Source organism: Pyxicephalus adspersus, chromosome 2 (genome assembly GCF_032062135.1).
Source record: "Pyxicephalus adspersus chromosome 2, UCB_Pads_2.0, whole genome shotgun sequence".
Lineage (NCBI taxonomy): Eukaryota > Metazoa > Chordata > Amphibia > Anura > Pyxicephalidae > Pyxicephalus > Pyxicephalus adspersus.
Window position 1 is genome coordinate 12,916,397 of NC_092859.1, and position 144,179 is coordinate 13,060,575.

A 144,179-nucleotide genomic window follows, 5' to 3' on the forward strand; every position below is an offset into this window, starting at 1 on the left:
ATGGTTGGCTTTAGATACACTGAAAGACTATGGTGTACATTTATTGCTACAGAATGTAGAAATCCAAGGCTTGTGGAGATCTGCTTTAAGGGATTAATTAGTATAATTTAATTGAGACAGTAATTATCTCTCAAGAGCCAAGGGCTTATTCCACAGAGACTTTCTGTTTATAAAAAAAGAATTGCAAACTTCTTATATTAAAGTCAGTTTTTTTTCATAGCATCCACAGAGAGGCAATGAATATATTAAGATGACTGTAAAGAGGTTGATGTTGTCCAGAGCAACAAATCAAGTATTTTATTTATTGTTTTCATAACATCCCGCAGAATTCATGGAACCATTTTCATAGCTTTAACACAATAATTTATAATTTAAAATCTTGTATTGATGATGGGATAGTTGGACAGATGTGTAAAGTCTTCTCCAGCACATCCAAAAGATTCTCAATGGGGTTAGACTGTGTGGCGTCCAATTTATGTGTGAAAATGATGTTTTATGCTTCATGAACCACTCTTTCATGATTTGAGACTGATGAATCCTGGCATTATCATCTTGTAATATGCTTGTGCCATCAGAGAAGAAAAAAATCCATTTAAAGAAAAACCCGGTCTATCAGTATATTTAGGTAGTCAGATGACCTCATTTTTTTAGCCACATACCAATGGTGAACCTCGACCTGGCGTCTGAAGCAATCTAAGTTTGTAACCCTATTATTATTGTTATTAATAAACAGGATTTATATAGCGCCAACATATTAAGCAGCGCTGTACATTAAATAGGGGTTGCAAATGACAAACAAATACAGACAGTGACACTGGAGAAGAGGACCTTGCCCCAAAGAGCTTACAATCTAGTAAAACTACCCACCTACGTAGGCTTAAGGACTTTTTTTCTTGGCCAGATAAAATAATACAAAGTGTTTCACAAAACTACAATAAATGTGATACAGTTAGGCTCTGCCTCTACTGTTCACTCAAATATACTAACTGTCCATAGGTCAACAGCCTGTAGGACCAATTTGTCAATCCAGCATGTAGCAGAATATTTCTAGACTGTAAGAATGAACTCAAGAAGCAAACATATGAAGAACTCACAAACAGCTTCATTTGGACATAACCTGGACGTGCTGGACATCAGGATTTTCTGGGATTTCCTACGGGACAGTTAATGTATGCACACTATGTACACAGCAACCTGGTGGTCACCAATCCAAAGACTTGCACTGTAGCATCACATGAAAATATGTTTTTGAATGAAAACTGATACTGCTACAACAACGCCTTCAATTTCCTCTTGACTAGTATTGAAAAACAAATCTAATTGCAGGCAATGATTAACACAGATGCCCCATATCACTGAAGGCTTTGGTACAACTTCCTCCAGGAAATTCTTGTATGCAGTCTGTGTGGGTTTCCTTTTTGAGTGTCTGCCAGTCTCTTTTTTTTATTTAAAAATCTTTCCAACATTTCATTAATAATACCTTTCAATTAACTTGTCACAGATTCACCTAAAATGATAACTGTACTTAGGTACAATTATGCTTAAAATGACCCCCCACTTCCTACCAAGGTCTTAAAGTGGAAGTAAACCCAAAACAATAAAATCACACTCCAACCCTCCAGACCAGGCTATCCATTGGGAAGTTTCTTCCATCGGCTCCCGCGTTGTCCCTGTATCTGACTTTGGCATGGTGCATGCTCAAAAGGAGCAGCCAAGATCCACCTGGGATGTGTGACGAAGTTATTCTGGAAGGCTCTGTGCTTCCATTCATTCTTGATCGCTTAGGCGATGTTCTGCACCCTTTTTTTAAAAAAAAAAAAACAAAAACAAAATACTTGAAATAAAATGGTTGTCCACCCTTTAATGTAAACTAAAAATTCTGAGTTTAGGTACGCTTTAAATACCATTTGTTTCCATGAACAGTCCTCGTGACCCAATGATAAGCCACCCCTCTTTTAAAATAAAGGAAGTTTTTACCTTGCAAAAAACTCAAGGACTGAACGCGTGGTGTTTGGTTCCCTCAAAAGGTGGATGTTTCAGGATCAGGGACAGGTAAGTAAAAAACTTTGGGGATGGAGAGTTTAAAAAAATGGAGTTATCTTTTTAAGGCAGAAAAACCAAAGTTTGGAAAGGGTTTTTACTGCTGGGTTTTTTCACCATCGAAAACTTTATGTACATCCTTACCCACCTTCAGTTCAAGACCATACTCAACCTAAATTAGCCCTGGAGTGCATTTCGGCACTCGAGCATCTGTGGATGAAATCCTAGACTGTTTGCTCCTGGGACTTACTGAACTCAAGTGTGTTATGGAGATGTTCTCTGATTTATAATTTGTAATATACCATTTAACCTAACTTTGGCAAAAAAATATGTTCACATTTATAAGCAAAACACATCAAAGCAGTAAGGTAAACCATTTTCCAGAATATACAATCCAATTGTTTGCTTTTTTTATTTTTAACTAGCGCTTAAACAAAACAGAGAGCTGAAATATAATTGGTTGTTAAGAACAACACTGCCATCCCCTGCTACCGTAATCAGCCCCTGGGTTATTTACTTTGGCTGGTAGCCCAGACAGATGCTTCCCTCGTGGGCAGGCCATGGTGTCCTTTATCTTGGCGTCCTGCCTAGACAATTGACCTCGGGCAAGGCAGTGTGTGTATTACGGGAGGAAAACAGATCACACTAGTCAAGAAAATGAGGACAGCAAAGTGGTCCTTAAGTATGCATTTATCTTGGCACCCCAGAAAACACAAAGACATAAGTACATCACATGTAATTCTACATTTCATTGTGATACAGTATATAACAAAGTTTAACAGTTACGAACTTGGCCAATGAAAAATTCAGTGAATTTTAAACAATCTAACGGAACGTAGATAAGGATGTCCTCTGTCTTGATAGTTTTATGCCAGCCCTTAATTAAATAAACAAATATAAGGGAACTCATACATGATGAGTATAAACAGGTAAGGCTTTTGCACAATTGTTTTTTTAGAGTAGATTAACAGAGATCACACATAGTTTCCACATAGGGACATATATATTCACGTATTTGTTTTAGTCCAACAATAAACACTCCTAGGATAAAGAAGAGAGGTCCAGTTATATAGTTTCAATTCTGACGCGTTTCACCAGTAGGCTTTTGCAGGGGACATAGAGACCTAATTCAAAGTAGATGAAAAGGAAAGTACATATCATAGATATGGTATAGGCAAAATGTTAAGGACTCTCCTATGTAGATGTATGTTTTAAGCTCTGTGTAATCCATTAAGATATGTTGGTTTCAAGAAACAATAAATATGTCCAAAAAATGTGTATATATATATATATATATATATATATATATATATATATATACCCTGTTTCCCCGATGATAAGACACTGTCTTATTTTTTTTTGAAGGCCAAAATATGCTCTAGGGCCCCACCGCACCACGCGATTCTGGTAAGTAATCGGTGGGTGGCTTATTTGCGGGGGGGGGCTTATTTTTCATTTTTACCTAAAAAGGGGGGGCTGTCTTATTTGATGGCCCTGCCTTATCATCGGGGAAACACGGTATATATATATATATATTTATATATATATTTATTTATAGATGCAACAAGAGAGGGCAAGGGATAAGTCCGTAAAATCTCAATATTCACAGACTTATCCCTTGCTCTCGCTTGTTTTTTCACCTCTATTACCTATGTCCACTATCTATATCTGGAACTTTCTATAACCTTCTGACAAATATAAATTTTATTTAATATTTTAAAACCAACATACCTTATGGACTCCAAAGAGTTTAAAACCTAGCTCAAGTCCTTAATACAAGCAAGTCCTGAACATTTTACCTACACCATACCGATGTGTTTGTTACCTTTACCTTTGTATCTACTTTTAATGAAATCTCTGTTTCCCCTGAGAATGCCTACTGGCGGAAAGCATCAGAGTTGAAACTATCTGCATATATCATATCTCTTCTTTATCTAGGCAATCCTCTCTTATATGGTTGTCTTTGGGTAAGGTATTCACATTGCAAAATTTGCTCTTTATTCCTGTTCTGAAGAAAAAAAATAAAGATTTTGGGTTGCCCTTACATTCATATAAAAGTCAGTAGTACAGAGTTAATTTTCCCTGGTGGAAACAGCTAAAAAAAACTGAGGCTCTAACCTCTTGCCCTGAAGAAACCTACTGGTGAAACGCATCAGTTTGAAACTATATACATGAACCTCTCTTCTTTATCTTAGGAGTGCTTATTGTTGGACTAAAACATATAAGTAATATACTTGTACCCTAGGTGGGACCTTAGTTGATCCCTGATAATCTTCTCTAATTAAACCTTTGTAACTTTTTATTTTTGTAACATTGTCTAAAAGCTTCTTTTATACTTATCTTCTATATCTTCTGTTTATACTTATCTTGTTTTAGTCCAACAGCATAAACACTCCTTAGACAAAGAAGAGCAGAGAGGTTTATGTATAGAGTTCCAATCCTGACGTGTTTCACCAGTAAGCTTCTTCAGGGTGAGGGGTAAGAATCTCAGGTTCTCAACAACCTAACAGCCTCTTTTGTATTCTGTATTCTAGCAACACTCATTGTAGATAAGTGGACAATCAGGTCCAGGAGATTTTGCCTATAGAGCCCTGGCGGTGCTCTGATTTATTTCTAAGTTGGCGAGGCTGTTTAATATTCTGCAAGCAAGTTGATAGCTTTTTCATTAGGGCATATGAAGAATAGGTCCACATGCACAGTACCAAGTGGCCAAGCCAGTTCTGAAGAAAGCAGATCCAAAAAGACTGTTATTGGCAGATAAAATAACTTATCCAGCCCAGAACAAGGTACATATAAATATAAAATCGTCCAATAAATCCCAATTAAACCCTTGAGTTTTATCACTCTACTGCAGTTTTACAGCATTTACAGTCATACATCTTCTAAACTTTTACTCTTTTTCAACTATGTGCTGCAGAAAGAACTAAAATACTCTGTGCTGCCAGGACGTAGGAGACTCAGACCTAGGATCTATTACACAAAGCAACAATGTTCAGCACAGTGGATTTATTACACTATATGCAGCCTGACTGCATTACATTCATAAATCACAAGGGTTCTGGTAGAGTGTGAGCGTGTAGCCATGAAAAAAGTGAGCCTGTGTGCTATTAAAAACTTTCAAAAGTAAAAGTGCTGCAAAAAAAGACAACACTAGCCTATTGTTATTTGTTATAAACCTTAAATGCCTCTTCAGCACTTCCTTCTGAACTAGCTTCACTTTGTTTTTAGGGCTAAGCCATCCCCAGACAATGACAGTGGTCTTACTGGCTCCAATAGCATTGAAATATAGGCACAAGGAAAGCTTACATAATTATTACTTACGTATGAACATTTAAATTGAGTTCAGGTTTGCCCATCATTATTCTTCATTAATTTATTATTTTTATTATTATTATTATTTATATTATTCTTCATTATTCTTCCTAAACTTCATGACTCACATAGGGCTTTATATATATTGGTGTAAAACTGACAATATGGTTTTGGATAGATGTGGTGGACAGGGTCAACAAGGGAACCCTATGCAGAAATGATTCCCCCTTTTGTCCCCATTTTTTCTTTTTTCCCCAAAATTAAGCTTTATTGGAATAACAAATAACAGTGTACAGTATGTTACATTTGCAAGAAATACGTACATATTGTCAGATACAATTACAATGGATAAACATCCATGTCTGTTCATATTTTAAATACATATTCAAGTCGCAACAAAGTTTAATCATGTAAATAACAAAATAAACATGTAAGAAGACAGCAAGAACAGCCACCTTATAAAGGGTAAACAACAATAAAGAAGTAAATTGGTTAAGATGTTGTAAAAAGTAGCTTTTCAGTTTGCCCTTGTGGCTTTAAGATAGAGAAAGACAGAAAGAAGAAAGACAGAAAAAAAGGAGGGGATATTGTGCAGAATAAAATATTTGTATCTTTCAGAAGGACGGACTCTCTATGAAGTATCGTTGTACACATTTCTATATTCTTGGGAGTCATGAAAGTTCCACCATAAAGCCCAAGTGGTGTAAAATTTTGTTATTGCATCCCGGGATGCATGAATCATTTCCTCCATTTCTGAAATACCATCAATTTGAGCAAACTATTCACGTAAGGTTGGCCTAGACATTAATTTCCATAATCAACAATTTCGAGGCATTCAAAGCATGGAATAGAATTGTTTTTTTAATATTGTTGTGGTGTTGTGAGTGTGGTGTAGCACAATTGGTGTTGTAATATCATGTTCCCCTGTAATTTTCGGTAACAAATTGATAACTTCATCCCAAAAAGGTCGAAAATTTGGGCAGCTCCACCACATGTGTAAAAAAGAGCTTTCAGCAGATTTACATCTCCAGAATTATGAGGGTGTATTTTATGTATGTCTATATGTACTCTGTACCATCTTGGGAATAATTTGAAGTTATTTTCTTGTATGTTCACATTCTGTGAACCTTTGCTCATATTTATGTTGATATTTTCTCATTCTTCATCTGAAAATTCCATCCCTAGATCTAACTCCCACTGCAATTGAAAACGGTCCGCCGGGTGTCTGGGGGAACTGAAAGTAGATTGTTTATCAGTGATATTGTCTGCCTTATTGGACCAGTGGATTGGCACAGATTTTTTAACGTAGTTGTTTGTCTGGAGCATAATCTATTCTTGTCTAAAGGAAATGTCTTAATTGGAGATAGGACCACCCCGGTATTAATTTGCCTTCATTCTCGGCTTGCAGTGCTTGTTTGTCTTTGAACCTGCCCCCGACAAAAAATGGCTTGGCAGTAGTTTTTGATGCTCTCGCCATGATTTAGGATACTCATTGGAGAGGCCTGGTGGGAATGCAGGGTTAGACCATATTGGAGTGAGAGGACTTGGGGAGGATGATATAATAAATCTACGAGTCATCAGCATAAACACCCTTATCCAAGCTCCAATAAAAGGATAGGGCAGGAGCTCTGGGTCTAAATTCTTTCTCTCAATCCATGGGATAGAGTTTAGTGGTTACGTGGAGGTTATCTGTTCTAAATTTACTCAGTCCCTAGATTGGGAGTTTGCACACCAGTCAACAATTTCGGCAAGGTGACAAGCCCAGTAATATTTCCTGATATCTGGTAAGCCTATACCTCTCCTGTTCTTTGGTGTTGCAAGGAGGCGAAATGCTATCCTAGGTGGTTTCTGTTCCCAGAGGAAAGTTCTAAAACATGAAAATATAGACTTGAAAAAGGAGTCTGGCAGAAAGATCAGGATTGTTAGCGGCAGATACAGAATTCTCGGTAGGACGTTCATTTTCAAAATTGCCGCAACTTCAAACAAGGAAAAGGCTGATCAGTTTTTCAGATCTTTTGACAATTTAGAAAGGAGTGGTACAAAATTTAAATTGTACAATTTTGAAACTTATGAGGCCAGTTGTTTGCCTAGATAAATAAAAGATTTTTTTTTGCCACATGAATGGGAACTTTGCTTGACATTCTCTCACTTCTTGTGAAGACAGCAAAATATTAAGAGTGGAGGATTTCGAGTAATTGATTTTAAAATAGGAGATGTATTGGAATGATTGTAGTGTATTAAGTATTAGTGCAGGAATGGAGGACATAGGATGAGTAAGTGTAAGAAGAATATCATCTGCGAATGCACTTTTTATATGCAGTTTATATCCTTTGTTACCTATGCACAAGCCTGAGATCTCATTCTCTCTAATTTGATTCAAAAGTGGTTCCAACGCTAAAACAAAAATCAAGGGCGACAGTGGGCAACCCTGCCTGGTGCTGTTATCATTTTTCATAGTAACCATTTTTTCAGCAATGAAGGCCATCGAGAGCATTCAGAATTCATTGCAGATGCATTTGATCTGCTTTATCTTTATTCACATGAACTTTTATGGGCAGAGAAGCAGTTCTGAAATGAACAAAGGATCGACCTGCTGACAATGGCCTTTAGGAATAACGAATAGAATTAAAATAAATTATCCATCTTGGAGTTGTCACCTAATATGTCATACTGTGTTAGCTCCCCATTGCACTATAACAGTGCCCTATATTGTATCATGCCATTAAAGCATGTACATAGTCATGGGAACATATCACATTGCACTAGAAAATTACAGCAACCAGTAGTGGCACAAATTATATCATACCATGACAGCACATAGAACAAAGCATAAACATATCAGTCTGCAAAAGCACATTATACCACCCAGCAAAGGGATATACTGCTGCAAAAGCAATATATATGAACTAGGGGCATCCAATTAGATAACACTTTGCAGAAAATATGACAGAGCATCTCATTCTCAGCTTTCTCAGAGCGGTCTTATAATTAGCCAGCATCAGTTCTACTCATGTTCCACTCATGTCCTGATTTACAATCAACACTATCTCTTCATGTTTAGACTCTACAAACAGCATATGTACAGCCATCTTATCATATGCCACTACCAGCCCCATAAAGAGCCCCTTATATTGGCAATTAGTATAGAGCCCCATTAAATTGGGGTTTACAGTAAGAACAGCCCTCTTACACTGATGTTTGGAGGTACAAAATGTACCCCTCATAATGGTGTTTAGTGGGAGAAGAGCCCCTTACTTTGGTATTTATAAGGAGAAAAATGCCCTTACATTAGTGTTTAATGGGAGAAGAGTCCCCTTTTATTGGTGCTTTTATTGAGAATTGGTGAATATAGGGAGAAGAGCCACCCCCCATATTTGTGTTAGGTGGGAGAAGAACCGCCAAACATTGGTGTTTAGTATGAATAGAGCCTTGTTAAATTGTGGTTTTGAGTAAGAAGTACTATTTAGAGGTAGAAGAGCCCCCCTTACAGTGATGTTTAGTGGAAGAAGAGTTCTCCCATGTTAGTATTTAGTGGGAGAAGAGCCCTTCTCCTTGTGTACTTTGGTATTTAATGGCCGAACAGTCCCCTTCCATTGGCACTTATAGGGAGAAGACCCCCCCTTTCATTGGTGAATATATGTTAAGAACCACCTTCGATTGGTATCTATATTGGGAAGAACACACTTACATTGGTGTTTAGTGGGTGAAGAGCTGTTCTCCTTCCTTATACTGGTAGTTAGTAGGAGAAGAGCCCCCTTACCTTGATGTCTAAAAGGAGAAAAGTTCCCTTTCATTGGTATCTAGTGGTGGAAGAGTCCCCTTCAACTGGTGCTTTTAGGAGGGAAGACCCCCCTTACATTGGTGTCTATAGGGAGAAGAGCCCAACTACATTGGTGTTTGGTGGGAAGAGATTCTCCTTACGCTGGTGTACATGGGGAGAAGAGTCCCACTACATTGGTATCTAGTGGTGCAAGAGTCCTCTTCAAATGGTGCTTATAGGGGGAAGACTCCCCTTACATTGGTGTCTATAGGGAGAAGAGCCCAACTACATTGGTGTTTGGTGGGACAAGAGTCCCCTTACATTGGCATTTAGTGGTAGAAGAGTCCCCTTCCATTGGCTTTTTTAGCACCCCCTTACATTGATGAATATCAAGACAATGGCTACCCCCCATATTGGTGTTTAATGGGAAAAGAGCCTGCCCACCTACTGGACAACTTTTTGTAAATTTTTTTAGAACTGTATATTAAAAACCTTTTGGAGGATGGTCATCTTATTACCTACACCTGTTGTAGGTGTCAGTGAAGGCTGGCTCCTGGCTGCCGTCCATTTGTCTCTCCTGTTATCTCTTATCAAACACCAGAGAGGAAATCAATATTAACTGCAACTGCCAGCAAGATAATAAATACAGGACCATGGAGAGGAGCCAAGTGAGTTTCCATGGTAATGCCGAGTTTAACATCCCAGAGAGACCCAGTCTGCATTGTGATTCTGCTTTTACTGGCAGCCTCGGTGACACAGGAAGCTTGGAAAAGACTTACTAAGCTATGCACTACTTGGAGCCTAATAATTCAAAAAGCGGCGACGCCAGGGTCAGCTGTGACCATCACAACTCATTATGAATTTATCCCAACAATGTCTGCGGATGATATAATGTGTGAAGGAACAGAACAGACATTTTTTTTCTTGCAGTGTTGCTTTAATTGCCTTTGGTTTAAAAAAGTAAGTTAGTTTAGCACACCTGCTTGTTAGACGTTTGAGCCTGGAGCTATAATCTATTATGTACGTGGAGAATTAAGGTAATTTATGTACCATAAGTGTTTGGAGTACTTTAATTAGGAATTAAAGAGAACAGTAAAATACCTTAAATAACTCTTACATCTATTTTAAAGCTTGAGGAGCTTGCCAGAAATTAATTTATTCACAGTAAAAGTTCTGATGGTGAAGAGATTTCTCACTCACAGTTTGGGTGTTTTCTTCTTCCATGAGTGGTGCTCTTACCTTTGAGTGATTTTGTGGCCTGGCTACGGATATTCAAATATTTACATATTTATAGCAAAGTGAGCTTTTAAAGAAGTCTCTTTATTTGCCAGGCTCACCTGCTCCCCCCTCCCGGATCACATGTACTGTGTTTGCGTTAGAGATAGGAAAGGCTTAAAAGCTGCTGGGAAGGGGGAGCGGAATAGCTGAGATGGACTTGGACAACTTCAGTGCTTTAGCTGTGAAATTTGAGGATGATTTGCTTCACAGTTCCTGCAACTACAGGAGTCCACTAAAATATTGTCCTCCCTCCTCCAAAAAGATGCCATTCTTTTTCTTGAAAAATTATCCTTCTCTCCTCTAAAGAGTTGATCTTTTTCGTCGAATACACTGTCCTTTATCCAGTCAGTTGTCTCTTTCATTTTATACATTGTCCTATATCCAATCAGTTGTCGTCTTTCATTTTATACACTGTCCTATATCCAATCAGTTCTCCTCTTTCATTTTATACACTGTCCTATATCCAATCAGTTTTCCTCTTTCATTTTATACACTGTCCTATATCCAATCAGTTTTCCTCTTTCATTTAATACACTGTCCTATATCCAATCAGTTGTCCTTTTTCATTTAATACACTGTCCTAAATCCAATCAGTTGTCTTTGGTTCTTCTGTTCCTGATTTTGTCCTTTTTTCCCCAGTGAGTTCCCCATTGGTATTTAACTCTGAACTATGCCGGTTCCATACGTTGGGAGCTCAAGCAGCCAAAGCTCAAGGAAGCTCAATCACTGGAGATACCCAAGGGTTCAACAGAACATTTTTTTCTCTGTTTCATATTATGGTCCTCTCTCTTTGAGTTCAAATTCATAAAAACAAGACAGTGGACCATGCATGCATGATTCAGCTATAGAATGTTGGTTCTCAAAACATAGGAAACATTTGTGTCCACCTACGACAATCATCGATGCCTTTAGGATTAGTGCTTAAAGTTTAGTAAAAGGAATTTTCAATTAATTTGCATTGCCTGCATCCCACTAGGAAATTACCATTTACTTATTGCCCTAAAGGCTCCACAGGAAATGAAAAGCAATGTATCCAAAAATTAATGAGCAAAATTTACAACCCCAAAAAGAGGTGCCCTATTCAAAAATTGTTTCTTACCTACAGCTCTAATAACAACTCAAAGGGCTCTATTTATAAAACAGGGAATTGGCCATTCCCTCAAATATTTCCTGGTGGAAATCTTCCAGCTCCATGTGTTTCAATGGCAGTAATTGATTCCCACCAGGAAATGTGTGAGGGGATGTCAGATTGTGTCAAATGTTGGGTATGCTCTAACTTTTAATGGTCACCAGATGGTAACTTTCTCTGTGGGGACACAGACAGCATAGCAATTTGATGGAGGATTTAACCCTTCATCCAAAACAAAAAAAAAACTCCCATTACATTGCACTTTAATTGACCTGATTTGTCTACATTTGGAATTCAGGTTAAATCTACCTTGGCTAATTGATTCATGCAATCTTGGTCAAAGGATGTCAGGGAGAGCATTTAAACATCATTTCCCAATCTGAATTTAAAAGGCTGAGTTGGGCAAGTGCCCAGGCAAATGTTCCTTTCTGTCTGCAAGCACCTTCACTCATCATCATGGGTTATTTGTTGGCCAAGGTGGCAGGGATTCCTCTGTATTCTAATCAGATAATGTTCCAACTTTTTTATGATTTGTTGACAACAGTTAAACTTGTGAACATATTACTCCATTTGTGGTTTTGTTAAGCACGCGTGTCTACATTTAAATGGCCAATTCAGATAAAATATTATTTATATAGCTGCTAGAGAGTTCTAAATCCCAGAAATTGCAATGCTGAGATTTCTTCTCTTGGGTTTTGAAGTCCATAATAAAGTCTATATTCCTACTGTCACGATAAGCTTCAGCTTTTCTACTCTTATATGTGCTTTTATTAAAAAACAGAAAGCTGTTTTCAAGGAGTACTAACATTTAGGGTGGGAAAGGCTAGGACCAAGAACTTTAATCAAGAAACCCTGTTACTACAAACACAGCATAACATACCTTGAATGAAATATGAATTATGAATCCACTGGATATGTCTAATCAAGCGCTGTGCTCAGCAAATCTCAAATAGTAGTATATTTAATCACCAGTAGGCCCTGGCGAAAGATCAGGAACAGCATGAAAATATTGTCATGTTGCTGTGATAATGTCATCTTTTCTGTTGAGCTAAACATTTGGACATGCTAATTTCATTCTTTAGAGCAGTGTTTCTCAATTTTTTTAACATTAGAAACCCCTTGAAATAATTGTCAAGTCTTCAGGGAACCCTTCTATAATTACTTTATCCACAATTCACAGTACAGTAGTGTGCTGGTCAGTACGAAGAATGTCTCTTACATTGCTGGCCATTGGGAAGGCTGCCACCCTAATGATAGCTAAAAAGATCAATAGAATCTGTTAAACTGACCTTAGAGGAACAAACTGCTCCTTGCTCAAGAAACCCCTAGCAACATTTTAGACATTTTAGAGTCTAAAATGTTGCTGGGCACAGTTTTGCCCTTGGTCAAGTTCTCTAGACAGTGGTCAGATGCCTCCCTTTAAATGATCAAATATATTATCAATATTATCAAAAATAATCGATTCATTTTTTACTTTGCTTTTCTCCTAACCTACTGCTTTGATAAGCGAGAAAAGTTTAGGAAACCCCTAGCAATCACAAGAGGAACCCAAGGGCGCTGTTTGAGAATGACTTCCCTATATAGTGACATGCATTGTCTGTGATTTGAATGCTCTACTATGCAGCAAACAGACCTTGGAAATGAGGAAAGGTATTGGATAGACAACCACGGATGGCACTGTATAGAACTCATAAAAACAGAAGATGAAGTCTCTCCAAAGTACAGGATTCTTGCTTTATTGTGAAGGCACTTTTCAAAAAACCCTTGAAAAGCCAATCTTTTGGGGCTTCACAGGGTGCTCAAGGCTACATAGTATCTTAAACCGTACCTAAACTCAGAAATTTTACTTTACATAAAAGGGTAGACAACCCCGAAGAAAAAGGTGTAGCACTGCCCCCTAATTCTCAATCTCCTAGGCAATCTAGAATGAATGGAGCGCAAAGCCTCCTGGGATACCTACGTCATGCATCCCGGGAGGCTCTTGGGTGCTCCTTTTGTGCATGCCTGGACATCTCAGTCATGGGCAGAAGGAGCCTTTTGGTGAAAAGAGAAACATTTGCGGATCAGCATGTTTTTTTTCCAACCTACATCACCTGATCTCACGCCTGGGTCGCGTGACGTAGGAAGAAGAACTAGGAAGAAGAGGCAAAGATGGCGCTGCCCAGCACGCTGGCTTGGAGAAGGATACCGGGACGACGTGGGACCCAATGGAAGACACCTCTGAACCAGTTGACTGCGCTGTGGGATTTAAGGTGTTTTGTTTTTTTTTTGTTTTAGGCCCTTATTAGTGGAGTGTTGAAAAATTTCTCCTCACCTACTGCTTTGACAACAGAGCTCAAGGAAACCACAAGAAACCCCTAGCAACCACTGGAGGAATGGCTGTCCTATATAGTGGCATGTCAACAATGTGTTCAGGCAGACTTGTATAATTGCCAAACAGTCCACCAACATTGGCTCCGCTTGCAAAAGACCCACAACTTTGAATGCTAAGAGAAGCCACTGCTTCAAGGAAAGCTTATAAAAAACCCCTAACAATCACAGGATGTTCCCTATGTTTTCATGGAACATGTTAAGAATGTATTTAAATTGACTTGTATAATTGCCAAATATCCACCAACATTGGCTCTGCTTGCAAAAGACATGCAACTGTGACTGCTAGGAAAAGCCAAACAGGCCTTTTGATAATTCTTCCATTGTTTATGCCTGATAATACATTCTCTATAACACCCTCAGAATTAGCAGTGCAGTATGTGCAGTATGAGGTTATGGCCCCTATTAAAATTGGTATTTTTTTTAATAATGCCGAATACACAGAGAAAGCTCAAGAAACCGCTAGCAATCACTGGAGAAACCATAAGGTTCCATGGAACCCCTTTTTAAGAATAACTGCCCCATATGATGAAATGTCAAGAATTTGTTTAGGTAGACTTATAATTGCCAAAAAAAATCACCAAAATTGGCTCTGCTTGCAAAAGACTGTGACTGCTAAGAGAAGCCATTTCTCTGATAACAGAGGCAAAGAAAAGCTTATCGAACACTTAACAATCATCAGAACCCTCTGTTTTTTTTAGAACCTTGTTTGGAAATGGCTGCCCCATATTGTGGCATGCCAAAATTGTATTCAAGCAGACTTGTATAATTGCTGAAAGGTCCACCAACATGCAAAAGACCTGCAACCGTGAACGCTAAGAGAAGCCAAACAGGCCTTTGGATAATTCTTCTCTTGTTTATGCCTGATAATACATGTTTGGTTCTCTATAACACCCTCAGAATTGGCAGTGCAGTATGTGTGCTTTGGCCTCTATTAAAATTGGTATTTGTTTAATACCGCAGAATACACAGAAGGGGCTTTATCAGTGTGTCAAGCATCTGTGCTGTATTTGCTTAAACATGTTATCTAAGATTAACGGAAAACAATGTTTGGAGAAACAGCTTTGTACAGACACATTGTAGATTTCTCTATCATACATTTATTTTACCATCTCGTATGGCTAGAAGAGATTACTGGGAAACACAATTTCTTTTACTGACGCAAAAAAAGCCTCAAAAGGAACCTTTTAACCTGATCTATACATTGCATTGCTCGTCAAAGAGATTGACCTATTAAATTTGACATGGTCTCTGGTAGCTTCAGCCGACCCCTTTGCCAATGTCATTTCTCTTTAGTGCACTTTTCAGCCTGGCTGACCCCTTTTAGGAGGAGTTCAAATGTTATACAACTTGTTGACTGCACGGATCAGCACACCTAAACGCTGGTGAGAAGCCAGCTAATGTCTCCTAACATGATTTTCCATTCTCCCTATATTTAATTTAGAAAAGTAGCAGGGCAGGCCTCCCGCGCACCAGCAGGCCTCTATCGCCATGGCAACCCCCCTCCAGCATAAGTGTCCCTGCTACGCACTCAGTCACTCTAACGAGGTGACATCGTTAGGAGGAAGAAAAAAAAAAAGAGAGGGATTTAAACCTATTACACAATGTGGGAGGGAGTTAAACAGAAGCCAATTTGCTAATGAGCTGCTAATTTTTCCCTTTCGTTTGCTTTAGGGAGGCCTACTTGTTTGGCAGTTTTGTTTTTAGCTTCGTAAGGCCTCGAGGAAAGTACTTTTTCATTCTTGTTGTGAAATTATTAGTTCAAAGCGCTAACTCCTGTTGAGTCTATACAAGTGGGCAATTGTGTAAAGAAGGCTGCAAGCTTAATTGGCCCATGTGTGGGGGCCCAACGCAGCGTTCGGATGGGGGATGGACTGACAAAAACAACGGATCGCAATTAGAAGAGATGAAAAAGCGATTGGCTCAAAGAGGAAGTAGACGGGAGTAATATGGCTGACCTAAAGTTTTTTGGTAGATTTAATGGGACAGGAGGAACAATGGATTCTGGGTAAGTGACAACTATCCCTGATGGCTGGGCAGCCAAAAGTCATATGTTCTTCTTCTTTATCAAAGTTTTCTTCCTGGTATTTTTGTGCTCAATTAAACCAACATTTAAAGTATGATGAAGGATTTATCTTGAAATGCATTTGTTGAAGCATTGTTGATTTTTGAGTTGAATGCATTGTTTCTTATTGTTTTTCTATATAGCTTGTAGATATCTATAAAATGGAAGCAGCTATTTTTGCCTTTTTTATATGCAGCCCCAGCTACTGATTTTGCCTTTGGTATGTTATCTTATTGTATGTCTAACAGCCAAGGCCAGTCTAATTGAAAAAAGTAGGCTCTGTGATATCATGGTACACCTTTCATGTTCTTGTAAACCGTTGACCATATGATGTTTTTTGGGGTATTTAAAGGAAGTCAGAAACACATTAAAAATTTTTACCCCCTGCAAAGATGCCCAATTGGAGAGTTTCCCCCCATCTACTGCACTGATAACAGAGTTCAAAGAAAGCTCAAGAAACCTCTAGTAATCACTGGAGGAACAATAGGGTTCAATGGAACCCTGTTAGAGAATGTCTGCTCTATATGGTGACATGCCAAGGATGTGTTAGGGTGGACTTGTATAATTGCCGAAAGGTCCATCAACATTGGTTCTGCTGCAAAAAAACTAAACTGTGCATGCTAAGAGATGCCACTGCTCTGATAACAGAGTTCATGGAAATATTATGGGACCCTTAACACTCACTGAAAGAACACTAGGTTCCACAGAACCCTTTTGGAGAATGGCTTCCCTATATGGTGGCATGTCAAGAATATGTTTAAGCAGATTTGCTAAAATAAATCCCCAAATTTCCACCAACTTTGGCTCTGATTGCAAAAAACCTGCAACTGTGATATCATGGTACACCCTTGATGCACTTGACCATTGGCCGTTGACCATATGATGTTTTTTTGCTTTTAGGTAGTTGAAGTTGGTCAGGAATGTTTTTGATCCATAGCAATGCTAATACAGTGATTTTTTAGTGTTAGCACATGAACTATTGATTCATGTAAAGTATGAATGATAGATCCAGTTTAAGGGTTAAGCTGTACTTGGAGAAATATGGGATGTGTCCTTGGACCTCCTTGGGGCAATGCTAGATTCCTGGCAGTCTCTTGCCACTTTCACTTTGGGCTCGGTTTATAAAACATTCCCTCATGGGAATCTTCCATATCCATGTGTTTTAGTGGCAGTAATTGATTCTCAATGTTTGAGGGAATGTTAAATTCCCTGTTTTATAAATCGAGCCCTTTGAGTCTCTTACGTGAAACTTTAGAGTAAAGTCGACCAATGGTCTACGTCCTTGGTCCAGATGTTTGTTTCTTTTGGATTGGCCTAGCAGTTGCATATCTATCATGAATCCCATGGAGGGATCAGAAGTAACAGCTTACTTAATCTTATCGGTATAGGTTTCCTATAATTACCGCATTAACCAGAGATAATGCTTGAGTAAACCCATCAAATGTATAGCTTATGAAAACCACATAGGAGTATAAACTGACTTATGATTCATAGTATCATTCATAGCACTTGTGTAAAGCTGATACAAAATACATTTTTTAGTATTATTTCTCTTTATTTATAAAGCAACAAGCAATTTTATTCCTGAAATAAATATAAATGGAATATTGTAATGTTGCAAACCATAAAACAGAAGTTGGCAAGATCCTGCAAGACCTTTCAATCTACTGGAAATAACCTAAGAAACATGTGCCTCTTTTATACTAGTGACCTGTAAAGTTTTAAATAAAAATATAATACTTGTATTTTTATTTTACATAATCCTGTTACCCTGATGGGTTCTGTTAGAGGCAAGGTAGTAGATGACATATAGTGGTAAATTGGGAAGTAATGGCAGAAGAGAGACGGGTGTTTTAGAATGATTTATGTTTGTATCATAGAAGGGTCATATATAATATGTACTATAAATGTAGAAAATCTAGGGCTTCCAATATTTAGCCAGCAGTCATTACAACAGATAAAATTGGCATAGGCACAGGGCAATTTGTACTTTTTGAGGGCATTTGGGAAGAATCAGCCATCTGACTCTACCATCAAGGATCATTCTACATGTACTATATTTGTCCATAGAATGTCCTTATCCTTCAATATTTACCAAGCTCTGACAAAGGGGAACATTTTAACCCTTAAAATGTGTGGAATTTAACTGAATTAAATTTTAATTTAAACTACAATTTAATGTTGCCAGATCTTTTGTTCTTGCAAATGAGCCGATTCTTGACACATGCAGATTGACAAATGTTTGATCTGCTTTAAACTTTTACTTGGAATATTCACCTGCAACCTCATTCCTCACCTGTACCTTCCAATAATACAAACTGACGACTTATGCTTGAATATCCTATCATAAACCAAACACAGTTCCAAAAAGTACTCATCAATGCATGTATATTAAGAAAATTGGGGAAAATTTAGATATGAATACTTTCTTCTTTTTTCTTTAGCATTTTTTAGTGTGATTTTTTTAGTTGTCTTATATGAAGTGTGAATATATATATATTTTTTTAAATGGGTCACCTCCTAGGACCTGTATGTGTAATAAGGAATATTTTGCATATACAATGGCACAGGTTGCAAAGGCTTGTTTTAGATGTTTGCATGCTATATTTAGTTTTTTTATACATTTTCGTGTAACTTTTGCCTTTATGATAAAAAAAATTAGTAATATACCAGTTAAATTGCACTACAGCTATGTCACTTATTCTTCATTGAAGGCTCAGTCATACTGGATAAAGTCTTATGCACTTAGCTATACTATCAATCAAAGGCAAAATACATGGACAAAAGAATTCGTATTACTTTTAGTAGGAACAATTGGATGATCTGCAGCAGGTTGGAAAAAAAGTTTTATGCTCTACTTTTTGTGTGTAATACCTTTTGATTATGACACAAAGCAGTGTAGTTGGACCCCAAAAAGTAAAGCTGAGGGTTTAAGTGCTTGCTCTAGACAACAAGGTAATATTTGCCCTCAGTTGGGTTATAAATCCTGGATGTATTCATTTTCCAGATCATTGTGTAGACACAACTGAACTAATATATAGAAAGTGTGCTAATAAAAAAATATTTGTTGTCCATAATAAACATTAAGCTTAAAATCATCACTTGCGCAATTGCGAGTTCAAAATAGAGCAAGGGTATTTATTCTCTCTGTAACCAACAAAATATTTCCTTCTTTGTATGTTTATATATTATTTGCCCCTGAGGTTTTCCAGTGGTCATTTAGCTTATCTGCAACTTTGCATTTTCGGTCTTTGCAATGTGTTAGACTTAAGCTGTGTACACACTTGCAAAAGTTATCGTTGGAAATGAACGACTAACAACCGATCGTCTGATAATCGTTAACAAAAAAGTGCACAACGACTGACAAATGACATCAACGCTGATTGAGTGACGATCATTCACTATCTATTGTGTGTACTGTCGTTCACTGATCGTGGATGTTTCTGCAGTATACTTTCTCCTTTACATGTCACTTCCTGCATCGTTCAAACGATCGTATCTAGCCTGTGTACATTATTGGTGGAATATATTTGAACGATCGTATCGTTACAGCATGTACAGAATTGTGCACAATACGATTGTTCAAAATAAGCATGCATAATCGTTAGTGGTTCATATTCTAATGATAATTATTGCAAGTGTGTACCTACCTTTAGTTCCCTGACAATGCCAGATCTGTGAAAATAGGTGAAGTTGAAAATTTTAACGTCATTGCAAAATGCTTTTGAGTCAATTAGTAGCTAAATTCAGTTATACCAATTGTCCCAGACCACGCTGACCTCACCCATCTTTAATGCAGAATTACAGTCTAGAATAAATGATATTGGTGTGGCAAATCTATTGGAGTGAAGGGTACATTTTGAATTTATTTGAGCTTTAAAGTGTATGTATGTTTAAATTTAGAGAAAGGGTTAAAACAGCTGTCAATATATTTTTTAGTATACTACTAAGGATATTTACCTTCAATTCCTATCTGAAAGACACAACAGGTAATTAGGTGAAAGCTCTTAAATGAAGGGTAATTTCCCTCTTTTGTACGTGAATGTGCTTTAATCAGGTTTGCTCTTTACCTGCTGTTCTAAAGACAACTTCAAAACTTTGTATTATCTCTCATTTCTTTCTCTTTCCTGAGTTGATGGTCACCAAATAAACTATATTGGGGTGAACATGGTGAGTCCAATATTTCGCCACAACTTATATGAGATAAACTTTAAGTGGTTTATAGAAGATGAGTAGTCTGTAAGTAATTGATAGGGATGGTTTACATGGCTTTTAGAACTTTTTTTTCTAAGCTGCACAGCATAGCAAAAATAAAAAGCCAATTTTGATTAAATGTAATCATATTATAGCATTAATTTTGCCAAAATTGCTTCTCCTATTCCTTTTTACCCTCTACTCCAACTCCATCCAACTCCGCCACCTCTATCTATTGTCTATGACACTTGATGGATCTCAAATTTCCATCATTTTTGTTTTGTAACTCCATAAGACTTTCATTTTCCTGTCAAACTTTAGAAAGATATATTTGGTTTTCCTTTCCTTCAGTAGCTCTCTGATATATACATCCACCCCCCTCCTTCTTTACGTGGCCCTTCATCTCCCCCAGCGCATAAATCTTCCTCACTCTTCTCTCGTCTCAGCTGATAAAACCGTGTTTTCATTTTACTGTCAAGCATGAAATCGTAGCCTAACCTGGTGGAAAGAACAGATTGTAGAATTAATTTTCAGATGGGGATTTTCATAGGCGCTCTGTTCCCTGTCAGGCCTGCACTCCAGCACACTCTATCCTTCCTTCCGTTAATTAACCAAAATCTCCGGCAATAGGCACCTTCCAGCTGGAGGTAATTGTGGTGCAGGCACTCGTGCGTGTAATGACCTCCTGCTGTTTCCAAGAGTGAAATATTTCAAGTGGAACTAAAACCCCCAAAAAATGGCAAATGCTCATTTTCAAAAGTCAATGGCAGGGGCCAGATTCATTTCCTTGGCTTCGGCCATGGTGACCTGTGGTGCGTGTTACATATAAAAAGGAAATTCGAGGATAATGGAGCTTTCTTTTCATTTTCCTATTGCATTACCAGGGCTGATAAATTAGAAAAGTACATGTGCTATCTATCTTATTCAGTAAATTCATTTTGCATGCAGACTTTCAATGTACACCAGACAAATCCTAACAGCTGGTAGCTGAGCTCAAAATGGGTTTTAGTGTCACTTGCTCTTGTAGCCATTGGCAGTACAACCTTGAACGAGGTATGTAACAGCGGGCACATAGCTAAATACATTGTTGAAATACAAATATCTTGTACTGTATTAGCTTTTACAGAATTTGTAATTCTGTACAGACTGTCCTGAGATTTACATACATTTCCCTGTGTAGCCAGACAAATGATAAAGCCAGGGTGAGGCCATTGATTGGGGGCAATCACCCTGTCTATTTGTGTTGGTGGCTTTTGTCTCTCGGACTGAAAATGATAGAAATTATAATTCCTTCCACAGTTCTTGTCCCACTTACCTCTCTGACCTGATAGAAAAATACAATCCTAGCCGCGCTCTTCTCTCCTCCAATGACCTACTACTGACTTCCTCACTGATAACCTCATCACATGGACAGTTCCAAGACTTTTCTATAGCTCCCCGACTCTATGCAATGGTCTTCCTGAACCTTATTCGGCTTCTTCCTACTTTCTGCTCATTTAAAAAAGCACTTAAAACCCTTCTTATCAAACTCGCCTTTTTGTCTTCTTAAAACCCACACTACTCATTCACCAATACATATCCCTACCCTATTGTGTGATACTTCCCCCACCTCCTGTAAGCTTTTCTGGGCAGGGTCCTCTCCTGCTGTGTCTCTTTCTGTCATTTCGCAACTCCTAAGAAATGTACAGTTCTGCGTTATATGTTGGTGCTATATAAATACTACTACTACTACTACTACTAATAATAATAATAATAATAATATTAGAAAATCCATTTTTTTTGCTGTGGAGTTGCCATTGGGTTGTCATTGGAACAGAAATACAAAGAAACACTCATCAACAATACTCTATTATTGGACAAACTTCTTTATTTTGAAGTTACTTCTTACTTTCTGTTGTGTCTGCAGTAGAAGAAGTAAAGGAAGATCCCCAGCATGCAGATGTTGAGAAAAAAAACCTAGTTAAGGTCTTTTACCTTCCTTACTTTTTTTTCCTTTTTTGTTTTGGTTCATTATTTAAGCATTGTATATCAGCGTACAGGCTTCTCATTGGTTATTCAGCATATCAACTCTCGCCCAAGGGCAGGTAACTGACCCATGATGTAGTAATAAAACATTCAAGTATTATCACAGCTTCAAAGCTTTATTCCGTGGTGTTTATGTTAACACATTCAGATTTGCAGTGAAGTGGAGCCCAGTCGTTCTGCCAAACATCATACATTTATTAAAACATCATAAAACCAATGTTATACTTCTGGACAAAGTGCACACAAAAGTCTCATCAGGAACTTTGCAATGTTCTACGCAGGCTGGACTTAAAAGAATATCGTGTTTATGAACCAGAGTGAAAGAAACCCTGGTATTTTAGAGTATGGGGAGACATGTGACTCTCTCCCGGCCTCCAAAATGCAATGATCAAGGCATGATTGGCCAGTCACCAAGCCCAAGAATAGTTATGCGAGAAAGGGATTCTTACCCCTGTGTCAGCTTTGACTTAACGTTGAGTTGAGTCAGCTTATGCGGAGAATTTGTGGATGGTAAGTTCCTTACGAGTTCAGTATTTGCCCCGGAATTTTTTTCTTAAGGTGAGTGGGAAGAATCTGTAGATGGGTGGTGTCCCCTGTATTGTGACCCAACTTTTCAGTAACCTCCCAAAAACAGTTGGTAGTTACTGAACAGTTCCAGGTGGTGCGCCCTGCTAAAAGGGGAGAACACTGAAGATCCTTACCCTCCCTGCTTCTTTATTGGGCAAAATGCTAAATCTGCATATATACCAAAATTCCAAACTCTGAAAAATTAGCAAGAGTAAAACTAAAATAAAATAAAACAAAAAAGGAAAATTGAAATACCCTTTACGCCCTGGATGCGGACACACTTCCCTAGGTGAAGATAACCTTAATCAGCCTTTTCACAGGTTGAAGATTCCAAATCCCATAAGAACGCACTCCTGCTCACTGTATTTGGGAGGGAAGGCAAAAGAAATAACAAGTGGGCCTTGTATTTTTCACATTTTCCACTTAAGGGCCAAATCTCACGGGTGCTTGTATGAACAGTTACATTTTGTGTCCCAGGTGGTTCCGGCAGAGGTACTTAGTAAATCATTTAACTTCAGGCACATTACTAGCTGACTGTTTCAGCTATGAAATTAATTTGATTACTATAATGTAAGGTATTGGATTCAGTGTTAAATTGGTTGGACACATAACAATCTCAATATCCAGTGTCAACTATATAGTTTGTGGTTATATCCAATCAGGTAAAAATTTGTACTGCAAAGGTAAAAAATTGTGTAAAGTTATTTAAACCCCAAATATGGTATAGATTGTACACTTAATACCCTTACATGTGCATTTGTCTTCCTTTTTAAAGTTCTTCCCCCACAATTTGGTGATTTTGCTGGAATATTTATTTTTAAAAACCCCTTTTCTTCCTTGGTATGCCACTGCATAGGGCTAACAAAATGTTTCAATGTAATTGGTCAATGATTCTTAGAACCTTATCCTCATTTTATCAGTTAATTGGATCTTATGGGAGCTTTATACACATTCAGCTTATACTTCTCCAAGTCAGATCTTGAAAATCCATATCTAAAGCCAAAGTATTTTTATCCCTCGCCTGTCTGGAATGCTATGGGGAACATTCGTTCTGTGCACCATTCTCCATTCTTCATTGTATCTCACCTATATGTGACCCTCTTGCGTTGAACAAAGACATCACATTTGTTTAAAAATTGGATGTAAATTATGTAACTAGATGATATTTAGATTTCACTGTGTGCAATAAACATTTTCACTCAATTTTCATCCTTTTTCCTAACTTCAGTGTTGCTGATCTTTATCACTCATTGCACATAATTGCTCAGCACAGGCTTAGTAATGGAGGCAATGGTGGACCATTTCTGTTGAGCATGTGTTGGCTTCACTAGGGAAACCTCGCAATCACTGGGGAAATCTACTGAAACTATTACAGTTTGTGCAATGTATTAGGATTCTTTACTAGCATTTATGTTTACATGGAGTGTATGGCCCCTAACATGCATACATGGGAAAGACAAAGTAATACATGGGTTCAATCACTACTGCCTGATGTAGTCCCTGCTCCATTCCATTGGTGGTTTTTATATATGATCAATACATGGCTCCTAAAAAGTATTAATGTCGCTTCAGCACTCTCTCATTACAAGTCATCTACTGTATGGAGCCAGATGGTACTAACAAATCCAGCTGACCCTCAATGTGGAGCAGTGTATGCAACAGAGAACATCTTCATTGCTTTAGGTGCACTTGGTTTGTGGATGCCTGTAGAGGACTCATTAGAAATAAATGGGTATATTAAATCAACTCGTGTTGATGTGTCAAATAATGCATGCATAGAGCCTAGTAATATCTTTGTAGTGTGCTAATGCATGCATTCCACGTGTTCGAATGGGCTTTCTAGTGCAGCATGCTTAATTTTTGGCAACACAGTGCATCAGTGTGAAGAAATGCATTACTGTAACACAACTGTGTAAATCAGATATTTTAAATGTATTGAGATAATATTTAGTTGTACTGTAAATATCCGGGACAGTACTTGCACCACTAGCTTATAAGTGAATATTTCCATATTGGAATTATTGGAAATTATTTAAAGGATCAGCCAATACATAGGTGATCTTCTGGTTGCAGTACTTGGTGAGCCTAATCAGCTTCTGGTTCCATATAAAAAAAAACTTGTACACTCCAACAATAAGACCTTGCTTCCAAATTCTTGCTTACCTGGAAGTGTCAATGTTTCTGCCCACCTAGGCATGTTCTGACACTTGTAGTTGCTCTCACCATAATAAAAATGATTAATGCAACAGGAAGGGTAAAAACCACTCATAATGGCCACAGTGGGTATATAAAACTGTTAGGTGGACTGGCCATCCAACATCCACATCAGAAATGTAAAATATTGGTTTTGAGTGTGCTGACCCTTTAAATGCTTGTAGTCCTGGTCATTGAAAACAAGCTCTCAATGGAGCCAGAAGCTTCAGAAGGAATTAGATCAGCAAGTATGCAAATATGAATGAAGTAATATTGACATGCCTGGGCTGACTAAATGCTTATGTTTTCCTCTTTGCTGTGCAACAGATACTACAACAGATGGTATCTAAACAGACTAAAAAATATGGCAGTGTGTTCCAAGCTGGGGAAGCAGTGGAATGGTTAATACCAAGTATTGTGTGTGCAGCTGTGTGAAATGATCTGAGAAGGCTGCCTATGTAGAGAGGTTCAGTGTTCCTGAGATAAAGGCTGGTACTCCAGAGAAGTGGTGACACCACCATGCCGCAGCAGCAGCTGCTCTGTTATGTAATTGATACCGGTGCTGGCTGATTCCTGCTGTGACCAGCAGCCAAGAGCCATGTGTTCTACTGTTGTAAGGTCACATGTGAAAGCAGAAGAATCCTGGTTCATGGCATGGGCCTCCTAGGACACGTTGGCTTGCACAAGGGATACCCTGTGAAGACACGTGGCCCAAGGTATCTGCAGGAAGACATGCTATGTCTCAATTAGTGGCTTGGAGATGGATGTTAAAAGCTAAATGGCTGCTATAAAGATTAAAGCAAAATGAAATTAATTCCTTAAGAAGGGTTAAAACCAACAAACAAACAAATAAAGCAGCTGTGGCTGCTTGGCACTGTCCTCTGCAATAACTCCTTTCTGCCAATAGACATCATTAGTCCTTTTAGTTACATGAAGCCCAGGCCTTGGAGGCGTCACAATGGCACTCACAGTGTAATGATGCAGAGAGTGGTGCTGACGTCACGTTGTCAGCGCTGCTATTTGCATCAGTGAGATTCACCCACTGCTGAAGATGCAAAAAATGAAAAGGACCTGGAATTATACTGCCAGGAGCGGCCAAGGAAATAGCACTTTAGGGCTGAACCAAAGCTATTTTCACAATTCTGTTATAGGCTTATTGATGAGCCAACCTAATGTGTAATTCAGTAACAATTTGGACGAACCATTCTAAACCAGGATTATGTAGAATACTAGGGATCCACAGTTCTTGTTCACTTACCTTTCTGACCTGGTAAAAAAATACTCCCCCAGCTGCTCTCTCCGCTCCTCCAATGACCTACTAATGTCTTCCTCACTCATAACCTCATCACATGCATGGCTCCAAGATTTTTCTTGAGCTCCCCCAACTCTCTGGAATGGTCTTCCTCGTCCTATTCGGCTTGGTCCTACTTTCTGATCATTTAAAAGAGCACTCAAAACCCATTTTTTCAAACTTGCCTATTCTTCTGTCTTATGAAACCATCACTACTTCCCACCACTACATATCTCCCATCCTATTGTATGTTACTTCCTCCACCTCCTATTGTTTGATTGTAAGCTCTTCTGGGCAGGGTCCTCTCTTCCTGTGTCACTGTCTGTATCTGTCTGTGATTTGCAACCCCTTATTAGAATATTAGAATACTACGGTTCTCTGGGGGTTTCTTAGGATGCCGGTGATTGACCTTCCTCTTCTGGTGTCTGCATAGTTCTTAAGCCAACACCACCAGGCAGAGCTAACAGCACCAAATATTTCAGCTGTCCTTAAGGGTAGCATTCAGATTGTTAGGCAAACATTCCTTTAAATGACCACAAATATAAGGGCCAAAATGGATTTAGCAGGGATTTCCTAGGACCAGGACATATTTTAAAAGGTTCATTTTAGGTCAAAGAGGTTGAAAAAGACTGATTTTGACTTTATTGTCAATATTACTGAAGTAGAAACCTCCCTGATTGGATTCTGTTTTCATCCAGTCAGCTCATGATTGCTGGATCAGCCTGTTGCATTGCACCTGGGTCTCATGGAGGATTTCTGTTTATCTGTGCAGCCACTTTAGGGTTTCTCAGAACTGTGTCCCAAACCTTTGGATGTTCATTTGTTCAGATGTTTTCCACAATTCCCCCTGCTACTTACTAGGGAGAAGTGCTGTGGTGGACATGTCTGGAGTAATGTCCAGAAAAGCAATTTCAGGAAAGCTGAACCTGCTCAGGGCACCTAAGAGTTTCCTAGGCAAAGATCTCTCAGAGTATCCCAGGCTCCAGTACCTGTAGTTTGTGTTCCAGTTCTGACTCCAGTTTATGACCTTTGCCTGTGTCTCAATGATCTTTGTTCCACTAATTGAAGGCCACAACTTGGGAGTCATCTGCAGAAAAGCCAATCATTTTTTGTGGTGTGCTCTGGGTGGTCTTTTGGACTCTACACCTTGTCCTTACATTTACCTGATGGCAAAGAGTGTCCACTCTCTCAAAAAAAGGGTGAGGGCGGAGAGAAACTATAAGGTTTTATAATCATGTTGTGAAATTCACTATGGTAATTATATTATGTATCAGATTTTTGTATGATTACAAAGACCCCCTCAGGGTGAAATTAAGTAAAAAGAAGAAAAGTCCTCTTAATAGAATAGCTCCTTTACACACTTTTCCAGGATCCAGAGTCTCCTATCTCCTCTCCATTCCATCGCACACTCAATCAGACATTTCTGCATTCAACAGTTTCCGGAATGTCAAATAGTTGTGCTTCCACCTTCACTCCTGTGATATTGCCATGTTTAGATGTGCCAAAATGAACCTACCACCATCTGGCTGGTTGGTTTAGTACCATGGATTTTTAGCTCGACATGCAAAATGAAATGACACATGGGGCAAACTTTATCTCTATACGTACCAAAAGAAAGGCCTCTTTAACCTTCTAAAGGACATAGTTACATTTCTTTTCTGATTTTAATGGAACATGCTTTTATAAATAATGGTACTTATGACATAAGGAGTTTTCCAAAACCACATATTTATTTACAGAAACATTTGTACTTAACTTGGATGCTAAAGCCTAAAAACACAAAAGGCCTGATTTGTTTGAACCCTCTTAGACTAGAGAAGATGGACTATCATGGGAGAACCTGGGTAAATCAATAAATCTGAAATGGATCTGGTCCAGAATTGAAACATATGCAAACTAATTGCAAATCATTTTGAGGAAATCCATTCCAGGTTTGCTGTAAATAACCCAGGTTCTGCCATAAGAATCTATCTTCTCCAGTCTTGGAGAGCTTTTAAAAATCAGAGCCAGTATATTAGGCATGCAACAGAAAACAAGCCAATGAAACAAATATCACAAAACTGTGCCCACTGCAAAAGTACTAATTGGTAAATTGTTTAAACAGGCAACCATAATTCACAATTAACAAAACATAAAAAAAAAATTAAAAATACTAAATGAGAATAATAATATCAAATGATGCAAAGATATCTGTTAATGCTTAAATCACTCACAAAATATTTATTTTCCAGTGCAATGTTTGAAGAAAATGTGTGCATTTGTTTCCAAGCAAATGATCTTCCACAGTCCAATAAATTAAAAATAACGTGTCCTTTTATTTCCAAACAAGTGATTTCCATATTTCACTACTCCCACGTATTCTTTACAATTGCAGTCGCACAGAGATATCAGACCCCTTATTATAGAAAGCACTAGAGAGCACTCCACTTACATATATACTTCTGTCTGCTCCAATTTGTACCACTTTTGTTATGGAGTAAGTTAATGTAAAGTAAAGAAGGAGTATTATTTATCTCATTTTGTGTTTTTTTATTTTTAATTTTTATTTTATTTTTTTATATCTTGTGGATGATAGTTGATGGCTGTTTGTTTGAATAATTTAGTAGATTAGTCAATTTTTCCAGTTTTTTGCTGGGCATGGTTTTGTGATATTTGGTAATATAATAGAAAAGTTGTTGACCGGAGAAACAGAGGAAGGGGGGTGTTTTTGGTTTATAAGGGCGTGTAGTTATTTGTGGAAGAAAAAAACATGCTATAGGCATGAAAAAAACATTGTATATTAAAAGAACATTCTATAGGCAATGAAGGAAATATGCTATAGGCATATCTCTTTGGTGCCGAATTCTGCTATAGGCAAGGAAACAAAAAATACTATAATCAGTAAAAAAAAACATGCCGTAGGCAAAAACAAAAAACAGCTATAGGCAAAAAAGAAACATGCTGTAAGCATGAAAAATAAGTTATAGACAAGAAAAAAGGAAGATGAAGAAAAAAACTTTTATTATACTTTTGATTTGTGAGGCTCGATGTATCACCAATTTTCAAAATTTTTAAATTATGTTTTGTCTTTTTTAGGGTCCTGGTAGAATTTTATGTGAACGAAAACTCCTTCAAAGAAAGGCTGAAACTATTTTTTATAAAAAATCAGAGATCGAGTAAGTATTTATTCCAGACTATTAAAGCGTGTAGAAATAAATAAAGAATTCACAGGCTAAGCAGTCCAGTATACAGCTGTTCACCATGGAAAATAAAACTATAGTCAGACTGTAGTCATTCATTTTAGAAATATTGTTTTCCTGTCTTTTGGGATTGGTCCATCCCTGTACAACACAATATCAGGTTATAGATGTGGCCTGGAGGAAGTTACAAGTCATAATGTAGTTTTGGCTGGCAAAACATAAACCAGAAAAAAACAAGTGCTTACAAGAGGTAGAATTTGTAGAAGTGTTCTTTATATGCTTGAAAGGGATTTTTATTTAACAACTGGTAACTGATTATTCCAGGGAAGTACATTAGGGTGGCATAATTTTGGGGAAGCTATGTAACTTGTCATCTGTGCCTCCAACCAAGGGGCAACATAGAGGAGGCTCTATGTGACATAACATGGGTTCTTCACACCTCAGGATGGCACAGACTGGAGAAACTATGTGTGGTTCCCTGCAACCACAGGGTTATAAAGATATAGGGATGATACGAGACATGGAGTGGGTTTTACCCACCACTGGCTGGAGAGCTATGTGACATTGAGCCTGATTTAATAAGGCTCTCCAAGACTGGATAATGTAGACTATTACGGATGAACCAGGATGAACCAGGATGATCCAGCAAACCTGGGAAAGATATGGTCCAGGAATGAAAATATTTGCCAATAAATAGCCAATAAATATTCATGTTAAGAAATCCATTTCAGGTTGGCTGGATCACCCAAGTTCACTCATGAAAGTCTATTTTACCAGTCTTGGAGAGCTTTCATAACTCTGGCCCATTAGGTCTTCCCATCCCACCCAATGGAGATACAGACAGAAGAAACAATGTGATATGAAAGTCTGTCCACACTACCACAGGGTGACACAGACAGAAGGACACAGACAGAACTTTGTAACATGGAGTGGGTCCTTCAAACCACAGGGTTTTATAGACATAGGAAAGTCATGGGTCTTAAGATTGGTTTCACCCACCATAGGGTAGATAGGCTGAGCTGTGTGACATTGAGTTTGTTTTTCCCCGAGTTTTAAACAGAAAGCTAATGACCATTTTTAAATATTATTTTCCAGGTTTAAGGGTCCGACTGTTTAATTTTTCATTGAAGCTGTTGAGTTGCCTTCTGTACATCATACGAGTGTTACTAGATGATCCAAGAGATGGCAAAGGCAATTGGTACGTATTTTCAACACACTCCCCTATCACCTTTGTAAACCAACTGGTATTTGACCTGGTACCTGACAGTCCAGCAGCAACAGCACTGGGTGGCAATGTATTAAATAGGAAAGGCATTGTTAGAGAGGTGCCCACCCTACATGCCTATACATTAGGCTTTGGTAAAGAATGGGCTTTCATCTACACAGCAGGCAGCCATTTTAAACAGCTTCATAGATGCATGACGAGTCTAAAAGAAGATCTGTGAGAGCCCTGTGCACAAAGAGAGAAAAGTTCTTGTTGCTCATTACAACCAGATTCTCGCTTTCATTGTCCCATGTACAATGTATGACAGGGATAATCTTATTATTTGGCTTATGATGCAGGACCAATTTATCCGTCAAATTTCAATAGTGCAGTTTTGCTCTGTTTCAGTCTAGGCAACCAATGAATAAACTATATTTCTATGAATACATTTAAAGAAAACTGTATGCTTTTTGCACTTTTATTCTTCTGCAATGTCTATAAGCATATACTTTCTAATTTGTGAAGCGATTAGCAAACTTGCCTGTTTTGAGTATAGTGCAAAATATGCTTACTTTTTGTCCTAGCTGAGTTTTGTAAATCTTAGATGCAAGGGGAATGGTTACGGTTCATTAGATGCCATTCAACGGGCTGTAATTACCATAATGACACTGGTGGACCTCAGCCTGGGTGGCAGCATTAGAGGGGGGCAATGCCAAACCTCATTAAATTGTGACAATATTTTCTCCTAAAAGGAGTCAGAAGGCTCTTTACTGTTCAGGAAATCTAAACCCGTCTCTCCTTTGTACTCTGTAAGGTTGAACAGAAGCTCTTCATATAAAACAGTTAACTAGTAAAGGTATGGTGCCACATTCAATATCATCAGAAATATAAAACGTATCAATAAAAGTTGTTATGGACGTTTCAGGCACCTTTTATCAATAGGCTTTCACAAAAATATTCATAAAAATCATAATTTATTTGAATGTTACAAAACAATACAACAATGTATCAACATTATTGGAAATACATAATGCACAGTGTGGTCTCATTTATCTCTCAAGGCATTTGCAAGATGTGCTTCTTCAGAAAAGAAAAATGATGATACTAGTATGTTCTTCTTTATTATTATTAATATTATTATACAGTATTTATATAGCGCCATCATGTTACGCAGCGCTGTACAGAGTCCATAGTTACATCACTAACTGTCCCTCAAAGGAGCTCACAATCTAATGTCCCTACTATAGTCATATGTCATTAATGTAGTCTAGGTCAATTTAGGGGGAAGCCAATGAACCTAACTGCATGTTTTTGGGATGTGGGAGGAAACCGGAGTACCCGGAGGAAACCCACGCAGACACGGGGAGAACCTGCAAACTCCATGCAGATAGTGTCCTGGCTGGGATTTGAACCTAGGACCTAGTCCTGCAAAGGCCAGACTGCTAACCCCTGAGCCACCGTGGTGCAAGATTATTATTCTTCCTAATAATAATCTTGCAAAATGCATTGAGATAAGTGAGATTCCAATGAGTGTTATGTATGTCACATATTGTCTATACATGTATTGCTTTTTAACATTCAAATAATTTATGGTTTGATGATTATATTTGTGAACCCCTGTTGATAAAAGGCGTCCTAAAAGTCTGTAATAATGTTTATTTATACGTTTTGTATTTCTGCAATAGTTGTCATCATTTAAGGAAGTTCTGTATCCAAATACAGATCTTGTCAATAATGGCTCAGCCTTTTCAATCATTGGGTGTTCCCATCAGGATAATATTATTTCAGTATTGGTGGTGTCATTACTGCTAATGTGTTTTAGATGGCTTGTCTAGTTTTCTGTTAAGTGAACAGCCCACAAATTGCTTAGAATGATGAAGATAAGATCTATTATAAACCAAAAAATGGATGAAAAGACATTAATGTGGCCACGTAAGTGCTACTTTGCAGAGATAATCCAAAATAGAACAAATTACAGTATATTTAGCCTTTACTTATTTCCTATGTACAAATCTCTGAAGAGTTACTAACATTGTAATGGGTACATACAAAGTATTCCTCTCCTGGTAGCCCCTACCAAGAACCAACATGGCTGACTGGGTCCTCCTGATTACTTATGTGGCAGTGGCCAACTAGCTTGTTTTCTGGTTGTGAATAGTTGGGATGCTAAAGGTTGGTAGCTTACCTATAGTAAATGCCCAAAACAAATAATCCCTTTGCCAGTTAAAGTGAACCTGTCATGGGAGAAACAAGGTAGATCCAGTTTTAAAAATATTAGTTGCCTGGCTTTGTCTAGCTTTGAAGCTTCCGAGATCAAACCTGGAACAAGTAAGAATCATTATTCCTAATCTCTAGAGTTGTTCCAGGACTTTGGCTAAGACATTACTAGAGTCAAGGCATGACTTCCACTCAACTAGGATAGCCACAGGGAGAGGTCAGCAACTGAAGCCTCCATATTTTGCTTATGATAGTTTTCCTCTATAGGTTTTGTTGCTATGGGTGAGTTGTTTCTTCTTCTTTTTACTCATTTCTGACTACATTTGTTCATTTTTATGCCCTGACCCTACACCTTTTTTAATTTCCTCTTCTCCATCTCTTTTTCTGGTTCTCATCTTTTAGCTTTTGCCTTGACTTGTTACTTGGCTATCCATTTGATTGAGGCTCTTGAGGTGCTGGCACTTAGAAAAGGCTACATGAGTAATGATTACTGTAGAGAGCCAATTATTTATGATTATAGTTTGACCCATATTATAATTAAACTTGTAATCAAGGATGCATCTCCAGCCACACACTCCATTGTAGTATTTATACATCTCATGCAAATCTAGCCTTATAATTGCACTCCATGTATCAATTGTTCACTTGAAGTTCCTCCATTACAAGGTGCATCATTTCTAGATGTTGATCAATCTTTGTTTTTATTTACAGCTGGGAATGTCCAAAACAGAACTATTCTTCACAGCACAAATTTGACTGGTAAGAACCACAATACCCATAGTACAACTGGAAAAGATCTCACCGGTTCCCAATCTATGACATGTTTATAGCCACTTGGCGTTTTTCTGGAAACATCACAGACTAGCCCTATAATATATAGGAATAGTTGTATGGATTTTAGAAGATGACTGGGTACTTACTCGATTACATATAATGTATTATATTAAAGGCTTCAATTTGCAGGTTGATCTGCCTCTAGCACTTCTCACCTGGCATTTCCAAACCCATGATGTAGGCAATTTCTAAATTACTCTGACTCCAACAGAAGTGATGCAATTCACCACTGACATTCCCCAGGGTTGCTCCATTTTTCCCAGCATGTTCATTCCATGTTAAAACAAGCTGGACAACAGAGAGGCTGGAAGGTGATATTTGTTTAGCCTCCTTAGGATCCCAACTCCAATCTTCTAGGTTCAGTAGCAGAGCAGAGGGCATTGGCAAATAAATACTTCTTTAAAATACATTTAGCTTTCTTTTGAAATAATTTCAGACACATTTAAGGCCATTCACAAATGCTTCTAATCTGCACTCGTCCTTCTTTTGACCTCAGTTACGTTTTTGTCCGACCTGCAGTTGAACCCTGTCCAAGCTTCTCCAATGCTGTTGTCTTCTAAAGAGAGGAAAGCAGTTCTGACATAAATAAAAGCTCACATACATAAATAAAAGCTCACATACGTAGGCACATTTAGTGCTGTGTTGAAAGAATGAGGATGAATAATTAGCCCAGTTCAGCCTAACCATGATGCTACTTGTCCTTCCAATATCAAGCATGCTAATGATTTCAGGTGCATAACTTGAGAAATGGTCACCTATCATCCGGCAATGGTTGGGGTATTTTTATATGTTGAGATGCAGATTCATATGTTGATATATGTTGCAAATTATAATTGTTCCACAGACCACTGGGTTGAAACAGTACATTAGGCTTCTCTACTAGAATTAACCAAGACAACACAACACAAATTTTCTATGTCCCTAATTTTAAGGGTTACCTAATGTAATTGCCACCTCCAATGAAAACACATATTATTCAATCAACACCAAGAAACCAATGGCTATGTCATCAAAAGGGATGCAGCCCAAGGTGAGGAGTTGTGTGGCTTATCAAAGTATCACCAATTTACCTTCCAAAACTTTCTATATATACAGCACTATGGTTTCGGTCATTTTCAATGATATTCATCAAAGTCCCAACACGCTTTACAGAAATATGCTTCTTCTGGTGGACAATCAAAGATAGGGAACACCCTATTGCCAACTAAACAGAAGGAATTATCAGTACCCATGGTATTATGATATATTCACAGAAAATTTATAACACTGTACCAGAACAATATTTACCCAAATGCTCTTGTTAGTGTGTCAGAAAAACTGAGCCAATAAGAACTATTCCCCGTGAAGGAGTGGATTAATTCTGTGAAATGCGCTGGGACTAGAAAATTACAGAAACCATAATGCTGTATATATTTTAATGTGTATTCTATACAAAGTTTTAAAGATCTAATTAATAATAGGGATTTGGATGTTTAAAATTGGTGTTACTCTGATAAGCCACACAACTCCTTACCTCGGGCTACATCCCTTTTGGTGACATAGCCATTGGCTCTTTGGTCATTCTTGAATAATCTCTACAGGATTTATCCAGCCTTGAGTTAGTTTTGCCTGAATTGTCATTCTAGAGAAGATATAAAACATGGTTCTTAGTTCATTTTATGGTTCCTCTACCTTGTCTTATGATCTATCAGCAATATAAAGGGTGAGTACATAGTATCCCTGTGCTGTTCTCCTTGTGTATTGGTGTGTGGGTCAAGGGGTTGAGCTCATTACTTGGAATTACAGAAGCATTACAGTGATAACTCCGAAGGTTTAGCAGGAACACTTCATTGTATGAGCAAGTTTTTAAACTTTTGTTTTGTAAAAAAGATCTTTCCATTTCAATCTGCATCTGCAGCACTGCAACATGAGAGCCTGGAGGCATTCTGTACACCGTTTGTATACAAAAACCCTCAAAAAATGTAATTTTCTTCTGGTGTAATTGGCTCACGGATTTCTTCAGAAGTCTACACTACGATACTAGTTAATTTTTAGGCATCCCCTTCAAATTAAATTTCACATTTGGTGAGATACTTCCCAAGGGTTAACTACTTCTAAAGGGGTGCAGAGATTGCAGCTTCCTTTATCAGAACACTAAAAGGTGTGCTATGTGGTATACTGTAATAAACCAGATTCTGGTATTCAGAAATGAGTTTTCACAGTGGAATAGCTAGTAAAAAAGGTAGGAATCGTCAACAACATTTTTTTAAAATCCTTGCATTGTAGAAAGATTACCTTGAAAAGATTGTTGTTTTCTCAAAAAGTGAATGTTATTAAATCGTTACTCCACACACATAACAATATTTTTTTTATAGGACCTCCATCATTTGGGTGAATAGACCTGTTCCTTTGTGGGCACTCCAGGTAAGCATAGTTGACATCTGTACTAGGCGGTATTTACAGATTCACATGATCTGTAAGTCAGTAACCTGAGCTTGACCGGCAGTTAGAGCTGCATTGTCCTCTCCCAGCTTGAGTGCTGCTGTGCAAAGGGGCCTGATATCAAGGGAAATGTATGTACCAATGCTACCTTTAGCTATATTTTAAATGTAATTATTTCAAAAGTCATACACAGCTTCTTTAAGGTACAACTAAACTAATTTTAACAAAAAGTCACCAGGAGGTAGAGATTTTGGTGCAGGAAACATTTAATGTCTTTGTCACTGAAATAACCTTCTTGGAGGCTTTTTGGTGGCTTTTTGTTATCTTTTTATACAGCATGTTGTGGGTTCCATACAGTGTATAGCCCGGCATGTTAGGCATGCTGTTGATAGAGATAGATACTAGGCACAATGTAACTTCTGTGCACATGTGCTGAAATTTTATTATCAGTTGCCACTTACCGAAGGTTTGTCAGTGTAAATATGGTGCTCATTGGGCACATGAGCCCGAACTCATCATTGCTTCACACAGAAGATGTTAGGTGTGTGCCATAATCTGCAAGTATGTTGTGTATGCTATGCAGAGTATGGAAAAATTTGCCTCTACAAATGTATCTCTGTTTTAAAGGGTTTTCTATGTTCTCCTGGAATTCCAACACTTTGTTGAATACAAGTTGTGTTACTATAGATTGCCATCACTGGACACTCTTTTCTTAGTGAAACTTCATCCCATGTTCCCTTTCCTCCTAGGTGCTTGTTGCATTAATCAGCTTTTTGGAAACCATGCTGCTGACTTATCTGGGATACAAGGTGAGTCTCTTTTGTTCTGATTCCAAATGCCGATCTTTGACCAATTAACATGACTTAAAGTTTTCATTGCAATTTTTGCAAATTATTTTTATGGTAGAAACAGAGAGACTACAATTACTAAGTTTAAAGTTTAGGTTTAAAGCTCTAGCACTAACTTAGGGCTATTTTAGACTTGTGGTTGACCACAGTGATCTACTATAGGCTCAACTGCACTCCCAACCATTTCAATTCAACTGAATAGGAGCAGTTGGGAACCATTTTGTGCATACATTTGCACACAGCTGTAGTTGCGGTGGAATATACCGCAGTTCCTGAAAGTGACAAGTTGTTTCTGGCTGTGCAGTTTATTTCCCTGATCTGGAGGAAGAGCCACCCCTTAATGGATTCACCCGCAAGGCAAAGCAGTTGTCAAATGCTGTGTTTGACACTGAAGTAATACAGAATTATTAAATACGGGAGGTTTGAATTAGCTGACTGTGTGTTTTTTATTACTGCAAGTCAGAAAGGGGCCTTACTCACCAACCCCTTACATAAAGCTTTAGAAGACCAGACCACTTTTATGGGTATCAGAGGCAAATAGGCCCTTCAGGGCCAGATGGAATTTCTGGAATAATCAGTGGAACAGAAGGTGGAACATGTAATTAACTGTGCAGTAAAGAATACTGCTCCTCTCCTACCAATGGTCTGAATGGTACGGATTACAAATGACAAGATCAGCCATTGGAATTGAGATGTGTCTCAGCTTCTTCAATGTTTTCTCTTTTAGTCTGTCTAGAGCATTCATTTTTTTTCCTTTGCATTTCCATTTTTTTATCACAACACCAGAGGTTAAATTTGTAATTGCAGCTTCTGAACTACTTTTGAGTCACTGTCAGGAATAAACATGCTATGAATAGGTGTAAAAAAATGTCAAAACTGTTTATACCTATATTTGTTCTGGGTCACCAATTATGGCAGCATTAAATGTGACAGCCAGAAAACTACAGTTTTCAAAAGGAGATTTCAGCAATTGCAGTCTTCAAGAGTCCCTTTAGGATAAATATAACACCTTCAGCCAAGCACAGTTTTGGTTTAGTAGGGGAAATAAAGAAGTGAAAGATACTTTCTGCGCCTTATCACAGGGTGGCCTAAGGTTTCCTCCACTAACCCCAGGTTGGTGAGGACTGTTAAGGTCAGTGTCTGTCGAAGAAGGGGCCATAAAGTAACCTGCAGCCTGTGTAAAGGAGTAGAAAGGGGATATGAAAAGCAAGTAGATAAAGCATGGACATTTGAATTTACATCCCAACCCTTTAAAATTTCCCATTCAAATACAAAAAAGGGGAGGTGCACGTTATCATCTTCACTTGAGGTGCTTAGGGACCTTATCCTGGCACAAAATCCTGGTCCAAAGCACAGCTTTCTATAGAAGCCCATAGTTCCAAATTTTACCCTTAGGGTGTGGAGCAGTAGGTTTAGACCCAATCCTATGGTGTCCTACACTCCGCCATATGTATTTCTGAGTTGTTTGGGTACTCCAGATCATATCTACTTTGGCTGGAAGGTGGCTGTATCACCATGTTTAGGATATTTGATTGGGTTCTATGGTATTACTGTAGTTAGGGCTCGCCTTGGATTTCTAGACTAATGTTTCACTTGTAAATGGTAATATTTATGGGAAATTGATTTCGGCAGTGATTAACAGGTAATTTTTTCTTATGCCATTTCCCACTTGATTGTTAAAATCTAGTCTGTTATATTTAACTCCCAGTCTGGGGAAAATAAATAACACTGGCAGGTTCTTTAGTCAAAATGACTAAATCGATTTCGGCTTTAATGTTCTAGCCATTTGTATGTCACTTGATGGGCACAACACGATAACTGGCTTGAACATGAAACACTGTGGTTGTTTTTAATGGCTGCATTGCTTTGCATAAACAACACATTCCTCATTGTCCCATAAATAAGGTGAACAACTGGAGCCCACCAAGACTTCTAAAGTCTATCCTTAAAGCAGACACACTTCTCGAACGAACATGATATAATGTTGTGACAAATAACTAACAACCTGAGCTGCATACTTGTTATAGATCAATGATTCAGATGGTAGTAAAGGCAGAGGAACTGAATTTTCTTTTTGTCACTGCAAAATTCCTTCAATTCACAGATGTTCGTTGGTCTCATTTATGTATAATGATACGATGCCAGTATTATAGAAGACTAGATAACTGCAAGCTGCTCAGACCCTTAAGCAGCACAGCAACCCCTAAACTATAACATTTCCACAACCATGCTTCACAGTTGGTATGAGGCTCTTCTCCTTAAATTCTGTCCTTAGTTTGGTCCCAAAATGTCCACATTCCTGTCTACAAAACATTGTTCGAGAAAACCTGGTCTTTTATGTGTTTTTCAATGCAAAGTCTTTTCCCTAACACCTCTCACAAAGAATAAATTAAAGCTTAGTCTACACGGACGTTTTCCTCAGCGTTTAAAAGGCTTTAAAAGCTCATGTTTGAGAATACCATACATTCCAATGGGCTAATCTACACCAGGGCGTTTCCTTGAGGCACATTTTTAAAGCTCCTTGCAACGTTTTAAAAATTAAAATGCGGGGTTAAAGCAGGAAAACGCGGGTGAATGTGTCAATTGATTTCAATGCGTTTTCCCTGTGTTTATAAGTGCTTGAAACTTAAACGTGGTAAAATCATAGGAAAACATGGCATAGTCGTTTTCCAGTGATTTAAAGGCAAGCTTTAAAACGCCAGTAAAAGTGGATATAAATGCTGTGGGAACGTTTACATGCGTTTTTAAAACCGTCCATGTAGACCCAGCCTATAGCAGTCTTTTTTTTAGATGTAGATGCATGTTGATCCCCAGTAGTTACCTGCAATTCAATTTAGGGTTCTCATAGCTCCTTTTAGCTCTTTGGCTGAATTTACAAGGCCAGCCAGTCCTTGACAAATTAGAAGTTCTCACTTTTACACCACTTATCTTCCTTGCAGTGGAATGACTGATTTCAAAAAGTTGGCGATCATTTTAAATTTCTTGCCAGATTTTTACACATCAATACCCTTTGTCCCAATGGCCCTAGAGCATGGGTCCCCAACCACTAGTGGGGCGTGGTTGTCTGACAGGTGGACCGCGAGAGCACGGAGACCAGCAGTGGTCCACAGGCTCTGGCCGGGGTCAGGAGAAGGATCCTGCTGAGGGGTGCACCAGCCATAGCCACAGACCATGTATCTCGTATCGATTGCAGGCTCAGGGCATTGGGTGGGTTTTGGCATTATGACGACATGCAGGGGGAAGTTTCTTCCCCTATGAGTGACACAGGACTCTGGACCGTGCATGCGCTGTCTGAAGTCCATAGATTTAAGTGGTCCGTGACCAGCAAAAGGTTAGGAACCACTGCCCTAGAGATTTCTTTTGATCATGTCATGATGAAACAACACAGGTCAATACCAAAGAGAACTCTAGAGAACTGAAGTTTAAGCAAGACTTGTACACTTCCAGAGGTGGTTCTATTTATTGGCACTTAACCTAAAACACCCTATTTTTATTTCATGGGTTTAATATTGTGGTAACTGCATTTTGGTTCACTTAGATTTTAAAGATAAAAATCAATTTTTTGGATTATTTGTTCAAGTTTGGGTGGCCTAATGGCTAGCAGTCATTAAATCACAAGGGTTTGAATCTCGGCCAGTAGATTATATGCATGATGTTTGTGAAGGTTAATAATATTATTAAACAGGATTTATATAGTGCCAACACATAACGCAGCGCTGTACATTAAATAGGGGTTGCAAATGACAGACTAATACAGTGATACAGGAGGAGAGGACCCTGCCCCGAAGAGCTTACAATCTAGTAGGTTTCCTCCTATATTTCAAAAACATACCAATGGGTTTATTGACATTTCCAAAATTGGCCTTAGACTGTACAAGGGACAGAAAAGGGAGATCTCTAGGGCAGTGGTCCCCAACCTTTTACTGGTCACGGACCACTTAAATCTATGGACTTCAGACAGCGCATGCACGGTCCAGAGTCCTATGTCACTCATAGGGGAAGAAACTTCCACCTGCATGTCGTCATAATGCCAAAACCCGCCCAATGCCATTCTTTTATTCAATAATAAAATTAGGTTGTGAGCTCTGTTAAGGGACAGTTAGTGACATGACTATGGACAGCGCTGCATAATATGTTGGTGCTAAATAACCCTTATTTGTAGACATTGTTAAAAAAAAGATGTTATGGTTACCTGATAAAAAAACCAAACATTTCTACAGAGCATTTATAAATGTTAGTTATACATACCTTTTCCAAATTTCTTCTCTTCCATCACATAGTATGTGTGGCTCACAAAGAGCCTTTTTCTAATACTAATATGTAATATGTGCAGCCATCAAATGAATAGCAATAGTATAGATTACTCACTGATTGAAGCCATTAAAACGCTTTCATAATTGTAATACATGGTTGTGTATTTGTTTTCAACATGTTGCTCACATTCCTCAAAGCACATTCTTTATTTTGTTTTTTCCTTTGTATTTTAGGGGAACATTTGGGAGCAGATCTTGAGATTCCCTTTTATTTTGGAAATGTTCAACACATTGCCATTCTTTGTGACTGTAAGTACGACCCCACTCCCCCAGCTCTTCTGTCTTTGGTTCATTGCCCTTAATTCCTAATTCTTCTCATTCTGATCTATTCTGTTCCAATACTGAACTACTGGACCGATATAGCTGCTGACCACTCATAGCAGACACTCAGCGACTTTGTCCTATTAATCTGCAGTCAGGATCTGTATGCACCTTGCCTGGAAACCTTTCATGCACAACAGGAGGCCTATCTCAAGGAGTGTGGGTGCAGGAGCGTAGAAACGCTTATTATTTTTAGAGCTTTTAATCCTCAGTACAATTCCTGGAGTGGCACGGGGGTCATATGCAGCAGGCAGGTTACATAACAATCCTCCATAGCTGCATTTATAAATTATTATGGGCAGCGTGGGTCTTTATAAATAGATTGTTGGTAATTTATTTGCATTCTTTTCCTTCTCTCAAATCTCATTCAAATTCTACTTTTATTCAATAATAAAAAAAAAAATAATACAATCCCCAGCTCACAGTGCAAGAAAAATATAGCACATTTCATTGCAGTCTCTTGCTTCTGTTCTGTAAAAAATGCAACTTAGAATGGAGTTGATATATATTATATTTTATTTATGTAAAGTGCTGTGTACAGGGCCATTTTACTGCCAATAGCAAGATCAGAATTTAAGTGCAAATTCTTTCTGTTTATGAATTGGAAAAGTCACACAAATATTACTACTTAGCATTACGCCAATCTTAAAGTGGAACTGAACCCATCTACATTCCAGGGCGATGCTGTATTCCTTCCCTTCAATATCTGGCCATCTTGATTGGCTGTGCCAGAATGATGTGACTCCTACGTGGACATGAGGGAATGTATTCATCCTTGGCACACACAAATTTTGCACTTTAAACTTTGTATCACGGTGACATTAGAATGAACGAGAGCTGTTCAGTTCCATAAACTGGGGAGGGGGAAGGATCAGCGTGAGGCACCCCGCTGCTTCCTCTCCAGTAGGAAATTACAGCAGTCATCTCTGGTTGGCCATTTAGTGATCCGCCATGACAAATTGCTAAATGACATCAGGAAGCCACACACTAGATTTTCACAATCATAATTATTTGACTTGGGTGACGATTACCTTGCATGTGCACATAGCACAAGTACACACAAGTAGAGCTCTGACAACAGATCATCGCTTCTTTATTCTATAGTGATCAGTTCTTTTACCACTTACAATATTTACTCAAAATTGGAGATCTGCAAATTATTTAATTTGAATGGAATTAGCAAATTGCCAGCAAGGTTTGCAAGAAATGTATCAATAGTGGCTTTTAGTAGGGGCCACTGATCTCCATTTTGTCCAAAGGTATTCACCACTGGTCAAAGTGGTGAATGCTATAAACAGAAACCTTCACAGCTCTGAAGTGGTACAGTGATTGGGGTATCTGTCATAGTAGTAAATGCTACCCAGTGATAATGCTAATTGACAATTTTAAATATGGCACTCACCATACAGTGACAATCTGCTAAAAGTGGTGATTGTGCTGGAAAGTGGTGAATTGTAGAAAAAATATCTTTCTTATGGCGATCACCCGCCATTAAAAATGACCCTCCTACTGTGCTGGTTCAGCTAAAAATTTGTCTCTGGATATTGTTTAAAAATGTTTTTTTCCTTTTTAGCCCCAGGGTTTTACATCATGAAGCTTTTATAACCTGACATATGTGGTCAGCCAAGATCCATGATCATTATTCTGGTGGCCTTTGATAAGGCCAAAAAAAACAAAAAAAATGCTGCTCTTTATCTATGGAGGCAACAATTTTTGTCACCATCAAACTTGTGTCCTTTTCTTCATCTTCATTACTTGGAGGAGAAGAGGTAAAGGGGTTGGTAGTTTCCAAACTCTGCAACCTCACCCTCCTTGACAACTCACCATTTCCCCTCTCTGATCATAACCTTATCACTTTCAACCTATCAAACCCTTGCCCTCGCTTGCCACATCACCTTTGACTCGGCCCTCTCATTTACCCCCCATATTCAGAACATTTCCAGGTCCTGTCACTTTCACCTACGCAACATCTCCAAAATTCGCCCCTACCTGTCCCCTGAGACCACCAAACTCCTTGTACATGCTCCTATCATATCTCGTCTGGACTACTGTAACATCCTTCTCGCTGGTATTCCACTAACCCGACTCTCTCCTCTACAATCTATCATGAATGCTGCTGCCAGACTCATCCATCCTTCCCTCCGCTCCTCTTCCGCTGCATCTCTTTGTAGTTCTCTCCATTGGCTTCCATTTCACCTTAGAAACAAATTTAAGCTCCTGTGCTTTGCCTTCAAATCCCTACACAGTTATTGTCCCACTTACATTTCTGACTTGGTAAAAAAATACTCTCCCTGCCGCTCTCTCCGCTCCTCCAATGACCTACTAATGACTTCCTCACTCATAACCTCATCACACGCACGGATACAAGACTTCTCTAGAGCTGCCCTGACTCTCTGGAATGGTCTTCCTCGTCCTATTCGGCTTGCTCCTTCTTTCTGCTCATTTAAAAGAGCGCTCAAAACCCATTTTTTCAAACTTGCCTACCCGTCTTCTTCTGTTTTTTGAAACCAACACTACTTCCCACCATTACTTCCCACCACTACATATCTCCCATCCTATTGTGTGTGAAATTCCCCCACCTACTAGATTGTAAGCTCTTCGGGGCAGGGTCCTCTCCTCCTATATCACTCTCTGTATTAGTCTGTCATTTGCAATCCCTATTTAATGTACAGTGCTGCGTAATATGTTGGCGCTATATAAATCCTGTTTAATAATAATAATAATAATAATAATAATAATAGTTCACAGAAGAAAACATCATAGTTTATCCAACTGATTGGAGGAGACAAGGACACTTTATTTCTGGTATAGAAATATATCTGGAACAGGTATTTCCTGTACTGAAAATGTTCTTAGCTTAAAAAATGGAAGTATAGGCATGAATCTATCCTTTGACTAAATTCATCTCCCATTGTTGTGCATCTTTACCCTGGACACATTGTACTTCTTCATTATTCCATTTTACGCTGTTCTTCAGATCTTGGCTTCGCCTCTCCCATTTTCTGCTTGATTTTAAGTAGTACCTGTCGGATAATAATGTTTCTCCCACATTCTTGCTGCCCACGTTGGGTGCCAGGAATGCTGGAAGATCGGGCACAGCTGCCACTCACTTCCTACGAGCATCACTTTTCGGTCAGCTTGATGCCTACATGACCTTGCCCCTCTTGGAGTGCTGCTTGGCGGCTCCCTTTCTCCTCTTCACTAATCACTCCATCCTCCGGCTACTGAGTAATAAAAGCAGAGCTGTTATTAAGGCTTAGAGGAGAGATTGGAAACACGATGCTGGCTTATTAGAAGCTGGCCCATTCTGCTAAAATTACTATTGCACAGAAAAGTCGGTCCCTTGTCAGTCATCTTCTGCCTTTTAGGCTCTAATTCTAATCAGCAGTAATATTGTGTGACTTCGTGTGACCAAAGCAAAAGGCTGTGTAGGTGGTTGTATCTGTATGTGGGAGGAAGAATTCCTTATCTGCTTCAGGGACTTCAGCCAAATTGAATAAAAGCTTCCATTTAATTAAAGGATTCACTAAAAAACATGGGAAAATAGAGCAGATGTTAAGATCACTAAAAATACAGGAAGGTATTTAAATACAGTTATTATAAGAGTCCAAATCTTCTTTTTATTATCTGCTCGTGATCACTCTGTACAGCAGACTGTAGCTGTAGCTGATCCTTGGGATAGATCCTACCCTAACCCCCTCTTACACCTCAAATGAAAATCTAAATCCTATTTTAATTTTCCTAAAGCTTTGGTCATGTGATGCTCCAATCCAGAATCCTTTTTTTGTATGCACAGAGGAATCCCTCTTTGGGTCTTCATGACATGGACATAGACAGATATTGCTGTTGGCTGTCCAATGGCAGGGTACTCTTACTACCAAGAGGAGGCATTCTAGGACACTGGATCAGTGGTCCCCTGCACCCAGAAAGACATTGGCAAGGGACCAAGGAGGTGTATTTAGTTTAGTATATCTTGCTTTATGGGGTAAAAAAAAAGCCATTTGTGGGATGGGTAAAGGGGGTTGACAGCTAGAGATGAGCAAGCAAATTTTTTAAATTCAGTCTTGCTGTGAATTGGGCCATTCTCCCTTACCAAACATGTGGGCAAGAACGGCCTTTGTAAATTCAGCCAGCGAGACCGAATTTTTGGAACCTGGAGACCAATCAGGGGAGCAATCAGCTCCGCTCCTCTGATTGCTGTTGCAGTCCTGCACTATGTGTTTGGATAGAGTTTCTCTATCCAGGAACACAGTGTGTATTTCGCTGGCTGCTCATGAATGAATGCAGCGAGGGAAAAAGCCTCTGATTTTTCCCACGACCGCGTTCATTCATAAACGCAAGCCAAATGACTCGGGACTCTGAGAGGAGGAGTATTGCGGCTGCATTTATGAATGCAGCCGCGATAATCCTCCTCTCAGTGAGAGATCTCCGGGCACTACAGGTTAGAATTAGGGCTTGCCTTCATTCTGACCTGTAGTCCCCGGGGATCACTCACTGACAGGGGGATTCCCACGGATGCATTTATGAATGCAGCCGTGATAATCCTCCTTATAGTGATTTCCGATGGTTTCGCGAAATTTCACAAACCCATCGGAACTTTGAGGAAATTTTCACGAGAATGCCAGAAGCATTCTCGCTCATCTCTATTGGCACCTTTACTGTCCAATCAGGGGGCTGTGAGTGGGTCCTTGACTAAGCTTTATTACCTTGGAGAAAAGAGGTGCTATGCTTTTAGATAAAGGTGCCACAATCACAAAATGATCTCAGTTTATTTTCCTTTGCATAATTAAAAAAACAGTATATCTGTATCAGAGTTCGGACTTATGTGTGTGGGGTTGGTAGAAAAAATCCAGTTGAAAAAATATGGTGTATGACCATTTTTAAAAATTCTGCGCACAACAACACATGGTATGCATGTTGTGGTGCAACATGATGCTTTGTGCTCTGCTATACAATTTGTTGGGTTGCCATTTACAATGAACGGCATCACAAATTTATTCACACGGAGCAGGTGCATTGACATGTGTTTATAGCAATTTACTTTGCCTCAATGCAGAATTGTGAATGGGTCCTTCAAACCAAAAGGGTTTTATCTGCAGATGGATCACTATCATAGTTCATGTTCCAGGGCCCTGCTGCCCTACCTGGGGCCCTTAGTGCCCCTGCAGAGTGAAGTATGTGTTTTTTAAAGTGATCATTATTTGAGTGAAAGAAACATATGTGCTGTTCATCCATCCAAAGGGTATTTCCTCTGATCTTTTATCATAGATAATTTTGTGAGAAATATCAAATTGGCATAAGTAATTTTTTTTTGCGGGGGGGCAGGCAGCACAGATGTAGAGGAAATATTTTTGTAATGAGGCTGTAAATGCAGTGCTATCTTAATGTCTGTAAGTCTCATGCAACATGTCTACAATCAATGACTATCTCATGATGTCCCTATAATGTGTCCAGTATCCAACAACTATTGCATGTGCACAGTTCCTGACCATCTTCTATCTGAAGTCTCCGACCATCTCCTATGCCATTTTTAAAGTTTCTGTACATCTACTACATAATGTTTGCAATCTCTGGTAGTACACCTGCTGTCTCTGTTAAACTTCTGTACATCCAGGCTCTGATCATTCCTGTAAAAATGTTTGCAGTCTCTGGCAATCTCATGTAGCATGTCTCTAACCATTTCATGTACAGTGTCCACAGGCTCTGACCATTCCTGTTTGTAGTCTCTGACAATCTCCTGTAGAAAGTAGATTGACCACCACTAATCTAGGGGCTGATAAGAAAGGCAGTCATGATTTTCATTAGCATGTTACCTATTTCAGAAAAAATAAACTCTACTCTTTGAAAAATCTATGAAAAACAAGTCTTGCACATTAAGGGAAAGCTGAGATATTGCATGAAGACAGTAATTAAATCAGACAGCACAGCGAAGCCATGGCATTTACATTTAGGTAAAGAAGTTTTTAATATTCTGATCATATTCTTTTATTAATTTTCATCCTGTACTTCATAGCAAGCACAATGTAAAACTCTCTGCATAGTTGGGTACATTTCTATATTCACATTTTGTAAAGGACAGGTGATCAGATTAATAAACACACACCACACTTGTTTAAAGGATACTCTTGGTTGCAGAAATGCCCGGTCTGCCCCCGCTACTGGCTATGTTTCTGGGCTCTGTGCCAGGTTGGCTCTGAGTAAGTTATGCCCAGATTCAAATGAACAATGAGAATTATTTACTATTGGCATCTAGACTGTTCATTTGGTAAAGTGAAATTCTCACTCATCTTTCTCTTTTTTCGATTTTTTTAATTCTCTTTTTTATACAAGGCATAAGATATGTTATGAGATATACTATTGAACTATTAATATAGAACCAATTTATATAAGATTTGAATTTTGATTTGTACTATTTTGTGACCTAGCGTATATTGCATGTCAGTGATACCCCTGAGGAAGTAATTTTTTTGGCAAAACGCGTCTGGAATCCCCGAGATGACAGTGATTACCTACTGGATATATTGATAATATTGAAATATGCTATAGTTCCTATGAGATTTTAGCAGTAAATATCCAGTGCCAAGTTGGCCAAATTTACTTATTTTATTGATTAAAAACGTTTGTTACTTATTACTTCTTATCACACAAGTTTTTGTTACAGGTAAATTTCATTTGCATGCCAAAAAGGCCTCTTTCTGTCTTTTAGTTATATTGTACTGAATGTGGTAAAAATTCCCTTTAAAAAGTACATAACAATACAGTGCTTCTTTTAGAAGACATTTGGATATCCTAATAATGCAAGACAAGTATTAATGTAATAGCATAACTATAAAAGGGCCATATAGAGGGCTTCTAAATACACAATATGCCCCAATAAAGTCCTAATAAGATAGTTCAGTTTCAATCAAGATATTACTTAAAAAGCTACATCTAATCTTTTGATGTAAAAAAAAAGTTACTACTTACTGCCTGATGCAGCAAGTCATGCGAAACGTGTCATTGATGTACAGTGTTCGTAAATTGTGTACTAATAAAGCTGTAAATTTTAGTTGTTGTACATGAAAAGTCCCATGTTGCTGTTTTTGAAAACATAAGTGTATCTTAATGATGTGGTACAGATATTGGAGACCTGGCTCCCCATTGAACACTTTGGAAGTTGTAGCATAAACATCTGAACTTAATTATTAAGCAGACTTAAAATCCCCTTCCCAAAAATACTGAAATACTTACCTGTCAAGTGGAACAGTCTCTCCCCTGGCTTCACCATACTACCAACTCTCAGATATTGTTATATCTGGTTGCATCAAAGCATGTGTTTGTTAATAAAAGTACTGATTAGGTGCTTTACACAGAACCAGTCCCTCACCATGCTGAGAAGATGGCAGTGCAGTCCAATGTACAGTACTATAGATCTGCTTTTATTCACTGTTATCTTTGCTCTATTTTAGGTGTTCTGGCCTCCACTGAGAAGTCTTTATATTCCAGTCTTCCTCAACTGCTGGCTGGCAAAACATGCCTTGGAGAACATGATTGTAAGTTACCTTGTCTGCTTCTTTAAATGTGTTTAAGAATAGTGGGCCTGATTTATTAAAGCTGTCCAAGGCTGGGGAGGATACACTTTCATCAGTGAACCTGAATGATCCAGTAAACCTGGAATGAATCTGGTCCAGGATTTAAAACATTTACTTACAAATGCATTCCAGGTTTTCTGGACCACCTGGTGAAAGTATATCTCCTCCAGCCTCGTAGAGCTTTATTAAGTCAGGCCCATTGACTAGGATCTGTATCTTGCTCCTGGTTTCAAAGTAGAGCAGGATATTCTTTTTTCCCACTTTCTGTAGTGCCTACTTTTTCTGAAGGGTTGGCATCCATCCTGTTTTTCCTATAGAACATGCGCTCTTGTTCTAACTCTCCTTGTCTTCCTCTGTTTTGCATCTCCAAACCTGTCTCTCCCTTGTCCTTTCATAATGTCTCTGTTACTGTGCCCTCCGTGTTGTCTCCATGCTAGCTCTGTAAATCTGGCTATCCTGTGCACCTCCATGCTGCCTATCTGACCTTGGCTCTTCTGTTCTCCTGTATGTTGTCATTCTAACCCTGGTTCTGCTCTTCTCTCCTTTATTGTCATTCTGGTCCGGTTTCTCTTGTTTGCTTTCATAATGTCCTTCTGGTGTTGTCTCTCCTGCTCTTCTCCATGTTTCATTTTTTAACCTCATTCTTGGCTTTCATGTGCTCCTCCATGCTACCTTCCTAAGCATGGCTCTAGTGTTCTCCTTTATGTTGTAATTCTAACCTCAGTTCCCCTGTTCATCTCCATGTTGTCATTCTTGTCCTGTCTATCTTGTTCTGCTTCATTATGTCATTCTGGTCCTGTCTCTTCCATGTTTCATTTTTTAACCTCTCTTTTCTTTTCTATGCTTCTTCTCAGTTCCTGGCTTCCATGTGCTCCTCCATGTAATCTTTTTAAGCATGGCTCTCGTCTTCTCCTATATGTTGTACTTCCAATCTTCGTTCCCCTGTTCACATCCATGTTGTGATTTTTGTCCTGTCTATCTTGTTCTGCTTCATTATGTCATACTGGTCCTGTCTCCTCCATAATTTATTTTTGTATCTGTCTCTTCTTTTCTATGCTTCTTCTTAGTTCTGGTCTTCCATGTGCTCCTCCATGTAACCTTTCCAAGCATGGCTTTAGTGTTCTCCTCTATGTTGTAATCCTAACCCTGGTTCCCCTGTCCATCTCCATGTTGTCATTCTTGTCCTGCCTATCTTGTTCTGCTTCATTATGTCATACTGGTCCTGTCTCCTCCATATTTTATTTTTGTATCTGTCTCTTCTTTTCTATGCTTCTTCTTAGTTTCTGGCTTCCATGTGTTCCTCCATGTAACCTTTCTAAGCATGTCTCTCATCTTCTCCGCTATGTTTTAATCCTAACCTTTGTTCCCCTGTCCATCTCCATGTTGTCATTCTTGTCCTGCCTATCTTGTTCTGCTTCATTATGTCATTCTGGTCCAGTCTCCTTCATGTTTCATTTTTGAATCTGCCTTTGTTTCTGCTCCATGCTGCCTCCCTGCTCCTGGCTTTCCTACGTGTGGTCCTCCATGCTTCTTCTCTAAGCCTGGCTCTACTCTTCCCCTCTATGTTGTCAATCTAGTTCTGATTGCCTTGTTTTCACCCATGTTGTCATTCTCATCCTGTCTCCCTTGTTCTCCTTTGATGTCATTCTGGTCTTGTTTGTTCCTCTCCATACTTTGTATTTGAATTTGTCTCTTCTATATTATCTGATCCTTGAATTTTTTATCTCCACGTGGCTTCTATTTCTGCTGTGCTTCTCCATGCTGTCTCTCCAGTCCTGTCACTCATGTGTTCCTCCATGCTGCCTTCTTTATCCTTTTTTAACTTGTGTTTTACCATGATGCCTCTCTGATTGTGTTTTTTTTGTGTTAGTCTAATTTTATATCAGCTTCCCTCTTCTCTTTTATTTCACCATATTCTAATGCCAGCTACTCCATGTTTTCCAGCTCTTAAACCAATATCACCCCAATTTGCCCCTCCATCCTATCTGGCTGGTATTTAAGATACTTTAATCCAGCCAAAGAATAGAAGCAGCATCATGGGACCAGCATAGACTTGTTGAATAAAGAAATAGAATACTTACTAATTTTAACAGAGCAAAGCTGTTTCTGGAATGGTATTAACATTTAATATTTCATTTTACTGGTGTTTTTTGGAGATGTTCATTACTTTAGCTGACGTTTCTTAGTATTGAGAACTGTCTGTTCTTGCCGGAGGACTTTCATTTGCTTTGATTAATCTCTTTAATTTGTTTCAAACTATCCCTGATGTTAAAAGATTTGTCAGTGTTGTTACTCCTTAGAATCTTTTTTTGTGTGATGATGTGCTTGAATCTAGGATAGACAATGCTTCTGTTCATTATATCTTAATCTTAGGCAGGATTAACAGCTAGGAAGTTAGAGAAGATACTCTAAAGATTGATTTTGCCTGGATGGAAAGATAATTAGGTGCTTTTTAATAAAGGGGCAGCAAGCTTGGCGAGATGTCCTTAATAATACACAACAACATTTTTCTGCTTGCTCCGTTTATACCAGTGGTGATCTTTCCTGATGGATTGCCACGTTTAGAATATTCCCACTTTCAGTGATGAGAGATGGTGTTCATTCTAATGACCACTTTGGCAATTGCTAGATAGTGTTCACCACTTTGAAAGTAAAGAACACCCTAAGCCACAATAAAAAATTATCCGTGTTTGTTCCATAAGTGGCAATCAGCAACCGTAATAAAAGTCTATGGCTGCTGTTGATCACTGTTAAACTTGAAAATTGTGGCTAAAAAAATTGTCAGTTAGTTACTCCATAATGGTGAATGGAGATTATGATGGAAAAAATGGGTAAATACTGTATAGAGTGAGTGTAAATCACTGATTGTCACCCTAATAGGGTCACCTATGTATAGGTATGGCATGATAATCGTAGCAAGACAAAGAAGTGGTGATCTATTATCCAATAGCCCCTTCCTTATAAAGAGGTTCCTAAGGGCCATTTCAGACCCGCGGTGAGCTGCAGCATTCTGTCTTGGGGTCAGCTGTAGTCTCAACAGCACCCATTTAAGTGAATAGGAACAGTTTGTGCACAGAGCTGCAGTAGAAAGAAGTTCGATTCGAGAAAATGACAAGTTTTTTTTCGCCACCCTATTGCTTTTGGAAGAACCATGTCACAGCCACATGCAAATGTGGTTACCTGTCGTGTGGTTTTCTGTTCCCGAGTGCACAGCAGCAGTTTACCGCACAAGCAGCCATGATTTTCCATTGCAAGTATTAAAGGGCCCTTAAGCTTTGCTGAGCCAACATCCACCCTACTTTTTCCTACCTCCCTGTAAAAATTGTAATTTGTGAATGATTTAGGGGAGCCCTTAACCTCTATATTTTTTTTACCATCATATACCAAAATTGCTATGATTAACTGATACTAAAGCCTGAAACACGTAAGTGTTTGAGTGCTTTTACCACTGTTATAATTGTATGCTTCAATAAAGCTGTCAGTTTTATTTGGATACAATAGTTTTAGTTGGAGCTTACAATCATCCATTTTATCTGTGATTATCTGGACACTCATACACCAGAGGGAGAATTAACTGCATTCTTAGGGGTGAGCTGTCTGTGCTTACTTTTCTGCATTTCCATTGGATAGTCCTACAAATCACTGGAAATTATAAAGATTGCAACACAGCCAGGTCAATTGGAGTTCTAGTGCTAAAATTGGCTGTACCGTGGAAGCATAAACTCCCAAAGCTATAGTCAAAGGAGGAAAAAAAAAGAATGTGAACCATAAAAGCAAAGAACCACATTTTCAATTGTCAGCTCCATACATGGAGGATAATGAGCAGCTGCAGCCTAGCGCCTTAGGAACGCAGCTGTGAAAATCTCTTTTTTCACCTCCATCCTACTTCTATGTATGAATGTAAATGCAACCGTAGGGAGAAGTTTCTCTAACTGGGCTGTGGTCTGTAGTGCTAATGAATGTAAAACACCCTGCATTCCCTTTCTAATTGAGCCATAGCTGTGTAGAATCTATTTATACGGTATGAGATCACTTGTGTGATACTCTGTAGCACAGTTCTCATCTGACAGGTGTCAGCGGGACTTTGCTCACCTGCAGCTGTAGAGTTACGGTATTATATATTGTGAGATCACCCGTAGCAACGGGGTCAGAAGACAGCAGTGAATCAGACAGCAGACTTCAAAGTTGCAGTTGAAAACAGACTCCTGCCTGTCTATTTATTAGCACTTTAACAAACAAAAGAAATGGATTGGCTGAGCAACTACATACCTTTACTGAGATAGTCCCTCTCTGACTAACATTACAGCAGTTTAAGGCAAAACCAATACAAGACAGTCTTTAGATAGCAAACAAGCATGTTCCACTCACATGTAATCGTTGCTGGTGCAAGGCCGAGCTCTGTTCCCCCACAGCTCTGGGAACTAACTGAGCGGCCTCCTAAGCCTGGATCCCTCTAGCTCTCTCTCAGCCTGGATCCCTCTGGCTCTCTCTCAGCCTGGATCCCTCTGGCTCTCTCTCAGCCTGGATCCCTCTGGCTCTCTCTCAGCCTGGATCCCTCTAGCTCTCTCTCAGCCTGGATCCCTCTGGCTCTCTCTCAGCCTCTGACTACTCACTCACAGCCTGGATCCCTCTGGCTAAATACTTCCTCCTTCTCCCTACATCTGAGTGCAGGTGCATATTAACCAAGTCAGGATTGGGGTGGCCAAGGAACCCACCCTTTCACTCCTGTGGCTGGCTCCAGGGCCCTAAAGAACCAGGTTTCTTACTAGAAACTTACACAGACCTATCTGCTTTCTATTCCCTGGAGCCTTTTTAACACTTTCCCTGACATTCTTAGTGACACTCTGTCACAGTATATACAATTTATGCAATTTTAAGTTTGTCCTTTTCAAAAAGGTTAGCACTTTTCGGTGGGATTAACACTTTTAAAAGATCGCAACTATCTGTTTGAAACATAGTAAATGCCAAATTGAGGGGTGACCAGCCTGCTCACTTATCTCCTTCATTCTGGGGAATGTTTAGTCTACAATAGAGATCAGGATGTTTCAAACAATAACTCTCAAGTCTGTGGCCACAATGCAAGTCTAAAGCTCCAATTCACTGCCTATATTCAAATATAAACTGATCCGAGTACAAACCCAGATATATATTGTTACCTGAGAATACAGAAAGATGCTCTGACGTGAGAATAATCCTAGGGCTTATAATGCAATCATCACTGCTAACATTCAAAACAGTAATTAATAAAAATGCTAATAAAAGTGCCATGAATAAAAACATCCATGGTGACTTATTTTTTAAACATTTTTTTTAAGGTGAAAAAAGATTAAAATCACATGGGCTTAGTCTATATATATTGTTTTCTTTTTACAAGTTAAAGTATTTTGTACTTTTCAGTTGGTTATGAGACATCACTTGCTCCTAAATGATCTTTTATGCAGTATTGTTGGTCACCATTAGATGGTGCTGTGTCCTCATGTAACAAGTGTAACAAACTAAAATTGTTTCAGACTGCAAGAGATTGTTATACACTTTACATAAGGACACAGTGACATCTAGACTATAAACCACGATTCTTTCTCTTATCGTATTTTCAGGTAAAGTATATATGGTAAGTTTATGGGCACTTTTAAAAATGTGATAAAACGTGGAAAAGTGTCACTTACTACTTCATTTATATTTATGATAATTTATAGTGATTACTGTAAAGAAAACTGATTGCCCTTTCATAATTGTGCCATAATGCAAGCATTGATAAGGAAACAAACATTTAGAAAAGACCAGATTCTTTTTTATCTGACCTCCCCTTTATGATAAATAGGTCTCTAAATTCTCTGTACTTATAACAGACCAGTTCACCAAACTTCTGAAGCTGAAGAGGAACATTTCTCAAACACTTCTTTGCTTATCTTCACTTTTTCACTTCACAACTTCAGTGTAATTTATTAGAATTTTTTCCATTATAGGTTATTTATTGTACTTTTATAACTTTTCCATCCAAGATAGCAGTTTTTTTTTTATACACCTGATGAAAAAAATGGTGAACACATAAATCAAATTTTCACCACTACTACCACCACCACCTCTTTGTCGTGCCCCAGGGTTTGGTCATAGTGCAACTGGCAAATTACCTTCTGGTCCTGCTGTTTAAAAGCCCATCATTAAGCTTGCAACACCATCTTTTCCTGCCTCCCGTCACCTATTTATTTTTAAAATCTGTATGGATCTCTCTTTTTTGAAGTCTTCTATCTGGACATATAACATCAAGGGATCTCATGTAGGCATATCCTGAATTCTGCAAAGGAACAATGCCATGTTAGCTTTGTTCTGAGCTGCAATCTCTGGGGAGTTTTTAATCAATTGATGACATACCCTCAGGGATTGTGCCTATAGAGTCCTGGATTCAAGGGAAGAAGGTATTACTTTTTATTTTATATTGTGCAGAGCAATTATTTTTAAGCTTGAAAAGGCTTTAATTGTGTGTTTTTTATTATTATTCTTTGATGCTTTCTTACTTTTTTGTGTTGTTCGTGCCCTTTTCAGTTTTCATGTATTTTTATTTGACCTTTTATAATGGATGCTGCTAAGAGGAAAACCATCCCTAGTTATTTATAGAGGGGCCATTGGGAGCAACAGTCTTGGAGAACAGACATGTAAAGGGACTAATATGACAGTGATCATTTATCATGTCCTCAATCATGACAATCTCCTGTGTGTTAAAAGAAGACAGCGCACCTTCAATTTACATCATACCTAGTCCAGGGACCATTATAATATTATCCAAGTTGGATCTGCACAGAGCTCTTCTAAATTTTATTAAACAGAAACTCAAAAACTTAATCAACATATTCATAACAGCATATTTAGTGGTATTGATCTGACATTTCTCAAGCTGGAACTTGACTGCGTCCTGTAGAATGACTTTTCTCCCAAATAACTTCTGTAACATGTCTTTCTCCTGTAGCATGTTAGAAGTTTCTTAACAGTTTTCTACAACAGTTCTACATTGTCCTAATATTATGTGTGATCCATTATGGGTTCATATCTAGTAAACTAACTATTCTCAACCAGTGGATCCCCAGGGTTTCTCCAGAGGTTGATAGGGGTTCTTTGAAATGTAGTTGATTGACCTTATTGGATGATGCCTACATAATTCTAATACCATGTGGAAAGCCCAGCTGCATGAGTTAGGTTGTCTATAAGGATGACATTCTAGCCACAAATGTATGAGGGAGATCTTTCCATTGGCCACCAATATAGGAGGCGTTTGTCAGATTGATCCCCAATAAATTGGTTTTAGTAGGTTCCCTACTACCTGAACTTATTTTTCAGGGTTCCTAAGGGTTTAAAAGCTTGGGAAATGTAGGTTATAACTCAATATTCCTGAACTTTTTTAACATGGGGGGACCTCTTGAAATAATTTTTTTCGGGGAATCCCCTATTATGATTACTATATCCACAGAGTGATGGTCAGTTGAAAGAATACCTCGTACATTTCTAGTAAGACTACCACTTTTACAGATTAGCAAAAGATTATAGACCTGAGTATCACCAACTGCTAATTGTTCAAGGAACACCTAGAAACTTCTAGAGGAACTCTGGTTAAGAAACATTACTCTAACTTTGTTCGTGAGAACATTTTGGTGGTCCGTGGCTCTGGCCGGTATGCCCTCCAGCAGGGTCAGGAGAAGGACTCACTAGCCAGAGCTGTGGACCATGTCCCCAGTTCAGATAGAAGGCTCGGGATGGTGGGTTAGTTGTCTCTCTGGACACAACCCGCCTACTCTACCATTGCATGCTCAGACCTGCGATGGGAGAGTGGGCAGGTTCTGGCATCATGACGTCACTCTGGGGGAAGTTTTTTTCCCTTTGAGTGACACACAGCTTCCCGCCCATGGGCTGTGTGAAGCCCGTAAGTTTAGTGGTCTGTAGGTCCGAAAAGGATGGCAAACACTGCTCTAACTGAATGACAATGCTGATATGTAACATAAACTTCCATGGCTTTTTTCACTCCATAAATTCTTTTATCATCTATTTGTACCTATTTTTGCTTTTTATTGTCACCAATCTTTTATCCTCTTTCAGCCACTTCCTGTCTACACGTTCACTATGATGTGTACTTTATGTACTTGTATGTTTACACTAGTTTCTATAAAAGAAGAAGTGGGCTCCATTTACATTGATGCCTCAAGCAGCAAAGTGATTACGCTTACCGCTGCTTGCCCTTTCCAAATGTCGGGCTGTCACTGAGAGTGAAAACGGAAGATGATATACATTGTAAAGCCTCATTAATATGGCCCATCATTTATGTATCTCTTCTTTCTGCCAGAATGACCTGCATCGTGCCATTCAGAGGACCCACTCTGCCATGTTTAATCAAGTCTTCATCCTCATTTGCACCCTTATCTGCCTCATGTTTACCTGGTAAGTATGCTTCAGTGAAGGCACAGATGTGACTGGTGTCAGCACACTTGTAAATGGCTCTTTATTTTCACAGCAGCTAGTCTGTCAAGGTCCTTAAAGTGGACCTGTTGCTTTGTATTGCCAATACAAGTACAAATGTGAAGATGAGATAGATAAACTATGCTGGTGTTTTTTTTTTCTATAAGAAAGTTATAAAGCCTAAATATGGGCAGATTTTAAAGCAATCACACCCCCCTCCCCAACTCATGATTTTACCCAGAGTAATATTTGGCCTACTCAATGGTCACACAGTCATCCATCCTTCAGTTCTCATCAGAATACTGGGTCTCCCAAGTAACTCCTTCTTACTCTATAATAATGTGCCAAAAGAACATGTGAAATTCTTACGGGTCCTAAAAGAAGCAATTCCCAAATCTCTCCATGATAATCATGTGACCAATGTCATTACATCAATCACTTATTCCAAGCAGAATGATGATCGGGCAAATGTGGCTAACCAAAAGGTTTGCCTAAAGCTTTGTATTTATAAGGCTTAGGGATTGTAGAAAGCAGATATCAGAAGATGAGCATGAGTTGCTCTACTGCCATCATCCCTAATACTAAACAATAGCAATCATTACCAGTAAGTACCTTCCCTTCAACAATGCAAACATTACAAATGGCTGTCGGGAGCTTAGCCAGTCTAGATTCCTCCTCTTGCCTCATGACTTATGTCAACAATCACCAGCTAGCCAAACCAAACCTTTTTAAACACAACTCCAGTCTCACCTTTGGGAAACTTTCATACATTTAAAAAAAATTCCAGCATTCATACATGTTTTTAATGAACTGCATGTAATACAAGTTGGGTCCTCTTCTCTCCAGCGTCATTGGGAGGTTTTAAATTCTATACAGAGGGATGCACACATAAGGATGTGTCAGGCCATTCTCTGCAGAATTTTCTTATAAACTCAGGCTGATGTAATGGCACACCGCTCCTAGGGGGCAGATCCTTGACACCCAAGGCTCACAAGAAGTGGGTTGAACATCACTGGCTATTCGAGTGATATTGGGTAATCTTTCTTTCTTTTCTGACTGGTTGTAAATGCTGTTGAGAATGATGCTAATGTAGTGATCTGTCATGCCATTCTCTACAGCAGTCTCTAGTGATATCAGGCTTATATATTGGGACATTCCTAGGGGGTGAGTCTTTGACACCCCGAGCACACAGGAACTTGGTAGAATGATGCTGGGCATTAATTTAAACCAGTAACAGAGTGACTATACTGGACACATAAAAGACTTGAAGCCTGGGAAGGTTGAATATTATTTGACTTTATTATTAACTTTTTTTTATATCCGAAGGGGTTCTATTTTTTATGTAACAGTAGAGCTACGCCTGGAACGCTAAATGTAGACCCTAAAGTGTTTTGCACTAGGTTGATGAAGATGAAGGTACAATCCTATTGCCCTTTTAGATGGCAAAAACAACCTTACCAACTGAACCAGTAAGGCATACCAGTAAATGGTGACAGTGAGTGCTCACCCTTTCCACTGTCTGCTGAATGCCTTTCTGATCCCCAGAGATCTTCTGCTGAAGTTCATAGTAAACCAACAATTTTCCAGTAGTGATCGCTTGCCTTGACTTCAGAATCCTACAATGACTTAAAGATCAGAAGTTGGAGCCGGTGAGACCAGAAGATCAATATTCCCAGTGTTGGTTTCTGTACATCAAAACATAGTGTTTCATTAAAACAATCTTCAGTGGCCAGACTTGCTTCAGTTATTTTTTATAGCTGCAGGGGCCCTTGAATTTGCACTTTGTTACAGTGCAAGCACAGTAGCAGGTTTACTGCAATGCTGTCATTTATCACTGATCATGTGGTTTTTACTCTAGGTAACCTTTTATTATGTAATGTTTATCATATGTCCAGTCTAAATTCCCAACAGGTACGCCAAGCCATGATATGCATTTCTTGAACACTTATAGAGGTAGAAGGTGAATTACACAACACTTGTTATGATCTACAATACATTATTTGCCATCCATTGTTATGATCTTTTCTACAGCTGTAAAAGTCAATCACCTATGCAGCAGATTATTTATTGCTGTACTGGTTGGCAGTAATATAATAATGGTGAGGATTTTGTTTTGCTCTACCCTTGAGATTCAGGCAAACAAATTGCTATGGTTGAGCTGCCCACCTACTCATATGCATCTGTATTATTGTGCTAAGGATGTCAGCTCATGAGCTCCACTGGGGCAGAATCGAATATGAATAATGTAAAAAGACTCAGTGAAATATGTTGGTTCTATATAACCTTTGCAACAAGTAAAATAAAATACATGTGTGAGTCCTTTGTCAACGTTTCCAGCACCATCTATTGGTTGTGGGTAGTACTCCATCTAAAATTGTCGCTATTCTTTTACTTTGGCTTCATGACTAGCCACTATTTAATCACTAAAAATGCATTGATTACTGTATATCTGGAAATTTATTCTGCAAGACCCGGCTTAATATTGGACAAAGTAGGCAGTAAAACAATCAAGTTGCTTTTATTCTGTATAGTTTTTTTCCCCTATCATTTCACTTTTTTATCCCTATCATCAATAGAAATATAACACTATCATATAAGCCTAAAGACACCTCATTGATTAAGTCTAATACAGGTCAAGACCAGGAAAGGGAGAAAATGCTTCAGTTGCTTTACCTAGAGTAAAGTATAGGCCGGCTTGGTATTCTGTGCTTATAAAAATCTAAAAGGCACTTTTATGGCCCCTGCCATGGGTGCACGAAGTACTATAGCTCATTCTCCTTGTGAACCTGAGAATTGTGTGCAATTCTAGCTCTAGCTGTAAATTGCTGGGTGTGGGTAACCATGTCAGAAGTGGATTTATGCTCACCTGGGCCCTCCAGGTCCTCTTATCTTCTACTAATCAAGAATTTTTACTTTTAACCCTTGTCAGAGTGTCTGATGCCTACTTCTTCCCCTGCAACAGACAATGGTTCCTTCCCCTATCTTCTCCATTACTGCTCCATATTATAATATTTTAGGCCAGCGGGAGGAACCATAGTGTGCAGCAGGAGACCAGGCATCTAACACAGCTGAAATTGTATTGGAAGTATAGAGGCCATTACTGTGTGGGGCTGTGTAGTTTGGAGGAACAGACCATAGCTCAGGTGAATATAAATCCTCCTTGTGTAAGTTCTACTTTTATACATTGGAAAGTAAGTACCTGAATGTGGACATTCATGGCATGATCTCCAGGGATTCTTTTACAAAAATCTGTCGATTTATAACATTTGAAAGTTATATTACCATGTTAGAAGTTCCATGAAATGTTAATGATTAAATATGATTTATATGTCTACCTTCTCTTTTAACTTACTGGTGTTTCCTTGCCTGTAATTTTTGGTTTCTTCCATTCCTTTATCATGGATGTCCTCTTCTCTGTTTAGTATTTGCGGCATTCAGCACCTGGAGAGAGCAGGCAATAACCTCACCCTTTTCGACTCCTTATACTTCTGCATTGTCACTTTCTCCACTGTGGGATTTGGGGATGTGACCCCCAAGATCTGGCCGTCACAGCTCCTTGTGGTCATCATGATCTGTGTTGCCCTTATTGTGCTACCTATACAGGTAAGCTTGAAGAGCCTTTTCTATGTCAGGGTAGAATAAACATTACAGTACTTCTCTGCAATACATTCACATTGATGATTCCTGATGATTCTGCCCAAAATCTAAAGCGCAGAAGACATTTCCACTGACTAAAAGTTCTATAGTCCACCAGAGAATAGCTTGGGGCCAGGGAGATAGCAGAGTCCGTGTTGCCAGCTCCTACAAATCATTTGGAGCAAACTTCTTTATTCAAAACACTATGGGGTCTATTTATAAAGCAGTAAATCTGACATTCCCATAATCATTCAGTAGTAAATAATCAATGACTGTCATTGAAACACATGGACCTGAAAGATTCTCCACCAGAAAATGTTTCAGGGAATGTCAAATGAATTGGTTTATAAATAGACCTCTATATGTACCTATGTTTCAATTTGTTCAATTAGAGAATCAGCATATCATTGTACGATGGGCTTTGCAATGCTATGACGGCCTTTCCAAGGGTGCCAAAAAACTATTTTTTTTATCATTGCATAAAAATTTGGAATGAAACTCATGTAGGAAAAAAATCAGGTATATTTTTTTCTTTGTTTTTTTCAATGTGACTATTGCAGTGTTTTAATAGTTTTCATTTTGATTGATAGCAAATATATTTAGGGCTGTAACTATCTTGTGTGTAAAAAGAATCTTTCCATTGGTAACATCTCATGAAAACGGTCATCTGATGAAATTGCTTTGACATTAGGATGGAAAATCATTTTGACCGATACTTTCAACTTTTTCTGTCCTCTGTGATGGCTTTTCGGTCCAGAATGCTGCGATGTTGTTCATACACTTTGCATATTCATTGAATCATTTCAATGTCTTCAAATCAGTCTGTTTTGGTATTCTTGATGAAGATATTGGAGCTAAAGCTAAAAATCAGCTTTTGCAGTACAAAGAGATCTATGATTCCTCTTTGTTCTCTGTGCCTGGAATAAGAGCAGTTAAATTCTAGAAATCTCTCTGCAAATGCATCTAGTTGCAGTGAGATTGAGCCACATGCTGCTTCTAGAGCAGTGGAAATGAATGGAGCCCCATGAAATGAAGTATGGCCAACTCCGTCTCAAGACGCAACTGCTATTCTTCTGGGCAGAGGGAGGCATGAAAAATATATCACTCAACACCTGAATACTGAGTTCATTAGACTGTGGGAATTCTTAACGTTACTTTTTATGTTTCTACTTCTCTTTACTAGTGTTATCCCCATTTTGTCCAACATTTTTTTAAAGAGTTCATTATTGTAAGACTGGATTGTACTGCAGTTATCAAACAAACTATGTTAACCTGGTCATAAATCCAAAAGTTTGGTTAAACACTCTGAACACTTTAGCTGTCTCTATAGTCCTGTTGTCTTGAACAGCATGCAACCACGAGTGGTGGACCTATAGTTCACCCGTAGTCCATGGTGACACCAATATTGAGGGGAAACCATAGACCAGGGGTGCCCAACAGGTAGATTGCGGTCTACCGGTAGATCGTAAAGGCAATGTGAGTAGATCGCGGAACCCTGCCTTTCAAAATAAACTCTACCACGCATAGGAGTTAATAAGTCCAAATACCCCTCCATCACGACTGATGATCATTTGGAAGTCTGTTTGAGGCTGGCTACCAGGAACTACTGTCCTGACTATGCAACTTTGGCTGATTCCATTCAGAGTAAGGTAATGGTCAAAACCATACAGAATTGTATTGTGCCATACATGTTCATGCTGTTATATATATAACATATATATATATATAATATGTATACAGTGCACATATATATATATATGTTTAGCATTTTTATTTTGGGCAGATCATTTTGAATTAATAAAAGTATTTAAGTCATTTTACAAGTAGCTTGCAAGCCAAAAAAAATGTGGGCACCCCTGCCATGGACAAATGTGGTTTTGAAAGATTAACCCCCCTCCCATGGAAGTGGTCACCTAGGGAGTATCCTTTGCTGACAAAGAAACTAAGGTATTTTGGTCACATTCCCTGACTGCCATCTCTTACCTATGGACATGTTAAATCAGAACTTTTTTTTTATTATAGATTTTTTTTATTATAAATGATGGTAAAAACAAAATTTACTTGTGAGGTGTCAATCAAATGCGCATTGAGTGCAGATAATAAAACTGCAGCTATCATTTATTGTTACACTAGTGTCTCTCCTTGGCCAATCAACACCTTGTATTGCCTTGTGCATAGCAAAGGTGAAATGTTCATAAAGATGATCTTGGCATGAATGACACCCCCATTACAAAGCAATCTGGACATTAGTTATACCTTACGTAAGTGGCTTATATTTATACATACATTTATAAGAAAAAAGAATAGTGAACCTGGAGTTTTACTTTTTAGGGTTATTCTGCTGACTGAATAAAAGTTTAAGTAAAGTCCCAGTGTTTTCCATTTTGGATTGAGTAGAGAAAGTGTTCATGTCTCTCATTGAGGAGATGTGTAGACAGATGAGGAAGACACCTGTCATTAGAACAAGTTTGCCCATTGGAAGGCTTTCCCTGTAATCCTGTTCTGCTGACAACACCAAATGTAATGTTTAATTATCTTCTTTTTTAATTAATAATCAATAATTTGACAGTGATCCACAAGACAAATAATGGTAGTGAGAGGTGAATCTCCCTGATGGAACAGTTCTTATTGCTATATGCAAAATATGTTTTAGCTTTAGATATGCTTTGATAATGCTAGAGAGTCTCCAGGTCTGTGTGCCTAGTGTGAATGGCCCCTATCCTGGGGAATATTTGAGAAAAGTGCCCTACATTCTCCAATATTCTCCAGGATAGGTAAGCCCCTCATATTACATTAGTAAGCCTTGTGGCTCCCAGGTGCATAGCAAACTACTTGCATATGCCCAGGAATAGCAATCCACACCACAGGTTAAGGCTTTGCACACTTTTACCATATGTAGGTGTAATGCAGTTCTTCCCTCAGGGAAGGAAAAGCAATATTATGATTAGAACCAACTTTCCCAGAACCACACTCTGAGCCTGATTTATTAAAGCTTTCCATGGCTGGAGAGGATACATTTTCATCAGTGAACCTGGGGGATTCACCAAGCCTGGAATTGATCTGGTCCAGGATTCAAAACATTTACAAGCAAATGACAAATTACTTTAAAGAAATCCATTCCAGGTTTTCTGGACCACCCAGCTTCACTGATGAAAGTATAACTTCTCCAGACTTGAAGAGCCATAATAAATCAGGTCCATTGATGCAATGCAACTGCGTATAAATGTGTACACAAAATGATTCTAAACCATTAATTACATGGGAGCAGTTGGGACTGTGGTTGAGCTTGTGGCAGAAGGCCATGGTCATCTGCATGTCTTAAATGGCCCTAGCAGGAGGACCCGCAACACACAAAGGTGGGCAAGAAGCGAGAAGGACTGCCATAGCTGACCTGGTCACACCTTTACCTAAAATGTATTATATTTGGATACAAAAGCTTGACAATATGAAGTACAACCACAAACTATGTTCTCTGTAGATTCTTAGCAGATAATTAGGATTTTGCCCAGTAAGAAGTGAGGTTACCCAGTCACTGCCCTTTCATTGAGTGTTAAAGCAATCTTGACATGTAGATAATGACACAGAAGTGTCATTCTCATTGTTGTGTGAAAAATAAATGTATTTTCCACAAGGTGTTGGGAACTGTGCAAGCAAAGATCTGTGATTACAGAAAGTTCCATGAAAGTGGTAACAAGGTGCTCAATTATGTTGCAGGCCAGCCATATATCTGCTGATTCCTGAATATCTCACTCTCTCATTTTTCCTGATAAATCTCTTTTCCCTCCTACCGCCTTTCTCTTCTCACTGGGAATTTCTGTACGGAGCTTCACAGAGATGTCTTGATCAGTGATGGTGACAGTTGTCATAAGACGAGATGACAGATGTGGGTGCTGTGAAAGAAAAGCAGGGAGTAACATTAGTTCTTTCATGCAGTTAACCCGTCCCATCATGGGAGCCCAGTAATTATTGTCAAGAGCTCTTCACTTTAGTTCACATTCTTTAAGTGGGTCGCTGTGTCTGAGTTACTTTTCTCCACAACATTCCTGACAGAGATAATTCAGCTCAAATGTAATTCCATCTAAATTAAAAGCTGCAAGCTTAAGTCAACCCCAGTGGCAGTAGAACATCTTGAGAAGGAGAATGACAGCTGCATTCTTTCCGATCTTGAGCGCTGGTGCATAACCACCAAGGTGACCGCTCTCCAGCTTGGACTGGCCAGTAAAAGCCTTGCTATACTAGAGGTTCCAGTGATTCTTGTGCTGCCATGATTTCCATGCTTTTCTGACCTCCTGTGACCCTAATGCTCAGTGACTCTTGTATTCTCAACCCTTTGCTCACTTGTTGTTGTTTGTCTTCATAGGTTCCTTCTTAATACTTGCCATGCCTGTTATCTCCCTGTCCTGACCTTTGGTGTCTTCCTGACTCTGTGGTTACCAGTCGTCTTGGTTCTGTGCTCCATGGTTTTCTTTAACTAGAATACCTGAAGACCACAACCTGTCATTTCCACCAGTAAAGCCCATTATTCCTTGCAGAGCAAAATTCTGATGGGGTGCTTAGATTCTGAGCCTTGTGGTAGCAGCTGTTTTCAGCTTGGTAGAAGAAGTCTTTTTCCACTGGATTTACATTTTCCCACACCCTATCCTCCCCCATCCCAAGTCAATGGGCCTGATTTATTAAAGCTCTCCAAGGCTGGAGAGAATACACTTTCATCGGTAAAGCTGAGTGACACAGCAAACCGGGAAAAGATCTGGTCCAGAAATGAAAACATTTGCTAACAAATAGCAAGAAATCCATTCCAGGTTTGCTGGATCACTCAGCTTCAATGATGAAAGTGTATCCTCTCCAGACTTGGAGAGCTTTATTAAGTTAGGCCCAATAAATCAGGGGAAATGTGAGTTAGTTAGGACAGAAGAGGGTAAACTGTCCCTGTGCTACCTTAACCACATACATGATAAGCAGCTGAGAGTGGGAAGCGTCAAACAAAAGATCTCTGTGTTTTCTCATTCCTTTGGAGATTTCCAGGAAATATAGCTAAGAACAGTATGTTCATTATGTATTCAAATAAAAAATGTTTATTAGCCTTACTTCTTTGCTGTCCTTTTCAAGTTATACCTCTTGGCGAAAGCTGTACCTGGATCACAGCGGTACCATTAGCTCAATGCTTCCACCCTGTGTACTCTCCTCTCTTGCTTCAGCTGATTTATGAATAGAATTAACCTCGTCATATATAAGCCGATTGTGTGTTGATCCTAAATTGTTTCTTTATTTCTGAATCTGAGCGATCAAAAGTGATTGAGCGTGGAAGCAAAGGAACCCTAATTGGGTTGGAAAATTTACATTGATCGTGCAAATATAGGATTTTTGAGACCTCTTGATCGATTTCTGTTTTAATTTATTATTCACATATTCTTATCTGTCTATTATTTCTAATAAAACATCATTTTTGATTTGCTTTTTGATCAACTACTAAGAATTAATACTAAAGACTTAACTGTGCTTTAAATGAGGTATGTGGTCAATCAGTGGTCAACTATTATTTTAAACAAGTCAAATAAACTAAAAAGTCTCCGAATTTACATATGGCCAGGTTTATTCACAACAATCGAAGTCAATGGAGGTGCCATTTGCAGCAATGATTTCCATTCATAAAATAGCAGGAGTTGAAAGTAAAACACACACAAACTAGAAGCTTTGTGCTAACCTTGCACTGTATACAGGTTTTGGGGAACCATTATTTAAAGGGAAAACATGCCATTACCAGTGTCATTACTACTTTATACTAACTTCCTAGGTCATTTAATTTGCTCTATTATTGCTCTGCACCAGGAGCTAAATGAGCATTGTTACACCATGTAAGGCACTGGACCGATCAGTGCTATCACACGGGAAATCCATAACCTTTTGTAAGCAGTATATTTGTCCTTATTGTTTTCCAAGACTTTCTATTCATTTTTTCCAGGAGAGGAACAAAACAAAGATAACTATGTTGCTGAGAAGTGGGAAATCATAGTGAACCTGTTGCCTTGTCCTGCATGCACAGGCGTTACATTGTTCTCAGTGTGTCTAGATCTTTTTTGGCACTGCAATGAAGACACAAAACAAAAAGTTACCAGAAACCAGGGAAACATTTTCTTCTGCCAATAACCCTAGGTGACTTCTTGTTTCCACCTTTAGTAAAAGATGTGCATAATGAATGACTTAAAAGTTCCTTTCTCATTAGCTAGACAGTTCTTTCATGGCCATAGGAGCACTTAGAGGAGTAAACCAAGGTACTTGTGTACATGATATGACAGGTACCCCTTTAGCCAGATTTGGCAAAGATCTTTTTTTATAGATCCCTAATAACCCAGTTCATCCCTGTCACGGTCCTTTAAAAGTAACATACTCTTCAAGACTGCAGATATATATATATTAGTGCTCTGAGCATTTTGTCCTAATCACAAGTCTTTAATTTTGTTTAGTTTGAGCAGCTGGTGTTCCTCTGGATGGAAAGGCAGAAGTCAGGCGGGAATTACAGCCGTTACCGTGCACAGACGGAGAAACATGTGGTCCTGTGTGTCAGCACCCTAAAAATAGATCTGCTCATGGATTTCTTAAATGAATTCTATGCACACCCCCGGCTGCAGGTAAGAGGAACAAGGACCATAGTCTGGTATTTTGGGAATATGATTGCATTACAGGGTTGCAAGCAGAGGTATTACATTCCAGGGGTAATCATCAAGCTTTCAATTCAGTGGTACAGGAAGAGGGATCTCATTCATAGGATATAGAAACAGGTTGACCAGGTTAATGCCAGTGGATAAGGAACATGCTTAAAATTAAGGGGTGCTAGAGCAGGGTTTATATTCCAGGAATTTAGGAACAGACCCATATTTCAGAGATATAGAAAGTGGAATCATATTCCAGGAATATAGAACCGGTCTTACATTCCAGGTACGCCGGATCAGTTTTTTATTCCAGGAATAAGGAAATTGTCTTCTATTCCGGTAGTGCAAGAATAAAGCTCAGAGATTCTAGGAAATGATGGATACAAATGTGTACTGTTGCTGTGGTTGCAGGAAAGAGACATTTAAATATATTGATAGTTAAAGAGATTGTAGATAGCTAAAGAAAAGATAATTTTTGCAATAAATCATGCAAAAGGTTCAGGCTTTCCGATTTCTAAAGCTGCTTACCTGTTTCTAGTAGCTCACTGAGTAGTAAATTAGATTATCATGTAGTCAGAATAAATTACATTAGTATTCACAAAGAACCATTTGAAATCAGGACTTGTGAGGCATACCATGGATCACAGATAAGTCAGCTGTGTAGTTTCTAATATATGATGCACCCAAGGACAGGAGGCAACATGAGCTTCAGACAAATCTAAAAGTATACTGAATTAATTATGTTGAATATTGACAACACAGCTTTGCTACAAAAAAAATGATCTTCTGGCAAAAAAGAACATTTGAAGTATTGTACACATTTTGCTCAGGCTTAGATATAGCCAGGCTGATGACTTACCTTTCTATATTGCAGATAAAAAAAAAAAGCCAGGTCACCTTCCAGCCCCCAGTGTCACACTTATCTCTTCCTCACTAAAGCGCAGGTGACTCCCTGCTGCGCATGCGGGCGTGCCTGCGTTCCCAAGCTTTATCAGTTTTGCCCATCTTGCCGGCCAGTCAGGAAATAGCCTCTTAATTATCCCTGGCTATTTAGCCAACTCGGACACAGCACTCAGTGTTTTTTCAACATTTCTCCACTAGTGCCGAGCACCCTAGCTCTGCTGAGCAGCTCCTGTACACCTGTTAGTTAATTCAGTGTTTCCCCTGTCCAGCTCCTGTGTTAACCCCTTGTTGCCCAGTCTGTAGTTACCCAGTCTTTTCCGTTGTGCTGTTCCAGTGTTCCTCTTTGGGGGAAGCAACATTGCAAGGATCAATTTATTTCTTTACAGTTCTGCTTTAACTCCTGCAGGAAAACCCAAACTACGACCAGCCTTATTTTCTTATAAAAAACCAACAGGTGAGACTAGCTGTTAAAGTAGGTGTTAAAGAAGGTGATAGTGTGGATTGCAGTAATTTTGTGCTTGGATTTTTGGTTTCTTTTGGCTCACCTGACCTTAAGCTAAATAATTCACCCTTATGTTTTTTTTGCACAGGATCATTACGTTGTCCTTCTTTGTCCAACTGAAATGGATTTGCCTGTCAGAAGAGTTCTGCAAATTCCTTTGTGGTCACAGCGTGTTATCTATCTGCAGGGATCAGCTCTAAAGGATCAGGACCTCATGAGGGCAAAGTAAGTCATTATGACTATACCAAATGTCAGTGTTATTGCTATGTATGTATGACCTGAAGCATATCATCTGCTAATCAGCAGGACCGCCGCCATCGATCACAGCAACCTAGCATGGCAGGAGTTAAAGCTTGTCCTGTGTGAAAAATTAAATATTTATCTTTATTATGCCATAAGATGTATTGAGGAGTACACTTAAAGGCTAATTTCCACACTGACATCTTGACACTAGCTCATTAGTTGAAGAGAGTACTTTGATACAATGTGTTCTGATTCCCAAACCTTGGATTTTAAACACATACTACATCCTGTGCTGGTTCATCAAATGTAACTGTTCAGCTTTTGAAGGTGATTTTATTTAATTCTGTGTCTCTCATCAGTGCCATGAACTAATCTTTTGATTTTGTACTATTCATGGTGGAAAAGTACAATACGTGGCAAAAAAATAGAATAAAATAGCTTCTTCTTATTAAAGATATACATATTGGATCTCAGCCTTTCTCAAACTTTTGACTGAAATGGACACTTGAAACTATGTTCAGGTCTTGAGGAACTCCTGCTAAAACCATTTTATTGGTGATCAATTTAAATAATGCACCCCTTACAGTTGTGAATAGGATGTCACCCTAACAACACATTAGTCACTAATAATCACTGGTGCTATGAAGCTGACCATTTACTTGGCTCTGACCCAGAACTATCCAGGCATCATCAAATGTGAGGTCAATCTGCCACAATTCAAGGAACCCCTAGAAAATTCTGGAGAAACTCTGGTATCTTAAAGAACCCTGGTTGAGATAGTTGTATTGATGAATCCAGATTAAGACTTTGGAGTGATATGAGAAGTTTTTCTCTTCACTGATTAGTCTTGATTATTTTCAGATCAATAACTGATCAGTCCAAAGTCCCTAAACAACACCAAGTCCCAAAACATTGACAAAAAAAGTCCTACATCTAACATGCTTGTGTACTATTGAACAATATTTTTCAACAAGTCCATTTGGAACCCCCGTTACAAAAAATGATGAATTTCAATTGGTTGCCTGATTTCTCTTCAGATTCTCTTTGGATCTAAACATCCTATTGGATTGGAAATTGGTACATAAATTTAAAATGAATCTAAACGCCTTTTTAATGTACTGGGGAGGTTAGAACCCCCATCTGGTTTTTATTTTTGTATGTGTCCTATCAGGGGAGATTTTTATTTGTTCTGGTCACAACTGGTAATGGAAGATTTAAAACTCTTTTGTTACCAGAACAAGAATAGAGAGAAAATTCATCCAATAGATTCTCTTGTTTCATTGACTTTTAAAAGAGCTAAAAAGAGCTTTCTGACTTTTCCACAAATTTCCTGTTGTATCCTTAGGACAGTAAGTAAAAAGAAAACTCCACACCAATTCCACACTGAAAAAATTCCAGGTTCAATATAAAATAAAAAAGATAAAATAATAATAAAAAAACAAGTTGTGGCCTTGGATATGCATCAATTATGGAATCTGCAACTATTTCTTCTTGTTGGTTTTACCCAGTTATGTTGTTTATCTAGCAGTATCATGAAAAAAACTTTACAGCACATAACAAACACCGACTGTCTGAATGGTTACTAAATAGAAATATCATTTTCATAGCATCTCATAATAGTATAATCCTGCCATTAATTTACTAGAAGCTGTTTCTCCCACTTACCTACCTTACTAACGATTTCTTTTTATTGTCTTCTAACCCCCTTTTTCTGACATTCATCTTGCACTTTCCTTTCACTTCAACTGGTCTAATTTTATATACTCTGTTCTCTTTACTTCCTTTACTACTTTTATCCTTTCAATTCTTTTTCCATTACTTTCCTTTATATTACCTCCATTCTTCTCTCTACTCTTCATCACTCTTTCTTCTTTCCTTTCCCTTTCCTTCTTTCATCCCTTCCTTCCCTTTTCCACGCTCTGCATTTTTAATTTTCTTACCTCGTCCCCTCTTCTCTTCCTTCTCCACCTATTTCACTTCCTCCATGCTCCTCTCGAACGTCTTACTTCTCTCACCCCCATCACCTTCATCTCTTCTTCACTTCCATTATCTCATTCACCCCTTCTATTTTTCTCTACTTCCTTCTTCAACTTTTTTCTTCACTTCACTTTTCTTCTCTGCCTTCCACTCTCCTCTCATTAAACTTCTCTTATCTTTTCTACCCTTCCATCTTGTTCTTTTCCTCATCCACCCTGCCTCCCTTTCTTTTCTTATCTTTACTACCCTCCTCTCTGCTTTACTTTTTCCACCTTTTCCAACTACTTTTCTTTACTTCTTTGACTTTCTGTACCCACCCTTCTCCTTCTTCATTTTTACTGTTACATTCTAACCCTTCTTCTCTTCTTGGCCCATTTTTTTCACTTTTTTTTTCTTCTTGCCTCTTCTATTCTTGCTTTTTTACTTTTTTTTACCTCTTTACCACATTCTATCTCCTATCTTCTCCTTTTCTTCTTCACTTATCTAACCTACATTTTTTTATCCTCCTCACCACTTCTCCCACCTCCCTCACCTTCTGGACAATCTTACGGCACCTACACAAACTTACACTTTACTTGTTTTCCTGTTGGGCTCCTCCACCCTCTTCCTCTTCATTTACTTATCTTGCATACACTCTTTTCTTCTTTACTTCCTTTTGTCAATAACTCTTCTTTGCTTTATCACCTATATCTCCTTTTTATCCACCAATTTACATCTCTATGTTATTCCTATTAATTCTACTCTTCATCTGCGCTTTGTATCTTTCTCTCACTTTTTGTCTACCTGTTGTTCTTGTTCTCCTGTTGTTTTTCTGTAGAATTGATGACGCGGAAGCCTGTTTTATTCTCAGCAATCGCTTTGAAACAGACCGCATCGCAGCGGTACGTCTAACAGGGCTCGGGGATGGAGAATAGTCATTCATTGTTGTTTTTGGGTGAACTCGGTTGTATCTGAATAAAGAAATTTTATGATATAATTTGTCCTGTCACTGCATAATAAAAATAAAAAGTGATTAAAAGTAACTGTGTGGTGCACTTACAGTATATTTATATTCCAATTAAACTAATAAAAGTGCACTTATCAGGTGTACTCATGCAAATAATTAAGTTCAAAGAACAATCAGCTTCATTCCCTAATACTTTAAATTCCACCTCTAAAAGGTAAGTCTACTAGAAAAATATTTTTATCAATACAACTTTGGATGCTCAGCTCCCCACAAGATTCCAGCAACCCTGCAGCTAAGGTTCATTCTCTATGAAAATTGGCAATCATGGGTTAGCCATCTCAAGACAGCACTATGCATTGGACGAAGGAAGTTTCCTTTTCGATAATAGGCTGCATCAAACATACTATATTGTAGAAAGGTTTGCTACAGTAGATGTTAAACAAAACTGATTAGTGAGGATTAAAATTAAAAATTATTCATTTAAACATGAAAGTCAGACAACCAGCTAAGCACATAGCTGACATTCATATAAGGGAGATACTTGGAGATTTATACACCTTTACCACACTGCACATCCCTGTCTGGCGGAGCAGGGGACCCATTTCTTCTCCGCTTCAGTTAAGTAATACTTCTATGTCTAGTCCATCCTCTATTCTGTAACTAGACAGGAGATGCTTTTTTTGCTGTATTATTATGTCTTTTTTATCCTTTATGTTCAGTTTTAATAAAAATGTCCTTTTTGTTCTTCCTTAGGATCATCAGACCATCCTGCGGGCCTGGGCAGTAAAAGACTTTGCTCCCAACTGTCCTCTCTTTGTCCAGATTCTCAAACCTGAAAATAAGTTTCATATTAAGTTTGCAGGTAAATTGTTTACTAGACTCTGGAAATGTTCCACACACAAAGTCCGCCCAGTGGGGTGTTTTGTAGGGGCATATTATTTCCTTTTCAAGGTTCAGTTTACCTAAAACTGATGTTTCTATTAAATTCAAGGGAGATAAATCATTTGAGAGAATTTATATTCTTTGTGGACTATCGGTGAGATCTTTAAGGGGAGTTCTTATGCCTTCATGCGTGCTGTGGCCACTATAAGGGGTTCCAGTGCCTTTTTCTGTACTTTTAGTAATTGATCCAATAGACAATGATAAAGGAAGAGTTAGAACACACAAACATGGGTAGGAACATCCAAGTGGTGGAGACATAGCTATAATATCTGATAGATGATGATCTCCTACTGTAATCTGCCAGTTCAAAGCAGATGTCTTGTATTTTTTAAAACGTATTCTCCATTGAATTATTAGATTGCAACGAATGCAGCCAAAACAATAGGATTGATATTGATATGATGAGTTGATGTGGGTTTCCGATAGGAGATCTGATTGCTGGATTTCCCAAAAGCTATAGAAACCCAAGCCTTACTCATTATACTAAGCTCCACTATGGGGTTAAGCCACCCAAATATATATTATGTTTTTGTAGTAAAAGCTGCCAATTGTCATGTCGGGTGTTGCATATAGCAAAATATCTCTTAATATACATGTATTCTGATGTCACTGCTTTTCAGTTTTTTCATGTACTGTATTAAGAAATTCTTGGTGCATCCCAAGACCTTTCTAAGGTCCCATGGTGGCTAAAAAGCATTCTCGGTCACTGTTGTGTAACCCCTGGAAATAGCGAATAAAGAGGCTTATATGTAACATTGCCTTTTTGAAATGCTGATCATTGGAGCCTAAACTCCTAATAGACTGACTTTATTCATGTGGATTTACACACAATTTCTTGTGCATGAAGATTTCAGATGATTCTGTAATGAGTTGGTCATTTATGCTCAATGTCTTAAATGTGCTGTAATCCACAGACTATTCACTTCTAATTCCTTGAGTATTATTGTTAAAACTAAACTCCAGGCAAGCAGCTAAATAACTTGATGAAACTTATAAAGGAGCAGAGTTATCAGTCAAAAGACAGGTGTATTTCTGTCACTCCTGTTCTAATTCTACACAGTTCTGCTCCAGATCCATGTCCACAGAGCAGGAGACCTTATTTTTCTCTGCTTTTGTTAAATTAAAATGACAGGTCTTTTCTTATTCCATGAATAGGAGTGAAACGAGAAATAACATAATGATGGGCTTTCTATCTTTACTCTGCTGGCAGCATGCACCTAAAAAGTTACATGCTGCCAGCAGAGTAAAGACAGGCAAGCAAAGAATTGGCATCTTCTTATCCCAGACTGAACTGTACACATACTTGGAAAAAGCTGATAGAATTCAGATACTTACTCCTTGCACAATGCAAAATAATTTCTAGATCTATTAATGATATTGAATACAGAGCTGCAAGCACTTGTGTGTTTTAAATCTGCCCGGAGTCTAGATTTAATTATTGGGTGAGCTATTTGGATACTTTTGCATTCCTGATTTTTTTTTTTTTTATAGTAGATACCATGAATATTCTGTCTTTTTATTTTTCTATCCTCAGATCATGTGGTCTGTGAAGAAGAATTTAAGTATGCCATGTTGGCGCTTAACTGTGTATGCCCAGCCACGTCCACACTCATCACTTTACTGATTCACACTTCTCGGGGACAGTAAGTAAAACCTGGAAGATGGAGCTGATGTATATAACTAATGCTTGCTAGCAGCCCATGGATTTACTGGGATTTATATATCACTTTCTCATGATCCACAGATTTCCTAATAAAATTTAAAATAAAAAATAAAAATGTAATGTTTTACCACAAAAGCCGAAATAATAGATAGTTCTAATAAACCCACACATTTCAGCTACTTACCCTATGTTAAAAGTTACTGATACATTTATCATTTTAATTCATCATATTATTCTGTAACAGTTTTATGCAATATTCAAGTGGTGCTATTTGTGGGGCAAATGCAGTGCTTCTCAATCTTTTTAAAAACCCTTATATTAACATTTAGGTCTTTGGGAAACCCTCCTATGATTACTATATCAAGGGAAACAATAGCTTATATATTTCTGGCCAATGGGAAAAATGTCATCCTTACAGATAGCCAAAAAGATCATCGGTATTAGTTAAACTGACCTGAGAGGAACAAATTGATCAAGGAAAGCCTAGCACCATCTGAGAAACTCTGGTTGAGAAACACTGGTTTAAGTGGTCTGTTTACATCAATAAATGCTTCACCAATGCTGACAAGTTTTGGTAAAACATTTCTAAAGGATATAAAATATGTGGCATTTTAAATTTGTTTCCAATTTAAATTTTATCTAATACAACAACATTTACTTGTTTATTGTTGCCACAAGGTGTTACAACCTATGAATTTCATGGGTTACTAAAGTCCTCTTACATCAGTTCTTTAGAAGCTGTATAAAACTGGAAAGCAGAACCTCTGGAAAAGAGTTCAGGTTTTTTTTATTATGTGCAATACAAGTACTGGCACAATTACTAACTGCTAGTGCTTGGGGAATACGGAATCATTAGACCTTCTTTGATGATGCAGTGCTTAGGTCTGATATCCAATTCCTTGTGCCTGGAGGATAGCTTTAAAAACTGTACATGCCTAACTAGCATGCTAAAGCTTTGGCGTGAATTATTTTTAAGTCACTGACCAGTATAAACATAAGGGTGGATAGAGACTTGAATAGTCTTAACCTGAGCAGACGTCTCTCAAGCTTAAAAGTCAGACATTATCAATAAATTGGATTGGCAGGAACTAAAGTGTAAATGTATTCTTCATTACAAGTTATCTGCACACATAGGAATAAACCTAAATTACTTCTCTAAAATCTACTTAAATTACTTCTCTTTAGTTTACACTAATTTCTGTCTTGTAACTTTTAACCTCACTTAGAGTATTTGTTGAATAGTGCCCAAAAAGTCAATGTTTTGCTTGAAATAACTAGTTAGAATGTTCCGTTTAGTTTCCAGTGTTGTCTCTAAATTCTTTAGGGAAATTGCTATGAACACTTACAGTGTTATTTTTATTCTTAATATTAAACAGCATTTAAATAGCACCAACCTGTACATTAAATAGTGGTAGCAAATGAGAGACACAATGGAGAAGCAGAGATCCCTTCCCAGAAGAGCTTACAATCTAGGAGGTGGGGAAGTGCCCGGTTAAAAGACAGAAGAAGACGAGTAGGTTAATTTGAAAAAATGGGTTTTAAGGGCTCTTGTAGATGTGCAGGAAAATAGGAGTAAGTTGAATAGGATGAGGAGGGAATTCCAGAGTGGGGGCAGCCCTAGAATAATCTCTCTTCCAGATTTTTTTTTTTTATAATGATGCCCAATTTTGTTCTCGTGCTCCTATTTTCATGCTATAACTTTGACTTTTTCCTTTTAGGACAGCTGCCATGGACCCTTTTCGCCAGCGCCCTAGTCCCTGGCAAGCCCTGTCCAGGTAGATATAATTTTACCTATTTATAACTAACTTCATAATTTTGTACAGATGGTTGTGCTCTCAGATACCAAAACTTAAATAATAACATTTTGTGTATATCATTTTATGTTTAGGGATAATAACCCCACATCACCTGACCAATGGCAGAAGAACTACAGCCGTTGTTCGGCCAATGAAATTTACCATATACGGCTGAGTGAGAGTAAATTCTTTGGGGAATATGAAGGCAAAAGCTTCACGTACGCCTCATTTCATGCCCATAAAAAGTAAGTCCCAATAATAGCTTACACCTCTGTGCCATAGATAGAAATTTAAACATTGCGTCTTGGAAATGGCTGATTTAACTGCTTCATGAATGTCTGCCTCATTTAAAACAGGTCAGGATGAGCTTCTCCTGGGCAGAGCCATAGGCCCTGATTTATTAAAGTTCTCCAAGGCTGGAGAGAATACACTTTCATCAGTGAAGCTGGGTAATCCAGCAAACCTGGAATGGATTTCCTAAAAGTTATTAGTTAGCAAATGTTTTCAATCCTGGACCAGATCCATTTCAGGTTTGCTGAATCGCCCAGCTACACTGATGAAAGTGTATCCTCTCTAGCCTTGGGGAACTTTAGTAAACCAGGGACCTAGAGGGAATTGTCCTAAGAACACTAATTGCACTGAGCGCTTTATGCTCCATTCAGGGCAGGGAACTGGTCTTCTTCATTCCCCCCCCCCCCCCATAAAAGCCTGCACATATTTTTGCCTTAATTTGCTTCATTGCACCCTGTTAGATTTTAAAAATTTTCAATACGTTCCAAGAGGCATCAAGTAGTGGCATACCTAGGTAAATGTGAAAAAAAGTTTTTTTTTCAGACTAGGTATTCACCTATTATTAGAAGGGTAAAAGGGAAAGATATGAAGTTGGTTTCTATTGTATGGATATGACTTTGCTAAGACCCTTTGCTTGGTGGAGGTCCAATTAATGAGAAGGTATCCTGACACCTCCTGTTCAAAAACCCTGAACATAGCAGGACAAGCGGTGGCAGTGGTACCTGGGATGAGGCTATTGAGGCTAATGATCTGGAGACAATTAATTACTGCTGTGTGGTTCAGATCAGATCAGTGGAGAATACTAATTTGAGGATCAGGATTGACCAGACATGTTAGTAAATATTAATCAAATGCACAAAAGTTATGTTGCTTGTAGATACGATAAAGCAAATCATTTTAGAAACTCTGATCTGATTAAATATCCTCAGCATGGTGCTGTAGTTCACCCCATACCTACCCCTGATAAGCCAAATGGCAGAATACTGTACAGGTGTGCTGTGTTTTATGACTAACACATGGTAAGTCCGTCATATCGGTCTGTAATGGGCCTATTATTCACATCTATGCACTGTGGTGTGTTACAGCACAGATGTAATTGTTCTTACTATTTATGTACATTGGGGAGCTATGAACAATAAATAGCAATGCTTTGCAACGCACATATACAGTGCATTGTCATATGTTGCAGCAAAATTCTTTCAAACACCGGTTTTATGTGTCAAAGCAAATGCGAGGGTATAAATCCAGCTTTTCAGTTTCCTGTTTTATTGAAACATTTAAGGAAATGTAAACCAGCATGATGACTGCTTGTAGATAACAGTAAAAGAAAAAAATATGAAAGGTTTAAACTGGCATGAAAAGCCTGGATATATTTTTAGGAATATGTTTATGTATGCACATGGTTTGGAGGAGCCCATGGCATCGTGGCTCTGTGGCTTGAACTGTTGGCTTAGCACCGGGTTTGATTTTCAGCCAGAACTCTATTTAGAATAGAAGGAAAACAGCCTGCCATAGGGGGTGTCCCCAGAAAATGTCCAAATTTTGTAAAATTGGGTAGCATGACTGGAATTGAACCTTAGTCCTTGCTACAAGATATCTTACTTTAATATGCATCCCTTTCTTTATTATAGGCATCCTGAATAGAACACACACAAGATCAAACACAGAAGTACAAAAGTACTGGTTGACAATCAAAAATCAGGCAGGTTGACAATCAAAAATTCGGCGACCTGAGGTGCGCCTGATTTTCGATAATTCCAGATCTTATTTTATATTTACCTCCACACACAGGCCAGCCTTCCTCTCGCAGCACCTGCGGACATTTGGCACAGTTTCAGGGAGCAGGCAGCAGGGACATCTCAGCGCCATCAAAACATTAGTGGCCAAACAGTGTACTGCAGTCCCTGTATTGAAAATGTGATCTGAAATTCATGCCGGGAAACTGAAGAAACCGGAGTATCGATGGCCAGATTTTCGATTGTCAACCTGTAATATGGATTAATAACAAAATGCAATTACGTTGCCATACAAATACAATGTTTTGTAATGAGCCTGATTTATCCATGCTCTCTAAAACTGAAGGAGATATACTATCATGGGAGAAACTAGATGATCCAGCATGCATCTGGTCCAGGATGGAAGACATTTTCCAATGAATAGCAAATAAGTTTTTGGAAATTATTCCAGGTTTGCTGGTCTGTCCAGGTTCTCCCATGATAGTCTATTTTCTGCAGTCTTGGAGAGTTTTCATTAATCAGGACCATTGTACCAAAACACCAACTGCATGTCCTTTTTATTTTTCTTCTCTTGCAATCCAACCATTGATAAACGTCTTTCATCTTGTTTTAAATATTTGCTAGACATACAAGTTACTATAAACCATGAAAATTGCATTAATAGGCAACTACTTGAATAAAAATAAATATTTAAAGCTGTACTTAACAATACAAGCAAAACCTTTTTAGATTTACCAGCATATTATTTTTGTTCTTTAAATAGAACATATTGAAAACCTATAAAAGGACGTTTTTATGGTAATTAAATTCAGTGTTTCTATATATATGTATATAAAAAATCTGCAGTGCTCCCAGTCATGTGCAACAAGCTTGAGTCTCTGTACATTTTAATTTGAACATTTGTACACTTGAACATTTGTACATTTTAATTTGCTCAGCTGTTAACACACTAAAGTAGTTGAGGGTGGAGACCCCTGCTTAGCACCATAATAGACACAAAAGCGAGGACCACCTACTCAAAGGAAATTACATGTAGACTTAAATTAGACTTGTCATAATTTCACAATGCAAAACAATCCACTCTTTCTTCTAAAAGTTCATACTGCTTTGTTTTTATATATATATATAAAATAGGGAATCTGCTTGGTGGTTTCAGGGAAAAATATTGTTTCTTCCTTCAGACATTTGTATAAAATAGATCCGGTATACTGCATATAATAAATATTTTACTTTTCAGTCAAATTCTTAATTTTTTCAATTCTCATATCTAGGTACGGTGTGTGCCTGATTGGAGTTTGTCGGGAAGATAAAGCCAACATTTTGCTCAATCCAGGTCCTTGCCATATAATGTCACCAACAGACACATGTTTCTACATCAATATATCTAAGGAGGAGAACTCAGCCTTTAGTTTTAAAGAACACGAACACATGCAAAGATCTGGAGCACCCAAATCTGCTTACCGTGGCCTGACCAGGCTTCCAGTACATAGCATTATAGCCAGCATGGGTGAGTTGTGTGTGTTTGGTGGGGCGTTGTGATTCATGTGATATAGTTATATTTATCCTATTTTGGAAAGAGTCAGAATGTTTGATGTTTACTTGTTTTCAGATAAAAAAATGAAGCAAATCATACATACTAATAACACATAATGATATCTTACCAAAAGATATCATTATGTAAGCCCAACCAAGCTCTTACGTAGGGATTATTAGTAGTTGATCTGTAAATGTATTACAGTTGGGCTTATTTAGTTAACGTTAAACTGTGGGCAGATATAAAAGAAAAATATTCATGGAGCTCTGAAATCACTTATTGTCATTTAGTTTCATGTTTTTTATATAGCAACAACATAATACAAAGCACTATAGAGAGTATGAAGTCATGTCACATATTATCTCTTAGAGAGACCAAAATCTTACATTACTACCATATATAATACAAATGTCATTAATATAGTCTTAGGCAAGGCCAATGAATCCACTGGTATGATTTGTGGGGAAACCATTGCAAAGATGCAGATGCCGTCATGCCCAAGGTTTAAACTTGGGACCCTAAAGCTGCGTACACACTGCCAATTTTTGTCGTTGGAAAGGATCTTTCACGATCATTTCCAACGACAAGGGAGTGCACGATGCATGAACGGTGCTGTACATACAGCACCGTTCATGCTCTATGGAGAGGGGAGGGGGAGAGCGACGGAGCGGCACCCTGCTGCGCGCTCTCCCCTTCACTTTCATTACGATCGGCTGTCGTCCATCGTCCGTGGATCCGGCAGGTCGGTCGTCCGGACGATGGACGACACCGACTGTACACACGGCAGATTTTCGCCCGATGCCGATTATCGGGCGATAAAAATCTGACGTGTGTACGTAGCTTAACACTGCTAGGCAAGATTGCTAATCACTGTTTGTATTGCCTAAATGTATTTAAATGCAGTGTAAGAAGTTGATCTGGTGTTGTGCTCTGTAAATTTCTGTATGCCAGAACTGGATTGTAGGAGGAAAAACTGTTAAGGGGGAGTCAGTATGACTAGTGCCAGGACTTGGGCTTTGAACAATACTGGCCATCATTGACCTTTGTAGCTGTAGGCACTTTGAAAAAATGAATCCTGAACTGACAGCAGGAAGTACTTTTGATTTCATTTCAGAAGATCAGCTTCCCTTATTTACAATGAGATAGCAGCCTGCTATCCCTCTAATCTCTAATGTAGACACAGAACTTTCTTTGTAAAAATTTGAAGATGAATTTCTCCACATTACCTACAGCCGTATAACTCAGCGAATACTTCAATTTGCTACATATACAACAAAAACTATGTTAGGAAATGAGTAGTTTTCATAATTCCTTATCCTAAGAGATTTGTTCTGTTTTATACTTTACCATTGTTCCTTGAGAAGCACATACCAAGCATTTGAAAGCACCCTTTTTATACAGCCTCTTTATTTTCTTTTATAGGCACAGTGGCCATCGATCTTCAAGGGTCAAGAAGCCCAGAGAGTGTTGATGGCAACTTGCTAAGCCCTCCAGCTGACTCCACACAAAAACACAGAAAACACAGCATCGATCCTGTGCCTGACCTTATTGATGGTGACACCAGCACATCTTTCGACCTTCTGAGTGACCAATCTGAGGATGAGATCAGTCAGTCAGATGAAGAGCTGGGCTCTTACAATGAGTAAGCTGATGACAATGCATAGAGGGAGTATGGAGTTATAATAAACTAAACATTATAATAAAAATAGGGTTGGGGTGGGAACTACTGGACCTTAAATGTCATTCTGCGTATGGTGCCAACCCCGGAAAGAGATATATAAAAATCAAGACAAAAAGAGAGGCTGGGGTTTTAAAAGGCAAAATTATTTATGTATATAGTAGGTAGGTTATATTAGAACATCATATAACATGCATACAAGGCACAGCAAAAATACAATAAGATAATTAAACAATACAAAGATATTGTGTAAATATGGGTGGTTCCGTTCCTTTATTCGAGCTAAAGGGGAGGCGTTATGGGACTGGTGCTCTAAACTTAATTTGTCTCTATGTAGGTAAGTTCTGTTGATTATCTGTTTAGCGTCCAGAAATGAGGAGACGCTGCAACCTCCAACACAACAGCACCATCTGGCGTCTGCTCATTTCTCACTCTGCAAAAAGCTATAATAATGATGCATCCTTTTTCTATTTGACCACAATCAATCATTCTTTTTTCATTCTTTATTACTCTCCAAACTCTACCTCTGGTGGCTTTAAAGGTCCACTGAAGAAGCCTTTATAGGCGAAACGCGTCGGGACGCTACACAGATATTTTAATATTGATTTAGTCGAGCTAAAGCGGAGGCATTATGGGACTGGTGCTCTAGACATAATTTGTCTCTATGTAGGTAAGTTCTGGTGATTATCTGTTTAGCGTCCTAGTAATTAGGAATGAAAAAAAAGATTGATTGGTCAAATAGAAAAAGGATGCATCAATAATACAGCCTCTATTTTTGTGTTGATTTTTCTAAACATTAAAATAGTTTATGGTATCATAAACTAAAAGCAACACCCTCTAGTATGCGCCTGTATATTCCAATCGCTTCTTGGAGCAACATGTTCCGCTCAAAGTCAGTGTTTCAGCCATGCAGCTATTTATGTTATTATCTATGCAAGACTGGTAACACAGCTTTATATTAGGATTTAGGTCCAAGTCCACTTTAAAAAAAATTTAACATACCTGGAATATTGATCAGTTGCCATAGGGAAGCACCTCCACCTCCCTCCAGTCTTGGTTTATGTTCTCCAGTTTGTATCACTGGCCACAGGTTGACTCTGAGGTCTAATTCACACCAGAATGCAGTAGAAAGTGTTGACATGTTGCGTAAAATAGACTATTCAAAATACACTACAATCTGGGGCGAGTTAGATTCTTGGTGGGACACTCTGCATTGTTCATTGTTGGGTGATCTTTGCCATTGAAAGCCCTGAAACACACCAACACACCTAACATTCTTTCATTTATGCATAAACCTTATCAAACAGATTGTTCTTACCTTTTTTCTTTCAGCTGGGTAAAGGGCTATCCATCTAATACACCCTACATTGGCAGCTCACCCACTTTATGTCACTTACTCCAGCAAAAGAGTCCATACTGCTGTCTGCGACTTGATAAGGTAATATAGGCATATACTGTGGTATGTATCATATGTATTTTATCACGTTTTTTAAATAAGTTTTCCACAGGTATGACCATATTCCTACTTTTTCATGCATTGGTATCTATTCTTGTTGTAGAGGAACTTTAAAACGGTGTTACCTCCAAAGGTGAAGCATTGGTTGTGACACAAATTGAAAACCTTAGACTTCATACATCTCATAGTTATAACATCAATTACACATAAATGCTGTACATAAAAAACAGGAACTTAAAACTGCAATAATACTTGTACTGATTAGAAAGCAAGAAAGAATTCTTAAGTTAGGATCAGAGCTGGGACAATAGACAATAGGTAGCATTTTTTACGTGAGCTATAAGAGATAAAAGCTTTGCTACGATTAGTTTATTAGATTGCTTATGGCACAAAAAAGATTGGAATCAAAATCATTGATTTATTTTCATACTGTGTGCCCAGAAATAGTCACACAATATTAATACTAATAATAATATTTAGAGTTATTTCAGGCACGTTTCCTAAAATGTGTTATGTATAAACAACCGATATAGCAGAGCAGTAGAAAAAATGTCCATGGGAACTATCAAATTTTTCAAGGAACCCCCCCGCTCCCATCCTAAGCCTTTCCTCACTGGAGCACCCAAGAGTGCAAAACAACTTTTGGTTATACCACCCCTTCACTGTAGTGTTCTGGTGTTTTTAATAACAGCTGAACATGTTCTACCTAAAATATCTAATATTCTAACCTGGTAGTGCTCTATACTAGCAGACAAGCAACATGAAGGCACTTCAAGCTGGATCAGACTTTCCATAATGCATAGTACTCTTCAGTAATATTAAGTTAACTTTTTTTCTGAATAGCAATAATTTCTTCTCCCTACTATTTGTGCTGCTTTTTCCAAGGGATACATTTTATATATACTCTAACAACTTAATACATTTATGGTGCAATAATGCAATCCTTTGAACTTTTTATCACTATATTTGTACATATAATAATTCCACTCAAATTGGAAGCCTGCATACGCCACTTGATCTCTTCCTCCTTTTCAAGGTGATCTCACTGTCCTTTTTGTGTTTTGTAAAGGGTTGCCATCATTTTCCATATGAAGATGCACGAGCATATGGCTTCAAGAACGCCCTGGTGATTGTGTCGGCAGAAAGAGCGGGAAACGGGTTATATAACTTTATTGTTCCTCTCCGAGCATACTACAGAGCCAAGAAAGAGCTGAGCCCTGTCATACTTCTCCTGGAAAACCCGTGAGAACCAGCTGCTAATCCACAGTATTATGTTGTTGCACTGAATTCCTTGTATTTATAATAGAAATTGTAAGGATAGCGAGTTATCATTTGCAGTAATTAGTATTTGGAAAAGTTAGCCTGTTACTTTACTCAGTAAGAGAAAAGTAATACTATGATTAACCATCTGCATCTGATACTTACCTTTTGTGCACTTACCTTAGTCACTACCCAGAAACAAATCTCCATGCAAGCTCAGTGTTGGTTCCTTTCAGAGGGTGCAAAGGCTAAAGACTCCCCTCATTCGACATGGCTTGGGTCTAGCGGGAAGAGAAGAAAATCAAATGCGTCTCCATGTGTTAAGTTCCTCTTGCCTTCAAGTAGGCAAAACATATTAGGGGCTGCAAGTACCTTAAGTTCTCAGCCTGTTATGGCTCCTTGTAAAAGGAAATATTCCCCTTGAAACAAACAAAAAAATGTAAAGGATCTTCAGAAATGTTATGTTTAATAGATTAAATTATTCTGTAGATATCTCAGCCATTTAAATTGTGTATGCATTGTGAATCCTCGAACTTGTGAGCATGCTTTCACGTTGACCTCAACTTTATCTCCAACTCGGAGCTTTAGCACATCCACCTGCCATTCTAGTATCCAATAAGTTATCCTCAACAGCCTACAGAACAATGCCACTGAGTAGTGAGAAAATGGGGTTTTTAGTATTTAATTTTCAGGGAAAAAAAAGTAGGTCAGCTTAGCAAAATAGCACTGCAGAAGTAAGAGTACGTAAGGTGTTCTATTGACCTTTACTAAGACTTTTGAATTTTTAATGCCAAGGATGTTTTTTTATTCTCAGTAGGACACTCATTGTGCCAGTTTTTTTTTCCTTTTGCCATGTTAATTTTATAGATGTGCAGATATTGTATGCATGTACTCTCAGCTGAAGACCAACAATATGGCTACGCCACATATTGTACGCTATAGGTCATAATCCTGCCTTGGGAGAGCACGGTAGAGGACGTTTCTAAGGTTTGGCCTACTTTAATGTGCCTTAAACAAGGCCTTAATTTTAGTTCTGGACAACATCAGATTTGAAGTTAAATCTGTCACTTCTGGGAGAAGTATTAAGCTTCCATTTCTTCCCTCCTTGCTAAATGTGCAAGTGTCCAACTTAAATACTTTTGAGTGACATAAAAGCTAAGTAAATGTCAGAATTTCACTATCCCCTATCTTTAAACTTGGTATAGATCAGGGACTGAAAAAACACTGAAAAAAAAGCTTTGCTTTAATACCCAGAAGCTTTTTTTGTGTTTGAGGATATTTTAAAGTGAATGCGTCCCTTAAAAAAATGTAAAGAAAATTTAAGAAGTTTCTCTAAGAATCCTTTTGAATTTTGAATGTCTTTTTGAACCCTCCAGGACCCTGGAAACCCAGAATTCTAGATGTACAAACACTTACCTTGAGAACCTTTGAAGACCAAAGGCTTGTTGTTCCCTTCTCCCTCCTTCTTCTCACTATTGACATTCAGAAAAGCTCATTTTGCGTAGATGTAAGAGTAAATATGAATCCTTCAGTTGCTAAGTGAGCATATTTGTCAAGAGACAACATCAACACTGGCTTATCTCTGAATGAACAATAGCAATTAAACAAGATATCATACAGATGACTGGCAGTCACTGATTTTGGCATAAATGGGTTTTTGAAGCCTTACAACAGCCTATCTTTCATAGACAGCTTTATTCAAGGCAGCACTACATATCCCATTCAGCTGATGTTCCTCAGCCAAGTAACAATTGTGTAACTCTTTTTCAGACCTGATACACAGTTCCTTGAAGCTATCTGTTGGTTTCCTATGGTCTATTACATGGTGGGATCCATTGACAAGTGAGTAGTAAAGAGGATACTTTATATATGCCGTAATAAAAATATAATCTACTGTATACAAACGTGGATACATAACCAATATTCCCGGTAAAGGGTATATAATATATAGACCATTTTTGGTCTGGTGTCAATGAAGTCCAGTAAACCAAAATTTCTATTTGAAAGTTGGTGTTCTGGTTCAGCAGCATGCTTTAAAGTACACCTGATAGAACTTATACTCTATAGCAGTTACCTCCAGATACCAACATGCCATCCCCCATTTCTACTAAAACATTCTGGAATCCACAAAATCATGAGTGCTTTGTTATGCATATACTAACCAAGCTGTTCCTGCACCTCAAAATTGTCCCATTGTTGTGATGGCGGACCTCAATGGCCAACAATAATGGTGGACCTCAATGGTCAACACTCAACAATCTGGCTTGGTCATTAGTTGTAAGACCATGTACCCTGTGGTTAGAGTAACTTGGGATGCTCTAGAATGAAGCCCAGGGAAAAAAGATAGGACAACATGACATGTATATATGCTTTGCTCAATATTTGGTGCTAATCAGTGAACTTTTAAAACCTTGTTGGTAGGATTCTCACTGAGACACATGCCTCTTGAAACAGAGTTTACCTAGACGTCATTTCTCCTTTTGGAAAATTTACATTGCATGTTTCTCAGGAAACTTGAAGTTTCCCACTCTGAAATTTATAAAGCATACCACAGTTTTATAAATTACATTTTGTAGAGTGCTGCTGCAGCCTCCCAAAAACACTGGCAAGAATAGCCGTACCTCCTATCACCTCCAACAAGGCAGAATTTTTTGCTTCAGCAACCAATGGCTAGGTTGGAGCATTTCCATGTGGGAACAGTAGGGAAGTCATAAAGGCACAATTGCTTTCAAAAAAATACAAAAGTGGAAATGCCATAATGTAAATGCTGAAAAAGGTGCAAATGCTTTGTAATGTATAAGGCACCCAGTGTTACCCCAACTTCATCTCTGCCTCCTTAGAAGTCCTGAAGATCCTAAACAAAACTGAGTTTCTGAGAGTGAAGAAAAGCTCCCAGAAACTCAGTTTTGTTTAGGATCTTTAGGACTCCCAAGAGGGCTGAGATGAAGTTGGGGTAACACTGGGTGCCTTATTCATTACAAAGCATTTGCACCTTTTTCAGCATTTACATTATGGAATTTCCACTTTTGTATTTTTTTGAAAGCAATTGAGATTATGTGGAAAGTCTGCAATGCCCTAGTTATGTCACTAGAAGTTATAAACTGTGACTTGGGTACATAATATATATAGAGAAAACCTGTTACATCTTTTAGGATCAAGAACAATGTCTTCTTCCCATGTTATGACAGATGTCAGAGTTTTTGATAGCTCACTGCATGGATTAGTCATCAAGACCTGTGAAAAGTATTTGTCTTCAACCACAATTTTCATGTTTCTGAAGAGTTTACAGATCATATATGCATGTAAAAGTACAATGTAAAGTGAACTTGTCAGTCATTTTGAACTTTTACAAGTAAAAGTGTTCACTGTGAGCACAAAGCACATCCAAGGATAATATTTACCAGCCAGAAAACCCATCTCAACTACCAAATTCTTGTCCAATGGGAGTGTTACCTGTTATTGGAGAGGTGGTAGTATTTGGTGGAGCCTAGCATTGATGTCAAGGAACAGAGATTATTTCCATGACCAAGACAGGAAGACATGGACAGCTGATGTTCTAACCTGTCCAGACTTTACTAACAATATGTATTTGTTTTTACCAGTTGAAAAGATTATCTATAACACTGCTTGTGCTGTTAGAAAGTCTCCCCAACATTGACACATTGAACAGAGATTCTAACCCTTTTCTGCTCAAACCAGATTACTCAGTTCTGTTGCAACCAATGACATCAAACGTTGGGCTGTACTAATATACGTATATAATGGTGCTGGAGGATGATAGAGACTACAGATATGCCACACCAGAAGACTTTACATATAATACATGCGATGGTCAATACCTTCAGATATACTACAAGAGATGGTCAGAGACTGTGAACATAATATACTGTATGGTCAAAGACCTCAGACATATTACAAGAGATGGTTGGAGACTGCAAATTTACAGAAGGTGGTCAAATACTGCTTAAATGCAATAGAATTTGACCAGAACCTGGGAACACGACATGGTCGGAGACTGCTGCTTTAACGTGGGCACCAGGGCTCAAACTATTTTACTATTGGTTTATCACTTTGGCCTTTGCACTGCTAGGTCCCAGGTGGTATATCCCACCAAGGACACTATCTTCAAGTAACTTGCAGTTTCCCCCTGTGTTTGTGTGGGTTTCAACCAAGTACTTTGGTTTCCTACCACACTCCCCCCATTACCATGTTAATGACATACGACTATGGCAGGAACATTAGATTGTGAGCTCCTTTGAGGGACAGTTGGTGATATGACTATGGACTTTGTAAAGAGCTGTGTAATATGTTGGCTCTATATAAATTCTACTTAGACTAACTATGACTTGATTCTATGTAATACCTTTTCAGTAGCGAAAGCATCTAATACCATGCACCTAATCTTTACAATGTCAGCATCAACTCAACTTATAGTACTGAGACATTGACTACAAAACAAAAATTGTTCATTAATATGCGGGTCACATGCGCAATAATTGGTGATTATTTTGGTTTTATCATTCGTTCATTCGTTTAGCATTTGATTATATCATTGAAGATTTATATAGGTTTAAATATGTAAATGAAATAAACAGAAAAGAAGATTAGTAATATGTTTTTTCAATTTGATGTTATTCTGTCTTTAGTTTAGATGACATGCTTCGCTGTGGAGTGAGCTACGCTGCTCACATGGTGGTGGTTGGAGAAGAGAGCTCAATGATTGCAGAGGAAGATTACATGGCTGATGCACGGGCTATCGTCAATGTACAGACTCTTTTCAGGTGGGACTGTACAATAAAAAAAATAAATCAATTCTCACTCAGATATCAGATAAGACAAATTCTGTTGTAGCATCCTAATTTGTTGGAATACTAACTGATTCATATGCTTACCCAACCTTTTAATGCTGTCTGTGTCCCCACTGGTTCCCCCTTTCTATTTGTCCTGGTGATCACTATCCCTAGAAGAAAAATTATGGAACAATTAAAATGGTAAGGTTTTAACCAGAACAGGAGTACAATAGGATATGTATTATTTTAGAATTTATGATCCAGGCACAGGTTCACATAAAAGGAAATTCTAAGTTTGTCTAAGATGTGATTTTCCTTACTTTGGAGAGTTTTTTTCTTTTAACTGGTGTCTTCCTGTGTCTGTGTTTTGGCTGTATATACAATTTAAAGTAAAGAAACTAAACCCCACTATACTCACCTGTCCCTGTTCCATTGCAGAGTGTTGCTATTTTTTTCCTTCTCCTCTTCCTAGTTGCGATTTTCACCCATTTTTATTGACCAGACCAAGGTGCCATATCTCCCACACATTACCTGCAAACGCATAGAGTGATCAGGCAGATAAGAATGCCTGATCCCAAATTTTTAAACTTTATAGAATAACTAAACCCAACAACAAACAGGTAATTTATGCAATCTTAACAGAAGTAAGGGTTGCATTAAATTGTAAGGACAGTACCTACTTTCCAGACCCTCGATCCACAGGTAATAAAAGCTACTTAGAATATGCTATAATAACAGTCTTACCTTTCTATATAGTATTTCAGTATACAGTTTTATCTGTTTTTTCCTTCAGGCTTTTTCCAGGATTGAACATCATTACAGAATTGACACATCCAGCAAACATGAGGTTCATGCAGTTCAAGGCCAAAGATAAATACTCAGTGGTGCTGTCTAAGCTGGAAAAGGTACACACTGTGACTGTCTCTTTAGTCATTTCTGACTGTCTCTCTGATGTCTGTCTCCTCCCTGTGTCTTCTGCTCTTATTCCTAATCACTCCCTCAAAGCTCTGTCCTCTCGCAGAGGGAGCGTGAGCGGGGATCTAATCTGGTCTTCATGTTCAGACTGCCGTTTGCTGCTGGGAAGGTCTTCAGTGTCAGCATGCTGGATACACTCCTATACCAGGTACCCGGATGACCCTTGAACTGTTACTCAAAAGATACTCATCTTACAAGTACATTATTCTCCATATGCCATATTCCTATGACTGTTACTATTTCGTATACCATGCTCATGTTGTAACTCCATGTAACTCTTCTTGTTGTTCCAAAAAGCTCATAGCTGCCATAACTTGCAGAGCTTCCTATGGCCCAATATTATAGGGACTCTTAGAATATAGAAGAACTATTTTCAGGAAGCTGAAGCATCTCCCTTGCTGGATACATGAAAAATCTGCCTGTGGTGTGCAGAAAGAACAGAGTCAATTTAGGAGTGAATAGATCCCTAGGCAGAGTAGATGCTTTGGTCTTCCCAACTGCTATAAATGATGGTGAAATAGATTAGTCCAGGCACTTCGTTTTTTTTTTTTCCTTTCCGTGCAGAAAGACCCTTCTTGGTGACACCTGAGTATGAGAAAGTCTCCAAGAACTCTTTCCATCCCACTTTTACATAAAACCAACTACAGAACACACAATGTAGCATAAAAATATCTATGCACCCCACTTTTCCCCCGTACCTCTATTACATGTAACCTTAGAGGCAAGAAATTGTGTATGTCCCAAGGTGTGTACAACAATGGAAATTCAAAAGGCCTGCTTACTTTGCTATGCCTTTGAGTACTCTGCAATACCCACCAATAGCAGCCATCATACATTGTCTTCCTATAGCTTCCTATGTAACGTCCTTTCTGTATTAATCCTGTACATTTGCCTGTAGCAACCTCCTATAACCCTGCTTTCACTCCCTCTCTCCCTGTATGACACAGTCCTTTGTTAAGGATTACATGATCTCCATCACCCGTCTATTGCTGGGTCTGGATTCAATGCCGGGTTCTGGATTCCTGTGTGCTGTAAGTTAATTTTATAATCTGCTCCAGTATAAAGTATAAACATTGTATAACTGCTTCATATATAGAAACAAATGCAAGTAAAAAATAAACAGTTTATAGTAACATGATGAACCATTTATCCATTAAACAAAAAGAGTTTGTGGAAACCTGACCACCACCACAAATGATTGAGTTCGGTGGGGTTTTAGTGAAGATACTTTTATATGCTATAGTACATAAAGACATTTTAGACAACTGTGTACTCCCAACTTTATAGTAACAGTTTAGGGAAGGCTCTTTTCTGTTACGTCATGTGTGTGTGGTTTAGCCAATTTAGTGTGGAGGAACTGGAGAAGCTTGCATAGGTCCATGACCTGTACCCTACTAGAAACATTTGGCACAATTTGTAACTCCAATTATTATCCATTTCTTTACATCCTGCATCAATACCTGACCTCCAAAATGCTCAAAAAGCCATCTGCAAATCTAATTTTTTGTGATGCCCATTGCCGCTCCCTTAAGACTTTTTCCTTTGCTGTATTTATAGTTTATATGTACAGTATATGAAAGTACCATTTTTGCCTATTATATATTCAGTCTTTGCTTTCTGATTATTCTTACTATTGAATGTACATCTCTGCTCTTCTCACTCAATGCAAGTAAATTAGTCTAATTTTCCCATAGGTCTGTAGAACGCTCAATTTTTGTCACTTGATTCAGGTGACAGTTTTATGAGTGATCACTGCACAGAAATGCTCCTTCTTCAGCTACATGGATAGGGTAGGACAGAGAATGAGCAGAGAAGAGGAGAGGAGGAGAGAGAGGTCTCACAGGTGGGCCCCTCTGCAGGACCTACAGTAGTCCTACTGACCACCACACTAAAATACGATGAGCTGTGGATATAGCAATTATAGCAGAGGTTCCCTGAAGACCTAAAAGTTATTTCAAGGGTTCCCCTATATTACCGGTCAAGATACACTGCCTTAGGCGATTGTTTCCATTCTCTTTACCCATGCAGACCTCAACACATATAATTACCTTCCTCTAGCATCCCTACCACTTCGTGAATGGCCGGATTCATAACTCACCTAGGGCTATGCACTCTTTATGTGACTCTGCTCATACAAAAAAAATGTAAATGTGCACTCATTGGAAACACAGTAGATTTCCTCTAAACAACCTGAATCCCAGGCATAAAACATGTTCTGTTTATTTGTATTCCTGGTAGGCAGAGGCTCTGTATAGCAGGGCCAGTTTATGTGCTTTTCCCTTAGTCTCTTTAGTCTATTTCACCAGCTCACTGAGACATATTACTGCAAGATAACAGAAAGCCCCCAGCAAATCCTGACTCCTCTTCTCCCATGAGCGATCACGAAGCATCGCTCAGACATATTCAAATAAGCTTTATAATTAGATACAAGCTTGTCAGGCCAGAAGTCAATGTGAAGCCCGATGCAGATCAATTTGAAGCTGGAATCCAGGCAGAGAAAAAAAAGAAGAAAATATGCAGTTATTTATTCATTAATAAAGATATATTAGATGTGTTTTTAATGACACTTTGTGTAAGTACTTGAATTGGTCTTGAGATGAACTTCTTTTTTAAAGAAACATCCACCTATATACATTTCTTTATCTTAAACAGGCCACATCCCCATAAGAAAAGATATGCGATGAAGGACATCAATTTTAAGTGGGACTTTTAAAGCCAGTACCATCAATTTATTACAAAAATAACAAAATTGTAATAATAAAAAGCATTAAAAACAAACATCATTTAAAATACATAAAACATAATAAAATCGTGGGTGTATATAATGACCTCTTCTTACAGAATACCCTCCAAAAGGGTTTAAATTCTAAATTACTTCTCGACGCATTTCGCGGAAAAAATCCGCTTCTTCAGGAGGAAGGAGAGGAGAAGTCTGATGTTTGTACTTCCAGCAGCCCTCCTTTTTAAAATTGTGTCAAGGAAGGAGGTGGTTATGGCGGCAATAGTATATTTAAATCATGTACATGCCAACAGGAGGAAAGTTGTCGGTGCAAATAACTGTGCTCATACCACTGGATTGACAAATCAGGAGGCTGAATTGTGTTCTTGACCAAACTGCTGCTTCTGCAGTGGAGCTCAATGGCCTGACTTCCCTATGTTAACACTTTTACATACAGCTACTTCCATTATCCAAAACAAACAAAAGAACAAAATGACTGAATACTCTAAAACTATATACACTAAAAATCTGACGTGTACTGTGCTCCCTCAACCACAGTGGACTGATTGGGAATGACATTTATGGGGGGAGTACAGTGGGGTGCTGCTCACTCCTCTCCCCTCTCTATTAAACAAAACGTCACTGTGTGTACCATGTTTGTTCCTTTATCCATCAATGGAACCGATCAAAAAGATTGTTTCCAGTGGCAATTCTCCGAAGCCCATCTGTATGAGGCTTTAGGATGACCAACATACAACATTTCATGGGTATAGAAGCTCCATTTCTCAAGTGCGGTACTCATGTGATGATAATAAGAATCACTTTGCACTGAAACTAACTTGATAAAATGCTATGTGATTTAGTATCTCCAGAACAGAAGCACGTAAGGTTCTTCTTCAACAATGCTTACTAAAATCCTTGCAAATGTTAAATCTGTAGTGATGAGGACTGTTTTTCGCAGAAACAATTTTGTATATGGACACCAATGTGAATCTCCTCTGCCTGTGACATTATGTCCTCTGCTGTTGAAATGTAACACAATATGTGATAATGATTGTTCACAGCTGCAAGTTACAGAAGAAGACCTTTGGATTCGTAGCTACGGTCGGCTATATCAAAAGCTCTGCTCCACTACTGGGGACATACCTATCGGCATCTTTCGAACTGAAACACATATGCTGCCAGTTTCAGAGGTAAGCATTAACACAATGCCCATGGCCGAACTCCATATACCATTACTTGGGAGTTAATCTTTATGAAGCAGCAGGATCAATCAATGAAAATAATTAAATACTGTCAACTTTCTCTATGATTGCAGTCACAAGTCTCTATAAGTGTGGAGGACTATGAAGACACCAGGGAGGCTCGTTGGGGAGACACAATCCAAAGCAGAGGCCCACACCGCAACTCAACCTCTAGCGACCAATCTGAGCACCCCTTACTGCGCCGAAAGAGTATGCAATGGGCCAGGAGGCTAAGTCGCAAAGGAGCAAAACAGCCTGGAAAATCGGCTTCCGAAAAGATCAGCCAGCAGAGAATGAGCCTCTATAGACGGTCAGAGCGCCAGGAGCTTAATGCTTTGGTGAAGACCAGGATGAAGCACCTGGGCCTTTCCACAGCAGAGTACAGTAAGAGAAACAGATCAATATTAACTGTACAAATTGAAACTGGATGCAAACAAGTAGTAACTGTGTGATATGGAGTCTAAAACTTCCACCCCAGGGTTAAACTGATCATACATTTTTCAGCCTGTAGTCTGCCTAAACAATCCATAAAATTTGTATCTAATCAGGCAGGACCTTGCACTACCTATTTGATCTCCCTATAGAAGATTTATAGTCAGATTGTAACGTATATGGTCATTTTTACCCAGCACAATATGGCACAGGGGCAGCTTTGTGACATACAGGAATCAGTTACTCTAAGCTCAACATGACAGTAAATAATAAATGGAATATGGTAGAATTTCTTTATTTCTAACTTGTTTTTCTCTATTTCTTGTAGTGGACATTATGGACACAGATAATTCACTATCTTATATTCTTATAAATCCTCCTCCGGATACAAAGCTGGAACTTAATGATGTTGTGTAAGTCTCAGAACCTTCATTTTGGTCTATAAATGTTAATTAAAGGTTTGGAGCTAAGTATACCCGAACATTAGGTAAAGTGTCCAGCGCTTTCCAGAAAGGGCTGGAGGCTTTTTAGGTAGTCAGACCACAACCCCATGCTGGCTGATCATCCAGCCTGCTTTCAATTGAGTGTAATGTAAGAATAGCATAAATAAATGCTTTACTGGGTGTTGGTATGTACCAAACCATTTAGTTCAATACAATTCCATACATTGGTATCCAGCAGGCTGTCAGCTGAGAATGTGTCGGTCTTTATCAGTCCAGGGTTTCTCGGCCCTTTTAACATGAGGAAACCCTGAGAAAGAAATAACTTTCTTGTCTTCAAGGAACCTCTGTTAAAATTATTATAGCCAAGGCAGTACATTAGCCTGGTGATCATTGGTAAAAATATCTCTTACATTACTGGCCGGTGGGAAGAATGCCAGCCTTACAGATAGCTAAAAAGATTATTGGTGTCAGTGATAACTGACCTGGTATTTACAAACTGTACTTGCTCAAGAAATCCGTAGAAACCTCTGGAGGAACGCTTGTTGAGAAACATAAGTCAGAGAAACCAAACTCAGTAGTGTTTTTTTTTTGCCAGTCATTTTGGAGCATATTAGGTAACCTTGACTTGGAAGAAGAAAGTACAAACATGACCAGTCTCAATAGCTTGGAGCTGTCCACATTCTTCCTAACACTCAATGATGTTTTATGCTTATATCCTATAGAATGACCTCTAGTATTTTCTGTGTTTCTATCTCCCTGATATTTAGCATGGTGTGAAAGCCTTTTCCAGCTTTCTTATTGATCACAATTAGGTGGTTGGGTAATAAGTGAGTTTGTGGCTCAGTGTTTCATTACCTACCCTAATCAGACCTCAGATGTTGGTGTTTCATTGATTCAGGTACGTAAGTCATTTTTGCCAAATGACCTACCTGAGAGTATAGCTTTACTCTTGGCTTGGTCATCTATTATTTGAGTTCTGCTTTGGGCATCTAGGTAGATACATTACTGCACTAAATAAATGCACATATGCCACCATTACTTAGCTTAGCTGAACTCATCGACTTGGGACACACAAACACCCTACCTCATTGCCATTTGGCCCAGAGTTCCCACCTAAATCATCTGTTATCAAAGGTACTCCCTCACACTTATGATTCTCCTAACATTTTTTTTTTTATTTTAAGATTGCTAAACAAAGCCAATGAAGTTAAGTTCCATTGCTTGGATCCATATTGGCTGTAAATGTAGTTGGGACTTAGTGCTGTGCAACCACACTGGAAACTCCAGACTGGTTTTCTTTTTTACTTTTTTACCCTATGGTCCACCACAGATTTGTTTACCTGTGTGTGCCTTGCATCATCAACTGCAAAGCATAGCTATCAGTGGGAGAAGGGGTAAGAGGGGAGGAGGGGTATTTGCTTGTCACTTCGGTTTAGAATTAAATGTAACCACACTTGTACAAACCTTGCTGTATCTGCTTGTGCTTCTGTGTCAATGTTGGAAGTATCAGGATCAAACCACATCAAACCTTTCCCCTCCTCTAGAATCCCCAATGCTTCTCTGAACCTTTTTTTCCCCCCTCAGCTTTCAGACCTCCTCACCCCTTTCTGACATTCTGTCTTGCTTTAAATTGTGTTTTTCTTAGTGTCATCAAGATTTGAGCGAAAAAAAAGTGTCATGTTGTCTGTAAATGTCTTTCATTCCTTTGACTTCATTGTCTGCATGTCTTTGCCTTCTTTTTTACTCATGACAATTTTCTTTCTTCCCGTCTCCTTGAGATTCATCTTGTCTGATACGCTTTACTTTGATGCTTTACATTAAAACAATAGCACTTCCACATAATGGCCCTGATTCATCATTGAAATCCGCGATCGCGGGAAGCGCGATAATACTCGCGACCAGCGATCGCGGATTACCGCGGTCCGGGGCTCGAGTGCGCGCGTACACTCGCATCGCGAGTAAAAACCTGTCGGATAAGCGCGGCTTCGTGCGCGAGCTTTTTCGGTTGTTGAATAGCGCGATCGCGCACGATTCCGGATCGCTAATACGACTGCGCGATCGATAATACGATTTGGCTTGATGAATCAGGGCCAATGTGTCATAATGTCTCTAACTGTGCACTGTGTGAGGGCCCAAAAAGAGACAAATATATCAATGGAATTGCTCCCCATCTTCTCAAATTGGATCTATCATGAGATATGTTGTATATTGTAATATTAAGTGCATGTATGCTAAGTAATGCTTAATAGTTGGATTACCCTTTACAACAATCACAGTACTCTCCATGACAATAATTTTCTCACCAGAATAACAGATTCGACATTGTTCATGCACCATTCAGGATCAATATGTATTTCCTGGACTGGGATGCCAAAGTCATTTAAATCCTAAAGAATGTGCCAGTTTTGGCTGACACAGATTCCCTTGGTAGAGTTCAAATCCAATATTTCCAGGATAAAAGGTGGAGCTTGTTCAAAATAATGATATTGTTACTCTTTATTGTTACATATCATGGATCAGTTCAAGCAGACTTGTAAAACCACTGAATTTGAGTGCGATACAATATGAAAATCCTATCATACTCAGACCTACCTTAGAAGTTTAAATGTAATTGGAAGTACTCTCCCAATGACCCATTGAGGCGCTCTTTTAAATCTATTTTTAGCAGGTTACAGAGAATTTAGTATATGGTATGCTGTCTGGGATTTCTCGCTTTAGTTTAGTCACATACCAATAATGACTGACTGGTTTTAACTGTTGGATGGCTGTTTAATATTGTACAACCCATTATTTTTGCAGTTACCTGATACGTCCTGATCCTTTGACCCTTACTCCCGGCAATGCCACAAAAACAAGGGTCACAAGAACGGAGGTACCAACCTACGATACCAGGAATAGCACTCATCTATGAACTATCATCAGAATGATAACGATAATGAAAAGAGTATAAGAAGATGTGAGGAAGCAATGGCTTCTGTGAGCCAAGGATTCCGTGTCCATTCTGATTCCATCGCTACCTCCCGGCCAAACACGGGAAACTAATGTACACGGCTTCTTCCTACATAATCCATGGCTTGAATTAGCTCCTTCTATTCCATTCTCTAACTTCTCCTGTGTTGTCAGCTCCTCGATGAAGACTACCACAAAGGTTATGGTGTGGAGCAATATAAGGGAGATAGAATTTGACTTGTTCTGTATAACAATTAGCCAGTCTCAGACATGCCAAGTAATTCTTTCCATTTGCTCAGGTCTAAAGTTGCACTACAGTAGCCATAGAGTATATCATGTCAAACTCATAGAGCATATCATGTTAGATTCTTCTGAAACTGGTTTACCAATTCAAAGGTTTGATATTTTTAGGTTAAGTATGGCAAATTAACATGGCTTGTTTTTAGTCTCTGTGGTATACAATCTCTTATCTGGACCCATATATACTTATCTCAACTTATCTTGAAGATTTCCATTTTCTATATCCACATTATCATGAACGTGACAATGGCATACAAGGTCTGGGCATGAATTGTGCAGCATGATGACTCTTGTACAAATGGTGTTGTGTCATCTTTTTATTTGACGTGCTTGTTGCAGATTTTGAAACTGACCTAAAGGTAGTTCTAACTAGGATTACCATTTGTTTCGTCTACACCCCTCTATTTAACTGCCGACTTTGGTCTTGAAACAGGTTGGGGGTGAAGCACCTTCTAGCCAATGCCTAGATTATAACTTCTGTTTTTTTTTTTAGTGCTGATATAAAGACAGATAATTGTAATTATAAAGGCAACTTTATGGATTATTGTTAGGTTCAATGAAAAAAATTGAGGCAAGATGGGAAACTTTATATTGGTTTCTTTGCACAAAGTTTGTAAAACCATGTTGTACCCGCTAATGTTTTATCCCAGGAATATAGCTATCAAAGATCCAAGGCATTTTTATGTGTAATATTCTATAAAAAAATGTTTGCTTAAACCAGCACTAAGGAATATCCTACAATATTGGAGCTGATCTTAAATTAAGCCATTCCTTGTATATAGGGCCAGGCAAAAAAAATATGTAATTTCTTTTGATGCTAAATACCACAGGACAAATTGTTCTATCTATCAGAATGTGGTAGTAAAAAAAGATTGTGCATCTCATCCTTCCCTACCTAATGATATACCTATATTTTTACACTTCTGCAATAAGAAAGATTGTTATATTTTAATAGAATTTGCAATATGGGGATGGTAGTCCATGTTGGAAGAGGTTATGGGATGCGTTACAGCATCTGCTGGCTAAAGTTGTTGGATATATCTTGGTTATGAATGTTTTTTTTGAATACAGCCAGTTGTCATAATTACATGTACACATATTTGCTCCTTACATTTTTAGGTAACATGATGCACTGTTAATGGTGTTATACAAGTGGAGGAAAGAAAAAAAGGGATTTTGTCGATAGAGGAGAAAGAGGAAAATGAAGGTGGTGAGATGAGGAGGAGAGAGAGATGGAGAATTATAGAAAGAAAATCTAAAACGAGAAAGAAAGGAGAGAAAAAAGAAAAAGCTTTTTCCTTTTCTTTCCTTCTTACCTTCCTTCCCTTTCTTCCTTTCCCTTCCCTCTTTCCTTCTTTTTTTACACCTTCCTTTATTTTCCTCCTCTTCCTGTCCCTCAGTCTCTTCTTGCAATCCTTCCTTTCTTTGTGCATTTTTTCTCTGTTTTCCTGAAATTCCTTCCATACCTTCCTTCCTTTTACAATCCTTCTTACCCAAATTCCATCTCTTCCTTCCTACCTTCCCATTTTCTTTCTCATTCCACCTTCCCACATTTTTTCTCTCCCTTATTCCTTCTATTTCCTTCTCTCTTTTACATCCTTTTCTTCCCCTCCTTCCCTCCCTTTCTCCCTTCCCTTCCATGACCATGACCCCTATTTCCCTCCACATGCTAGTGTCTTTTGGTACGGCTTTAATGAAGAAATGTTTGTCTGTCAGTGTTGAGCTCTGGTTATCCCAGTTCTAGATTTGTCTTGTTCTTATGTCCCAACTGTATCACCAAGTCTAGGTGCCAGTGTTGAGTCTACAAGTTGCCATTCTCTTTGTGCCCTGTGTCTGCCAGGTGCCAAGTACTGTGAGAAGAATGTATGCTATAGAGTCACCCATGTACACTTCTCACGGTATCCTGCTGTGTTATCCATGTAGAAACACCAGGTCTGTTAAAACTCTGATGTAGACAGTGCCAGTGGTGACTACAGTGCAGGTGTTTAATCAGTCAGAATGTAACGGGATCTGTATCCCAGTCATTAACACTGTGACACATACTGCTAAATAAAGACTGATGAACACAAAAGGCGTCTCTTATTTTTTATTTTGTTCCAAAGATTTTGATTTCCATCACCTACTAGGGTAAGGTGTAGCAATGGCAGCCCCCATGTTTCCCCCAAGGAAGGTTTCCTTATTTAAATGTTTTTCTTGCTATAGGAGTACAGCAACAGAATTACTAATCAAGGAGGAATCAGTGTTGCCTATAACACAGCAGATCATCTCTTCCCTATTGCTGACTTACTGAGCCTTGTACTACGTGTGCAGTGGTCCACATTGATTGAGGAGTAGAGGGCTTTGCCTGCTTATGTTAATGTACCTTTCCCTATTCCCAATGGTTTGTGGAGATCCAAGAAGCTGCAGAAAAGGTGGGGGGAATCATGGAGCCAAAAACTTCACTGCATATAAACTTCTGTACTAAAAGGCATTTCAACCACTCCAACTTGTTTCAAAGATAAACAAGGCTTGGGGCAGTTGAGGACTATTGACAGTGGTGAAAAACAGTGGTGCTGCTGTCAAAAATGCTCCTCCAAGAAATTCACAAGATGTTTATTACCAAAAGTAATAAAATATGTTTGTCACTTTAGGAACCCAGTAAAAGAAAAAGTATGATGAGAGAGGAGTAGGTCTTCTATGAGTATATTATGGGTCATACACAAAGTATTTCATATATCTGTCAAACTTCTGTAACTCTGCTGGAGGTAAATACGATGCTAAATACTGATGTGCTTTCTTGATAGAATTCTTCTGTTCTTGAAAGCTTCCTCCCAAGGTTTCATAGGAACTTCAACTGACAGGCTACATGTTTGTCCACAGCACTTCATGAGGACCCCGTTCACTTATCTTACTTTAACATGAAGCGTATGCACATGGGGCAAGGTACTGAATAACCCAAAAAGTCTGCCTAGCTACCCATGGCTGTATTACTACAATGACAAACAAAAGCTTGCTCCTGTGTGAGCAGTCATGTAAGCAGTCAGGTTCTCTATTCCAGACAGGGCATCAATTTTTCCTTAAATAAAAGTATAAAAGTAAAGTAAAATAAACTTTATTGCCTGTGATGTACAGAGTACATTCACCTCTCCTTGTTCTTGCTTTGACATGGGTGCCAACATCTTCACCCAATCCTTTTCTTGGTTTACGATCTTTGGTCATCTTAACTGGCCAGAATAAGGTAACTTCATTAATTCCCAGCAGCCAGCAATTCCAGGATCATACACTGAGCTGAAAAGGGGTCTGTCCCTTCTGAAATACACAGCCTCATGCCACACAAGTGAAGCAGTAGAATTTAAACAATCCCATGACACAAGAGATGGAGCTTGTACAAAAGTGGGCTAATATTCAAGTGTGCCTACGGCAACCAATATCACTATATGGCCCCACCTAGCTGAGTCTGGGATAAACCTATTAACCAAATAAGAGTTCTCTGGATTTACACATTGATAGAACTATGACGATCATGAGCAATAAAAAAAAGCATAGTGGGGTGTCCTTTGAACGCTCTACCACCTCTCCTCCCCACTGAACAAAATGCTGTGTGTACAGCGCTCCAGCTGTCACTGGAAACATCTGGCGTCAGCATGGGGCTTAAGACTTGCTATGGCTATTAGGAAATCAGAATATTTCCATGCCCAGAGTGGTCACAAATAGCCCAACAGTTACAAAACCTTCTCAATATTGAACATTCCCACCTCCTGACCTTCTAGAGGCCAAGCTCCTTAGATGAGGAGCCCAACAGGTGAGAACATGCAAACAATAACCAAAGCAGCACAAAAGCATTTGATGATATATAATAGGTGGTAACCCATAATGTTCCTATATTGTTGAGAGATTATATCTTTAGTACCTTTTTATTACTAGTAAACTTTGCTTCAGTCAAATAACTCCTATAGGTTACAATGACTGAGGAAATACTGTTTAAATCAATGTCATTAGATAAGAGAATGATTTACCTAAAGCTGTGATTACATATAGTTAATATATTCTAAACATTGCAACTATATAATGAGTTAGATGACTTTTGTTACCTGGAGCATAGGGACAAAATTGTTTCCTTATTACTTATCAGTATTTCAGATATAGATATCAGCTCTTCCTGTAAGCTCTTGCTAGTCTTGCAAGTCCCTGAAGTTCTGCCTAAGCTGCTGTGAAAGAAGAATGGAGAAATGATAATGACAATAAGACACTAATGTCCAAGGCCTGCACCACTTTTGTCTAAGCCAGTACTTCTCGACCCTTTAATTATGGGGAAACCCTTGAAATAACCAGTAGCCCGTTTTGGCCTAATGTCCCCCTGGTCGATCCTGCCTAATCCCGGCTGGCAGGGGTCGGCAACCTGAGCCTCCTTGTTATGCCTCCCTTCCCTAGTTACTGCGGCCGGTGTTAACACTTCCGCCACCGGATTAAGGAGACATTGTCTCTCCTCCGTATGCATTGCAGTGGCAATGCATATGGAGGAGAGGGATTTCCATTCAGGGATGTTCCTGGTGGGGGGTGGAGCCATCAGCGCGGGACTCGAGAGAGAGTCCAGCCCAGTATGCCTTCTTGACCTCCTAAAATGGCCTAGTAGCGAAAAAAATTGGCTGACCCCTGGTCTAAACCATTGAGAAACGGGCCTTAAACAGAAATTTTGTGTTTTTTATGTAGAACTATACTATGAAACTATGTAAGCAGTCAGGTTCTTTATTCCAGACTGGACATCACCTTTCCCTTAAATAAAAGTATAAAAGTAAGATAAAATAAACTTTAATGCCTGTGAGGTACGGAGTACATTCACCTCTCCTTGTTCTTGCTTTGACATGGGTGCCAACATGATCAACAACCAGCAATTCCAGGATCATACACGGAGCTGAACAGGGGTCTATCCCTTCTGCTATACACAGCCTCATGCCACACAACCGAAGCAGTAGAATTTAAAAAATCACATGACACCAGAGATGGAGCTTGTACAAAAGTGGGCTAATATTCAAGTGTGCCTAGGGCAACTGATATCACTATATGGCCCCACCTAGCTGAGTCTGGAATAAACCTATTAACCAAAAAAGAGTTCTCTGGATTTACACATTGATAGAACTAATGACCAATCATGAGCAATGTAATGGAATGCATAGTGGGGTACCCTTTGCAAGTGGGGTGCCCTTTGCAAAACCTGTGTGTAAAGAGCTCATCTGTTTATCTATCACTGGAAACATCTGGCATCAGTATGGGGCTTAAGACTTGCTATGGCTATTCAGAAATCAGAATATCTCCATGCCCAGAGTGGTCACAAATAGCCCAATAATTACAAAACTGTCCCAATATTGAACATAGTCACCTCCTAGAGGCCAAGCTCCTGAGGTGGTCTGAGGAATTCATTAGGTGAGAACACGTAAACATTAACCAAAGCAGCACAAAAGCATTTGATGATATACGAGGGGGTGCTGAGAAGTTCCTGGCTTTGCCTAGAAGGAAGATAGTCAGAGTTATGAAATAACACATTTATTCAACATATTCCCCCCTGAGACTGATGCACTTGGTACAGCATAGTTGCAGCTTTCCTAGACCGTTCAAATAAAAGTCCTTTGGTTGGGCCTCAAACCAGCTGCCAGCAGCATCTTGACGTCAGAAATGTCCTCAAAACGTTGCCCCTTCAGGTGTTTCTTCAAATTTGGGAACAGATAATAGTCCGATGGTGCCAGGTCAGGTGAGTAGGGGGGGATAGTAGACCAACTGGAAACCCAGGGTATTCAATTTGGCAGCCACAGCGTTGGATGTGAGGGCAGATGCATTGTCCTGCAAAAAAAGGATCCCTTTGGTCAACTTTCCACGGCGTTTCATCTTAATTGTCTCAATCAGCTGGTCCAGGAGGTTAGCATAATACTGTCCAGTTATACTAGAGCCGTGAGGTAGGTAGTCCACCAACAGAATATCGTCTTTGCCCCAGAAAATAGACGCCAAGATTTTTTAGGATGATTTCTGGGTTCTGAACTTTTTCGGCCGCGGGGACCTGCTGTAGCGCCATTCCTTTGACTGTTCCTTGGTTTCAGGATAGATGTGGAGCCAGGTTTCATCCTCAGTCACTAACAGCAGCTTCAAAATTCCTGTCAGCTTCAAAATGGGCCAAAACGGCTTTGGATGCTTCAACTCATTCCTTCTTCTGATCACTGTTCAAAGATTTCGGCACCCACTTTGCTGAAAGCTTGCGCATGTCTAGGATAGTGGTGATAAAAAACCCAACACACTCCTATGAGATGTAAAGTATCTGGGCTATCTTTTTTGCGGATATTCACTGGTCCTTAATAAGTAGCTCATGGACAGCATTGCAGGTTGCCGGGTAAGTTGAGCTGGGAAATGCCCAGTCTTGAAATGAGAGATCCAGGTTTTGACAGTGCTGTAGAAAGGACACTTCTCCCCCAGTGCGTGTGACATCTTAGTGTGAATGTCTTTTGCTGACTTTCATGAAACAAAAACTTCATGATGGCCCATAACTCCAACGACATGAAACTTGCTTGTGCCATCACAGCTTCTCACTAAAAGAAAAAACAGTTTTAAGAAAGAGCTGATATTTCCACAGTTACCTACTAAGATAATAGGCTGTCATATGCCCCTCCACTCATTTTTCTATTTCATCTGGAAGGGGGCAAAGCCAGGAACTTCTCAGCACCCCCCGTAAAATTAGTGGTAACCCATAGTGTTCCTATATTGTTGAGAGATTAAATCTTTAGTGCCTTTTTATTACTAGTACACTTTGCTTCAGTCAAATAACTCCTATGAGTTACAATGACTGAGGAAATACTGTTTAAATCAATCAATATGTCTATAGATAAGAGAATGATTTACTTAAAGCTGTGATTACATAGTTAATATATTCCAAACATTTCAACTATATAATGAGTTAGATGATTTTTGTTATCTGTAGCATAGGGACAAAATTATTTCCTTATTACTTATCAGTATTTCAGATATAGATATCAGCTCTTCCTGTAAGGTCTGGCTCTTGCTAGTCTTGCAAGTCCTTGAAGTTCTGCCTAAGCTGCTGGGGAAACCCTTGAAATAACTTTCATGTCTTCAGGGAACCCCTTCTATAATTACTATATCCACAGCCCACAGTATATTAGCATTGTGGTCGTTAGGAAGAATGCCTCTTATATTGGTGGTCATTAGAAAGGCTGCCACCCTTTATAGCCAAAACGATCATTGGTAACTGCTAAACAGACCTGAGGGGCACAAACTGCTCATTGCTCAAAACAAACCCCAGTAACCTCTGGAGGAACCCTGGTTGAGAAAAAACTGGTCTAAGGCATTGTAGGATGTACATTGGATGTCATAACCTTGCTGTTTCATAGAGCTTGGGATCAGTAAACACCAAAAAACACAAATGACTAAATCATAGTAGAGTGACATAGTACTAAACCAAATCACTAAAACATATGTGTATCATTGTAATGCTATACCAAAAGTTGTTTAGTTTTTTTAAATATACAGCATCATGTCCTGAGCACAATCACAACATTTGGAAGGAGTAGTCTTTTAGCACTGATTTCCTTTGAAGCTCTGAGATGTAATGTGAATTAAAAAAAACTTTATTGGAAGCTGATGATGGCAAATATGAAAAGAAGTGTCACAATGATCTTTAGAACTTTTAACTATGAGTAGCAGCACCAGGGGCAATGACACATGACAGATTATGCCCTAGACTGCCCAGTGAAATTCATCCTACCATACCAAGGACCCCTTGGTTGTATTTGCCTCCCAATCTAAAGGTTCTCAGTCTTCTCCAGGCCTTTTAAACTTTTCCAGCTTTATGGGCATCAAAAACTTGATTTCTGAGGTCCTCAGACACCTCCTTGGTAAAAGCCATGATGCACCTCCACAAATGTGTTTTATGTGGGATCAGACTTTGCTGGATCTCAGTTCTGTAAATAAAATCACTCATGCCTGATTTTCATCATAAATTAAAACACTAGGCTTTGAATTCACCATTAATTATTATGATAATCCCAAGGATTCACTTACTTTTGCCACACAAAGAAATTTTATTGGATGATTTTTTTTCCACAAATACATGACCAAATGTAATTATTTTTGTTTGTTTTATTTAACTGGGGTTTCCTCATTTACTTTAGTTACTTTAGATTAGACATTAGCACCTTTTTATTGTTTGGACTCTTTGCTCTCTTTACCAACTCCATGTATGTTGTTTGTTTAAAGAAATATTGTCTATAACAGCTGTGTGTCTATATACATTTGAATATGATATTGACTTAACCTGAGCTGTGATGACGTTGATTTTTTCTACCATCCTGACTATATATTTAGGTTTACAGGGTCAGACGTAGTTCCGTATTACTCATGAGTTTTGCAGATGTAGACATTAGGTCATTCTGTAAGGTCATAATCTGACTCAAATAACCCTGTTTTGAAAATCTGAACTTTTTTCTTTCAAATGTGGCACAATAACCTGGCTCTAATGTTCAAATATCTGCACCACCACTGTCTAAGGTATTGAAGGACATACATTGGTTGTCATGATGTGACTGCTTTTATGGGTTGAAAACAGTAAACACTAAAACAACTAAAAGGGCTAACATGGGACTAAAACAAATACTTAAATCCCATATATTCATCATGTGTGATGGTTGAATGGATTTGATCGAAGTTGATTCCCGCTTAGATTGGAGCTATTCTGATCTAGGATAGGAACATGGAATTTGGGCAATCTGGGTTCAGATTTGAGGTATAGTAGGCTGCTAGATGATGACAGTTGTCAATGTCTGGAGAACAGATTGCCTAACTATACTATACTCCTCATGGACAGGTATGGCTTAGCCAATCGTAGTATTTATCCTAGTCCTTGTATGGTCAACATAGATTCTTGTAATCCAAGGAGAAGAACCAGTTGTCACCCCGTACCATAATGGAAAATTGCCCCCTGTCAGGATCTGCGATTATTTCCAGACTGTGATATTGTGTTTTCCACTGTGATGTTCATTGCCCATCGAGACCTCCAACATAACTTATATTATTACTTATTTATATGAAGGGGCCGACTCCTATCTATCCCAGTCCCTGGTTGGCACAAATTCTTGCAATCTAGTAAAAGATCCAGGAGGCAGTTGGCGCCCTAAAAAAGAATGTGTCTGTGCTAGGACCTTCATCTAGGGATCACCAAGTTCTTTTTAATTAAAGCTGCAGCTTTGGAAAAAATATAACTTTTGGAATTGTTGAGTTTGGAGCACCTCTGTTCATCATGTTAATTGCAGTCCAAAAGTTGATTTTTTTTCCAAATCTACAGCTTTTAATGAAGAAAACCTGGTGATTCTGAAATGAAGGTGTAAGACCTTGTTCCCCACCAGTATTCACCAGACATCTGTTCCCCATTCTAACACTGCACTCTTCACCTAAAGCAAAACCCAGTTCAGCCTTGGGAAACTGGATGTGTTTCCCAGCACTCGGTTGCCCCCTGGTCTTAGTGCACAAGGGCGTCTAGGGAAGAGCTGGCATAGGGCCAGGAACCCACAGACCAAGATTCCAACAGAAACAAGTCCAGAATACAGAGTAGAGGTCATATACAGATAATCTGCCAACCAGAAGAAGTACGCAAGGGCAAAACACAAGTGGAGGTCACAGGCAAAAGGTCGGTCCAGGCAGCATGAACTCGCAGGGTCAGAAACAGGCAAAGTCAGCAAAAGTAAATCAGACAAATGTCTCTTCAGCACGGATTATCACAGCTAAACGCTACAACAGTCACTGGTGACTGGGAGCAGAGAGTCCCAGCAGCCAATAGCAGTGCAGGACTGAATCAGGAGCTATCTTGCTTCTAAAATCCCCTTCAGCCGTGTGCAGCCTCACAGAGTGGTGCTGGGGATGCCGATAATATACATCAGGCTGCTGGACTAAAGGGAAGCAGGGGCTGCAGCTATCTTAGTTCTCCTGGCTGCTGCAAATGACATCGCTAGACAGAACAAACAGTGTTTTATACTGTGATGGCGCACAGCACTGGATCTGCGGACTTATAAGCATCTCCTAACAGGAGGTCCTTGTTCAGACACATTCTATTATGGGGTGACAATTGTCTCCTAGTTGTTCTACTTAGACTGCAAGAGTCTGTGTCGATCATGGAAGACTGGGATGGGTGGGGGTCCCCAGAAATGATAGGTTGGGTTAGAGGTCCCAACAGGTGATAAATAATAATCAGAGAAACACATCCTGGGAATAATTAGAGCACTTGGCAGAGGAAAGTTCTCCAGCAAGTTTTGTAGAGACCCAATTTTGAGATGTCATGTGACCAAATGTAGAGTTGGAGATGTATGTCACAACAATTTATGTCCTTTAGAACGCCAACATTTTATTATGATCGTCAATAACAAGGACAGCTTAGCACCATCTTCATTGAACACTTTCTTTAGCCCATATATATCAGTCCTCATTTTGAAAGGGCTCTTTGGATGTATTTGCCTCCCAAGCCAAAGGTTCCCAGTCTTACCCCAGTGCCAAACACACATTGTGCAGATATAGTTCAAGCTTGATACCATCAAGGAGTCAGTCTGGAGCAATGATGTGCAGCCAACACCTGAGAAAGTATATGTAGATAGGAAGTGTCCAAAAACATCTGGATGAGATCACTGAAATACATATGAAACCCATTTTAATGAAAATCCTTATAATACACAATGCTTTAGCAAGCCATTGAAAGGATGGATTCTGGGGACAACTCAAGGAAAAACCACAGATGTATGTAATAAAAAGTTTTACAGCAGACGATGTATGTATATAGTTAGATTTTATGACAATACAAAGTCACTGCATATTTAAAAAAGCTCTAAATCTGACATTCAACAGGAGCATGTGTTTTATTTACAGTGATTGAATTCCCACAAGTGAAATGATTGTCACATTCACTGCTTTAAAAAAATGCCCATGATATGATCTATAATTGCAGAGTTTGCTGCCAGAAACATTTAAGAAGGTTCACACCTTTGTGTGCTCCTATATCTATATAATATGTAAAGCAGTTAGATTTAATCCGCCGTTTCAGCCTCTCCTTGTGATTCACCGGATCACACAGGCTCCAAAAATCTTCCAATCCCTTTAATGAGGTGCTGGAAACAATCCTAAAATACAAGAAAATGCCATCAAAGTGTAACAGAACAAGGTTTTGAAGTAGTGAATCTTGCAAGCCAATGACAACAGAATCAGATAACTAAAGTAGGATATTTTTTTACTAGAAGGGACACGTCCACGATATTAGGAGTGTGACTGATAGACGAAGAGCTAGGTAAACCTCAAATCCTTTGATTTTTTTCTGTTAAAACTTGAGCAGAATAAAGACAAGAGTTCTACCATTCTGCATCTGTACGTGCCCAGAAAATCAAAACCATTTGGAAATCAAAAGACACCATATATGAAAAAGTTATTTAGTTATAAAACACTTTGGGGTATAATCAATAATGAAAAAAAGTGAAAAGTGTGTAAATGGTGCTAAAAACATTATTAAGTGGACTCAAATGAATGAAGGATTTGAGACTCCCCCAAAAGCTAACGTTGCCACAATTTAGGAAGCTTTGTTCTGAAATATACCAGGGTCACTTTAGGTATTTACAGGTTAAACTTAGCGTGTTTTAGATCTGACCCTTGGGTAGCCACAAGGAGTGATAGCTGGTTGTCTATTTCTGCATAGGCGGTACCTGTTCAGGTGACAGCCAATCGCTGCCCGGATGCACCACCTTTGTGGCCAATGGGATATTTTGGATCCTTTTTGGACAAGTAGTTTTAATGTTTTTAAATAGCTGAAGAATTGAAACATTGGGGAGAATTTGGGGGGACACCTAGAGCAATAGAGTGCTGATAGAGAGTGATCAGGGCAGGCAGCTCTGAAGGTCTTTGGTGTTTGGGAGATCTCAAGCTTTATCCCTAAGGAGAGGATCCTTCAGATGCTTTAAATTTGAGACGGGGATAAGGTCACTCTGGCATTGTCCAATTGTTCCCCCTTGGAAGTATGTGAGGATAATTATTACACTAGGACTACAAAAAATGGACTGCATTCAAAAGACACTAGGTCTCACCTCTGTGCATTGGATCTTACAATAAACAGGCCACTTAGTCAATAACATCATTTTTGCAGTGCTGATCAATGAATATGCTGCCAAGCTACACAATGGTTGGGGTAAATTTGACTTTAGACACAGTTCCTCCAAAGGCTTAAAGCCCAACTTTTGCCAATCTTTTTTCTTTTCATTCATCTAAAGACAAGAAAGTGTTAGACACATGCTACAAGCAATGGGAAGTGTCCTTCGTATGGTTACATGGATTCACAAAAAAATGGCAGCACTACTAAGCCCTCCCTATTCTGCTAAAATATTGTGTTAATTACTGGGCCTGATTTATTAAAGCTTTACTAGAGAAAATAAACTATCACAGGAGAACCTGGGTGATTCAGCAATCCTGGAGTGGATCAGGTCCAGGATTGAAAACATTTGCCAAAAAGTAGCAAATTATTTTTAAGAATTCCATTCCAGGTGTGCTAGACCATCCAGTTTTACTCATCGTAATCTATCATCTCTAGTCTTGGAGAACTTTAATAAATCAGGCCCATTTATGAAATTTCAGTTTGGTCCCTATTCTGTATGACATCTATCCAATAGACAGGAAGTATGAAAAGGAATCTCACCAATAGGGATACAGTCATTGGAAGTTCTTAAGCCTATCCAAAAATGTCATGAGCGTGATCTCCTATTGCCATGTCCCAAAAAAATGATTTTTTGCTAGATCATACCAGAATTGTGTTCTTAACATTTGTATTTGTGCTCCTTTATATTGTATCCTTATTCACCAGTTGACATTTATTTTATGATTTTTTCTTCCTGCTGATACTAAGCTACATTCTTGATGTCACTTCACAGTTGAAATAGCAGTCCTGTCTCCAGTACTGGCTCAGAGCCACAAAAATTTACATCGTGGCTTACAGCATTTATTTGTATTGTTTTAGGGCTCTATTTATAAAGCAGTGAATCAGACATTTAGCCGAAATTCCCTGGTGGAAAATCTTAGGGAACCATGCAATTTCAATAGTGGTGATTGATATTCTCTCTCTTCACTTGGTCCTTTTTTCCATTCCGTTCTTTGGCCATCTTGATTGGCTAGGCTGGAATTGCCATTCCTGGCAGGCAATTATGCTGGGATTGCATGGGCAGCTCAGTGTACAGTATAGATAAATGTATGATTATGAGAAGTAGATGATGTAGTTAGCAATAGTTATCTGACATCTATCTAAATTCTGACTTATTTCCACTCTAACTGGATTATAGTTAGCAAAGACAATACCAAGCACAGTTCGAGAAAACCAATCAGCCCGTGGATATCTTACATCCTATTGAGTAACTAAGACCCAGATTGAGTAAACCTTCTCCCATCCTCACTTCAGTACCTTTTTTTCCTCTGTTCTTGTTCAAAATCTCTATCCTAATATCCTTATTGCTAAAAATGCTCTATTTAGAGATTTGTGGCATTTCCAACTTATTTTTTCCAGGCTTGCCTTCAGTTTTGTGCTGGTGTTCAGGCTTCTTTTCTATACTCAAACTCCTCTGATTTCATGATAAGGTTCTCGAAATGTACAATAAAAGCTGCAAGCGCCTAAAGTCCACGTCGTCTCCTGACTGGAGAACAACCAGCATCATATAATCCTTTCCTTCTAAGCCGTACTGTCCTTCCTCCATCCCTTTTAAAGACTTTTGTTTTCAGTTTTTCTTGAAGGTTTACCAGTGTGGTAAATGTTGTCTAGGAATGTCCACTCATCCAGACCAAAACCCACTCATCTAATTAGTATTATCTTAGAAAAAAATAGATTTTTGTAAATGATTAGGTGCAAAATGTTGACTCCATAGCATTACCATACATGTTATACCCTATGGATGATTTTTAACCTTCTAGGTCAAGGCATACTTGTAACAAGTTAACTGCCAATAGACGTTACAGAGACAAATAATGAAGGATTCACCTTGTGAAATCTTTTCTGGTAGTGAAATTTGATGGCATTCCATTATCACATTCAACTTGTTTTTGGTGGTCAAAATATGAGAACTGATATTGTGGCAATGGTGCAATTATTGTATTATCAAGCCATGCCAATAGTGGAAACATCTTAAATGCTTAAAGTGGAACTTTTATTAAAAAAAAAATGAATAATTAACTTGATCTCTCTGCAATCTGAATAATTTAGTCCCGCTCTGTCCCAGATTTTTTTTACTTCCTGACACGGATGAACCAGCGGGCATGGAGTCTTCTTTTGGGTTCTTTTTCCATCCACTGATCTTGCACTGTGCAGGCGTGAGATTGGGTGCTGCTTCCTTCACAAGAGATCAGACATGTGCAGATGGAGCAGCCCACAGCCTCCATGGATATGTAATGTATGTATCCCAGCAGGCTTTGGGTTTCCAGTTGAGCCTTTACTAACACGACAGGAAAGAGGGAAGGGGTCCTCCTCTTCAAACTAAAAAAAAAACTATTTAAAAAAATTTTAAAAAGGCCATTTTCTTTTATGTTAAAATGTTATAATAGGTCCGTTTTAGGTTCATTTGAGCACTTAGCAAGTATCCACCATTGGATTGGATGAAATTGTGTCCCTCCCTTTTCTGAGCTGCAGCTGCTGATGGCCTGGAACTGGTGCTTTGTTTAGACGACCTCAATTTTTGGGGGTTCCTCTCAAAGCACAATATTAGAGGCCATTTGGGCTGGTGTCCACATAGCAAGTGGCTGAACACTCATGTGCTGTGATGATACCAGCCCAAGTACCTGGGCAAATATGAAGCTAAATGATTGGTGAATTATTAATGTACACGTTCATGTCTGTACTGATCCAGCTATTTGGGGCCAAACTGGAGCACCATCTAATGTCTATAAAGAGCCTATTAACATTAGCATTAGCACTTGGTGAATAACAACTGGGCAGTTAAGTCAACTTTATTCACTAAAGTTTTCTCCTTATTCAGTTCTAGAAGTATCTCTGTTGCACCCTCCTTTTCTCTCTCTGTAAGCAAAGCATTAATGACTACCCAGATGTCTAGAAACTGAACCTGGCTGCAGAATTAGGTAGGTGAAACAGGTTTAATTACACCTTTACATTCAAATGGCCAGCTATAGACACACATAGGACTGATAGATAAGACATGGTAGACTGGGTGGTATGTGATGAACCCTTACATCTAAAATCTAGGGAAACAGCTTAATACATCATTTAGATAAAATGTATATTTTAGAGCCATGTTGCCCACCTAAGGGCTTGTATTTGTGTTGAATTAAATGAAACGTACAGTCGAAGAAAGCTTCAAATACCGTCTATAATTTTTATATTTTTCAAAGCTATCACATGAAATGCTTTTAATACAGTTGCTTAGCAAAAATGAAAACAAAATGGAAAAATGCCATAGTAGCTTTTATCTCTATTTTCAAGGTTAAAAGCCTTGAACAAGCTGACCTGTTTATCTCTTGATCAGACAAATTGTCTGCCAGCTACAAACCCTGATCAAAACAATATGTTCAGTAAGAAGACAAGTAAAGGACACATTTTATTGAGGAGTTATAGGCTTGGGATTAGACATGCCGGAATAAAAGATACTCATAGAAAATAATGATTTAAAGGTTTCCTTGGGTGAAGATGATCGTAGACATTTAATGTTTTCTAGTCTGACCACTTTTGGACAATTACTTTGGATAGTACAGGTACCACTGGCCAAGATCCCTCAGTAACCTATGGTTCACAGGAGGGAAAGTTGTACAAGCATTCCTATATGGCTCAACCAAGAAACTTTTTTCCAGAAGCCTCTCTAATCATTATATTTTGCTGTTTCTCCTCCTATTTGTGTTCCTCAATCCTCTCAGGGTCAGGATATCTCTATGGAACTATAAGGTTTGCCAAGTTTTTAACAGTTCTATTTCCATGCAAATCTCTTTCTCGCTGGGATTCCATGTAAGAAACTTCTACTTTCCAATCCTAATGCCACCACATTTGGTCACCTAAACTCAAGTTCTTTGGCCTGAGGTGCTCCTGTGATCCCAACCTTCTCAAATCTCATTGCAAACTCTACTCTACCACTGAATCATCCATATTAACTTCAGAATAAATGTTCTATTGTTTATTATATGTAAGGAATATTTAGGCATTAGGTTTGAATGAGCTGGGTTTGTGGTGGCTCCTTGTGGGTTTGTGAGATTTGAACCCAAGAAAATGTGATTGCAGACTCTTTCAAGAAAAACATTTTCAACCCCTTAAATCTTCATCTCTTTTATATTATTTACCTTACACTGGAATTGTTGATTTCAAATATATTGACAGTATTTTTAAATCCATTGCCAATCTTCTTTCTGAGGGCTGTAGAAAGCTCTTTTATCTTGCCATGATGACTCACATATACCAATATCAAAGAGACCCCCAATATCTGTGGTTTTAAATAGGATTTAAAGGTTCCACCAGTGTACTCCTTAAGGAGATTCCTATTGATGAGAAATAATGTGGAACAACCAACTAAATTCCTGGATGTGAAATTCTGCAAACCTTGTTTGGCGATGTTGTGTAGCACAGCTTTCATATTCCATAAAGATGTTGTGGGTGGGTGCACAGGCTACATTGGCATTGCCAGGGAATGGAACAATATACCCTCAAGGCACAGCAGGAAAAACACAGAATAAAGGTTGAACAGTTAAGACAGCTCAGAGTAAAATCAGGGCAGGGAATGTTTTACCTCCATCTATCACTTAGATATAAAGTATGTTGACCTAATACACTATCCAGGGAGTTACCAAATGCTTATACGCATCTTCTTATGTAATCAATAAGATAGGAAAATGCTAAGAATATATGCAGCAACATCTTGGGATATGTAGAACATTTACTTTTCTGTGATATCACAAAATGGCAGGAACTTCTTGTGTCAGTGCTTAAATTGTATGCTGACAGCTAACTCTCACAATCCTAGACTGACACATCCTGCTCTTTGTGCTCTGCCATAGACCAATCCCACCAAATGTCACACTGGACCAAAGGTTGCGTCAATGAGTGGTCTGTAGGTACTGGAGCTTTTTGAGATCTTTAAAAATAGGGATCTTGTGCCATTCTTCCAAAACTAACCTGATGAAGCCCCCTATTCCCGATGGAATAGTTCTTGTCAGCTGCTGATTGCTCCCTCCTTTTGTAAAAAAAGAAATGGCTATCCAATGTTTTCGGACCTTCTGTTTCTAAAGAGAGGCCTGCATCAGGAAACTAGGCCTAGGGCCTGTATGACAGGGTGTAAAGGCAGCCCAAAAGGGGGGGGAAGGGTTAACAAGTGAGAAAAGAGGTTAAGGAGGGGTTAGGGGGTCAGGTTGGAAGTTAAGGTGGGAGGAGAATAGGAAAGCTTAAATTAGGAGAGGAATGGAAGTTAGGGACAAGAAAAATTTCTCGCCCTGGTAAAAGGGTTAGGAGTTGGTAATAAGGGGAGTGGTTGAGGTCTGACGGTAGATAAGAGTCCTGGTGGTAATTTCTGGAAGGGCAGCTGATTTGACAGGGTTCCCCTTTAAGAGTGGTACGATGTAGGCCCCTGAGGCGGTACTGGGGGGGCAACTAGGGGCCAGTGTGGTGGTGATGATGATGTTCAAATTTTATATGTTGTTGGATGCTGACTTTACCTTCCAAGACCTGCAGCCTAGTTGTTTGGGTTTGGAACAGGTTGGTTGTCTTAGTACAAATGGAACATTGTTGTTAATATGGTGGTTAATATTGGGGGTTAAATTGTTGAGGAATTTGCTATGTTGTATGTTAATTTATGCTTAGTTGTACATTTGCATAAAGTTTTATATTTATTCATTATTTATTTACTGTTGAAAATGGTTATTCAATTTGTGTTAAATAAATGGCCGCCTGCCAGCCATTTTAAATCCAATTAGTTGTCAGTGTGTTCTTAGTCGGATGAGGGCTGGCCAGTTGGAGGAGGTGGGGGTGAGAGTGGGGGGGAAATGGCAAAAGTCCAAGCTACCCTAGTCAAGAATTAGAAATTAGGTTGGCAACACCAATGTGGAAAATGTTAATGTTATGTACCTAAAAATTGAAATAATAAAAAAGACTCCATTAAGACATTTGACTTTTGCCACAAAAAGCCCAGTCTTTTTCATTTTTTTCTGCTTTAATTGGGGTAGGCAGACCTTTATTAAAACTGAATAGGTAGGGCCACACACTCTCCCCTTTATCCTTTATAACCCCATGCAATAAAGATATAAAACTGACACTTTGCCCTTTAATTTTGAGGTAATAAACTATATCAGAACTGACAAAGATATCTGGATAAGCAGCAAAAGCTTCTTAAGATTACGCCATAACTCCATATGAAAATGATTGCTATTACCAACTGTGTCAGTCACCTTTCTTTAATAATTCCACAAAAGAAACATTGGTTAATAGCTTTAGAATTATGGGCAGTGTACCGGGAGGGGAAAATAGGACATTGGAATATTTCATAATTTATTGAACAAGGTAGCCACCTAATTGGGTAATTATTCATTCATTATGAGTAAATTTACTCATTTGACTAATTGCATTAGGGAAACACCTTTTAAAAATCATTTAAATAAGACAAATTGAGGATTAACAACAATATTAAACAACTTGTAATCATTCTACTGGTCTAGTGAGTCCTTAATGTCAGTTTAGTAATAATGAGAAGTACTTAAGGGTCATTGGTTTTTGTTAAAATGATTATATAGGGAGCAGTGTGCTCTCTGAGTTTGTATTGGTTGTACTGATGGGGATTAAATGTTGTAATTAGTTAATTTTGTGTCACAATATCCCATTATGAATGATGCATCTGCTGACTACTTGATAGATTATATATATATATATATATATATATATATATATAAAAAAGCAACTACTGACGGCAGTAATGTTCTTTTCTGCAAAATGTAAAAATATAGTGACTTGGCAACAACGCAAACTTCCTTTAGCTTCTTGTTGTGACTCTGGGAAAGAACAATAAAGGAAACCAGTGGGACACAGAAAATACAACACCTCATTTTGATTGCTAATGCTTCCCTATCTGTTTTAATAAAAAATTATATATTAATATAAAATATACATTAGAAAAAAAATTGTTGGAGTCCAAGTTTCAAGGTGTTTAATGAACCCTTATTGACTTTTTGCAGATATATGTTTATGGGCACAGACCTCGTTTGCTCATCATGTCTTCTGTTTTCTGCGTTGTGGTGCTTAGCTCAAGTTTACAGAAGAACAAATTGTTAGTTCCTAATTGTTTCTTTGTGAAGAACAACATATGTTATCAAAGAGCTTCATTTTTATAAAGATAATCCTCTGCATTAACCTGTTTTGCTGCATCCTGGGTGGTATACTGCCATTGAAATAAATGCGTAATTTAATCGTTCTTATGTTTTTAATATGTTGGGCTGAGTTGGCCAGTTCAGCTCAGAATATACAGAGTGAACTGGCACTTACTGTGTTCTTTACTACAGAGCAAAAAAAGAAAGGAATCTTTATTTGAGTACAAAACTCCCAAAAAATTAACCCATATCAACCATTTTGTCGCAAAATATACTTTAAGGTTTTAAAGTACACTAATAAATGAATTATACAGACATTTAAATACAGTGCAATTACTAAATACCATAGTAATATAATAAATTAATTTGCATTTGGCAAAACACAAAAGATATTTTTGTGGAGCCACATCATTCCTAAAGAAAAGTTACTTGTGGTTAAGAAGAAAATAAATAGCATGTATTGGCAGTTTAATTCATCATGTGTTCTGTGCATGAAGCTCATTTATTGGTAAATACATTCCCATCTTTTGATTGTCCTGGAGTAATTGTTTATGTCGCTTTGGCTGACTGCATGTATTGTTCTAATGAAAGGTCATTAAGCACACTTTATGGAGAACAACCGTAATTTTGATATAAAACGAAATACATGTCAGATCATTATTTGTTTTATATATCTTTGTATTGTATAAGGCCGGTGTTGGCAACTATAGAGAGCAGATCCACCTAAGCAAGAATACATCAAAGAACTTCAGGGTGCAGCACCCTTTTTTTAAGGCCCCACCAAGAAAGGCCTAAATTCTTTGAATAATTTAAGGATTAGCATTAAGGTTAATTGGTAAATGTGTAGTTTCTTCAAAACATTTACAAGTTTTGACTATACATACAAATATACATTCTCAGTTCGCAAAAGCCTGAACACTGTTCAAGAAGCAGATTTGTAGTATCTAGGAACAATCTAAACCTGAAAATCCTGGACATATCCTGGACATATAGATAGTTTTGTTAATTAGAGGGATTAGGCTATTTATTTAGCAAAGTGAATCACTCTGCAAGAGATAATTCACTAAGCTTGGTGAATGTGGTGGACCTTTAAGAAATCCCAAATGTGTACAAGGATGAGTGTGAGGATGGCTGGCACAGTTCCTATCAAATTGAGAGAAGATGGAAGATGGTGGAGGGCTGGAATCGCTCCACAGCAAAACGTATTCTCTCAATTCTTTTATTCTATTGATCACTTCCATTATCCCCCCCATGAAGTCCCACCTTTCTCATCTGCTGCCCACTGGACGACTGTAGACAGACATTAGATCAGTCATGAGTGGAAAACAATACTTATGCACCCTAATATAGATGTTTAAAAATAATGAAAAAAGTAGAGAGGTGCATGGATGGTTTTACACAAAGGGCTAGTAGACATTGGTTAATGTATCCACCGTGTCTTATAGTAGCTCAACCACAGTGGCTGAATGTCATTGAAAGAAAACGTAACATTAAACCTCCCCAGCGGTAAGCCTGAGTATGACTTGAGGTAAAAAAAAACATGCTGAAAGCGGTAGGAACGAGTCACACTTGGAGAGGTTAAAAAAGTAAAAAACAAACACTCACCTGGTCCCATTGGCATCCTCTGATGTCCTGCAGTGCCCCGCCATCCTCTGGCCGCAACCTCTTCCTCGATCTGTCCCCCGGCGAGTGCGTAATATAATAGTATGAGTATAATAAAGTTTGAAACACAAAATCATGTCAATGTTTATTATTAAATTTATTATTACATTTATTTTTTTATTATTATTATATTATTATTATTCGGAGGTTAGTGAAGATTTGTGCACCACAGAGAGCTCGGTGACAAGAGACAGTGGGTAGCAGTTTTTGAAAGTAAAAGCATTGATACCAAAATAATCAATACATGGCCAAAGTGTGCGGTATTTCTTCTGCACAAAGGAAAACCCTGCACCAGCGAGAGAAGAGGACTTACATACAAAATCTCTCCTAATGTAGTCGGTCATAGCTTTGGACTCAGGGAGACTGAGGAGGTATACCCAACCTCTCGGAGGTGTGAAATTCGGAATGAGGTCTATCGCACAGTCATAGGACCGGTGGGGAGGAAGATGCTTGGCCTTGCAGTTGGAGACATGCTGGTAGTCTAACTACTGACTTAGGAAGGACTGAGCAAACTCAGGAGTGGAGGGAGCAAGAGGCTTGAGAGTTGTGAGCTTGGGCAGGCATTTGGATTGAAAAGAGGGCTGCTTTTGCCCAATATGAGACTGTTTATATCTGAGATAGCTTAGTCAACTTTCATGGAAAACTCCCAAAATGCTCCCCTTGACTCCTTTGAGCTACTTCCTCCGCTGTGTTTCCCTGCCTTTACCTATCCTACCTATTCTATTATGTTTTCTCGATTTGATGTGTTCATTCCTCTAGCATGTCTCAGCTTTTGTTTTGGCACTACCAGATTTGTAACATTTGGGGATTTAGCACCTATTGTTACCGCTTGAACATTGTGTCTTGGTCAAACCCTTTTTTTTCTTTTGTGTGCCTCGTATGCAGTTTATACAAGGGTAGTCTTTGGTATCTGAGCCATTTGGCACTTTGCAAGGACAAGTTCCCTTCATAGTCTCACATCTTCATTGGTGAGTTACAAATGCCTATGTTGCCTTTTTTCAACTTTTTTGTAATAGCATTCCAATAGATAGAGATGACATTATTAATATTTATAACAATTGCTGTTCACAGATGATGTCTGATCTTCCAAAACTTTCAACCTAGGCTACTTAATTAAATGTAGAGAGTGTGGGGTATGTAAACCTTACAGGGTTTTTATTCCTGTCTGTGTCTCAGCTGGGGAGATTTGCCCTGTCTTTCCCTCGGAAGAGGAAGTGATGGTTGATCTCTTTTAAGAGGAAGCAGACAAGAACAAAAGCACATTTTTTGTTGAATGAAAGGAATTTCTGACAATGAATCCTACAAATGATTTAAGCAATATATATTCAAGTATGTAATTTGTGATGGGTTAGCATCAAATCGCAGGGTGACAGTGGGGCAATTCCACGCAGTAAGTTCACTTTGGAGCTCCTGCCCATGTTTATTGGTCAGACAACAAATACATTTTTTTAGCAACCGAAAAAAAGTCCATAAACAAAAAAATTATACAGCCTCCTGGCTCTAAACAAAATGCAATTCTTGACAAACACAGACTGATTCACAGCCAGTCTAACCTATAGTCACACACCTACTGCTTAGTATAGGGTGTGCCATATAGGCTTCCAGGCCTTAGAAACATGTGGGTGTAGTTGGAAGTCTGCCCCACTCTTCTCTTTCAGATTCCCAGTAAAATAAATCCCAAGACCGAATCGCTGAATAACCAGCAGAGCAATCTACAGGTTCCCACAACAATGCAGATGTGGTATTTGAGATATCCAGGTCCCACATTGCATCCATCCAGCATTCTGCCTAGTAACACAGGTGACTTTTTTTGTCACTGGGTTCCATACCCTCAGCTCAAGCCCATAGAGCTGAGCATAGTAGGCCACCATTGAATATACCCTGGAGAGGGCATTTGCATTCCCTTGCTGTGATCCTGGTCTAGGTTCTACCACAAGTTTAAATTTTGTAGGGACAGGAACCATCTGGTGGCCCTCGCATTTTTCTTTGGGGCATTCATGTTCATTATTGGCTGTGATAAGCCTGATGGCCTGGAACTCTCATTCCACAATGGCATACCTGCTGTCTGTGAAGGTCAATGTTCTGGATGCTGAATGTTCTTCCCCATTTACAACTTGGGACAGAACTGCCCCCAAGCTTACCTCCAAGGCATCTGTTGGGACCAGGACCTCCCTCTTAAAGTCAGTGGCAATTAGTATCAGACAATGACATAATGTTGACTTCAGGTTATGGAAGGCTTTTTCTGCCACTTAGGATTGCCCTTGTTTCCTGCCCTTTTGTGAGTTCTATAAATGGGGCTGCTATGGTTGCAAAGGGACAAACCTGTGGAGACTTAAAGCCACCACCTCCCTGCAGGTGTATTTTGTCCACAACTGGGGCTTCTAGGTAAAGGGTTCATGCCATGGAGCTGGTTACCGGGCCCCAATGAGTAGAGAGAGTCACCATGGTCTGATACCTTTGGGCCCTCCCGTCAGAGCTACAGTAGTGAATAACACAGGCAGATTTAAAGACTGCTGATCAGCTGGTCAAGTTGGTGGAGCACTTTGTTGCTGCTAATAATTACATTGCAGACCCCAGGTATACCCCGTTATCTTACCAGAGGAGGTTGTCTGTAGCAACCACAGCCAGGAATATGGCCCCGGGGGAGAAGCCCCACCCACAGAACCAAGGAAACCAGAAGAGACAGCGCCTAAGTCTCCAAAGAGAAGGTCCCATGTGGGCAGCCCATGCCAAGCACAGGGTATAGTTCTAAGGTGGTAGTGCAGTGGGGAAATGTTGCTGCCAAGGGTTCTACTGGCACAGCACCCATAGAGTTCAGGTTCTCTATATTTGCCTATTCAGGCCTGACTGCTGATCTTAAAGTGCCAACTCATGTTATCCAAATTATTAATCACACTGTACATACTTTACTAGACAAGGGGAGCCAGGTCATCTTGGTGCACACCTGCCTGGTGAAGGACTGTCACCTGACCCAGAGCCAGATACGAATGGTGTGTTTATGGGGACAGTACAAAATATGTCACGGCTCTAGTGATCTTTGTGACGCCTGCAGGAACTGTGTGCCATGGGGAGGCAGTAACCCCTTTGAATGTCCACCTCCAGGGACAATTTCCATAAAGTTTTTTGTACCAGCTGTTAAGACGTACAAGTCACCCCCTGTGCCACCATCTCTGTTTCTAACGGAGCCTGTATGTAAAGCAGTACAAAGGGAATAATTTTCTACTGTCCCCCTAAGGGTGCCTGGTGAGTACTCTCAGATTTTGAACTTGTTGGGTGGTTAAGTGGTTTACCTATTGCTGCTTAGCCTCTGTCAGTAGGACTAGTTGTTTATACAAAACAGTTTTTCATGTAATTTGTTTACAAAAGGTGTCTGCATCTTTCAATGCTGCCAATTGGACAGACAGGTTCAACTAGTAGTAAAAGTATTCACAAGACAGAGACGCCCAGTCTAAATAAGTTTGTTCTGTTTTAATAATGCTACACCGCAAGTTTATAAGATAAACCAAACATCTGTTCAGTAACTAAACTCAAGCCAGTTCCTGATCAGCCCCTAAAACCACTTTTTTTACTGTTCTGCCATTGCGTAGCCTTTTCAACCAGCTGGAGGCTACCATAGCAGAGAGGAATTCTGTAGGTTTCTTCGATTGATATATAAGTACAGAATAAATGTGTCCAGGTATATGTAGTGTAGTGAATTGCTGATTTTTATTGGTGGTTGACAGTCTGCGTTCTACACATTACCCATTATTACAGACAAAAGTAAATCACAGGAGAAGGAGCAGGTTCAATAGACGTCCCAGGTGGGGGTTGTGTGGGAGATGAAACCCTTTCCTAGGAGAGTGATATCACCAAGGGAAGTCAGACTTTATCTTTTAAGTCTAAATTTACCACAAATGTATGAAGGTATTAGAAAATATTGTACAAATGGAACTTTGTACCCATTAAGAAAACTCCACCTACACTAACATGGATTGCAGAACTGGTTGGAGGTGTGTACTGAAAAGCAGAGGGGTCCTATTCCTTCATCACTCTATCTAAAGCATTTTTACATATAATTATGTGTGTTTTATTTTTGTGAAATATGTAGAACTGACATATTTGTCAAACGGAACTGTAGGTAAAAAATACACATATTAATTTAGAATTTATCACTGATATCAAGACACTAAAACTATGTCTCATGCAAAGTTGTTTACATATTAAATGTGTTTTTTGTGCAATTTTGCACATTTGTAAAAACCCAAATGGAGATGTGACCTGGATATGGTACTGGTGCTTTTTAGCAGAGCTCTTGCCACTTACTGTTGAAATCTTACCACTGGACTACCAAACAAATGTTTATTAGATATGCCAAGGCCGAGGAAAAGACGTTTATTTCTAGCATTGAGGGAGATGCAGGAAACTCAGTGGTGTATACCACCCACAGTGCTGAGAGTGCCATATGAAGTCTGGAACAACATGGCACCAATAACCGCCGCGTCAAGACTTGTAAAGAGTTGTCATTCTTGACAGGAGGGACTCACAGGACATAGGGTGAATGCCATCTTCTAAGAGTTAAAGGAAAGTGGGGGAAAGAGTTTTTTTGAAAACTCATTGCCATTGACCCAACAAGGCTTGGTAAGCCACTTGATTTGTCTACAGGCTGGAACTGCATTGTAAAATGGAAAGTCCCTCCATTTCTCCCATTCTTGCTTCATATTTACCAGTGAGTAAATCTATTAATCCTATTCCTGTTCTCACATGGGTATCTAAGCAAATCCTAATCTCTGAGGTAATTGAATCACAATCCTTAGAAGCCCTAAATTGAAGGCTACCCACTAGGCGGCCAAACATGATGAGAAACTAGATGTAGCTAAAGGTGTGGAACCGGTGCTATAATCACCTTATCCTCTATCACCTCTCTCTTCACTAATTCTATTCTTTAATGGATTCTGAGGATCTGGAAAACTCCAAATGATACTGAAAACTTTCTTGATGTCTTCCTTCTTCTAACATTTCTAAACTTTTATCTTTGCTCTACCAGATATTTTTGGATTTGAGGATTTAACCTATTGTTATCTCTTGATTCGAATAATATCTTTGCTTACTTTTCATAGGATGACAACTTTTACTCCCAGGGTTCTGCTGGAGGTTCATTCTTAACTAGTATTTTTTTCAGGGTATTATTAAAATACAACTAAAATTTTAGACATTCCTAAATGTTTATAACCTTTTAGTGGTCTCTGGTCACCGCCACTCCACTTGAAGAGAACTACTGAGAAACATTTATAAATAAATGTGGAACTGATACACTTTACACAAGGGTAGTCTTTGGTACCTGAGCCATTTGGCACTTTCCAAGGTCGACCAATTGCAAGTTCTCTTCATACACTTGCATGTCCATTGGTGGGTTACAAATGCCTATATCGTCTTTTTTCAACTTGATTATTATATATATATATATATATATATATACCTAACCATACTACTCCTTGGATGAAATATTTGATATCAACTATGTACCTTCTTAGCCCATATACACCAAAAATGCTGTGTTCTACTGTACTTCAACATTATTCCTATGCAACAACAACAATAATATTTTCAACATGTCCAGTTCATACCAATGCTTTGTATGGTGTGTGCTGGTAGAAAGTTAGAAATGTTGCATTTTTTTCAACGAGCAACAGCATGCTGAAGTACATAAAAGTAAAGCTGTCCTTCCATACATTTGAAGGGTCTGCATCCCTGCCAACTCCCCATTACTGGTATAAGAACAAAAACTCACCAGGGTCCTGTGAAGGTGATGTATTTGGTGCTACCAGGGCACAAACCCTGTGTGCTGAGAAGGTTGGCTGTTTCCATTAACTAGTGGTTATTGATAACTTTGTTTTCCATAATCCTTTAATTTTTTTCATCAGAACTGGGTAGGAAATTGGTTCTTTCAATTTCATTTGGGATCTGCTTTAAAAAAAATGAATTGTGTTTATTGCACTTTGTGTGAATCCAGCCTGCTCTACATTCCCTGTGGAAGGGAACAGGGTTGTGGAATAAACTACGATCACTGTTAGCCGAGTCTTTCAAAACTGGACTCCTAAACCCCTGAGATTAGTGTTCTAGATTATGTATGTTCCAACAATCTTTAAGGTGCTGAAAATGTGGATACGCTAATTTATTCCAAAGAATACTAATTGGGGTATGCAAGTGAGGATGGACAGGCAAACTGATTGCAATTCACCCCGCCAGGTTGCTTTTAAATGGGGTGAATTAATCATGTATCAAATACAATCAGCTGACGCCAAATAAATATAGGAACAAAAAAAACTACTGAAATAAAGTGATAAAACCACTCATACCTAACTATACATGAATATCAAATAAACCAGCTTTTCTCCAATTTTAACACGGGGGAACCCCTTAAATAACTTTCAGGTAGGGATGAGCGAGAAGGCCTCTGACAGTCTTGCGAAAATTTCCTCAAACTTCTGATGGGTCTGCGAAATTTCGGCGAACTGATTTCGCAAATTCCATTAAAGTCAGTGGGCGGACTTTAAACATTAATAGCAAAGCCCATATACATGTTAGAACCACTAAATTTGGTAGGTATGTGTAGGAGAATAGTGGCAACAAGGGACAAATACAAAAGTTCCAAAAGACTTTGTGGTTTTCCAGGAAAATGGCAGGCAAAGTGACAGCAGGCAAATAGGATTTTTGCGTGATGCACGGCGTATAGAAGGCAGCATAAATATTAGGGCATTGAGAAAGGGTGAACTCAACCCATTACCAACAGTCTCTGCTGTCAAAACAGCAAGAGAATGTGTTGCTATTTAATGTACGCACCACTACTAATTTATATAGCTGCATAATTTGTTTACGCTATATAAATCCTGTTTAATAATTGCTAGCTGGCATCATACCTGGATGACATGTTAGGAACGCCACCCTTAAGGTTGTAGTTTTCTAGAAAATGGCAGGCAAAGTGACAGCAGGCAAATAGGATTTCTGCATGATGGACAGCGTCCAGAAGGCAGCATAAATCTTAGGACATTAAGAAAGGGTGAACTCAACCCACTAGCAACAGTCTCTGCTGTCAAAACAGCAGAAGAATGCATTGCTATTTAATGTATGCACCCCTATTTAATTTATACAGCTGCATAATTTGTTTAGGCTATATAAAACCTGTTTATTAATAATAATAATTGCTAGCTGGCATCATGACTTGGATGACATGAGTTAGGAATGCCACCCATAAAGTTGTAGAGAAGTAGCACAATGACAATAGGCAAAAGGGTGGAGGACCAGAGACGGAGCGTGGGTCAGTGAGAGTTGTAGCAGTGTGTGGCCTCTGGCCAGCTATCGCCAGAGAGACCGCATTGATAAGTGTCATAGAGAACTGGGTGTAGTGCATTGTGAATACCACACAGAAGTGTGTAATACAATTTTAGTGAATAGAGTACTAACAGGCGGCAGCAGCAACAGCAGGGACCTGAGAAGCAGCGGGGACCGCATTGGTAACTGGCATCTAGAGCTAGGTGGAGTGCATCACCAATGCCACCCAGAATTGTACAATTTTAGTAAACGGAGTACTGACAGGCGACAGCAGCAACAGCAGGAGGAGGAGGAAGCGGTGGGTCCTCAGACGGAGCAGGGACCGCATTGGTAACTAGCATCTAGAGCTGGGTGTAGTGCATCATCAATGCCACCCGGAAGTGTACAATTTTAGTGAATGGAGAAGTGACAGGCAGCAGCGGCAGCAGCAGCAGCAGGAGGAGGAGGAGCCGGTGGACCCAGAGACGAAGCGGGGCCCGCATTGGCCACTGGAATCTAGAGCTGGGTGTAGTGCATCATCAATGCCACCCAGAAGTGTACAATTTTAGTGAATTAAGTACTGACAGGCGGCAGCAGCAACAGCAGGAGGAGGAGGAGGTGGGCCCTGGGAAGGAGCGAGGACTGGATTGGTAACTGGCATCTAGAGCTGGGTGTAGTGCATTGACAATGCCACCCACCCAGAAGTGTGTGATAGAATTTTAGTGAATGGAGTACTGACTGGCGGTAACAGCAGCAGTAGGAGGCGGTGGGCCCTGAGATAGAGCATGGACCGCATTGGTACCTGGCATTTAGAGCTGGGTGTAGTGAATTGTCAATGCCACCCAAAAGTGTACAATTTTAGTGAATGGAGTACTGACAGGCGGCAGCAATAGCAGGAGGATGAGGCAGTGGCCCCTGGGACCGAGCGGATACTGTACTGGTAACTGGCATCTAGAGCTGGGTGTAGTGTATCGTCAATGCCACCCAGATGTGTACAATTTTAGTGAATGGAGTACTGACAGGCAGCAGCAGCAGGAGGAGGAGGCGGTGGCCCAGAGACAAAGCTGGGACCGCATTGGTAAGTGGCATCTAGAGCTGGGTGTAGTGCATTGACAATGCCACCCACCCAGAAGTGAGTAATACAACTTTAGTGAATGGAGTACTCACAGGCGACATCAGCAACAGCAGAAGGAGGCGGTGGGCCCTGAGGGCGCGGGGAACGTATTGTTAACTGGCATCTAGGGCTGGGTGTAGTGCATTGACAATGCCACCCACCCAGAAGTAAGTAATACAATTTTAGTACTGACAGGCGGCAGCAGCAACAGCAGGAGGAGGAAGCTATGGGTCCTGAAACAGAGCAGGGACTGCATTGGTAACTAGCATCTAGAGCTGGGTGTAGTGCATCATCAATGCGACCCGGAAGTGTACAATTTTAGTCAATGGAGAAGTGACAGGCAGCAGCGGCAGCAGTAGGAGGAGGAGGCGGTGGGCCCTGAGATGGAGAGTGGACCGCATTGGTAACTGGCATCTAGAGCTGGGTGTAATGATTCGTCAATGTCACCCAAAAGTGTACAATTTTAGTGAATGGAGTACTGACAGGCGGCAGCAACAGCAGGAGGATGAGACGGTGGGCCCTGAGAAGGAGCAGGGACTGTATTGGTAACTGACATCTAGAGCTGAGTGTAGTGCATCAATGCCACCCAAAAGTGTACAATTTTAGTGAATGGAGTACTGACAGGTGGCAGCAGGAGGAAGAGGTGGTGGGCCCAAAGACGGAGCGGGCACCAAATTGGTAACTGGCATCTAGAGCTGGTTGTAGTGCATCATCAATGCCACTCAGAATTGTACAATTTTAGTAAATGGAGCACTGACAGGCGGCAGCAGCAGCAGGAGGAGGCGGTGGGCCCTGAGATGGAGCGTGGTCCGCATTGCTAACTGGCATCTAGAGCTGGGTGTTGTGCATTGACAATGCCACCCACCCAGAAGTGTGTGATAGAATTTTAGTGAATGGAGTACTGACTGGCGGTAACAGCAGCAGTAGGAGGCGGTGGGCCCTGAGATAGAGCATGGACCGCATTGGTACCTGGCATTTAGAGCTGGGTGTAGTGAATTGTCAATGCCACCCAAAAGTGTACAATTTTAGTGAATGGAGTACTGACAGGCGGCAGCAATAGCAGGAGGATGAGGCAGTGGCCCCTGGGACCGAGCGGATACTGTACTGGTAACTGGCATCTAGAGCTGTTTGTAGTGTATCGTCAATGCCACCCAGATGTGTACAATTTTAGTGAATGGAGTACTGACAGGCGGCAGCAACAGCAGGAGGAGAAGCGGTGGGCCCTGAGATGGAACGGGTAACGTATTGGTAACTGGAATCCTCCTTATAACTGCCATCGTCAACACCACCACCAGCCAGAAATCAGCCAACGTAATCGTCCACCATGCGCTTCATCCATTCTCGATGGTTATGCCCCTGTACTTCACTTGTTTGAGGGGGCCGCATCAGGTTTAGCCAGGCATCCAGAAAATCCCCCCTGCCTTGGCCTAGTCTTTCGGATGTGTGCGGCCTGGCGCCGCTACAGGAGAATAGGGTGGAGGCAGTGTCCGCCTGAGCTCCCTGTGTGGAATGTGGTGCGTGGAACGCCTCACACAGCCGGATCACCTTTTCTTTCTCTTTCACCGGGTTGGGTAGAAACTGTGACATTTTGTCTCTGTAGCGGTGATCCAAAAGTTGTTCCATTGCCCGTACAATGCCTGGGGCGTGACAGCACAAATGTGGGTTGGACGGGTCCTGTCCAGCAGCCCCAACATGGTCTCCCTCATCATCATCATCATAATTATCTTCCTCCTCCCACTCTTGAAAATCCTGATGCTGGCCAGTGTTCCTTCTTGCTCCTCCTGATGCTAGCTGTGCGCTATGGAGTGCAATGTCACTCTCATCTTCCTCCCTCATTTCTTCCCCTCCTTCCGCTACACAGGGTATTATCAAGCAGAAACATGATGGGTATGGCATTGTTACAGTCTGACCGCTCTTGACTCACAACGTTTGTGGCCTGCTCAAAGGGGGCCAGTACCTTGCACAGCGTCTCTATCTGCAGCCACTGGTCACTGGTAAAAAAAATCTCAGTTGTGTGGCTGTACCAAGGCCCCCGCTGCCTCCATGCACCACGCTAAGTAATGGCGGATGGCTAGCTTTTGTCACACAGAAGCTGGAGCATGTGCAGGGTGGAGTTCCATCTAGTCACAGTGTCACAAATGAGTCTATGCCGTGGCAGCCTCAGTTGGCGCTGGATCTTGCTAAGCGCCACGGCGGCAGTAGGGGATCGGTGTACATGGCTGCAGATAGAGCGAGCCTGTCTCAGTAAGTCCTGCAGTCCTGGGTTTGTGCTGAGGAACTTCTGCACCACCATGTGTATGCAAAGCAGGGCACAATGGTTATGCGGCCCATGTGCAGTGCGGCCACAAGGTTGGCCCTGTTGTCACACAGTACATTGCCTGTTGTGAGCCGGAGAGCATCAGCCAAGCCTCAACCTCTCTGTGCAAAGCGGACAAGAGTTCTCAGGCTATGTGACTTTTCTCCCCCAAGAACACCAGTTTCAGCACTGCCTGACAATGCACGTGCTTGAGGGAGCCATAGTGGCAGGCCCGCTTAACCACAGTGCCCTCTGCTGCTGGCCTTTCAGGAGGAGTGTCGAAAAGAGAGGGGTTGATGGTAGAAGGAATGCAGGAGGAGGGAGAGGACTGGTGTGGCCCATGCTTTCCCACCACACCCCTTGGCGAGGGTACCAGGTACTGCAATGGCTCTTGCAGACTACCGAGTTATGCAAGGCCACCCAGGGAGCGGAGAAGGGCAGGTAACGTCCCACTCCATGCCTGGTTGTCCAGCTGTCCATGGTGACGTGAATTTGACTATACACGAGAAAGCCAATGCCCGGGAGAGGTTTTCTATTTCATGTGCATGTAAACTGGGAACAGCTGTGCGGGAGAAGCAATGCCTGCTTGGTATATTCCACCGCCGCTCAGCACAGGCCATCAGGTCACGGAAGGGAGCAGAGTCCACAATGCCTTGACTACAGTAGCTGCAAGGCCTATAGTTTGGCTAGACGTGAATTTAGTTCGTTGACTTGTTGGTTGGGCCCATAGCCGGATGCCTTGTGCACAACTCCGGTAGAGTGGGCTGAAGGGACTGGGAGCTAGGGGAGCTGAAGGGGTCACTGGAGTACCCATCTTTCGGCGACAAACATCGTCTGATGCCACAAAACCTGCGGGCAGAAGCTAATACTTCATCGTCATTAGAAGTCTGGCTGGCACCAACCTCCTTAGACGTAGTAGCAATGACAATTGGTGGTGGAGAAGGAGTCAATGTAGGTGGAAGAAGACAGGATGAAGTGGTTGCACCTCCTTCAAGAGAACGCTAGTACTGCTCCCACTTTGGTTTGTGATCCAGCCAGTTGTCATAGATTAAGGGGAGGGGGGAAGGTTCACCAGAATGAACACATAAGATAAAGACAAGGGACTAGGCCTCAAAGGCTAGGGAGAGGGAAACGGTCACCACCTACAGACCCCCTAATCTAGCCCTGACTCCTGTCAGCATGAATAGATCCTGATGGTGGGAATACTCATACACCGGAACCTAGGCCCTAGTAGCCCTGAATTGCTCTAGGAGGAGTGACAGGGTTTGAGACTACTGGTTCCTTCCCAGATGAATGAACCAGCGTCTCCCTGAGGCCTAGTAACACCGAGCACAAGATATTAACAAAATACCAATAGCACTACAACTTATCTTCAATAGAAAATGGATGAGCAGGAACTCTGGAGAGGACAACACAGCAGCTCTTCCACATCCAAGCAGAGAATATAAACTGCATAGCATGAAGTGTGAGGCCAGACTAAATAGAGGAGCAGTAATGACCACCAGCTGCACCTGATACAAGGGTTGTGGTCATTACAAACAACAACACTGAAACAAGTGAAAACAAAAAAGACTGTCAGATAACCTCACGTGCAGCTTGTCTCACAGATCTTCTAACCTCAGTGACACCAGTCCTCTGCGGATGTGCCTGTGGCACAGAATGCAGATTGCTACGCACCCGTCATTGTCTTTCAGTGTGAAAAAGGACCACACTGGAGAGGTGCGTGCAACCACTCTGCTGCTCTTTTTCTTTGCCTGCCTCTGCGTCTACTGGGTTCCCTGCGTCTGCTCCAGCTCCACTTCCCCCACAGTCACATCGTCTCTGACTGTGCCCACTCCTCTGTCTTTTCTTTGGGACTCACATAAGACAGATTGGTGGCTCCTTCTTTCCCCAGACTTTTGCGGCTGCTGCCTTTTTTCTACATCTGTTTCGGAACTGCTGCTTCCCCTTACACCCACCGCTGGTTCACAGGTCGTCATCATCATCCTCACTTTCATCTAAGCCAACATCTGCAAATGCAGCCACTGATCCAGAACCCTGGCCAAGCAAGTGCTGACCACACTTTCCAAAGGTATCAAAGTCTGCCTCCTGTTCTGAAATTTGCACTGTCAGATCCTCAGGTTGTTCGCCAAACAACAAGGGAGAATCATCAGGAGGTACAGGCACATTAGCCACGCTAACTCCAGCCTTTGATCATGTCACGGCTGTGCTGGTTGCTGCTGCTGCAGAAGAAGAGCCTGCTGCACTTGAGGCCCCTGAGACCCAGTCCCCAATACTCTCCACATGATGTGGCTGTATAATTGTATTCCGCCCTCTAAATACATCTACCAGCGTACTGGTGCTCCGCACACATTTTAGACCTGTTTGACAACTTGTATGCTGCCTCCCAGGGAGTATGCCCCCTGCCAGATGCGGCAGGTCGCCAAATGCCACACGTTCCCCTGCGTCTACGGCTTATCTTTTACTTATTCCGTCAAAAAAACATGCGGTTCCCTTGGTAAATAGGAACAGGTATCAAACACTGAAATATCTGTATTTTTTTATATAGTAGGGCAGCATGGTGGCTCAGGGGTTAGCACTCCGGCCTTTGCAGCATTAGGTCCCAGGTTTGAATCTCAGCCAGGACACTATCTGCATGGAGTTTGCAGGTTCTCCCCATGTCTGCGTGGGTTTCCTCGGTTTCCTCCCACATCCCAAAAACATATAGGGAGGTTATTGGCTTTCCCCCAAAAATTGACCTTAGACTACATTGATGATATATGATTATGGTAGAGACATTAGATTGTGAGCTCCTTTGAGGGATAGTTAGTGACACAACTATGTACTTTGTACAGCGCTGCATAATATGATGGCATTATATAAATACTGTGTAATAATAAAGAGGCATCAAACACTGAAATATCTGTATTTTTTATATAGTAGGACAGAATTTTTTTTACCAAACGGTCTTTTTTGGTAAATAGCAGGAGGTATCAAACACTGAAATATCTGTATTTATTTTATAGTAGGACAGAAATTTTTCTTTACCAAACAGTCTCTGTTTATGGAATGCATATGTTTGAAGAGAAAACCAGTAGGGTAGGGGTGTCAAACTCTGGCCCTACCAAAGAATCCGAAAATGAAATACATGTGGCCCGCCCGCTTTACTACCTCACATCATCATCTTCAATACAAGCAATACATAGACATTATTCCTGTACACCCATCATGTGACACAAAGCCTAGGCAATGATCACATGGTGCCTGACTATCAGGGGCAATCCTGTTTGTTTCAATCCTTTAGAGACTGCATATTGTAATATATGGTGTCAGACAAACTTGTGATGAACAACACACAGGCTGCATAGATAGATAGAAATTAGTATTTTCAACCCTAAAGTGTGTGTAGAGGGGTTTGTTTCTGTTAGTTATGGATGAAGTAGTAATCCTTGAAAAGCTGCAACAAAACAACGAGCACTGCCCCATGAACACAGTGTATCAAAGGAATGAAATAATGTGAATTAGTGTAAGCCATAATGCCACAGCCACCCAATACTAACACTTATCCTACCCTAGCTTTCCATGAGGGTAAGTACTCCCCCCCCCCCCCCCCCAAATAAATACAATCATGTTTTCATTTATTGCAGGCATGCGCTTACCCTAAGGTTGGCTTGTATTAGAGCAGGCATTTAGAGGGCAGTTCTACCTCTTGCTAAACAACCTGATTTAACTACCCACATAGGAATTTAGGCACACCTACAAATTATTAGCATATCTTATTTTATCTACTATTTGTGCTTTTTATTTCTCATGGTGTTTGTTGTGCTTTTTTAATTATTATTGACCCAGCTCATCTTATTTTTGTAGTATCTACAGCAATTTAACCCTTTGTATCAGTACAACATGTACAACTTTGTATCAGTACAATCTCAGAGTTTTTTTACCCAACTTTTACTTTTGTATTGGTTTAATGTCTTGCTTCCTTTTGATATTAGGGCTTGTTCACACTACAACATTATTTTAACTCACAGATGTGTGTTGCTGTGCTGCTTTTTCTTTTTTTTTTTTCTAAATTACAAAAACCTAATACCTAGGTACAATAAATGAATACAACATTTTTATGGTGGGGATTGTGATTTTAGGACTAGTTGTTATAGTTGCAAATAATGTAACAAATACGCAAATATGCTGCCAATTCAAGTGCCTAAATGACAAAAAGCTAACCCCACCTTCTTCTATAGCATTGCCTTTATGTTATTTACCATAAAGGTCATTAGTGCATAATAATGGCATGATTGCTGTAATCCTAAATAGTAATTAGTCCAAGAGGTTTAGTTACACGCCTGGTCTCTATAAAAGTTTCTATCATTTCCTCATCAGTTCAGAAGGCAGCATCACTGACAGCAGGTACAGCCCATTGCTCTCTGTACTCTGAGATTGTATTCTTGTATATTCTATACTATATCTGTATATATGTTTATTTTTTACTCTGCATGTACATAGCATGATCGTGTATATCTGTTCTGCATTTACTTTCTGAGTTTTACTTTGTGTTATCTTCTTTCTTCTTCTTTTTCTACTTCTTCGTCTCCTCTTTCTGTTCATACTTTACATTCTTCTTATCGTCATTTCTATTGTTACTGTCTATCCTGCCTACTTTATTTATTCCTATTCATTCAATGCCATTCTTTCTCCCTTTATCCATCCTCACATTTAACTTTTATCTCTATTTACCTTCTTTTTTCTTTTTCTTCTTTTTTCTTCTCTGTCCTTGTGTTTAATTTTTGCAAATCATGTTTGGCACCTATGGATTTTTTTTTATATTCCGCCTTGAATATGGAATCTGTAGGCTACATGTGTTATTGGCTGCCAACTGGAGTATAGTATACAGTACAGTATATATCTGTTATTGTCACTGGGCTTTATACTATACATTATCGTCTGCAAGGTGGATTTGCTGAGTCAAACACTGAAATGAATCCAGCAGGTGGATGATAACAGACACGATGTAAAGCTAAGCATTTCTAGCTGGCGGACAATACCAAGCACAATCTACAGTTCATCAAATCCATTTTCCAGAAATATTCTACTAATTGGTTCTACCAATCAAATTTGAATTCTGCTAATTCAGCTTTTGGGCAAACTGAATTCACCAACACTACCTAGGGCTAAGTGTGTTGTCCCCAAAATTATTGAAATCAGAGTTATTTGGGGGGTAAGGGCTTGCCCTATAACAGGTGTTTTTAGAGCTGGTTAACCATCTGTTAAAGCCTCTATATCAACAATCTAATTGGGATTTAGGCACATTTACAATTTATCAACATATCTTACTTTATTTTATCTACTATGTATGGTTCTTATGGTGTTTCTGTGTATTTTCTTTATTGACCCAGCATCCAGCTTTTAAAGAAATTACCCTTTTATGTGGCAAAACATGGCACAGGGGGGTTGGCTATTTAAATACTATCAGAGTTTTTTTAACTTCATTTTAACTGGTTTTACTTCTGTACTGCGTGAATGCATTGCGGTATATTGGTATCAGGTCTCATTCACACTAATGCATGTGTTAGTACACAAATGTGTGTTGCTGTATGATTTACGCATCTGTCACTTCTATTTAATTACTTTTTTATTTGTCCTTACTGTGCATATTTCATATTCTGTCTCTTTACCTTCTTCTTACGTCAAAGTTTTTTTTACTTTGCTCGCGGTTGGAGATGAGGAAAATGACATTTCATTGATTTGTGATTTCATTGATTTGTGATTTACCATTCTTCTGGAGAAAAATAATCCAGGAAACTCTGGTTTTAAGTAGATCATACTGAAACCTGAAAGACCAGCAGAACAATGTCACTAACAGTAAACTACGTGGAGTTACCTGATAGGATCCCCAGGTGGTATTCAGTGCCTATAAGAGTCTGGTGATGCTGCCGGCTTACCTGGGAAGGGTGGGGGGAGACTTCCAATCACAATCTCATGCCGTGTCACCAGATGCAGCAAGCTCAGTTTCACCTGATGAACTTTAAGACCTCCTGTGTAAAACTTCAACTTCTTTCCCTTTTCTTGAAAATATTATTTCAGTATACTCATACCTGTGAATAAACCAATCCCCTATTTTAAGAGCTGATGGTCCCTCAAAAAACCAAGGCACCTCAAAAAGACCCCAGAAATGGTAGAGAATTCTAAAAATCCACATAGAACCTGCAAGACCTAATTGCTTCCCTTTATGTTTCTAGATAAAAAACTAGTCTGAAAAAACCTAGTTGAAAGACCAAATAAATTTGCTTTGAGGCTCAAATTGTAAGAACTGGATCATGGACAACACAGAAAGCAGAAGATTAGGTGATACAATGAGTGATTTAACATTTTCTTTTCCTTCTGTAGTATTAGATTTTTAGACATTCAAGACCATGGGTTTGAATGAGTTGACTAATTTACCTACCTGACTACTCTGCTTTTTGGTATTTTCTTTTCCCCCACACGTCAGTCTCACCTTTTTATCATTCCTACTTCCTCCTATTCTTTGCTTTCCTACATTCCCTTCTTGTTACTCAAAACGCATGCAGATGCTACATAAAAGTCGTTATGAATGAATAACTCTAGACAAACAATATCGCAATCTATGTTTCCATTCACATGATAATTATCTGTTCATTTGCAAAACTCCGCACACTGCTATACTGAGCACAAATGCTCCTGAAGACAATATAAATATGTCAGCTGACAATCTGCCATGGATGTGTGGTTCTTTGCATGATTGTTCACTGTCTATAGAAATTAAGCTTAACTTGCTTAAAAATGAACAATGACCACCTGAACAAATCTGCCAGGTTGGATTTTCTGTGGCTCACAAAAGTCATCAGAGATTATCATCTTCACTGAGAACAAAAAAAATGCACAGATAGATTTAGAAGCATTATCTCAATATTATCTGTAATATATGTCTAATGTGGTCACAAATAGGTTTTTTTAATGACCTAAAACCTGTAACTGTTGATTAATAAGGTATGTGACATGAAAAAATATTTACTAAATATAGCAAGCCACATAGAGATTTCACATCAGGAGTCATCCCATTATCAGTACACTTTATCAACATGTTGCAATAGGGTGGCTGCTAGCACGTAATGTTTGCATAAGTTTGCATAAAAGGGGGAATAATTAGAGGATTTGACAAGGCAGGTAGGGAAACTAGTGGAAATGGAAATACTAGAAAAAATTCTAGCTGTCTGTAACCCACTTAGGATATTGTGTCATCCAGAATTGAAAAAAAATTCTGGGCACACAGACAGCATTTAACATATGACAAAAAGATTTCTTCTTCAGGGACAGGTAACTCTGATAGAATCTCAAACCTCTTCCTGTGTAACAAAATAGATTTGGTCTTTATACTTCTCAATTACAAGAAGATTCAATTACCTGGGTAGCCATGGGGTGACGTGTCCTTTTCTGTGGTTTGTCATTTCAGCTTCAATGACATGCAGCTTTGAGAAGGAAGTATATGTTATCTGGTCTGTGTGAGTAATCGCTTACAATAAATAGGGATGTAGGGTTTTTGTATGTCACAATTATCTAAATTTTCTCCCTGGGGCTAAGCTATATGACAGCTTTTGTGTCTAGATAGGCGGAGTTATTCTTTCCATCTTCTAGGTCAGGGTCCTTTCCCCCTCCACTGTTACTGTCTGTATCTGTCTGTCATTTGCAACCCCTATTTAATGTACAGCGTTGAGTAATATGTTGGCGCTATATACATTCTGTTTTATAATAATAATATTATTATAATTATTATTATTAATTCAGAAGCCCTAGTCCCTATATAGATGGTATAATTGGGTGGGATCAATTCATTGTAATAAGGGCTGTAGTAAATAAAGTCTTTAGTAGAGCTGCCTTATGCTGCGCTTTTTGTAAAAGGCCAAGAATGGAAGGAATGGAGACACAGCACTTACCTACTGAACTTATTGTAAGCATAGGTCAAGCAGGGACTGTAGTCTTAGTTTGTAGAGCTGTGTTGTATAGTGGTCATTATCATTGCTTTCTGCTCTCACTAGAGCTCATTGTACTAAATTAGTTGCAAGTGTGTTACTTCCCCCACCTACTAGATTGTAAGCTCTTCAGGGCAGGATCCTCTCCTACCCCTGTGTCACTCTGTGTATCTGTCTGCCATTTGCAGCCCCTATTTAATGTACAGTGCTGTGTAATATGTTGGCGCTATATAAATCCTTTTTATTAATAATAATCATAAGAATAATAAAAAAAGTGTAGCTCATAATAAAGCAAGCAGCAATGCTGGTGACCTGCACGTTATATAACCCTCTATTATAACTGCATTGCATTCTGCTGTCAATGGGGCTGTTATTTCCTTATTGGAGCACTTGGTATCACAACCATTTTGAAAACAAAGTTCAAACTAGTATGAATATATTTGTTGTTGTAATTATACAGTTGTAAAAAGGGACTGTCATTTTTTTCTATTGTTTCACTTGTCTCACCTACCTTGTACCCTCCTTGTAAAAAATAAATAAATAATATGACTTGAGATAGTTTTGTACTAGTGGCAAGGAGTGCTTGAAAATTTAAGCTAGGTGAATGTCATAGATGTTTCATTAGTTTTTGGCAGCGTTAGTAAGTCTATTATGGTATTTACACTGATTTGACAGCAAATGAGCATTTTATACATTTTCAACCAACCAAAATCCTGGGGGGGGGGGGGAGGCTAGTCTGTATGCTACAATAAAAATCTTTGTATGATTTCTGTTGACATCACCAGAAGCTTTCCTTGAGTAAAACAGAAAGTACCTGGTTTTGACATTAGTTTGAATCTAGCTTTACACAGTTTAATATAAGGGGACAATTTTTTTTTTCTTTGGCGTTAATCTAAACATGCTATAACATTTAGCACCACACTGCAAGGAATGTAGACATTTTTTACATCCTTTGGTGCCCCAGATATTTACTTGCTGACGAATTAGGTGGCTCTTAGTAGTAAGAAGTAATGCAACTGGTTACTTGTACCACATATAAAGCCCATCTTTGTCTGTTTGCTACTGATATTTTAAACATATAGAAATGTGATCTGGGGTTATGCTTTGGGTTATGCTTGGCTAATAATTGATAGTGCAAGGTTAGGGTTATCTAATAGTGTATTATCAGTACAAGTATCCCACTATGTCAATGCATGATCACTGATGATCAATGAGGACTGCCACTGTAGCAAGGCAAATCTTGCTCCCCTCCCTTCTTCTGCATTTGTTTTAGCCCCTTCATTTGCCATAGAACAGAACACCTTTCTCGGCCATAAAATCAGCATGTCTGTACAGCATTTGTAAAGCTGTCACCCAAAATATTTGCTAATGTATCACTTCCTCCCTCATGGGGGGCTGGATTTTTCTGGTCCTCCTGACTATGCCACTTACTCTGGTCTGGCTCAATACACCAATGGAATGAGTTCAAACAAAAATGGGTTTATTTAGGGGGTGAACAAAATATAATAGAGAATCAAAAAAACTTGAATGGAGCGCTCATGAGTCAAACAGTTCTCCTTGGAAAGAGCAAGGGAGAAAAATAAATCCAGTTCTGACATTAACATATAACGATTCCTCTCATTTCCAACAAGGACTTCCCAACAATGCAATGAGTCAATGTAAGGACAAAAGAGAAAAGAGCTAACAGGATTGAGTTCCAAGGCAGGAATAGGTTATATCTGACACTCCAGTTCCTATAAGCCAGCAGGAATTTGTTGAATACAGAAGACTGCTGTTAGCAGTTGAGAAAAGGTTCTTCATACAACAGGCAGTACTTATCTGAAGGACCACAGCCACCTGTTCCATTACGAAGGGTTGCTCGGTCTCACAGCAGATGCACTAGACTCCTTGCTTCTGCCACCTGAATCAATAGCTTCTCTCTTGCTGCTCTCCTAATCAATGTGTCCAGGCTGGGCTGGTTCTCCACTGGAGAGTCCCCTTCCAGTCCCCTCTACAAAATGTTGCCCGAGCCCCCTCTCTCCATGCAACACGTTCCTCACAGTGTCTTCATACAATATAATACCATTGCTAACAGCATTAACCTTTAAACACATTAACACATCTGCTCCCTTACAGATGCTACACTAACAATCATTTTGCCCCTCTATAAAATATGTCTATGGAAATGGTTCCGCAGATGGCCACCTTCAGATGCTGCTTGTATTGTCTTAAAAAACCCAACACAAAACTTAATAAAAACGATTGAAAGAAAAAAACTCAACACAACCGCACCACCTCTGAATGAAGGTAAAAATAGATATTTTCAACCACTCTTATTTGTTTCTATTTTATATACGTGTCTATGCAGGAGGGGGATGGCAGCATTTAATCTACAATTTCAGTGGTAGGAGTGTGGGACTGCAGACTATGAGGTCTAGAAAGCTAGAGATCAATGAAAAGACCAACCAATGTATGGGTGCTGAAGAATGGATCTCTCTGGAGAATAACCAATCTGTGTGACGAGAGTGTGGTTTGAGTCAAAATGGACAAAGAACAAAAAAACTTCATAACATAGGGAAGTCTATTTTTTTTTCCCGGTTCACCGCTTTCCTCCAAATGTCATATTGCGTATGAAAAGAAACACCATAGTACCACCCTTGGCAATAGTCGGTATTGTGAAGCATTTATATAGTTGTCATCCACAGGTCACTGCAATATTATTTAAGATTGTCACTAATGTAATACACAATAGACTATTGTTCCACTAAGATTGCCAAGAAAATGTCTATTTCACTAAAAATATTATCTCGGCAAGCCATTATTGTACATGTACCAAAAAACAAAATTTCTTGGCAACTCTAATATAACATGGGTCTGCTGGAAACATGAGTTCATTAGTAGGGATGAGGGTTGGGTATGGTCTCACCTTGGGTCTGAATCAAACCCTGGTTGTTCATGGACATTGAGCATAACAGATACACCAAGTTTGTTTTAAAGTGGAACTTTCACCCAAAAAAAAAAAAAAATACCACTTACCTATACTGGAGAAGAGCCTTTGGTTGGCGCAGCCATATTTTTTCTTCATCTTCCGGGTTCTGCTCACATCACCCGATCTTGCACAGGCACGAGATAAGGTGATGTGTTTTCCTGAGAATGTAAAAAAAGTGCTGATCTCACCACACATGAGAGATTGGTACTTTTTTTTTACATTCTGCGAAAGCCCCCGTGATGCCTGCCAAATCTTGAGCATGTACAGAAGTTTCAGCCAACAGCCTCCTGGGATATTTGACATTAATATCCTTAGAGGCTTCCAAATTTTTCTTGATGTGTGGTGGTGACGGTGATGTGTGTCACCTGTCTGTCTGTGCAGTACGGATTAAACAGTTGAAAGCCAAATCTGTGGGTCACCCCCTAGGTTATTCCTCACCCCCGAGGTACAGTTTCCCTCTTATTCTCTCACTGATGCAGAGCGTGGCACGGTGGCGTGGTGAGTTATGCTGGGTCTCATTACCATTGCTTATATTAATTATTTTTTATCTGAATGTTTTTGTTGTTGATAAAACATTAGCAGGAGAATTCTGTCCTTATGAGCTTACAATCTACTTTTCTTATTTTTGTGCAGAAGTTCCATTGGGATCCAGGACAATGGGCAAGCGCTGTGTGAAAAATATTTTGATCTCCTTCATGCTCATTTTATTGTTTGCAAATGGATATTTCTACTTTGAAAAAGAAAAACGGCTCGCTAATAGTTTGATTTTGCCTCAAGGAAACTCAAATGAAAGGAAAATACCCCCTGTAAACAATTTGACCTATCCAGCCTTTCGTCACCCTTTGGCTCCTCCTTACCCGTACCCGTACAAATTCCTCATCAACCAGAAAGATAAGTGTGAAAACCGGAACCCCTTTCTAGTCATACTGGTGATTGGCGAGTCCCATAATGTGGAGGCTAGACATGTAATTCGAGAAACATGGGGGAATGAGAGTAATTACGATGTTGATGTGGTGACAATCTTCTTGGTAGGGCTTCCAAAAATGTATCAGGACCGAATCCAGCTCCTGCTGGAGGAAGAAAGTGAAGCCTTTGGAGATATTGTCCAGCAAGACTTCATGGACACTTACTACAACCTAACACTAAAATCTTTAATGGGCATGGAATGGGTTGCTAAATTCTGCCCCACAGCTAGCTACGTGGTGAAAATTGATAATGATATGTTCCTCAATGTAGACTTCTTGGTGCATCAGCTTCTTCAGCCAAAGCTTCCAGTCCGTACCAACTATTTTACAGGGTACATAGTGAGAAATACAGGCCCGCTGAGAAGTAGAGCATACAAATGGTATGTACCTAAGGAAATTTACCCCAATGACACCTATCCGCCCTACTGTTCTGGGCCTGGCTATGTCTTTTCTGCAGATATGGCAAAAAAAATATATGATATATCTCAGGGGATTCGAGTTATCCCAATGGAAGACTCCTTTATGGGAATTTGCCTTCACAAGCTCAATATTTTGCCCACTAAGCCACCTCCGAATATATTCAATGGTCACCGGATAGATTATGATCGTTGTAAATTTACCAAGCTCGTTACAGTCCACCATTATGGAAAAAATGAGCTGAGGATGGTATGGACAGACTTTTGGACTAAAAAAACTTTAGGGTGTTTATAAAGGGCACATAAACATTTTACAACACAAGGATATTACAGCGCTGTATTTTCTTACCAAATGCTACAACTTTTGGTGCACTTGGTAAACCCCAACTGTTAGGTGTGCTAAAAAAGATAGCCATCCTGTAAAAGAAAAGAGAATATATTTACCCTTCTGGGAATGGCATGTAAATTTGTTTTTATCTTTAAGAATTTTGAGTGCTGAACAATACAACACCTAAGGGTGTGTCGGATAGCATGCCCCTGTATTGGTAACTGTGAATAGTAGCGGTGCTGGAGAGCCAAATATTTACCCTTTTCTTTTGCAGTTTGATTCTATGGCTTCTTTATCTATATTAATGGCATTGGGGTGGCTTTAAACCTGGACTTTTCCTTGTTTCCCTGTCCTAACTGGGTTTCAAATATTGTGATAACATGTACATACCCAACATGATATAATGATTTCTACAGGGAGAAAAAACTCCTTGACTGTACAATCTATAGGCATGTGCCTAATATTAAACCCATGTCTTAATATAAATTATTATTAATATGATGTTTAACACTGTATGTATACTGTAAATCATGACATATAATGTCATGTACATGTAAATATGTAATTTATAATAGTAGACTCATTGGATAGGGGGGACGGGGGTCTCATGTTCTAAATAGCCCCCGTCCAGGGCCACTTAATTCAGATTCAAAAGATAAGAAGCTGCTCAGCAGAATCAAAAAAATGCTGCTATTACTATGTTAACCATTTACATTCCATAACACATAGCACAAATTCTTGATAATTAGAGGATTACCTAAAGGTGACTGACCTCCCTCTATGGTAAATAAATTAGGTCTGTACCTGAGGAGCGCAGTGACGTAGGGGGATGGTGGATATGACCGGGTGTGCAGGGAAGGCGGACTCAAAAAGTGTAAAGATGGAAAGGGGGAGGAACTGGGTGAAAAAGGATAGGGAATGAAAGGTGATAAAGGAGGAGGTGAATAAAAAAGGTCAGTCCGGTAGGAGAAATGGAACAGCACTCCCTATTGTTACTGTTTTTAGGTTTGTGGTTGGGGTCCTTGGGAACAATATGGTAGGGAACTGTTGTGGGGGTGGGAGGACCTGCCTTAGGTGTAGCTCCTCCTGAGGTAGTGGTGAAAATGACAGCAGGGGGTTGGTGAGCAGAGGGTCTGCCGGATTGGTACACAAGGTGGGGACTGTGCACCTGGGAGCAGGAGGATCAGTCAAAGGGGCGCATCCAAAAAAAAAAAAGGGATGTG

The 144,179-nt window shown here is 39.2% G+C and overlaps 2 protein-coding genes across 2 annotated transcripts in view; both read left to right on the forward strand.

Annotated features, from left to right (window-relative positions):
- The first annotated feature begins 15,474 nt into the window (after positions 1–15,474).
- On the forward strand, positions 15,475–100,707 carry LOC140322930 (potassium channel subfamily T member 2-like). Its single transcript, XM_072399585.1, has 30 exons — positions 15,475–15,897; positions 29,300–29,379; positions 30,499–30,601; positions 33,536–33,583; positions 36,013–36,061; positions 36,829–36,888; positions 41,415–41,489; positions 49,010–49,093; positions 57,462–57,556; positions 60,997–61,177; positions 67,672–67,836; positions 69,351–69,487; positions 72,300–72,363; positions 73,182–73,290; positions 74,905–75,013; positions 76,752–76,808; positions 76,922–77,074; positions 80,128–80,363; positions 81,813–82,032; positions 83,401–83,506; positions 84,594–84,766; positions 86,555–86,626; positions 89,431–89,565; positions 90,368–90,479; positions 90,596–90,697; positions 91,497–91,580; positions 94,333–94,461; positions 94,587–94,896; positions 95,273–95,357; positions 98,187–100,707. The coding sequence occupies exons 1-30, from the start codon at positions 15,839–15,841 to the stop codon at positions 98,296–98,298; spliced, it is 3,504 nt and encodes a 1,167-aa protein (XP_072255686.1). The 5' UTR covers positions 15,475–15,838; the 3' UTR covers positions 98,299–100,707.
- A 41,216-nt stretch (positions 100,708–141,923) lies between these two features.
- The window catches only part of LOC140324934 (beta-1,3-galactosyltransferase 2-like), a 2,589-nt gene continuing 333 nt past the window's right edge, over positions 141,924–144,179 (forward strand). The window contains exon 1 of the mRNA XM_072403052.1: positions 141,924–144,179. This exon is cut by the window's right edge and continues 333 nt beyond it. Coding sequence (XP_072259153.1) covers positions 141,943–142,923 — 981 coding nt within the window. The 5' untranslated portion in view covers positions 141,924–141,942 and the 3' untranslated portion in view covers positions 142,924–144,179.

What these genes read in the sequence shown, in the direction of transcription:
- LOC140322930 (XM_072399585.1), top strand. Translation starts at nt 15,839, where the DNA reads ATGGCTGACCTAAAGTTTTTTGGTAGATTTAATGGGACAGGAGGAACA. An exon ending in ATGCACACCCCCGGCTGCAG is followed by an intron (nt 67,837 to 69,350) that starts GTAAGAGGAACA and finishes TTTTTTGCACAG; the next exon opens with GATCATTACGTTGTCCTTCT. An exon ending in GTTCTGGATTCCTGTGTGCT is followed by an intron (nt 91,581 to 94,332) that starts GTAAGTTAATTT and finishes GATTGTTCACAG; the next exon opens with CTGCAAGTTACAGAAGAAGA.